The 142,318-nt window shown below is 44.5% G+C and overlaps 4 protein-coding genes, 1 long non-coding RNA gene and 2 pseudogenes across 10 annotated transcripts; 4 read left to right on the top strand and 3 right to left on the bottom strand.

Moving 5' to 3' along the window:
- Nucleotides 1-3,312: 3,312 nt before the first annotated feature.
- On the top strand, nt 3,313-21,330 carry JOSD1 (Josephin domain containing 1). Of its 2 annotated transcripts, XM_016186524.2 has the most exons (5): nt 3,313-3,450; nt 3,680-3,991; nt 17,169-17,297; nt 17,429-17,623; nt 19,413-21,330. In XM_016186524.2, exons 2-5 carry the CDS (start codon nt 3,807-3,809, stop codon nt 19,510-19,512), a joined length of 609 nt encoding a protein of 202 aa, XP_016042010.1. In that variant the 5' UTR covers nt 3,313-3,450; nt 3,680-3,806; the 3' UTR covers nt 19,513-21,330. The 2 variants fall into 2 exon arrangements, with proteins under 2 accessions (XP_016042010.1, XP_007519371.1); XM_007519309.3 differs by having other exon boundaries at nt 3,313-3,991.
- Nucleotides 21,331-23,310: 1,980 nt separating this feature from the next.
- Nucleotides 23,311-26,128, bottom strand: TOMM22 (translocase of outer mitochondrial membrane 22). Its single transcript, XM_007519311.3, has 4 exons — nt 25,976-26,128; nt 25,619-25,737; nt 24,827-24,944; nt 23,311-24,003 (listed from the first exon to the last, which is right to left on the bottom strand). Exons 1-4 carry the CDS (start codon nt 26,090-26,092, stop codon nt 23,929-23,931), a joined length of 429 nt encoding a protein of 142 aa, XP_007519373.1. The 5' UTR covers nt 26,093-26,128; the 3' UTR covers nt 23,311-23,928.
- A 3,608-nt stretch (nt 26,129-29,736) lies between these two features.
- Nucleotides 29,737-30,700, top strand: LOC103110218 (dihydrofolate reductase-like; annotated as a pseudogene).
- Nucleotides 30,701-34,911: 4,211 nt separating this feature from the next.
- CBY1 (chibby 1, beta catenin antagonist) lies at nt 34,912-43,761 on the bottom strand. Its single transcript, XM_007519312.3, has 4 exons — nt 43,615-43,761; nt 41,664-41,769; nt 41,451-41,569; nt 34,912-35,554 (listed from the first exon to the last, which is right to left on the bottom strand). The coding sequence occupies exons 1-4, from the start codon at nt 43,690-43,692 to the stop codon at nt 35,474-35,476; spliced, it is 384 nt and encodes a 127-aa protein (XP_007519374.1). The 5' UTR covers nt 43,693-43,761; the 3' UTR covers nt 34,912-35,473.
- Nucleotides 43,762-47,358: 3,597 nt separating this feature from the next.
- On the bottom strand, nt 47,359-57,753 carry LOC132538006 (uncharacterized). Its single transcript, XR_009549407.1, has 2 exons — nt 57,624-57,753; nt 47,359-47,916 (listed from the first exon to the last, which is right to left on the bottom strand). It is a non-coding gene; the product is annotated as an uncharacterized LOC132538006 (long non-coding RNA).
- Nucleotides 57,625-127,506, top strand: FAM227A (family with sequence similarity 227 member A). Of its 5 annotated transcripts, XM_060188977.1 has the most exons (17): nt 58,044-58,177; nt 62,200-62,421; nt 66,130-66,212; nt 67,982-68,051; nt 70,134-70,210; nt 74,862-75,008; nt 78,791-78,892; nt 79,469-79,573; nt 81,023-81,146; nt 85,687-85,791; nt 91,025-91,083; nt 102,199-102,286; nt 106,331-106,413; nt 108,170-108,327; nt 109,521-109,673; nt 122,828-122,966; nt 127,250-127,506. In XM_060188977.1, the coding sequence occupies exons 2-17, from the start codon at nt 62,298-62,300 to the stop codon at nt 127,301-127,303; spliced, it is 1,671 nt and encodes a 556-aa protein (XP_060044960.1). In that variant the 5' UTR covers nt 58,044-58,177; nt 62,200-62,297; the 3' UTR covers nt 127,304-127,506. The 5 variants fall into 5 exon arrangements, with proteins under 5 accessions (XP_060044957.1, XP_060044959.1, XP_060044958.1 ...); XM_060188978.1 differs by lacking the exons at nt 67,982-68,051; nt 70,134-70,210; XM_060188974.1 differs by lacking the exons at nt 62,200-62,421; nt 66,130-66,212; nt 67,982-68,051 and having other exon boundaries at nt 57,625-58,177.
- LOC132538373 (U2 spliceosomal RNA) lies at nt 93,474-93,625 on the top strand (annotated as a pseudogene).
- Nucleotides 127,507-142,318: the final 14,812 nt, after the last annotated feature.

Raw genomic sequence — 142,318 nt, 5'->3', positions numbered from 1 at the left:
GGAAAGAGAAAGATAGACACCTACAGACCTACTTCACCGCTTGTGAATCGATTTACCTGCAGGTGGGGAGCTGGGGGCTTCAACTGGAATCCTTATTCCGGTCCTTGTGCTTTGCACCACATGTCCTTAACCCGCCTGAGTCCCGCCATTTTTCATTTTTTAATAAAAAATTTTGTTTATTAATGATAGGGATAGGAGGAGAAAGAACCAGACATCACTCTGGTACATGTGCTGCCAGAGACTGAACTCAGGACCTCATGAGAGTCCAAGGCTTTATCCACTGAACCACCTCCCAGACCACTCATTTTATTAATTTTTTTTAAGATTTTATTTATTTATCAATGAGAAAGATAGTATAGAGAGAAAGAACTAGACATTACTCTGGTACATGTGCTACTGGGGATTGAACTCAAGACCTCATGCTTGAGAGTCTAGTGCCTTAGCCACTGCACCACCTCCCGGACCACCATTAGATTAATTTTTTAAAAAAAAATTTATTATCTTTATTTACTGGAGACAGCCAAAAATTGAGAGAGAAGGGGAAGTAGACAGGGAGAGAGACAGACACCTGCAGCCCTGCTTCATCAATCGTGAAGCCTTCACCCCTGCAGGTGGGGACCAGGGGCTTGAACCTGGATCCTTGTGCACTGTAACGTAAGTGCTCAACCAGGTGCACCACCATCCAGCCCCCAGGTTTTTTTTTAATTGGATAGGATAGAGAGAAATTGATAGGGGAGGGGAAGACAGAGAGGGAGAAAGGTAGGCACCTGCAGACCTGCTTCACCACTTGTGAAGTGACCCCCCTGAAGGTGGGGAGCAGGGACTAAAGTGGGTCCTTGCACTTCAAATTATGTGCACTTAATCCAGTGCACCACCGCCCGACCCCCTAACATTTTTCATAAAGACACCAGGGCAATGAAGCTTTCTCTAGTGAAGTAGGTCCAGGCAGGCTCAGACATGAGTTGTGTTTGTGGCAAAGAAAATGTACTGTCCAAGTGAACTATTTTGATCATCCATTTCTTCTCTAAAGATGTGTTTATTTAGTGGACAGAAGGTGCCACGGTGGATAAAGCATTGTACATATGCCAGATACTCTTAACTGTTCTCTCTCTTCCTCCCCTCCAAAGAAATCCTTAAATTTACTTATTTAATAACACCAATCAGAAAAACATGAGGGAAGGAGAAAGAGCCAGAGCATCAGGCTGGCAGAACAGCTCACCTGAATAGTGTATCTGTTCTGCCATGCATTCAACCCATGCATGAAGACACTCCCCTGTATGTGGGGAGCTGGGGGCTTGAACTGGGATCCTTACACCCTCGTGCTTCACATTATGTGCGCTTAGCTTGCTGCGCTAAGACCCGCCCACTTTTAAAGTTTTTTTTTTAAAAAAAACATTTTTATTTATTTATGAGAGGGGTAGGAAGAGAGAGAAAAAAACAGACATCACTCTGGTACACGTGCTGCCGGGAACTGAACTCAGGACCTCATGTTTGAGAGTCTAATGCTTTATCTACTGCATTTACTTTCCGGACCACTAAAATATTTTTATTTTTACTTATTTTTTAATAATGTTTTTCATTACTATATTTATTTGGCTATTGGATAGAGACTGTCAGAAATCAAGAGGGAAGGGAAGGATAGAGAGGTTGAGAGACAGAGAGACACCTGCAGCACTGCTTCACCACTTGTGAAGCTTTCCCCCTGCAGGTGGGGACTGTAGGCTCGAACCTGGGTCCTTGAGCACTGTAACATGTGCGCTCAACCAGGTGCGCCACCACCCGGCCCCTAAACTGTTTTTATTAATTTTTTATATTTATTTTCCCTTTTGTTGCCCGTTTATTGTTGTAGTTATTGTTGTTATTGATGTCATCTTTGTTGGCTAGGACAGAGAGAAATGGAGAGAGGAGGGGAAGACAGAGAGGGGGAGAGAAAGACAGACACCTGCAGACCTGCCTCACCGCCTGTGAAGCGACTCCCCTGCAGGTGGGAAGCCGGGGGCTCAAACCCGGATCTTTACTATTTTTATTCTTCATTGGATCGAAACAGAGAAACTACGAGGGAAGGGGGAAATCGAGAGGGAGAGAGACGTCTGCAGGGGCCGGGCGGTAGAGCACACCCGTGAGCCTGCCCAAGGAGGGTTCGAGTCCCCGCTCTTCACCTGCAGGGGGAAGCTTCAGAGTGGTGACGCAGCCGCAGGCGTCTCTCCCCACTGTCACCACCCCCCACTCCTATATAAAAACTGAACAGTTAAGTCTGTGTGTGGGTTGGGAAACAGGACGGCAAGGAGCTGAAATCAGACTCCTCACCCCACTAGGACCGAGTCGGGCCGAGGCGCTTCCCGCTCCGCCAGGCACCGAACGCGCGCCCGACCCGACGCGGAGCTCAGGAACAGCCCGACCGCGGGCGCGCTGGGCTGACACCGGGCGGCCGCTCCAGCGCGGCCAGCGAGCGCCCGCGGCCGAGGAGCCGGGCGCCGAGGGAGGGGAGGGCGCGGAGAGCCGCAAAGTGCAGCCGCAGGCCGGGTGGCCGCCCATAGCGGCGCCCGGGGGGAGGGGAGGGCGGGGCGCTGAGGCGGGACTCCCGCTGGCCGCCCCGCCCTGCCCGGCCTGGGAAGAAGCGGCCCCAGGACGGCACCCGAGCTCCGGCTTCACCAGCCGTTGCCGGGAGGCGTCGCACCCAGGCACCGGGCGACACCTTACCCTCTAACCCCCACTACCGACGGCCCACGCCGGCCGGCCCGCGGCCGCCGCGACCCCATAGCCGGCGCCGCTGACGTCAGACGTGACGCCGCGGCGGGGAGGCGCAGGAGGGCGTGTCCGGAGCACGCGCCAGGCGGGGGCCGCTGACGTCGGGCTCAGGTGCGCGCGCGCCCGGCCGAGCGCGGCCCAGGTGGCGGCCCGCAGCTCCAGGTGGCGGCCCGCAGCGGTGAGGGGGAAGCCGGCGGCGCGTCCCGGGATTGTCCCGCCGGCGGAGCCCGGGCTGGGACGGGGACTGGGGGAGCGCTGAGAGGGAGCCTCGCCTTGCACTCACGTGACGGGCGGGGAAGCTGGGGTGTGGGGGCGGAGAGTCCCGTGGGCCGGGGTTCGGGAGGACGAGGCGAGTGGGCCGGCCCCAGCGGGCGGGCCTGCCCCGGGCAGTCTGGTCCTCCGCCGCGTCGCCCGGGCTGACCGGACTGCCTTCCAGGCAGGGCAGAGGCCGGAGGGCGAGTGCGAGCTGTGGAGGAAGCCGCGCCCCGCGGGGCCGCCGCGCACCAGGGGATGGAGAGCCGCCCCCGAGGCCCCGGCTCGGCCCGCGATCCCGCCGAGCCCGGCCCGCGTTAGCCGCTCGGACCTGACGGCCGGCCAACACCTAGGCCTCGTCTCCGGACTCCGTGGCGTTGCGGTTCGAGAGAAATGGAGGAGAAGGAGCGATGTGGCCGAGTCCGTTCCCTACTCCTGCGTTGAGGCCTGGTGGGCATTTGCAGAGGGCGACGGAGCGAGAGAATCGTCATTTTTTTGTCTGTGTGTGTGTGTTTGTTTGATGGGGGGTGGGAGACGGGAAACAGTTTGAATTTTTGTAGAATTCTGCACTTCGATGCGACAAATTAATCCCAAAAGTTACTTTTCTACTGAGAAGAGCCAAGGTTTTTTTTTTTTTTTTTAATTATTATTATTCTAATCTTTTCTCTCCGTGAAAAAGCATAAATCATGGACATCAGAGAATAAAGTGGACCTCAGGACTCCCGAAGCGACTTAAGGCTGCCATTCTCCCCCAGGAGGGAAGAGTGGGGTATTTTTAGCCCTCTCTCGAACCTAAAACGAAAAACATGAGTTGCGTGCCATGGAAAGGAGACAAGGCCAAATCTGAATCATTGGAGCTGCCGCAGGCAGCGCCCCCACAAATCTACCATGAGAAACAGCGCAGGGAGCTTTGTGCCCTGCATGCCCTCAACAACGTCTTCCAGGACGGCAATGCCTTCACACGGGACACACTGCAAGAGATTTTCCAGAGGTAGGGAACCCCCACTTCTCCTTAGCTTCTTGATGTTTTTGCCTGTTTCTTAATTTCTTTTTTTTTTATTTTATATTTCTTTATTTTCCCTTTTTGTTACCCTTGTTGTTTCTCATTGTTGTTGTAGTTATTATTGTTGTTGATGTCGTCGTTGTTAGATAGGACAGAGAGAAATGGAGAGAGGAGGGGAAGACAGAGAGAGGGGAGCGAAAGACAGACACCTGCAGACCTGCTTCACCGCCTGTGAAGTGACTCCCCTGCAGGTGGGGAGCCGGGGGCTCGAACCGGGATCCTTAAGCTGGTCCTTGTGCTTTGCGCCACGTGCGCATAACCCGCTGAGCTACGCCGGACTCCCGCCTGTTTCTTAATTTCTACGGATGGGACAATGTCTCAACTACATAAGCTTTCAAACCAACAGGTATTATTAGTTAGATGCTACTGGCAGGTATGAAAGAGACAAAAATGGGCCAGAATCAACTACCTCGTTGAGCTCTTAAATATGGACTAGGCGTCGTGTTAGCAGCCTCTGTTGCTTCATTTCTAGTGATCCCCCCAACAATCCGTGGGATACCTGTGGTTATTACCATTTCACAGGTAGAAGACAGTACTCAGAAAAAGTCAGGAATTTACCCAAGATAGTAAGAGCTGGAACCGGGCTTGCATTCAGATTTGTAACTGGCCTGTTGACCACTGCTATTAAATATATTGTCTCTGAAGTTCTGCCTCCAAGGAGTTTACATCTGTTGTAGTCAAGGGCAGGAATGTGGTGGGTTCCAGAAGAAAGGTGTGTACACAGCATTCAGCTTTTTTCTGAGGCATTGTGCTGTTGTCTGGTGCTTTTTAGACACTGTTTTGTGAAGCTGTCCTTAACAGTGTTTCACATGGGAAAAGAGAAGGGGCAGCCCAGGCGCAGTGGCTACAGCATTCAGCTCTTTTATTTATTTACTTTCCCTTTTGTTGCCCTTGTTTTTTTTTTTTTTATTGCTGTAGTTATTATTGTTGTTATTGATGTCGTCGTTGTTGGATAGGACAGAGAGAAATGGAGAGAGGAGGGGAAGACAGAGAGGGGGAGAGAAAGACAGACACCTGCAGACCTGCTTCACCACCTGTGAAGTGACTCCCCTGCAGGTGGGGAGCCCCCGGCTCAAACCGGGATCCTTATGCGGGTCCTTGGACTTTGCACCACCTGCGCTACCACCATTGAACTCCCAGCATTGAACTCTCAGTCGAGAGACCTCCCCACCCCCCACCCGTTGCTTATGCCTGAGTGGTGCTATGGTTCTTTCTCTCATAAATGAATATATCTTAAAGAACAAGAATTAAAAAAAGAAAGAAAAACAAAAAGGTAAATTGCCCAAGTGGCGACATGAAGCTGTCTTGAGATTCCTCTCTTCTTTCTACTTTATTATAGATGGCTATTTTTATTGCTGTTGCCAAAAGCTACTGAGCAGCTTGATAAAAGGTTTTTAGGTTTTTTCCTCTCTCTCTGCTTTGATGTTTTAAATAAGCATTACTTTATTATTATTATTTTATTTATTAATGGGGAAGAGAGAAAGAACCAGATATCACTCTGGCACATGTGCTGCCAGGGATCGAACTCAGGACCTCATGCTTGAGAGTCCAAAGCTTCATCACTGCGTCACCTCCCGGACCACTATTATTGTTTTTTACCAGAGCATTGCTCAGCTCTGGTTTATGGTGGTGCAGGGGATTGAACCTGAGACCTGGGACTTTGGAGTCTCAGGTGTGAAAGTCTCTTTGCATAACCATTATGCTATCTACCCTCCCCCCCCAAACTTTTTTTTTTTTTTAATTTTAGCCAGAGCACTGCTCAGCTCTAGTTTATGTTGGTGCTGGGGATTGAACCTGGGATATAGAGTCTTGGGCATAGAAATCTTTTTGTGTTACTATTATGCTATCTCCCCAGATTTAAGAATTAGTTCTGCAGTGTCTGGATGGACTCAGCAACATGTGTGTAGTCTAGAGCTTTGGCAGTGAATCTGTTTCATTACCTAGAAGAGACTAGGCCTGCTTAGTTCCCAGTGCAGAGAAGGATAGAGCATTCTTAAATCACTGAGTGCTGGAAGTGCTAGAAGACCTTTTCTGACCCTCTCAGTTGAAAATGATATTACCATCCCTGTGCATATGAATTGCAGCTGGAGCAAACCTACTGAGAGTGAAACATCAGTAGACCTCATAAAAGAATGCTAATCCTAGTGTGCTGACAATTTTTTACTGAGTATTTTCAATGTTAATCACAACTATAGCAGGGCATCGGTGTCATTTGCATCATGACTATTATCTGGCAAAAGGTGTAACTCTTCAGAAATGAGGTCCTAGGAAGTAGGATAATTAGTTTTAGATCAGCATATCATCTAACTAAGAGAGAGATCAGAGGCCAGTCTGTTAAACTGCTTAACTTTGGCAGACCCTTAATATTTCTATTTCTTTTATTTATTTATTTTTTAAAATTTATTTATTCCCTTTTGTTGCCCTTGTTGTTTTATTGTTGTAGTTATTATTGTTGTTGTCGTTGTTGGATAGGACAGAGAGAAATGGAGAGAGGAGGGGAAGACAGAGAGGAGGAGAGAAAGAGAGACACCTGCAGACCTACTTCACCGCCTGTGAAGCGACTCCCCTGCAGGTGGGGAGCCGGGGTTCGAACCGGGATCCTTATGCTGGTCCTTGTGCTTTGCGCCACCTGCGCTTAACCCGCTGCGCTACAGCCTGACTCCCTACTCAACTTTTACCTCCCAATTGAAACATTTTGCCCACTTCCACTCACTAGTAAATGCCAAGTCTCAAAATTCTCTGTATTCAAAAGTTTTCCATAAATTTGGTTCCTAATTTATGATGACAGTTACTAGCATAGGTAGATGAAGACTGTGTAATGCACTGTTTTCAAAGATTTTCTTGTGTTGACGTATATTGTATACTGATAGATTCTGCTATTTTATTTTATTTCATTTACCAGAGCACTGCTCAGCTCTGGCTTATGGTGGTTCTGGGGATTGAGTCTGGGACCTGACATCCATAGAAACAAGAATCTTTTGCATAGCCATTATGCTAACTCCTGGACCCAATTTCCCATTTTTCTTTTTTTGCTTTTGGTTTTTAATATTTTACTTATTTGATAGAGATAGAAATCGAGGGGGGGAGCCGGGCCGTGGCTCAGCAGGTTAAGTGCACCTGGCGGAAACACACTGACCGGCATCAGGATCCTGGGTCGAGCCTCTGGCTCCCCACCTGCAGGGAGTTCATTTCACAGGCAGTGAAGCAAGTCTGCAGGTGTCTTTCTCTCCCCCTCTGTCTTCCTATCCTCTCTCGAGTTCTCTCTGGCCTATCCAACAACTACAATGGCAATAACAACAACAATAATAACATCAACAACAATGATAAATAAGGGCAACAAAAGGGGGGGAAATCAAGAAAGAAGGGAAACAGGGAGAGACAGACTCCTGCAGTGTCTGCACTGCTTCACTGCTCTCAAAGCTTCGCCCTTGCAGGTGGGGACTGGAGGAAGGTGGGGTGAACCTGGGCTCTTGTGCCTTGTGACATCGCTCAACACAATGTCACTCAACCAGGTGCACCACTGCCTGGTTACCAAATTTTTCTGCATGAGGAAATCATGGCATAGTGATTTAATGGAGCAGTTAGGAGCAGGATTTGGACCCAAGCTTTGTGCCCCCAGGTCCTGCCTTTCTAACTGCTCAGCTGCTTCCTGGGTAGTAGAAAGTATTATTGAGCAGTGAGGTCATTTACCCTGCCTACTACACTGCGTCTGGTCTGAAGATGTGATGGTCACAGGTGTTTGTGGGTGGTAGATTCAGCTGTGTCTTCTCTAAATGGAAGAAGGCTAAATGTTTGTTAAAGATACATGCAACCAAAATTCGATTTTAGCATAGGAGAGTTCTGAAGAGAGAACCAGAGCACCACTCTGACACATGTGATGCCAGGGATTGAACTCAGGGTCTCAGGCTAGAGAGGCCAATGCTTTATCTATTTTGCCACCTGCTGGGTCACTCTATTTTGCCTTTAAAAGTTTTAGCAGTTTGTAATATATTCCCTGATTCCTTGTTATCACAACGTAAAGATCCACCTCAAAATAATAGCAGACATTATATAGAGAATATACTTTGTTGGGCTGGGTGATGGCACATCTGGTTAAGTGCACATGTTAACAATGCACAAGGACCTGTGTTTGAGCCCTTGGTCCCCACCTGCAGGGGGAAAGCTTTATGAGTGATGAAGTAGTGTTGCAGGTGTCTCTCTGTATTTCTTCCTCTCTATCACTCCCTTCCTTCTTGACTTCTGGCTGTCTCTATCCAATAAATAAATAAAAATAAAATAAATAAAAATGAGGGAGTCGGGCGGTAGCACAGCAGGTTAAGCACAGGTGGTGCAAAGCGCAAGGATCAGCGTTAGGATCCCAGTTTGAACCCCAGCTCCCCACCTGCAGGGGAGTCACTTCACAAGCGGTGAAGCAGGTCTGCAGGTGTCTTTCTCTCCCCCTCTCTGTCTTCCCCTCCTCTCTCCATTTCTCTCTGTCCTATCCAACAACAACGACATCAGTAACAGCAGTAATAACTACAACAATAAAACAAGGGCAGCAAAAGGGAATAAATAAATTAGTAAATATTAAAAAATGTGTTTGTTTTTTTTTTTTTTTCCTCCTCCAGGGTTATTGCTGGGCTCGGTGCCTGCACCATGAATCCACCGCTCCTGGAGGCCATTTTTTTTCCCCCTTTTGTTGCCCTTGTTGTAGCTTCGTTGTGGTTATTATTATTGCCCTTGTTGACGCAATTCGTTGTTGGATAGGACAGAGAGAAATGGAGAGAGGAGGGGAAGACAGAGAAGGGAAGAGAAAGACAGACACCTGCAGACCTGCTTCACCGCCTGTGAAGCGACTCCCCTGCAGGTGGGGAGCCGGGGGCTCGAACCGGGATCCTTATGCCGGTTCCTGCGCTTTGCACCACATGCGCTTAACCCACTGCGCCACCGCCCGACCCCCTGTTTGTTTTTTTTTTAATTAGTGGTCCGGGAGGTGGCGCAGTGGATAAAGCATTGGAGTCTTAGCATGAGGTCCTGAATTCAATCCCTGGCAGCACATGTACCAGGGTGATGCCTGGTTCTTTCTCCTCCTATTGTTTCTCATTAATAAATAAATAAAACTTTTTAAAAAATTTAAAAAAGAGAGAAAATATACCTTGTCTCTACTCCAGAGGTGAAATTCCAAATAAGAGAGAGATTTTGTATGGAAAGATTCTGTGTGAGAAAAAGGAAAGGTGAACAGATTGAAATAAAATTTAAAAAGCAGAGTGAAGAGGTGAGGGAGAGAAGGTGGAAGGTTTTAAACAAACATTTGCAAGCAGCCTGCAGTGTGCCAGGCACTGCCAGGCTCTGAAGAGAGCACAAGCAGAGCAGGACTTACAACCTTGGGATTTAAAGCGAGTTAAGGGGGGGGAAGCAGTCCATTCAGATCTTTATTTTTAAAGATTTTATTTATTCATAGGATAGATAGGAGGAGAGAGAGAAAGAACCAGACATCACTCTGGTACATGTGTTGCCAGGGATTGAACTCAGGACCTCATGCTTGAGCGTCAGTGTTTTATCTACTGTGCCACCTCCTGGACCACTCCATTCGGATCTTAAGAAAAATTAATAGTGGCAGGCTTATGGGCCAGATGGTGGTGCACCCAGTTAAGTGCACGTTATAATGCTCAAGGACCCAGGATCAAGCCCCTTGTCCCCACCTGCAGGGGAAGAGCTTTGCAAGGGGTGAAGCAGTATTGCAGGTGTGTGTCTTTCTCCATCTCTTCCACCCCTCTTCCTCTCAAATTCTCTGTCTCTATCCAATAAACAAAATATTTAAAAAATATATTGGCAGATTTAACCACATAATTTAAAATCCCCAGATCCGGGAGTCAGACAGTAGCGCAGCAGGTTAAGCACATGTGGTGCAAAACGCAAGGACTGGTGTAAGGATCACGGTTTGAGTCCCGGGCTCCCCACCTGCAGGGGAGTTGCTTCACAGGTGGTGAAGCAGGTCTGCAGGTGTCTGTCTTTCTCTCCCCCTGTCTCCCCCTCCTTTTTCCATTTCTGTCTGTCCTATCTAACAATGATGACATCAATAACAACAATAATAACTACAACAATAAAAAAAACAAGGGCAAAAAGAAAAAACAGCCCCCAGATCTAAGCTCCTGTGCTTTTTTAGAAGCACTTGTTAATGTCTAATGAATAGTATAAATGAGAGAAAAAAAATGTTGAATGCCATTTGCTGAGAGGAAGTTCATCCTAGCAGTTGAATTTTAGCCAGATAAAATAGGAGAAATACAAAAGCAGGGTGGAGTTTCAATAATGTGGATATGAGATGACTCATGTTTAGAATTGGAAATGAATAGAAATTTAGAACTTAGCTAATGACTTGGCAGTAATTAAGGTCAAGGAAGAGAGAGGAGTCTCAGATATTGTCTCCCTTCAGGATTTGCAGATAGGGCTGAGGTCTGCATGGTAGCAAAAATAGGTCCTTAGTTTAAAGTGAAATTGGAGAAAAGAAAAGATCAGAAACTGGACCGGAGCCCTCAGTGGGTTTAGGTTACGATTTGGATACTTGAGCTCATACATGTTACCGTATGTGCCTGTGCTCGGAGGAGGAAGGAGCTGAGAAGTCAAAAGACAGGACAGCACTTTGGCAAGGTTTTTATGAAGATTCTCAGACCTAAAATATTTCATTTCTTTTTTATTTTACTTTATTTATTTTGATAGGACAGAGAAACTGAGAGGGGAAAAGGAAAAGGGATGCAGGAGGAGAGAGACTGACACCTGAAGGACTGACTGCTTCATTGCTTGTGAAGCTTTTCCCTTGTGGGTGGAGACCAGGGCTTGAACCCAGGTCTTTGTCCGTGGTAACACATGCCCAGCCCTTAGATCTCAGACATTTTCACTGACTGATGTCAGTGTTTCAGTAGTCAAGTGTTCTTTTAGCTAGGCCTGTGTTTCTTACCCAAATTAAGTAACTTAAAGTCTAAATAGATGAAAACTAGGTTGGGAGCCTAGTACAGGGGTAAAAACCTAATGTAAGCTGGGAAGGGGTAAAGAGGATTGTAGATATGACCAAGGAGGTGGTACAGCAGTGAAACTCTGGGCTTACAGACAGGCATGAATTTGATCTCTGGTGCCATATGTGTTAGAATACTGTTCTTACTGCCCCACCCCCAGTCCGCCTCTTAGGAAGTGAATCTTCTTCTAGCGTTTGCCCTAGAAGAAGAAGATTCACTTCCTAAGAGGCGGACTGGGGAGGGGGGGAGGAGGAAGTGAATAAAATATGTGGATAGGGGAGATAGCATAATGGTTATTCAAAAAGAAAGTCCCAGGTTCAATCCCCTGCACCATGGGATAAATCATGAGCAGTGCTCTGGTTAAAAGTAAAGAAATAAAAGGTGAGAGGGAGAGGGAGGGAGAGACCAGGCTGTGGCATGCCTCGTAGACAGCACATGTTACCATGTGCAAGGACCCGGGTTCAAGCCCCGATCCCTGTCTGCGGGAGAAAGTGCACAAGCAGTGAAGTAGTGCTGAAATTTCTTTCTCTCCTGCCCTCTTAATTTCTCTCTGTCTTGGTGCCAGGCGGTGGTGCACCTGGTTGAGCACAAGCATTACAGTTCACAGGGACCCAGGCTCAAGCCCATGGTCCCCACCTGCAGGGGGGAAGCTTTACGAATGCTGCAGGTATCTTCCTGTCTCTCTGTCTTTATCTCCCCTCCTCTCTCAGTTTCTCTCTTTATTTATCCAATAATAAATAAATAAAAATAATTTTTAAAAATTTCTCTATCTAGTAAGTAAATAAAATGTAAAGAAAAGGACCTAGTGGGGATTGTATTGTTATGTGGAAAACTTGGAAATGGAAATGTTATGCATGTGTAAACTTGTATTTATTGTCAATTGTAAAGCATAAAGCATTAATCCCCCAATAAATAAATAAATAAAAAGAGGGCAGAGGTGATAGCATAATGGTTATGCAAAGTATGCAAAAAGACTTTATGTCTGAGACTCTGAAGCCCCAGTTCCAATCTTCCTGGACCACCATAAGCTATAGCTGAGTGGGGCTCTGGTAAAAAAAAAAAAAAAGTCATGTGGTCTGGGAGGTGACACAGTAGATAAAATGTTGGCCTTTCAAGCATGAATTCCCAACCCAAGTTCAATACTCAGCATAGCATGTACCACAGTGGTGCTCTGGTTCTCATAAGTAAATAAATATTTAAAAATAGCAGTCAGGAGAAAGATAGTTACCAGATGGTTTCACTCATATGTGGCCTGTAGACACAACTAAAATACATAAACATGAAAGAAAAAAAATTGTCTTTAAGAATTTTTTAGAATTATGGTGGTTATAGGAGCTCCAGTGGTGTAGTTGGTTAGCGTGCGGTAACCAGTTACTTATGTAACTTATGTAGAACTATAGTGGTTATCTGTGGGATGTGGAAGGGTATAGATACAGAATCTTGGTGATGGGTGCGGTGTGGAACCATATCCTGTAGTCATAAAGCTAAAAAGCAATCAGGGCCAGAGAAACAGTAATAGCTTATTTGCATAGTGTCCTGCTTTACCATGTGCACAACCCAAGTTTGAACCTGGTCCCCACTGCACTGCAGGAAGTTTTTGTGCTGTGACCTCTTTTTTTGTCTCTATTTAAAAATTAAAATAAAAAAATAGTAAAAAAAATTATTTTGGCCAGGCATTGTTGTATCTAGTGATAATGGCACACATGTTATAATTTGCAAGGACGTGGGTTCAATCCCCCTGGTCCCTACCCGCATGGGGAAAGCTTCAGGAGTGGTGAAGTACTGCTGCAGGTGTCTGTATCTGTCTCCCCCTTCCCTCTCAATTTTTCTTTGTCTCTATCTGATAAATCAAATAAAAAATTAAAAACTTGCTTTAAAAATTATTAGTCTAAAGAAAAAAAAAAGATTATAGCTATTAGTGAACAACCAACATTCGCTACCACAGTGGGAAAGTCATCTCACTTTTAGAAGATCTCGGGGTTAACGACGCCGACATCAATGATAACTACAACAACAGTAAAAAGCAACAAGGGCAACAAAAGGGAAAAAAAAAAAAAAAGATCTCGGGAGTCAGGCGGTAGTGCAGCAGGTTAAGCGCATGTGGCGCAAAGCGCAGGGACCGGCAGAAGGATCCTGGTTCGAGCCCCCGGCTCCCCACCTGCAGTGGAGTCGCTTTACAGGCGGTGAAGCAGGTCTGCAGATGTCTGTCTTTCTCTCCCCCTCTCTGTCTTCCCCTCTTCTCTCCATTTCTCTCTGTCCTATCCAACAATGACATCAATAACAACAACAATAAAACAACAAGGGCAACAAAAGGGAGTAAATAAATAAATAGTTAAAAAGAAAAAGATCTCTGGGGCACACATTACAATGCACAAAGACCCGGGTTCAAGCCCCCAGTCCCCACCTGCAGGAGGAAAGCTTTAGGAGTGCTGAAACAGGGCTGCAGGTGTCTCCCTTTCTGTCTTCCCCTTCCCTCTAATTTTTTTTTTAATAATTTATTTATTCATGAGAAAGATAGGACGAGAGAAAGAACCAGCCATCACTCTGGTACATGTGCTGCCGGGGATCGAACTCAGCACCTCATGCTTGAGATTCTGGTGCCTTAGCCACTGCACCACCTCCCGGACCACTTCCCTCTAATTTTTAACTGTCTATCCAATGATAAATAAAATAATGATTAAAAAATGGATTAAAGAGACAGTTTTTTTAAAAAAAAAAATCCCTGATGCTGGGGAGGTAGCACTGTGGTTATGCAAAAAAAACTTTAGTACTTGAGGCTTTGGGATTGTAGGCGCTATCCCCAGCCAGTACCACCATAAGCTAGAGCTGAGCGGTGAATGCTCTGGCTAGAAAAAGAAAAGCCTTGAACTAGGGAAATGGTTCAACTAATAGAGCACCAGACTTTCATTCCACCCCATCACTGCTTGTCTCTAGTCCCAAAGTGGTGCTTGTCTGTCTCTCCTCTCTGCTTCTTAAGAAATTCTCTCTCATATATATAAAATCTTAAAATGTTCCTGAGTGGGTTAGGAAGATAGCACAATGGTTATGCAGATGACCCATGCCTGAGGCTTCCGTCCTCCAGCTCAGTTTCCAGCACCATCATAAACCAGAGCTGAGCACTGCTCTATTAAATAAATAAACAAAATTCTGAATAAGTGGAAGAAGCCACACAAGGATAAGGTTGTAAACTGAGAAAAGGTTTTTTTTGTTTGTTTGTTTGTTTTTTACTATTTATATTTATTTTTAAAATTTTATAGAGATAGAGAAATGGAGATGGGTGATAGGGAGAGAAACAGACACCTACAGTACTTCTTCACTACTTCTGAAGCTTTCTCCCTGCAGGTGGATACAAGGGGCCTTGAACTTGGGTCCTTATACATGGTAACGTGTGCTCTTCCAGGTGTGCCACCACTTGGCCCCCCAAAAGGTTTTTAATTTTTTTTTTTTTAACCAGAGCACTGTTCAGCTCTGGCTTATGGTGGTGTGGGGGGTTGAACCTGGAACTTCGGAACCTCAGACATGAGAGTCTGTTTGCATAACCACTATGCTATCTATCCTCCGCCCCCAAAAGGTTTTTACTGAGTTAACTCTGAGAACTTAAATGATCTCCAAGGGCAAGGCAGACACATCATCATAATAGCCATCTCCAGCAGAGCACTTTTAGGATTTGTGAGCTGTACTTTGTGCTTCATTTAAATCAAGGAAATTCTGAGTCTTTTTTGTTTGTAGCTAGAGATAGGCAGAGAGAGAAAGTGAGGGACCACAGCACTGAAGCTTCCTTAGGTGCATTGGGGGCCAGACTTGAACCTGGGGGTCACATGCCCATGGCAAAGCACACTATCCAAAGAAGCTGCTTCACCAGCCTGTCTCTCTCTCTCTCTTCTTTCCTACCAGAGCACTAGTTAGCTCTGGTTTATGGTGCTGCTAGAGATTGAACCTGGGACCATTTATAAAGCTTCCTTGTATAACTATTATGCTATCTTCTCAGCCCTATGTCATACAGTTAGAAATGAACTCAGGTAGTCCCGGAGGTGGTGCGTTGATTAAAGCATTGGACTCAAGCATGAGGTCTTGAATTCAATCCCTGGCAGCACATGTACCAGACTCACAGCTGTTTTCTCTGTCTCTCTCTCTCTCTTCCTATCTTTCTCATTAATAAATAAAATCTTTAAAAAAAAAAAAGAAATGAATTCAGGTCTGACCTCATTTTATCTTTCTTTAAATGGGATGGCTAAAGAGGTTTTATTTATTCATTAACATTAGAGGGAGAGCCAGTACCTACACATGCCATATCAGGGATCAAATTCAGTATCTCATGCTTTTAAGCCCCAAATTGCAACCTGAGTACTACCTTCCTGACCTTTGGCTAAAGAGGTTTGATTAAGATAATAATAATAAAAAGCTTAAAGTTGGGAGTTGGGCGGTAGCACAGTGGGTTAAGCGCACATGGTGCAAAGCACAAGGACCAGCATAAAGATCCCGGTTTGAGCCCCCGGCTCCCCACCTGCAGGGGAGTCACTTCACAGGCGGTGAAGCAGGTCTGCAGGTGTCTGTCTTTCTCTCCCCCTCTCTGTCTTCCCCTCCTCTCTCCAATTCTCTCTGTCCTATCCAACAACAACAACATCAGTAACAACAACAATAATAACTACAACAACAATAAACAAGGGCAACAAAAGGGAAAATAAATAAAGTTTAAAAAAAAAAAAAGCTTTCAGGGAAGCAATTACAGAAGCCAGACCTTCCACCTTCTGCAACCCACAAAGACCCTGGGTCCATACTCCCAGAGGGATAGAGAATGGGAAAGCTATCAGGGGAGGGGATGGGATATGGAGATTGGGTGGTGGGAACTGTGTGGAGTTGTACCCCTCCTAACCTATGGTTTTGTTAATTTATCCTTTCTTAAATTAAAAAAAAAAAATATATATATATATATATATATATATCTTAAAGTTGACAGGGGCGTACCAGTATTGCAGTTGTATTTTGTTTTGTACAGTGAAAAAAACATATATGAGAAACTAGAGCCTCTCTGGGGAGAACCTCTGCCTGGCTGCCAATTCCCTCCTCCCCCCATGTATTCCACATACACATATATTCGCAATGCCTTGAGAAGGTCTTACATTCTAGTTTAACCTAAGCCTTGCTACCTTTTATAGTCTGGTCTTAATCCATACATTTATGTTGCTAGCCCTCTCCTGTAGGCCTTTGATCACCAACTAAGTGCAGGCCTTAAATAGAAAACACTTATATTACTTAAAAAAAAAAAAAAGTCAGGAAGAAAAGGGAGTACCCATCCAAAATGAATCTAGTAAATGTCTTTTTCCAGTGTGAAAAGGGCTGTGTCAAAGCGGGAAGATCAGTAAGGAAGAGAACTGCAGAAATGAGTGGGATGGGGCCACCATAAAGGACTTAAAAAAAAATTTTTTTTTTGAGAGAGATGCAGAGAGAGAAACACCAGAGCACTGCTCAGCTCTGGTTTATGGTGGTGTGGGGGATTGAACCTGGGATTTAGGAGCCTCAGGCATGCATGAGAGTCTGTTTGCATAACCATTATGCTGTCTCCCCTGCAAATGAGACTCATGGAACATTCTGTGTCCACTAGCCACCGTGTAGATACAGTGTCTGGAAAAGTGGCCGATAGGCCTTGCCACTGCTGAATTGCTTTTTATCACTAATATGAGAGAACCAGAGCATCATTCTGGCATACACAGTGTCTGTTATCAGATGCAGAACCTCAAGCTTGCAGGACTTGTGCTTTTTTGCTGTGCTGCCTCCCAGACAACCTGGCTTAGGTTTTTTGTAGGAAAGGGAGTGTCAGGTATCAGCAGCCTAGACTCCAAAATGCTTTAGTGAAAACTGGTTAAATTTTATTTGACTGGGGGGAGCCAGCTCCTGTCCGGGAGTAGTAATGCAAAGTAGTACAGATCTAGGAGAGGCCAGACAGACCAAATGAGACTTCACCCCATCTCCCCTTCTCTCTCTCTCTCTCTCTCTCTCTCTCTCTCTCTCTCTCTGGTGTGGGGTTTGAACTTGGGACTTTGGAGCCTCAGGCATGAGAGTTTCTTTGCATAACCATTATGCTATCTACCTCAGCCCATCTACTTTCACATTTGCAGGTTGTCCCCAAACACCATGGTGACCCCCCACAAGAAGAGCATGCTGGGAAATGGGAACTATGATGTGAATGTCATTATGGCAGCACTTCAGACCAAAGGCTATGAAGCTGTTTGGTGGGACAAGCGCAGGTAATCTAAACCCAGCTTGACGTGATGAGAATCGACGCTGCTTGAGTTCTCATGGAGTTGGTAACCAATCAGCTGTGTGACTGGGAACCTTGGGGTGATAACTCTGCAACCTGACCCTGTTCTCTTCTCAGGGACGTCAGTGTCATTGCTCTCACTAACGTTATGGGCTTCATCATGAATCTGCCCTCCAGCCTATGCTGGGGCCCATTGAAGTTGCCCCTCAAAAGGCAGCACTGGATCTGTGTTCGACAGGTGGGAGGTGCCTACTACAACCTTGACTCTAAACTGAAGATGCCCGAGTGGATTGGAGGAGAGAGTGAGCTCAGGTACCTGTGTGGCCAATAAGTGGACTCCTTCCTTTGGTGGGTTGGGGAAAGTTGAGCTTATTTTTGATGAATTGACAAAGGAAATGAAATTCCTGTCTTCCTGAATCCATTTCCTACTCCACTTAGAATTGTAAAACTTTATTCAGACTTGAAAGATCTAAATTTTTGATGGCCCATGAGGACCATTAATATCTTGTTTTTCTGGGGCATTACTGCTCTGGGCTGACTTCAGATAGAAAGAAACAGGTGGGGTCGGGGGAAGGCACCACAGCACAGAGCTTTCTCCAGTGCAATGGGGGCCAGGCTTCAACTTGGCTTGCACACATGGCAAAGCAGGTGAGCATTTTGCCAACCCTGTTTTTGTTTGCCTTTACAATACCATAGCCCCTCACACACTTGATTCCACTGCTCCCATGCTGACTTTCTTTTTTAGATAGAGGAGGGAAAGATAGCACACCACCTCACCATCCATGAAGCTTCCCCTTTGTGTGATGGTGCTCCCATGTGGTCCTGAGTTAAATGTAGGCTCTAACTTAGCCCTAAATACCTTTGGTAAGGAATATTCAGCATCAGAGATGCTAGCCTTCTGGTCCGTAACAATTCATACACTTATGACAGTATGACTTAGCTGCCAGATTAGAGAAAAGAAAATAAACATTGAGGCCTAAGTTGACTTTATTCCCGTGGGGTCAAAAAAGAAACTTTTTTTTAAGTGTCTTTTTAAAAAACATTTTTACTAGGGGGAGTCGGGCGGTAGCGCAGTGGGTTAAGCGCATGTGGCGCAAAGCGCAAGGACTGGTGTAAGGATCCCGGTTCAAGCCCCCGGCTCCCCACCTGCAGGGGAATCGCTTCACTGGCAGTGAAGCAGGTCTGCAGGTGTCTATCTTTCTCTCTCCCTTTCTATCTCTTTCTATCTTCCCTTCCTCTCTCCATTTCTCTCTGTCCTATCTAACAACAACGACATCAGTAACAACAATAACTACTACAACAAGGGCAACAAAAGGGAAAACAAATAAAAAAAATTTTTACTTGCTATTGAATAGAGACAGAAATTGAGAGAGGAGAGGAAGGTTGAGAAGGAGAGAGACAGAGAGATACCTGCAGCTCTGCCTCACCATTTGTGAAGCTTTCCCCCTGCAGGTGGGGACCAGGGCTTGAACCCAGGTCCTTGTGCACTGTAGTGTGTGCGCTTAACCAGGTGCGCCACCATCTGGCCCCAAGAAACTTTTTTTTAAACAGTTATCTGTTAAATGTATTAGGATACTTTGGCCAATTTTTGACAAAACTAGCTACAGTTAGCAGTAATGCTTTAGAATTAACACAAATTCAGATTGGAAATACAACTGGATAGGTTGATGGAAACACAATGTGGTACCTTCTAAAAACAGATTACTACGAGTCTTTTTTTCTAAGTTATTATGGGGCAGATAGCATAATGGTTATGCAATAGACCTGGGGTTCAAAAATCCCAGGTTCGATACCTCATACCACCATATGCCTGAGCTGAGTAGTGCTCTGGCAAAATAAGAAACAACAAACAACATGTATGTTAAAAAGTTATTAGGAGAAAACCAGAACATCCCTCTGGCACATGTGGTACTGTGCATCAGACTCAGGAGCTCCTGCCTGTAAATTTAGAACTTTAGCCACTGCACACCTTACAGACCACGACTACTAGTATTTTAGGACTGTCAGGGCAACTGGTGAAAATGGAACCCCAACGCTGGGATTTGCAGCTTTCACTAGCATTCATTTCCTCACTTATTTATTTATTTTTTCTCACCCATAGGAAATTTCTAAAGCATCATTTGCGAGGAAAGAACTGTGAACTGCTGCTGGTGGTACCAGAAGAGGTGGAGGCCCATCAGAGTTGGAGGGCTGATGTATAATACAGTTCTACCCAGCCTTCCCTCACCGCAGCTCCCTAAATCTTCGGTGACATCTTATGGCCCATACAGTGGGTCTGTCCTTGCCACTCCCCAAACATCTCATCGGGTTTTTCCTCAGATTTGACAGTGCAATAGGACAGGTGTATGGACTGTTCCAAGAACCAATCAGCACTACTTGTTCCTGGGGAGGAAGACAGGAGCTATGTATGCTTAGGAAAAGCAATGGAAGGAAGAACTTTCTTATTTATGAGGAGAGAGAGGTGTGTCCTAGCTTATTTCCCCTTTTTATGAGACAAGAAGTTCTGCTGGAGTTCACTGCTGCTCTGATTCACCTGGAGATGCTGCCTCCATTCCCCCTTTCTGGCAGCCAGTGGATCTGAAGACTATACTTGCAACGCTAGTGTGACTGACTTGAATAGGACCTAGAACATAAGGGGGTCTCAGGAAACCATCTCCAAAATCCCAGCAGTGCTACTGCATGCTGGCCCCGACCCTTTTAAAGAGTGATTTGTGGCCATCCTTGGAGTTTTATGATGAAAATTCTCTAATATTCCATGTCAAGTGGTTGAATCCTCCAATATTCCAGTGTGACAGGGTAAGATAGATTCCTAAGATGTGCTCAAAGCCAAACTAGGCAGGCATAGCAACTCATCCTCCTCAAGTCTACTTGTCCCTGCCACTTCACTACATTGAGAGGTTTTTTTATTTTATTTTTTTATCAGGGATTGAGAGCGGTTAAGAGTAGGTAGAACCTAGGCTTGGCGCTATAGGGATAAAAACCAGAACCCCAGAGTTGCATGACCATATACATTATGTCATAGCATCTGGGTTTGTCATCTTTCTGTAGTTTTCTTTACAAATCAACTGAGAATTGACCCATCCCCCCCACCTCTTCAACTAGTTGTAGGCCACTTTCCCCCTGTAATCTTGGAAAGCTAAAGAGATGGGGAAGTGTTCCGCCACACTGTCACCAGAGTGGTTGTCATTGCCTCGAGGCAGCAGGGCAGGCAGGGCTCGCCTGTCTAGCCCTTCCAGATCATTCAATAGTCTTGACAGGTCTGGGAGCTGACCTGCTGGTGAGACTTCTTTCCAGCAGCAAAGTCAGCCTGAGGCTTGCATGTCAAGCCTGAGCAAGCTTAATGGGATGAAGCTGAGGCTTGCTCCCCACTGTGACTGGAGTGCATGTTTACACCAGCACTTTTTCTGCACATGTATCTTCAATCCAGCAAGGCCATTTTTCTATGCTGAGTAACAGAGGCCATCAAACAGCTACTTCATTACATCTTCTCAGCAATTGGCTGCAGTCTCTTCTGCACCATTTTCTACACCAGTCCTGCTTGGCACCACAGGGAGCTCCTCTGCACAATGACATTCCAGCCACCACCAACCAGAAGTTACAGCCAACTTGCTGATTGTCACAAGCAGGACCTTGGGTCCACTGGCACTGTCAGTGATAGTAAGCCATTTCTGGGAAGAGGAGGCAGCTCCTCTCCACCAATCTGCTTCGGCCTGTGCACATGGCACTTCGAGTCTCCACGCACTTGGAGTCCATGAGCCAATGGGTTATGCAAAGATGCTTAGACATTTCAGGGCTGGTTTCTCTGTTCATATCCAGTTCTGGTGCTTAGGAACAGGGACCCAGGCAAAATGCCCCACTACCTTTTAAGAAAGGGGGCAGGACTGACCCTGATGCCCAGGAAGGGGCAACCCTAGGCTTTTTGTTTTTCTTGCTTTTATTCCTTTTTTGTTGGCCTTGTGCTGGGTTTGTTTACAAAAGATGTATTTTGTTTAATCAAACATTAAAAATGGAAAGCTGTACATATATCTCACTTGCCTGAATTATGTGTATAAAAAGTAAGCTAGTACTTCGTGTCTGTAAAAAAAATGCACTACTATTGAAGTCCTCCATTAGATACTGTGCATTGGTCAGATCTCTCACCTCAGAAATGCAGACAAAACATTCAACTTAATCTACACAGCCTAGATTCATTAAGAACCCTAAGAAGTGCTTTTTTACCAGCACTGCTTTTAAAGTTCCCGTTGTGTGGTGCTCCCAATGTAGTGACTTGAACCCAGGTCCTTGCACGTGAAAAGTGCACTGTAACAGGGTGAGTCATCCCATGGGCCCTAGATCATGTTAAGTCAGTGGCCTTAGCACTGAATCAAACTATAAATTTCAATTGAGACCTGGTATTTCCTTCTCACATGGTCTTGTATACTTACCCTTTTTTTAATATTAGATACAGAGATTGAGAGGGAAGGGGAAAGACGGAGATACCTGCATCTCTAATTCACCACTTGTGAAGCTTTCCTTCTGCAGGTGGGGGTCTTGTATACTTAGCCTTTCAATGTTTTTTTTTAATATTTATTCCCTTTTTTGTTGTAGTTATTGTTATTGATGTTGTTAGGACAGAAATGGAGATGAGGGGAGACATAAAGGGGGGAAAGACAAGACACCTGCAGACCTGCTTCATCGCCTGTGAAGTGACCCCCCTGCAGGTGGGGAGCCAGGGGCTCAAACCGGGATCCTTACGCTGGTCCTTGTGCTTTGTGCCACCTGTGCTTGACCTGCTGCACTACTGCCCGACTCCCTCAATGGTTATTTTCTTTGAAAAATGGGAATATAAATCTCTAACAAAATTCCATTCCAAAAAGCACATCAAGTTGAAAATACAGGTACTTCACTACCTGGGTGGAGCTAACATGGTGGTTAATGCAGACTTCATGCTCAAGGCTCCAAAGTCTCAAATTTAATCCCTCATACCACTGTAAACCACACCATAAAACCTCAGAACACTTACATTAACATGAAGTTGGGTAAAATTACACAATGCAAAGCTGTCTGTAGAGTATAAGGTGTTTACCTAACTCTTGGATTCTGCATTAGATCACAAGAGTATTATACAGCCTATCAGTGACCTGAGAAAAGACCAAAATCCAAAGTAGTTTTTATAGAATGTGTATCACAACACTGTAAAGCAAGAAAAAAACAAGTTAATCTAGTCTGGGATCATCTGTATTGCCTCCTAAATTGTGTTTTGATAATGGTGCTGCACCATGTGGTGGTGTACTTTACAGTGCACCCCCCCCTTCACAAGTATCTTTTCCCCTTTTCAATTTCTCTGTATCCAAAAGAAATACTTTAAAAAGTATTTGCTATAAGGAAAAGTTCAAAGACTGAGCCACAGTAGCAATCAGTCGTTCACCTCAGCAGAGTTCTGCTACAGCCTTCCCCTCAGACTAGAAATGACTGCTGCTACTCCCTGTAAATTCTTTATAATTATATAAACACCAGGACCCAGTTCTTTGTTGGGATTGAGACAGTGGCTAGATTCAAAGCAAAGACTGCCAACTAAGAGGTTCCTTCTTGGTTTAAAGTGAATATTCAAATTTTCCTTGTCACTTCTAGAAAATTTAACCAGACTATTGGGTTGATTAGTATTAAGATGGCAGTGTTGCCTTAGGTAAAAGATGTCACAGGCAGGGTGCAGGAGATAGCTCGATCCAGCAAAGTACACACATGACCATATGGAAGGTCCTGGATTCAAGCCCTGGTACCACATGGGAATACCATGGATGGTACTAGAGGGAGGCTCCATAGACAACAGTGCTGTGGTCTCACAGAAAAAAAAAAAAAAAGTCAAGGTTAGTCAGTGGTGTCAGACACTTATCAAGTCCAAGTTTATTCCCCAGTGTTAAAATTTTTAAAAGTGTGTGAAGCATGAATCTTTGCCTTTTTAAAACAGTCTTAAGTGTGTAATACATGCACATAAACCACACATTCAATTTGAGCCACACTTTGTTTGAATTGTTTTTAATATTTAAATACAAAAAGCACTAACTTTTTTTTCTTTAGACACATAACACATGTCTAATAGCCTAACTGTGCAGAGGAAATGAGCTCCTGCTCTTCCCCCACAGTTCCCATCTTGTGGTTGAAGCTGCTGCTGGTTCGTTCTGTTCCAACTTACAGAGAAATTCAGTCACTGCTTGACAGTGCAGCTGTAATGCATTTTATATTTCATACTGTGTAGATGCATGCCACCTTCCCCCAACAGCTCCATTCTTAAAAACAAAACAGTCAGTGGTCAGAGGTTCATCCTTCCAAATGGTATCAGTTCACACCCCACTATGAGATAGTGAAATCTTCCAGTCAGGAGTCATTTAGCAAAATGTGGAGGGCTGGGCTGAAGTAATCGTCTGCATTCCTGCACTCTGCTATCAGTGAGGACAGAAGAAACAATTGAGGAGCACAGCATGGAGGACACATTACAAGTTGGGAGTCTCTCCATGGCACAATGTGGGAGAATTCTCCCACCATACTTACATAAATCAATGTGCCAAAGTTAAAAAATAATCAGCAGTTCAAATACTTTTCCAACTTCTCCCATCAAGACAGGTCAAATACAGTAGTAACTAGATCTTTCCAGGAAGTGAAGGCAGAGCCCCTGGCATTCCTCCTGACAGCCCTGTGTTAGGTCCTAAGAGTATCTGGAAAAGAAAAGGATATAAGCATTAAGTCTAGTGATCTCATTCTCACTGTACCTCTGGGATCAGACAGGTCTAAAAAAACAATGCTAAGAGCAACTGGATTTTTTTTTTAAAGACTATTTTTTTTAGCCTTTTAAAAAATTTTTTTTGATTTTTATTTTATTTATTCCCTTTTGTTGCCCTTGTTGTTTTATTGTTGTAGTTATTATTGTTGTTGTCGTTGTTGGATAGGACAGAGAGAAATGGAGAGAGGGAGGGGAAGACAGAGAGGAGGAGAGAAAGATAGACACCTGCAGACCTGCTTCACCGCCTGTGAAGCGGCTCCCCACCTGCAGGTGGGGAGCCGGGGTTCGAGCCGGGGTTCGAACCGGGATCCTTATGCCGGTCTTTGTGCTTTGCGCCACCTGCGCTTAGCCCGCTGCACTACAGCCCGACTCCCTAAAGACTTTATTTATGAGAAAGATAGGAGAGAGAAAGAACCAGACATCACTCTGGCACATGTGCTACCAGGGATCAAACTCGGGACCCCATGCCTGAGAGTCCAAAGCTTTACCACTGCTCCACTGGATTTTTTTTTTTTTTAACCTGTGTACAGTTCATCTCTGGTTTATGTATGAGGGCTGAACCTGAAAAGGGGAACTTTGGGCTTGAAAAGTCTTTTTATGTAACAATTATGCTATCTCCCCAGGCCCAAGCAATCAGGCAGCATAAGAGAATGTGCTGGGTTCTAATCTCTACCCAAACCGTAACTGGCAATCGACCTAGGTGCTGGAGAATTAACTTTTTTCTCTAGCACTGGCAAGATGCCCACAGTTGGGCTCACCTGGCGCTGCTGCAGCTGTTGCTGCTGCTCCATTTGCAATTTCTCAGTCTCAAAGACAACAGGAAGAACCAGGATCATGAAAGAAGTCGTCCCAATCCACAAGGCTGCCCTGGAAAATCTGCAGAGGGAGTATGAGCATGATGGCAAAACAAAAGCAGTCTCATCAAGAATTAACGCATATAACTAAATCTCTCTATACTCCCCCCCTTTTTTTTTAACGGGGGCAATGCCAACTTTGTTTATGGTGGTGTGGTGGTGCTGGGGACCGAACTTGGGAGTTTCAAGTTTGAAAGTCATTTTGCATAATCATTATGCTATCTCCCTAGTTCCATTTTCCCTTTTTTTTTTTTTTCTGTCTTTTTTTTCTTTTAAACCAGAGCACTGCTCAGCTCTGGTTTATGGTGGTGCAGGGGATTGAACCTGAGACTTTGGAACCTCAGGCACGGGTGTCTCCTCTTTGCATAACCATTATGCTATCTACCCCCGCCCAGTTTTCTTGATAAGCGTATTTCACCCACCACGTGCACTACACCAACAAGAGGACAGCTCGGAAAGTTGCATTCTAGTCACAGCAGCTTTTATTTTCCTGAGTACTCACAAAGCTACGTAGACATTAACTATCTCAGCTAACTTGAAATGACCCTCACGTTTTACAAACAAAAGAGGAACCCGAGACCAAGAGTTAAAAGTAGCACCGGTCCAAGGTCACCGTTGGAGGCAGACAAAGGCTCCTATGTTCATTCACAGCGTCGAAGTCACCCCAGATACACCCGCAGTGTCCTCGTGCCTCACCTGTACATTTTTTGAGCCACAAAGAGGGAGAGATCGAAAGTGGCTCCAGCCGCGGATCGGACCCTCTCCGGGAACATCTCCGTCAGACCCCAGAGTCTTTCCGACAGTGTCTCATCCAGCTGTGGTGGAGGAGGCGCGGGTCTTGGCCGAAGCAGCGACAACCACCCCGCTGGAGCTAGAGCGCCCCGGCCCAACAGGGGCCCTGATCTCGCCTCCCGGAGAAGCCGCCTCCGCTTCGACCTCTCCGGGCTCCGAGATGCGCCTTCGCCCAGATCCCCGCAGCACGCGGAGCCCACACCCCCGGGCGGGCCGCTCCCCGCCCGTAGCCTCGCTCCTCGCCCCGCGGGGCCCTGTTACCTCGTCATCGTCTTCTTCTTCCAGCTCCTCTTCAGTCTTCTCGGCATCACCTTTCGGAACCAATTCGTCCGGAGACGGAGGTGCCCCGGTTCCGGCAGCGGCGGCGGCGGCAGCCATGATCCTAGGGTGACACCGGAAGCGGAAGGGAGCAGGTGAGAGGCGCGCAGGTTGCCGGCAGAGCTGCCCTTCCGGAGCTGAAGCGCCGTGCGGGGAGACAGCGGCGCCTCCTGGCGGGCGGCTTCCACCCGCCTTCGGCCTGTTGCCAAGCGGCCCGACTGCGTGAGCAAAGCACTCAATCCTTAGCGGGGGCTTCCTCGGAGGTGCACGGTGCACGGTGCACGGTGCACGGTGCTCAGAAACCTGCGTTTTAGTCTTCCCAGGGTCGCTCGTACAGAAGAGTAATCCAGCTTTATTTCCCCAAGAGGCGGAGGGCTGTTACTTGGTGTGTTAGAGAGCCGGAGGTTTATGAATCTTTTGTGAACCGTCAGACAAACAGTGTGCTAGAACTAAGGCTGGGGCGGGGAAAGGAGCATAGTGGTGATGCAGAGAGACTCTCATGCCTGAGACTCCAAGGTCCCATGTTCAATTCCCAGCACCGCCGTAAGCCAGAGCTGAGCAGTGCTCTGGTCTCTGTACCTTTCTTTATCTCTCATTAAAATGAATAAACGGGGGGCCGCCGGGTTAAGCGCACATAGTGCGAAGCGCAAGGACCTGCGCAAGTCATGCTTCGAACCCCGGCTGCCCACCTGCAGGGGAGTCGCTTCACAAGGTGAAACAGGTCTGTAGGTATCTTGACTCTCTCCCCCTCTCAATTTCTCTCTGTTGTAGTCAACAATAACAACAATGGGAAAAAAGATAGCCACCAGGAGCAATGGATTTATAGTGCCGGCACCAAGCTCCAGCGATAACCCTGGATGCTAAATAAATAAATTCTTCTAGCGTTTGCCCTTCTTCCGTAGCCAGGCAACAGCGTCAGGTGGAGCCTGATGTAAAGTTTCGAGACCTCCTTTGAATCTGGAGAGGTGGCAGTCGTTGACTATGTGCGTCATAGTCTGTCTGGAGCCGCAGGGGCAGTTCGGGTCGTCTCTGGCTCCCCAGCGATGGAACATAGCGGCGCACCGGCCATGGCCTGTTCGATAGTGATTGAGGAGGGCCCAGTCATAACGTGTTAGGTCAAAGCCTAAATAAATAATAAAATAAATAATAATAAAAATAGTTTCATGCAAGAGAGAGGCAGACTGGGAGTATGGACCGACCAGTCAACGCCCATGTTCAGCGGGGAAGCAATTACAGAAGCCAGACCTTCCACCTTCTGCACCCTCAATGACCCTGGGTCCATGCTCCCAGAGGGATAGAGAATGGGAAAGCTATCGGGGGAGGGGGTGGGATATGGAGATTGGGCGGTGGGAATTGTGTGGAGTTGTACCCCTCCTACCCTATGGTTTTGTTAATTAATCCTTTCTTAAATTAAAAAAAAAATAGTTTCATGCCTGAGATACTCAAAATCTCAAGTTCAATCCCCAGCACTACCAGAAGCCAGAGCTGAGCAGGCACTGCGAGGTGTGTGTGTGTGTGTGGGGGGGGGGGGGATACTAACAAGTAAAGAGAAAACAAAACACTCACAAAATAAATCATGCAAACAAAAACATGTGCCCCACATGTCACTATAAGGACAATTTGATATACACATCTAGTCAACTGATCATGGATTCCAAGAGTCTCAAAATGTGACCATCCAAGTCCTTATCTGGTGCATACGATGTAGTGTCAAATTTCACTTACATGCTAACTCACTGAGGAGGATGGGGATCTTCCATTTCCTCCTGATAGGGTTTTCAGTTCTTCCCATTTGGGGGATAGGGCAGAACAGGTGCCTGCAGTATGGTTCCATTCTATAAAGTTCAACATCTACTATGAGGACAGTGATTCTTTTTGAGGAGGAAGGGGTAATATTTGGAAAAGGGCATGAGAATGAATTCTGGGGTAGGGAATGGTAAAGTTCAATTTGAAAAATTCATCAGGCCGCACACTTATGGATTATTCTTTTTGAATGTATTGAAGTTTTATATTTTATTTTTTTAATATTGTATATTAGAGAGAGAGGAGGAGAGACAGAACCAGACATCACTGGTACATAGACTGCCAAGGATTGAACTTTGGGACCTCGCTCTTGAGAATCCAGTACTTTATCCACAGTACCGCCACTCTGCCCCCACCCAACCCCCATACTGGAAGTTTTGTGTTCTAAAATAAACGAGTTCTACATAAATTCAGGGTAGCTTAAGGACATAATGCCAATGAATTTTGGTTATTCATTTACTTTTGGTTCTTTTTTTATATCTTTAACATTTAAAAAAATAGTTGTTTACTTATTCCCTTTTGTTGTTTTATTGTTGTAGTTATTATTGATGTCGTTGTTGGATAGGACAGAGAGAAATGGAGAGAGGAGGGGAATACAGAGAGGGAGAGAAAGACAGACACCTGCAGACCTGCTTCACCGCCTGTGAAGCGACTCCCCTGCAGGTTGGGAGCCGGGGGCTCGAACTTTTTGTTCTTTCATAGCCTCCTTTAAAAATATTTTCAGAGGGTTGTAGTTCTGTCAGCTTTGTGTGTATGAGGTCCTGGATTCAGTCCCTGGTACCACAAACTCCCCTCTCCCCCAACCTCCTCCCTTACTCAGCACTCTTGAAGGTAGAAAAGTAAGAGAAACAGTCTTTTTTCTTTCCTTCTTTTTTTTTTTTTTGGCACCAGAGTGTTGCTCTGGCTTCTTCCCCCCTCCCCTTTTTGTTGCCCTTATTTATTGTCGTTGTTATTATTATTATTACTACTTTTGCCTCCAGGATAATTGCCACAAATCCACTGCTCCAGGAGGCCACTTTTTCTTTTATCACCCTGGTTGTTTTGCCATTGTTGTGGTTATTATTATCGTTGTTATTGATGTTGTTGTTGTTGGATAGGACAGAGAAATGGAGAGAGGAGGGGAAGACAGGGGAAAGAAAGACAGACACCTGCAGACCTGCTTCACCACTTGTGAAGCGACTCCCCTGCAGGCGAGGAGCTGAGGGCTCGAATCTGTTGTTTTTATTGCTGTCGTTGTTGGATAGGACAGAGAGAAATCAAAAGAGGACGGAAAGACAGAGAGAGGGAGAGAAAGATAGACACCTGCAGACTTGCTTCACTGCCTGTGAAGTGACCCCCTGCAGGTGGGAAGCTGGGGGATTGAACCAGGGTCCTCACGCCAGTCCTTGCGCTTAACCTGCTGTGCTACTGCCTGGCTTCCGAGAGGCAATCTTACATGGAAAGTAAAAAGAAAAAATCAGTGACTACAAGTGGAAAGTAATTCACAATGCTAATGTGAAAAAAATTCAGATATTTTTATTTTCTGAAATTTATTTGTTTACTATTGGATAGAAACAGAGGAATGAGAGGGGCGGGGGGAGATAGAAAGGGAGACAGGAAAACACCTGCAACCCTGCTTCACTATTTGTGAAGTTCTACCCCTACAGGTGGGGACCAGGGGCTTGGACCGGGGTCCTTGAACACTGCAATGTGAGCACTTAGCCAGGTGTCCCTCTGCCTGGCCTAATGTACATATATATTTTTAAATTGCCATCAATTATTGCTGGAGCTCAGTGCTGGCACTAGGGATCCACTGTTCATGGTGTCTCCCCTTTCTATTCTATTTGATAGGACAGAGAGAAATTGAGAGTGGAAAGGGAGATAGGGGAAAGGGGAATTCTGGTGTCTCAAAGCTGTTCAACATGGTTTGTCCACTAAATTACATCGTTGCTATTTGCCAGAAATTGAGCATCAGCAAGAAGGGGGAGCTACCTGGCCTCTGCTCAGAAATGAAGTCAGATATTTCTGAACAATGACCTTCACCCCTCAGGAGAAGGCAGACAGAGTTTGGTGATGATGGGTGGTCAGACTTGGTTCTCCATACTGTAGGAAAACTGACTTGTAAAGGACAGAATTAATTTAGTTCTCAGTAGAGAACTCTTGCCAAAGGGTTGGATGATGCTTTAAAACTTATTGAACAACCAAAATTAACAAATATAGTAGACATGGTTAGTAGGAGGCAGTTCTGTTTATAAGGAAGTCGTGAACAGACAGGGCCATCTTAGCCTATTTGTAGCAAAAATCATATAAGAATCTAAATGATACATTTTTCTTCTTCCAGAAACTGAGTTGGAGAAATACACAGTTCTCTCAGAATATCCAGCTTCTTTCTGATATGCAAGAGGAGAAAGGCATTAAGTACAAATGTGAAGTATATGAAAGGAGTGAGTTTTGAAATTTTCAAAATTGTCTTATTTATTACAAGATAAAATTTTGTGTCCAAAAGGTTGTTTTTTTTTTAAAGAATTTATTTATTTATTTATTTATTTATTTATGAGAAAGATAGGCAGAGATAAAGAACCAGACATCACTCTGGTACATGTGCTGCCGGGGATTGAACTTGGGCCTCATGGTTGAGAATCCAGTGCTTTATCTACTGCACCACCGCCTGGACCACCAAAAGGTTATTATTATTATTATTTTTGCCTCCAGGGTTATTGCTGGGGCTCAGTGCCTGCACCATGAATCCACTGCTCCTGGAGACCATTTTATCCCCCTTTTGTTGCCCTTATTGCTGTGGTTATTATTGTTGTTGTTGATGTCGTTCATTGTTGGATAGGACAGAGAGAAATGGAGAGAGGAGGGGAAGACAGAGAGGGGGAGAGAAAGATATGCACCTTGAGACCTGCTTCACCACCTGTGAGGTGACTCCCCTGCAGGTGGGGAGCCCGGGGCTTGAACCGGGATCCTTACACTGGTCCTTGCGCTTTAAACCTCCTGCGCTTAACCCACTGAGCTACCACCCGACTCCCTCAAAAGGTTATTTTTTATTTTTAAAAAATATTTATTTCCTTTTTGTTGCCCTTGTTTCCATTGTTGTTGTAGTTATTATTGTTGATGTTGTCGTTGTTGGATAGGAAAGAGAGAAATGGAGAGAGGAGAGGAAGACAGAGAGGAGGAGAGAAACACAGACACCTGCAGACCTGCTTCACCGCCTGTGAAGCGACTCCCCTGCAGGTGGGGAGCCGGGGCTCCAACCCGGATCCTTGTGCCGGTCCTTGGGCTTTGCGCCAGGTGCGCTTAACCCGCTGCGCTACTGCCCGACTCCCAAAAGGTTATTTTTTGCACCACGTGCGCTTAACCCGCTGTGCTACCGCCCGACTCTAGGTTATTTTTTTACATTAAAAAAAAAATCGGGTGGGAGCCGGGCAGTAGCGCACCGGATTAAGTGCACATAGCGCGAAGTGCAAGGACCCGCTCAAAGATTTGTGTTTCAGCCCCGGCTCCTGACCTGCAGGGGAGTTTCTTCGCAAGCGGTTAAACAAGTCTGCAGGTGTCTTTCTCTTTTCCTCTCTCAATTTCTCTCTGTCATGTCCAAAAATAACAACAATGGAAAAAATGGCTGCCAGGAGCATTGGGCTTATAGTGCTCGCACTGAGCCTCAGCAGTAATCCTGCAGGGAAAAAAGGTGAAAGCCATCTGCAGACCTACTTTCAGCACTCATGAAACATCCCTCGTAGGTGGGGAGCGGGGGCCCAAATCCTGGTCCTTGCGTATAATACTGTGTGTGCACTCAAACAATTGAGCCACCTCCCACTCCCATGAATAAAAAAAAAATTACATATATATATATATATATATATATATGTAATTACATATATATATATATATATATATATATATATATATATATATATATATCAGGTGGTGGCACACCTGGTTGAGCGCACGTGATACAATGTGCAAGGACACGGTTCCAGCCTCCGGTCCCCACCTGCAGGGGGGAAGCTTTGCAAATGGTGAAGTAGTTCTGCAGGTGTCTCTCTTTCTCCCCCTCTAGCTCCCCCTTCCCTCTCAATTTCTAGCTGTCTATCCAATAAATAAAGATAATTAAAAAAAATATATATAATTATATATAATAATTATATACAATATATGTAAATATATATAGTCGGGTGGTAGCATAGCATAGCGGCTTAAGCACATGTGGCACAAAGCACAAAGACCGGTGTAAGGTTCCCAGTTCAAGCCCCTGGCTCCCCACCTGCAGGGGAGTCGCTTCACAGGCGGTGAAGCAAGTCTGCAGGTGTCTATCTTTCTTCTCCCTCTCTGTCTTCCCCTCCTCTCTCCATTTCTCTCTGTCCTATCTAACAATGACGACATCAATAACAACAATTACAATAATAAAAAAACAAGGGCAACAAAAGGGAAAATAAATATAAAAATTTTTTTTAATTATGTATATATCCTCCAGAATTATTGCTGGGGCTAGGTTCCTGCACTATGAATTCACTGCTTCTGGATGCTGTTTTTTCCCTTTTGTTGCCCTTGTTGTTTATCGTTATTATTGCTGGTCATTGTTGGATAGGACAGAGAGAAATTAAGAGAGGAAGGGAAGACAGAGGGGGAAAGACAGAACCTGCAAACTTGCTTCATGACTTGTGAAGTGACTCCCCTACAGGTGGGAGACAGGCGCTCAAACCGGGATCCTGAACTGGGATCCTCATATGGGCCCTTGCATTTTGCGCCATGTGCACTTAAACTGCTGTGCTACCGCCGGTCCCCCCAAATAATATATTTAAAACTTTTTTGAATATTTATTCATTCCCTTTTGTTGCCCTTGTTTTATTGTTGTAGTTATTATTGTTGTTGTTGGATAGGACAACAGAGAGAAATGGAGAGAGGAGGGGAAGACAGAGAGGGGGACAAAGACACCTGCAGACCTGCTTCACTGCCTGTGAAGCGACTCCCCTGCAGGTGGGGAGCCGGGGGCTCGAACCGGGATCCTTACGCTGGTCCTTAAACTTTGTGCCACCTGCGCTTAACCCGCTGCGCTACCACCCGGCTCCCCTAAATATTTTTTATTAAACTCACAAACAATAATTTTAAGTCATGTTTAAGGCTAAGAGGTTTTTTTTTTTCTTCTTTTGTTGCTGTTTGCATGCCACTAGGGTTTTGCTGGGACTTGACACCTACATGAGTCCATCAGTCCAGGTGAATTCTCCACCCAGCCCCCAGTCCCCACTTCCTCAGACAGAGAGGACAAGAGGAGACACATCATAGCACTGCTCCACTGTTTCTGAAGCGCTCCCTTTGCCTGGTGCTTCCCTGTGGTGATGGGGCTTGAATCCCGGTCAAAAAGTATGACGGGACACACACCCTATGTGGTGAATTCTCTCTGGTTTCCTTGTTATTGTTTCTGACTTTGCACCTTACATCCACAGAACTTTCTTTTTGTCTCCAGGGTTATTGCTAGGGCTTGGTTCTGGCATGAATCCACTGTTCCTAGAGGCCATCTTTTTATTTTTTATTTTATTGGATGGGACAGAGAGAAATTGAGAGGGGAGCAGAAGATAGATGGGGAGAGGAGAGGCACACCTGCAGACCTGCTTCACCACTTGTGAAGTGACCCCTATGCAGGTGGGGAGCCGGGGCTTGAATGGGATTCTCGTGCACTTTGCACTATGGTTAACCCAATATGCCATCACCCGCCCCCTTACCCACAGAACTTCCTTCTCCTCTTATTTCACAAGACAGAGCTTCACGAGAGAGGAGCTAGAGCACCCATTTCAGTGCATATGATGTTGGGAGCCTTAGGTATTTGAGTCCTGCCCTCTACTAGCTTAGCTATTTCCCAGCTCATCCACTTTCAATTCAGGTCTTGAGCCTGACCCCCCTTCCCCTTTTTCCTTCACTGCCACTGCCCTGTGCTCCTTCTTCAGTCTGTCCTCACCTTACATCACAGGAGGCAGAGCTCCTCTGCTCAGGGCTTGCCTCTCACAGATCAAAGTCAGTGTCATTACGCAACTACCCTGTGCACTGGCTCCAGCCCCTCAAGATGTCAGTGGTGGCAGGAAAGGGGACCCACATCGTGGTGACAACCAGTGTTCCCCAACTTTGTTGTCACTCTTCTTCGTATTCCACTTAGCTGGTCCTGTTTCTCCATCTGCAAGCGGACCAACTTGAGTTTTCATGATGAGTAGAAATGGTGACCTGGCATCAGGGGAGCTCAGCAAATGGCAGCTAGTGATACAGGACTTGGAATAAGCAAACCCCCCACTCCACACCCTTTTTACTTCTGCACCTGAAGATCTACACCCTGTGTGTGTTTGTCACCTTCACCGATTGCTGCTACGTTCCTCTCACTGGTACCAGACAGTAGGGTTATGGGCTGAAGACCCAGGAGCTGCTCTCTCCGACTGCATAAAGATGGCTGTCAGGAAGGACTCCACAGAGCTGCCGTCACTGCACCCATTCCCCAGCTTCCCTTTTCCCGCAGGATTGCAGCCAGCAAGCTCCTAGGCTTCTGCTGCAGGATGCCAGGCTGGTCTCTGACCCTCTTGGAGGTTGCTGCCTTATCTGTGACTCTGCTTACTGCCCAAGGATGAGCCAAGAAGCATGTCCAAGGTCTGAACCTGGTCTCAGACACCACTGACCAAGAGTACAGTGTCCAGTCTAAAGTCCTGGAATCTGCATCCCACCCTCAGTGCCCCTCCCTTTGACTCTGGGGGCTGGATACCGCCTTACTGGTTCTGGCTGCTTGCTTCCTTCAGTTCAGACTGGCGCTGCACCAACTCCCACTCTAGGAATCTACCCCCTCATCACCTACCACCCCACCCCTCCACTCAGGTCCTGTCAGGGCCAGGCTGGTCCTAGTTCTCTGGAAGAGGGCAGGGGAGTTTGGGCAGAGAGACCACTGCAGATGCCCCTCTGCTGGGCTAGGCAGGGAGCTGGCAAGCTCCTCCTGCTGTGATGACTTTCCCTACAAACCAACAAGTCTGTCTTTGGATGGAGTGGCTTAAGTCTAGACCCCAGGTTCCATCGCCTACTTCTCCAGCCCCAGGGGCTTGCTTCCGTAGTCACTTTAGTCAGAGAACTTATATAACATTGTTTAATCAAGAAGAAAAAAAGTAAACAGGAAAGTAGCACAAAAACATAGCACTGCTATGGAAAGCTGCTGCGTGGTGCTGAGGAGCTGAAGCAGAGGCCATGGGGGGGGGGTAAGTTGTCCCTATAGGAGAAGAGTGGCCTTTGGGACAGAAAGCCAGGAGAGCACTCACCTGTGACCCCCATGCAGGGTTCTGGATCACAGGTGCCACACCCCAAACACCCACTCAAGGGGCTGCTGGTAAAGTCTGCACATTGAGGGTGACCATGGGATGTGTGCATCTGCACCGGAAGTGACCGGAAACACTCATGTGCCCTCGCCCCAGATTTCTCTGTGTGCTTCAGAATGGTCTCCCTGTGCCTGGCCCCCAACCACAGTTTGTGTTCCCTCCCTTAATGTGTCACCTTTCCAATGCCAACCTCAGGGTGCCAGCGCCCTCTGGCCACATTAGTGATACTTTCTTTCAAGACCTAAAAAGTCCCTCAGCCACACCCTACTACTCCAGGAAGTGGGAGTGTCTCCCTGCTCTCCTGACAAAGACTTTGGGGTCTTCATTTCCTCCTCCGGCTCACAACCTTCAGTTCATCCAGTTCCTTTTCCAGCACATGGGATTCAGCAGTGGACTCTGAGAGCTGGAAGAAAAGCAGTACAGCATCATGAAGAAGGTGCTACTGGTTGTGTGAGACTTGTCAGAACAATCCTGTGACTGGGGAAAGACTGCAGGCATAGCTCTAATACCAAAGGACTCCTCCAGATAGCTTGGATTTAAGTGTTAGGTTACAGGAGTCAGACAGTCCACTAGATACGGCACCTGCCAAGTCAGGCTCACAGGCCTGCTTGGAGCCCTAGGCACACCACCTGGAGCCCTGTGGCACCGCGGGGGAAGCTTCAGTGCTGTGCTGTCACTCTCTTTCTCTTTCATTCTGAAAGTCAGCCCAGAGTGGCTAAGCCCCAGCAATGACAGAATGGAGCTCACTAGTGTGTTACTAGATGTGGAGGCTGAGCTGAGTCAAGAACATTTGTGTTTCAGAGAAAAGCATCACCCATATGGCACCGCTGGGGCATTTTTTTGGTCCCTCCTGCCTCCATGAGATGATATGCTTTGAAGATCTTACTTGACATTAATTATGTAGTTTTGATGCCAGGGATTGAACTCAGGGTAGTGCAGTCTAAGTGATATCCTGGTCTCTTTCTCAATAAAATACATTTAAATAAATAAATAAAAAATAAATAAATCCTCTTTGAAAAGGTAGCACAGAGGGGTCAGGCGCTGGTGCATCTGGTAGAGGACACATGTTGCAATGTGCTAGGACCTAGGTTTAAGCTTCTGGTCTGCACTTGCATGGCGGAAGCTTCATGAGCTGTGAAGCAGTGCTGCAGTTGTCTCTCTAGCTCCCTATTTCCCCCCTTCCCTCTCAATTTCTGTCTAAGAGAGATTAAAAATTAACATAAGTGTGGTCTGGGAGGTGGCACAGTGGTAAAGCTTTGGATTCTCAAGCAATGAGGCCTTGAGTTCTATCCCTGGCAGCACATGTGCCAGAGTGATGTTTGGTTCTTTCTCCCTCCTCCTATCTTTCTCATAAGTGAATAAATTTTTTTTTTAAAGTTAACATAAGTAAAAAGGTGGCACAATGGATAAAGCATTACACTTATAAGCATGAGACCAGCATTAATCCCCAGCAATTTGTGTGCTCTGATCCTCTCAAATAGATCTTTAAAAAAAAAGGGGGGGTAGTGGGTGTACCCAGGAGAGCTTATGAGTTACCATGCACAAGGATCAGGGTTCAAGCTCCTGGGAAACCCATCTGTAGCAGGGAAGCTTCATGAGTGGCGAAGCAGTACTGCCTCTCCCTCCGTACCCCCCCCTTCCCTCTCAATTTCTGTCTATCCAAAACAGATAAATAAAATATTTTTAAATGCTGTTTTTATGCATTGCTCTAAGGCATACAGAGCACAGAAGCAGATTACTTGCTCATTAGCCCTAAGAACTGTAAAGAAGCAAGCAATCGCCTCTCTTGTCTTTCCTCATATCTGCCCACACCCACAGGCCCCAGCTTCACCCATTGTGTGTTACCTTCCACCCCTCCACCCCTGCCCACAGACCAGAATCTGCATGAAGAGACAAGACGGTTGACATAAGATCACCTACCTGCAGCCCTCTGCAGTGCCCACCCACCTCCGCCGGCCTGTGTAAATGACTCAGTGGAGAACTATGTCAGCTCCCATAAAAGATAAATTGGCCAGTCATGGATGCTGTGAGGGGGGACTAAGAATTTTTGTAAACCTAGAATCCCCTTACCTCAAGGCAGACTTACTTCCTGCCTAGCCTTCCTTTATTGAGGGCATACTATCCCTTTTTAAATTGATTATCTTTATTTATTTATTGGATAGAGACAGCCAGAAATTGAGAGGGAAGCGGGTGACAGTGAGGGAGAGAGACAGAGAGACACCTGCAGCACAGCTTCACCACTTGCAAAGCTTTCCCTCTGCAGGTGGGGAGTGGGGGCTTGAACTTGGGTCCTTGTGCATTGCAACATTTGCACTCAACCAGGTGGGCCACCATTCAGCCCTGGGCATACTATCTCTTCAACTAATTTCTTTTCTTTTTTATATGTTTTTAAAAACTTTATTTAATTTGATATGACACAGAAACTGAGAGGGAAAGGGGATAGAGGAAAGAAAAACAGACAAACACCTGCAGTACTGCTTCACCACTTGTGAAGGTTCCCCCTTACAGGGCTTGAACCTGGGTCCTTGTGCATGGTAACATGTGCACTTAACTAGGTGCCACTGCCCGACCTCCTAAGTTTTCTATTTTAAGCTTTTATTTTATTTATTTTATTTCCTCTTTTATTGTTGTAGTTATTGTTGTTGTTACTGATGTCCTCATTGTTGGACAGGACAAAGAGCAAATGGAGAGAGGAGAAGACAGAGAGGGGGAGAGAAAGACAGACACCTGCAGACCTGCTTCACCGCCTGTGAAGTGACTCCCCTGCAGGTGGGGAGCTGGGGGCTCGAACCTTATGTCGGTCCTTGAGCTTTGCGCCACATGCGCTTAACCTGCTGCGCTACCGCCCGACTCCCTTATTTAAAGCTTTTATTCTGTATCTTTTTCCTGTCCTTAACTAAATCTTTGTGGAGCTTGGAGTCAGGTTTTTTCTCACTTCCTGAGAACAAGCCCACATTTTGCCTTTAGTGGGTGATAAATGTGTATTCTCTAACTAGTCAGTTACAAAGCCAATCACATTTCATTTAGGTCGGGGTAGGATTTTTTATTTTTGTTAATATTTATTTTACTTGCTAGGACAGAGAGAAGTTTAGGGGTGAGGGAAAATAAAGAGGGTGAGAGAGAGAGAGAGACACCTGCCTCACTCTTGAAACTCTCCCTGCTACAGGTGGGGACTAGGTGGGGACTAGGTGGGGACTAGGGTCCTAAACCTTAGTGGTAGGTTGTGCACTCAACCAGGTGCCTGGCTGCCCAGGATTCTTTTTTTTTTGCCTCCAGGGTTATTGCTGAGACTCGGTACCTGCACCCTGAATCCACTGGTTCTGGAGACTATTTTTTTCCTTTTGTTGCCCTTGTTGTTTATTGTTATTGTTGTTATTATTGCTGTCATTGTTGGATAGGACAGAGAGAAATGGAGAGAGGAGGGGAAGACAAAGAGGGGGAGAGAAAGATAGACACCTGTAGACCTGCTTCACCATTTATGAAGCGACCTGCAGGTGGGGAGCCAGGGGCTTGAACCAGGATCTTTACACTGGTCCTTGTGCTTTGCGCCATGTGCGCTTAACCCACAGCGCTACTGTCCAGCCCCCAGATATTTTCTTTTTAATTATCTTTATTTATTGGATAGAGACAGCCAGAAATCAAGAGGGAAGAGGAATAGACAGGGAGAGAGACAGAGAGACACCTGCAGCTCTGCTTCACCACTCACAAAGCTTTCCCCCTGTAGGTGGGGTCCGGGGGCTCAAACCAGGGTCCTTGCACATTGTAATATGTGCGCTCAACCATATGCACAACCACCCAACCCCTCCTGGATTTTTTTAAAGATGATATATGTACTGAGAGAGACCAGAACATCATTTGGTAGCACATAAGCAGTGCTGGGTGTCAATTCCAAGGTCTTCGGATGAAAGAAGCAGACACTGATGATTCTAAGGCCAAAGGCTCAGAACCTAAGTTGTTCCTGAGCTGTAGCTCAAGCAACTGAGGAAGAGAACATAATTGGGGAGACGCCTGGGGGAAAATGGCACTCCTCATCATGGTCTTTATTAAAAAAATCTTTTTGTGGACAGGTGAACATGGATGTGATTCAACCTGGGGGCCAAAAGGGGAGAGAAGTGAACTTGGATGTCAGTAATCCTGGTGGTAGTGAATGGTGAATGAGTCTGCAGTAAAATGGGGCAGGGGTGGGGGGAAGGGTGAAAGCAAACGGGATTAAAAATAAGGGATGGGGGGGTGGAGAGGGACTGAGAGAGACACCAAGGAGTGGACTAGAAGGTGGAAGACTGAGCCAGAAAGATGGAAACTTTACAGTTGAGGTCAGCGTGCTGTGGAGTAAGAGCTCTCCATCCTGAGCGGTACTCAGCGGTTTTATGAACTCCACTCCAAAGAAGATCCTACTCTCATCCCCACTGTGTCACTGGCTTTCTTCCTGCAGAGCAGTTATGGAACTTGCCTGCAGTCACATAGTTAGGGGTGGGGCTGGGAGGGGAACCCAAGCCATTTAGCTCCAGAACTCATGCTGGCCATGTTCTCCTGTGCCTTGCACGTCATCTGGGCTCAACAGGCTGCTGGGTTTTAAATAGTCACAAGGGCAATGCAACTGCCAAGTGGGCTCCTAGTGGCTCCACGCAGGATCTGGCAAGTGTCCACTTGCCAAGGGACAACTGTGAGCTTTACTCTCTCCTCCGCACCCCAATAATGCCTTATCCCAGCTCCCACTGCCATGGATTAAAGAGTTAAAACAGGGAATCGGGTGGTAGCGCAGCAGGTTAAGCGCAGGTGGTGCAAAGTACAAGGACCGGCTCAAGGATCCCAGTTAGAGCCCCCTCCTCCCCACCTGCAGGGGAGTCGCTTCACAGATGGTGAAGCAGGTCTGCAGGTGTCTGTCTTTCTCTCCCCTCTGTCTTTGCCTCCTCTCCCCATTTCTCTCTGTCCTATCCAACAACAACAACATCAACAACAACAATAATAACTACAAACAATAAAACAAGAGTAACAAAAAGGGAATAAAAAAAAAAAGACAGTATTGTTGGGAGTTGGGCGGTAGCGCAGTGGGTTAAGTGCAGGTGGTGCAAAGCGCAAGGACGGCAGAAGGATCCTGGTTCGAGTCCCCAGCTCCCCACCTACAGTGGAGTCCCTTTACAGGCGGTGAAGCAAGTCTGCAGGTGTCTATCTTTCTCTCCCCCTCTCTGTCTTCCCCTCCTCTCTCCATTTCTCTCTGTCCTATCCAACAACAACGACATCAATAATAACTACAACAATAAAACAACAAGGGCAACAAAAGGGAATAAATAAATAAAATAAATATTAAAAAAAAAAACTAGCATCGTTGTGAAGGGCTGAGTGACTACAGGAACATTCCATTATCTGCTTACTTGCACAAAAGGGCTAGTTGCAAAAATATCCTGCTCCCTAGAAGGTAAGAAGTCAATCAGGAAACAAAGGGTCCCTTTGTATTGACCTGACTATTCCTTCTGTACTTGCCTGACCTTCAAAATAATCCTCAGCCCCTGACATCTGCTCTCAGCTCTGCCTACTGTCCCTCTCTCCGGACAGTGCCCTTACTAAAGTCCGCCTTTGCTTCTTCTGCCCACTGTCCCTCTCTCCGGACAGTGCCCTTACTAAAGTCCGCCTTTGCTTCTTCTGCCCACTGTCCCTCTCTCCGGACAGTGCCCTTACTAAAGTCCGCCTTTGCTTCTTCTGCCCACTGTCCCTCTCTCCGGACAGTGCCCTTACTAAAGTCCGCCTTTGCTTCTTCTGCCCACTGTCCCTCTCTCCGGACAGTGCCCTTACTAAAGTCCGCCTTTGCTTCTTCTGCCCACTGTCCCTCTCTCCGGACAGTGCCCTTACTAAAGTCCGCCTTTGCTTCTTCTGCCCACTGTCCCTCTCTCCGGACAGTGCCCTTACTAAAGTCCACCTTTGCTTCTCCTAACTTCGTCTTGGATTCTCTCACTTCTACCCGAGCCCTGAAGCCCCAAGACAGCCTCTACACCTACCATTGCCTTTATCCTTCGTGTTTATCCTACCCACCCTGCTGACCCCACAGAATGACCTTCCCTCCTGCGCTGATGCCAGGCCCTGGCCAGACTCTCCCACTTACCCTTATCACGAGGCTCTGGTACACGTACTGCCCGTGTTCTCAGTGGTCCCTGAGCCTCTGAGGGTAAGGACAATGCCTGGCACGTATCTTTACATTCAAAGCACTGACCCGGCAAACCGGGGCAGGTGACAGTTGGATGAAGCAGCCGGGGCTGAGCCTCCAGCCAAAGCAAGCCCGGTTTCCCTTCCCACTGCCTCCTCACCATGTCCAGCAGGATGTCGACTTTCAGCCGCAAGAGATTGTTCTCGTCCTCCAGCACTTGGTTGCGCCTCCGGAGCCGCTGCGCCTCCCTTCGGTCCACGCCGCCACTAACCCCCGTGTCTGCAGAGACACAGAGCCAGCCTTGGTGACGAGAGTATGAGGGGAACTCTCTCCCACAATCTCGTTTGGCACAATGGCAGGAAGTGCAGCTCACCTGCAACCCACTGGCCATTTTCAAACTTCAGGTTCTGCCCGGCCAGGTTCATCGTGGGGGTTCCATAGTCGAGGCCCAGCTCCACCTCGCGGGTTGAGCGGTCCAGCTGTGGTGACACAGGGCAGCTTCAGCTTGTGCATATTTTTAATTAAAATATATATTTTTAATTTATTATCTTTATTTACTGGATAGAGACAGTCAGAAATCAAGAGGGAGGGGGGTGATAGAGAGGGAGAGAGACAGAGAGACACCTAGAGCCCTGCTTTACCTCTCGTAAAGCTTTCTCCCTGCAGGTGGGGACCAGGGGCTCGAACTCAGGTCCTTGAGCACTGTAATACATGAGCTCAACCAATTGCGCCACCACCTGGCCCCTTTAATTATTTTTTATTAACTATTTATTTTTAGATAGAGCAGAAGCAGAGAGAAAAAAAAGACCATAGCACCAAAATTTCCTCCAATGTGCTGATATCATTTATTTTTTAAAGATTTATTTTTTATTGAGAAAGAGGAAAAGAGGAGAGAGAACTAGTGCATCACTCTGGTATATGTGATGCTGGGGCTTGAACTCAGAACCTCATGCTTCAGAGTCTAAGACTTTATCTACTGTGCCACCTCCCAGGTGGCTCCTAATTTTTTAAAAAAGATTTTATTTATTTATTCATGAGAAAGATAGGAGGAGAGAGAAAGAACCAGACATTACTCTGGTACATGTGCTTCCGGGGATTGAACTCAGGACCTTGTGCTTAAGAGTCTAGTACTTTATCCATTGCACCACTCCCTGAATCATGGCCCCTAGTTTATTTATTTAGACATTATACTCTTTCTTTCTTAAATATTAATTTATTCCCTTTTGTTGCCCTTGTTGTTTTATTGTTGCTGTTATTGACGTTGTCGTTGTTGGACAGGACAGAGAGAAATGGAGAGAGGAGGGGAAGACAGAGAGGGGGAGAGAAAGACAGACACCTGCAGACCTGCTTCACTGCTTGTGAAGCGACTCCCCTGCAGGTGGGGAGCCGGGGGCTCGAACTGGGATCCTTACGTGGTCCTTGCGCTTTGCGCCACCTGCACTTAACCTGCTGCGCTACTGCCTGACTCCCAGTCTTTCCTTCCTTCCTTCCTCTCTTTTTCCTTTCTTATTGGCTAGAGACAGAGAGCAGAGAGACGCCTGCAGCTCTGCTGCACCACTTGTGAAGCTTTTCCCCTGCAGGTAGGGACCTGGGGATGGATCCCTGGTCCTGTGCACTGTAATGTGTGTGTTTAACCAGGTGCACCACTGCCTGCCCCTCCAATGTTTTTTTTAAGACAAAACTAAATAAATAACATTACTTTTTAAAAAATAAAATGTAAACTACAGGAGAGATAAGAGATGTACTGATTTATCAATAGATGCTTTTTAAAATGCTCTATCTGGGACAATAAGCAGAAGTATTTTATAGCTACTGGAAACTTAACAGAATATGTAAGCATACTGTAATTCTTATTGAGTGAAAAATTCTTTTTAAGTGGCATAAGCCCTGTTTCTTTACTTTTCTTTTAATATATTTACTTATTTACTAAAGAAAAGGAGGGAGAGAACCATAGCAGCACTGCTTCACCGCTCACGGAACTTTCCCCCTGCAGGTGGGGACTGAGGCTTGAACCCGAGTCCTTGTGTGTTGTAATGTGTGCATTCTACCAGGTGCATCATTGCCTGGCCCCTAAAAACCTTTAAGAGATAATTCTAATATTCGATTAGTAGTAGTAGTTGCTCTTTAATGCATTTCCCAGGGGTTCTGAAATAGCCCCCTGGGCACCCAGCACCAGGACTAGCACTGGATATTGGGAGAGGAGTGGGACCAGAGCTGTTCTGGAGGAGCTTTTGCTGCAGGCGACCTAAGCAACTGACTGGGGAGTCCTTCAGCCTGAGGCTCAGTCACACTGCACCTGGGCTAAGCCCACGGCCATCACTCACATTATGCAGGTTGGAGAGAGAAGCAGACTTCCGTGGGGGCGTCTTCTTTGGACTGAATGTACTTCCAAAGAGAGGCATCTTTGTTGTGACGGAAGATGGTCAATGCGCACTTCTCCTGGAGTCATAGAATGTCAAGGGGTGAGCAGTTGGGCCAGGGGCCTCAGATCATGAAAACACAGCCTGTCAGGTGGCTGCTAACTCCTGTGACAGGGTTCTTGGTGTGTCCCAGGAGACAGACTTAGTTCTGTAAGTGCACGACCTCTAAATTCACAACCATCTTTATTTATTTATTGTTTTGCCTCCAGGGTTACTGCTGGGGCTCGGGCGAATCCACTGCTCCTGGAGGCTATCTTTCCCATTTTGTTGCCCTTGTTGTAGTTGTTATTGTTGTCATAGCTGTTGTTGTTGTTGGATAGGACAGAGAGAAATGGAGAAAGGAGGGGAAGACAGAGGGGGAGAGAAAGACAGACACCTGCAGACCTGCTTCACCATTTGCAAAGTGACCTCCTGCAGCTGGGGAGCTGGGGGTTTGAACCAGGACCCCCACGCCGGCCCTTGCGCTTTGTGCCATGTGCGTTTAACCCACTGCGCTACCACCCGACTCCCCACAACCATCTTTAAATGAACTCCTACCTCTTAAAACATTTTTTAAAATTATCTTTATTTATTGATTGGATAAAGACAGCTAGAATTTGAGAGGAAGGGAGAGACAGAGGGGAAGAGAGGCAGAGAAATACCTGCAGCCCTGCTCCACCACTTGTGAAGCTTTCCCCCTGCAGGTGGGGGCTGGGGGCTTGAACCTGGGTCCTTGCACATTGTAATACATGCACTTAGCCAGGTGCACCACCATCCAGCCCCCTCCTCCCTCTTTTTAAATATGTACTTTTTAACTTTACTGAATAGAGACAAAGTGAAATTGAGAGGGAAGAAGGCAAGAGAGAGGAAGAGTGGAAGAGAGAGACCTGCAACCCTGCTTCGCCACTTGTGAAGCTTCTCCTACTGCAGATGGGGGCCAGGGGTTTGAACCTGGGTCCTTGTGCATTGTAACATGTGTGCCCCACCAGGTGTGCCACCATTCGGCCCTGAACTCCTCTAACATCCCCACTGGACAGAAGAGACAGAGTAAGTCTAAGGTCTTCACTGAGAGCCAGTGTTTGGAAGCAGGCTGTGTGGCTCTGTGGTTCACAGCAGCCACAGTCAAGCGCCTAATGCACCTGCCTTGAATAGTGTCTTCAGCTGGCATCACTAGTTCTGTCTTCTAGAGAGAGGACTACAATCCTTACTTTTTCCTGTTTAGAACCTCACCTGGGGCAACGGTTTCTGCACCTACTCTATGACATTTTTTTGTGGCACCAGGACCTTATACCTATGCCATTCCACCACTCCTGGGCCAATTTTCTCACTGCTTCAGATATATAGACTGAGGGTGTGTGTGTGGGAGAGGTACCACACAGTACTGCTCTACCATGTGTGGAGCCAATCCTGGTGCCAGGGTATGCCCCCAACCCAACCCCATGATGCCAGTGTTCAAACCTTGGGCTTCCCACATGGGCTGCCATCCACTCTACTTGGAAGAAGTGAAGCTGTAGTTCTGTTTCACTTTCAGACTGATAACAGTGTTCCTCACTCAGGCCCTGTTAGGTCACTTCTATGTGGCAGGTGAGGTTTCTGAGGTAGTGGGAGACAACACAGCACAGCTGACAGTGGCAGCCACATATCTGCTTTTAACACGCTGCAACCTACTATAATCCACATGGCCTCAGTTTAGTGGACTTACAGACACCTATTTGTGGTGAAGGAAGAGGGAAAACTTTCTATCTAAGTGTACCAAATACAAAAATACACAGAAGTCATATGTGTGCAGCTCTGGGTTTTTACTATACATGTCTGTGTGACACTCCCCACTAATTCCAGAGGAACTGTAACCCTAAATACTAAATGCAAAAGCTAAAGAAATCAAATCTTCCTGAAGTTAATACTGGGTTTTTGGAAAAGTCATGACACACTTTTGCATAGAAAAATACATCACGGGGAGTTGGGCGGTAGTGTAGCGGGTTAAGCGCACATGGCACAAAGCACAAGGACCGATATAAGGGTCCCGGTTCGAATCCCCAGCTCCCCACCTGCAGGGGAGTCGCTTCACAGGCGGTGAAGCAGGTCTGCGGGTGTCTTATCTTTCTCTCCCCCTCTGTCTTCCCCTCCTCGCTCCATTTCTCTCTGTCCTACCCAACAATGAAGACATCAGTAACAACAACAATAATAACTACAACAACAATGAAAAACAACAAGGGCAACAAAAGGGAAAAAAAAAAAAAAATATATATATATGAATTTCTGTAAGTAAAAAGAGAAGTCTCAGATTAGGAAAATATATTTTCAGCATTCTCTGTAATACGAAGAGCTGAATCCAGCACATATAAAGGGCTTTTGCAAATCAGGCAAAAGATTTGACCAAGCATGTCACCAAAGAGTGTCCACATATCTAGTAAACATAAGAAAAGGTGCTACATTTGATCAATTCTTGGGCAAAAACAAATTAAATATACAACAATACCTCTACATGTCTACCAGGATGAATACAACAAAATAGAAAAGGCTAGTGTTTATAAGGATTACAATTCATCAGGAATTTTTGTGAGAGAGATAAAGAGAGACGGGTTAGGGTTACCAAATTTTAGCTAATAAGCAGCATAAGAAGATTTCTTCTGGGGCCAGGCGGTGGTGCACCCAGTAGCGTTCACACATTACTATGCACAAGGGCCCAGGTTCAAGCCCTCAGGCCCTACCTGCAAAGGGAAAGCTTACAAGTGGCTAAACACTGCTACAGGTGTTTCTTTCTCTTCTATCACTCCTTCCCTCTCAATTTCTGTCTCAATTTAAGGATAAAGAGGAGGAGAAAGAAAAGAAAAAAAGAAAAAAAGGCAACTAGAATCAGTTCAGCATCATGCAGGCACCAACCCTGGTGGTAATATAAAGGCGTGGGGACTCCTTTTTATAATTTTTTTTATTATCTTTATTTATTTATTGGATAGAGACAGCCAGAAATCAAAAAGGAAGGATGATATATACATAGAGAGAGAGACAGAGAGACACTTGCAGCACTGCTTCACCACTTGCAAAGCTTTCCCCCAGTAGGTGGGGTCCGGGGTCTCAAACCCGGGTCCTTGCTTACAGTAAGATGTGTGCTCAACCAAGTGCGCCACCACCGGCCCCAGATTCCTCCTAAGATACTGCAGACTGAAGATAACAGTGATGAAAGTACAAATGAGCAAAAGGAAAGTAGAACTCTTAGCTTCCCACTTCTAGGCATAAAATCTTCCTCCACCACATTAAGAGGTAGATCGGACAGAAAGTTAGACAAAAAGAAAGGGAACGTTTGAAGACGATTTGAAGATTGTATTATCAAGTGTCGTTAAGTTTAGCCGTCTTAATTATCAAGACATATATTCAGTGGGAGCATAAAAACCTGTGCGACGTTTTCAGTGATACAGGGGATGCATGGATGAGGCCTCAGGTTCAGTCCCGGTGCTGCAAGTGTTAGAGCATGCTCTGATCTCCCTCTCCTCATTAAATAAATACACTTTAAAAAATTAGTGAAAAATGTTTAAGCATTTTTTTTTGGTAATTTCTCTGGAAATTTCACAAAATGTACAGAATGTGTGAGGTGAACATGATAACCACTATACTACAGAAACAAGCACAGAATAATGTGTATATATAATTTATAGATAATTAATAATGATATTTAGGGGTATACCCATGAGATTTTTATTGATAAGTGTGTGTTTTTATTATTTATTAATTTATTTATTTTCATCAGGATTATTGCTGGGGCTTAGTGCCTGCATGATGAATCTACTACTCCTGTTGGCCATTTTTCCTCTTTTTTTTTGTTTCACCCCTTTTTTTTAATTATTATTAAACAGGACAGATAAAAATTGAGAGGGGAATGGGAGAGAAAGAGGAGAGAAACAGACACCTGTAGCACTGCTTCACCACTTGTGAAGCTTCTTCCCTGAAGGTGAGGAGCAGGGGCGTGAACCTGGGTCCTCGTCCATGGTGACGTGTGCTCAGCCGGGGCACCACTGCCCGCCCCCTAGGTGTGTGTTTGCAGTCATACACAACGGCAGCCCAATGACCTAGGGGAATACTTTGGCTCTGGGCACAATACTTTAGCCTTGGACCAACCACAATGCTTGCAGCTCAGTAGTGGATGGCACAGCCACAGAGACTGGGATGCTGAGGGAGTTTGAAGTTGGCTACCACGTCATCCAAAACACAGTGAAGGCCTTGGCATTCTTCCTGCTAGAGAGAAGAAAGAGGGTAGAGAACATAAGACTATATTTATTTATTATTTGCCACAGAGTTAGCACTGGAGCTCAGTAATTGCACAATGAACCCACCACACTCTGTGGTCATTTTTTTCCTCTCTTTTTCTTTTTTAATAAGAAAAAGAGCAAGGGGGGAAGAGAGAGAAGGAATGAGAAAGAGAAACACACCTGCAGCACTGTTTTATCGTTTATGGAAGCTTACCCCACTGCAGGTTGGGACCAGAGACTTGAACCCGAGCCTTCCAGTACAGTAATGTGTGTGCTCTACACTTCCCAGTCCCAAGACAATTCATCTAATCTTGTCAAGGGCAGAAAAAGATTGAAATGTGAATATATAGGAAGACACTTTTTAAATTAAAAAGGGGTGGAGCACATTAGCAAAAACTAACTCTATGGGGCCAGGCAGTGGCACAGCTGGTTAAGCACACACATCACAGTGTGCAAGGACCCAAGTTCAAGCCCCAGGTCCCTAGCTGCAGGGGGCAAGCTTCACGAGTGGTGAAGCAAGACTGCAGATGTCTGTCTTTCTCCCTCTCTGTCTCCTCCTCCTTTTTCAATTTCTCTCTGTCTTTATCCAATAATAAATAAATAAAAATGTTAAAAAAACAAAAACCAACTAACTTTACATCCTACATATCTACTATGGGATGGGCAGGGCACACATCACACATTTCTTTTATTCTTTAGAGCAACTCCACAAGATGGGTGTTTTCTATGTTTTCAACAGGCTAAGATTATTTATATGTCAAATTATTCCTGTATTAATAACCAGTGGGCTACATCACAAAAAGAGGCATTTTTATCTAATAAAAATTTTAAAAATGGATAAAATCCAGACTCCATGAAGGTACAGAGAAAAAGAACTTTTCTCTTGGTGGAGATAATGATAATATGATGCTACAATTCTTTCAGGAGCAATAAGGCAAAGCATAGGAAAATTTTCTTTTTTTTTCCTTCCTTCCTTCCTTCCTTCCTTCCTTCCTTCCTTCCTTCCTTCCTTCCTTCCTTTCCAGTATAGAGAAGGCCAGATAATCATGGGCACATTCAATGCCAGGGATAGACTGAAGTGGGGCCTCATGCATGCAAATCTAGCATTCCACCTGCTACGTCACTTTCTTCTTTTCTTTTACATAGAGACAGAGAGGCACTGAGTCAGAGAGAGTGAAGAAGACCACAGCACTGACTGAAGCTTCCTTCAGTGTGGTGGAGGCCAGGCTTGAACCTGGGTTCATGCACATGGCAAAGCGGTGCACCATCCAAGTGAGCAATGTCATGGGCCTAGTGCTGTGCCAGTTTTAAGGTCAAAAATTTGTTTTCCCTAACAATTTTTTTTTCTTCACTGCTCAGCTCTGGCTAATGGTGGTGCAAGGGATTGAACCTAAGTCTTTAGAGCCTCACGCATGAAAGCCTTTAGAATAACCATTATGCTATCCACACCCACCCTTTCCTAGAAAATTTAAAAAAAAAAAATTATTTTATCTATTCCCTTTTGTTGTCCTTGTTGTTTTATTGTTGTAGTTATTATTGTTGTTATTGATGTCATTATTGTTGGATAGGACAGAGAGAAATGGAGAGAGGAGGAGGAGACAGAGAGGGGGGAGAGAAAGACAGACACCTGCAGACCTGCTTCACTGCTTTGAAGTGACTCCCCTGCAGGTGGGGAGCCGGGGGCTTGAAGTGGGATCCTTACTCCAGGATCCCTGGGTTCTTCACCACCTGCGCTTAGCTGGCTGCGCTACCACCTGACACTTTCCTAGAAATTTTTTTTTTTTTTTTTTTATCAGAGCAGTGATCAACTGTGGTTTATGGTGGTGCAGGGGACTGAACCTGGGACTTCGAAGCCTCAAGCATGACAGTCTGTTTGCATAACCATTATGCTATCTTCCCCTGGCCCCTAGAAAAATTTTAAAATGTGCCTACTACTTGGCCAGAAAGTCTACTTCTCAATATGTGTCCTTCTAGCCCCTACTTGTGTGTATACTAAAAAAACAGACAAATAACACACAAAAACAACACACACAAATCCAAAAAAACAGAAAGGGCAGGGGATATAGCATAATGGTTATGATTATTTAAAATATTTTCACTTCTGGGCCTCTGAGGTCCCAGTTTCAATCCCCAGCACCACCAAGAGCCAGAACTGAGCAGTGCTCTGGTAAGGAAATAAATATAATAATAATAATAATAATACTTGGATGGACACACCAAACTGCTCCTGCCCTTTTTTTTGTGGGCCATTGGCTTGAATGATAGTTTTCCATCCTTTCACTTTAAGTCTGTGTTTGTCTTGTTGCGTTAGGTGAGTTTCCTGTAGACAACATATTGTTGGGTTGTGTTTTCTGATCCATCTTCCTACTCTGTGTCTTTTAATAGGTGAATTCAGGCCATTCACATTTATTGATATCAAAGATTGAAGATATTTTAATGCCATTCTTGTAGAGTTTTAGAGTGTTTTGATATATGTTCTATTTGTGGTGGTCTGGTTGTTTATAGGAAACCTTTCAGAACTTCTTTCAAGGCAGGCTTGGTGATGGTTGCTTCCTTCAACTGTTGCTTGTCTGAGAAGGTTTTGATGCTTCCATCTAGTCTGAATGACAGTCTAGCAGGATATAGTATTCTTGGCTGAAAGCCTTTGTCATTGAGCACTCGATAGATATCTTGCCATTCTCTTCTGGCCTGTAGTGTTTGTATGGAGAAGTCTGCTGCTAATCTTATGGGTTTTCCTTTGTAGGTGACTCTTTGTTTTTCTCTTGCAGCCTTGAGGATCCTTTCTTTATCCTTATTCCTTTCCAATCTAAGTATGACATGTCTTGGTGTCTTTAGGTCTGGGTTAATTCTGTTTGGGACCCTCTGGGCTTCTTGAATCTTTATGTCTTTGGTGTTGTCTAGACTAGAGAAATTTTCAGCTATTATGGCCTGGAGAACGCTTTCTTCCTCCCCTTCTCTTTCTTCCTCTGGTAAGCCAATAATGCGTATATTGTTTCTTTTGAAGTCATCCCATAGGACTCTGTTGTTGTTTTCAGCATCTCTTAATCTCTTTTTGAGATCTCTTACTTCTTCTTTAGTTGTCTCTAATTCATCCTCAATCTTGCTAATTCTGTCTTCAGCCTCATTGATTCTATTCTCTCTGCCCTCTACTGCTTTCTGGAGTTCATCTATTTTGTTGCCCTGCTCTGATACTGTTTTAGCTTGTTCAGCTAGTTGCCTTCTTAGCTCAGCAATTTCAGCTTTCAGCTCTCTAATAACCATGAGATAATTAGAATTTTCTTCCATATTCTCATTTGTTGTTCCTGCAGTTCTGATTACAATTTTTTCAAATTCTTTACTCACTCCTGTTATTATTTCCTTAGCTAATGTTTGGATGTTGAACTCGTTGTTTTGTGCTTTGCCCTCTGGAGGACTTTTAGCTGGACTCTTGTCCTGGTTCGAGTCTCCATTATTTTTTCTTGTTGTTTTAACCATTTTATATAAGTTAAGAGGTTTTTCAATCCCTGAGTTGGAGTTCAGTGGTGTAAAAGCCTTTTTTTTTTTTCCCCTGTAGGCTATGGTAGCCTGAGGGCTTTTAAACTATCAGTAGGCTTCTTGGCTTAATCAATGACTCCTGACCAAGAGATAAAGCAGGGTGTGGCAGAGATAATCCAGTGGTTATGCAAAGAGACTTTCACAGCCCTTCAGCTATGCCACCGAGGTATAGGTCTTCTCCTGAGTTTCCCGGTTAGATCTCTGTGCCCTGGTGTCCCTCCCTGTTGCTGCTCCAGATTCTGAGGGTAGTAGCAATGGAGACTCAGAGCTGTAGTTGGTGAGTCTCTGGGGAGTCCTTTCCTCCCTTCAGCTGTCCCCTTGTTGGTGGAGCAGACTGGAGGTGTTGTCTCCACTGACAAACTGTCAAACTGTTAGCAGTCACTTAATCTCTCCTTAGGCCCCTCTCTCCTCTCTGTCACCAGCCACGCGTGTTTGTACTCACGGGTGATTTACTGGGTTTCTGTGGTCATTCTAGTCCTGTCTTGTTTCGGTCCGGGTGGTCTCCTTTGGTATTCCTAGTTGATCCGGGAGAGGAGAGGAGAGGAGAGAAAGCGATCTGCTGCTCGTAGCTCCGCCTCCGGAAGTCTAACTCCCAAACTGCTCATAGTGGTTAAATCTGAGAATTAGGCTGGACAATTTGAATAAAATTGCCATTTTATCAGTTTTAAAAAAATCAGGGTCAGAGAAATAGCTTTGCCATGTACTTGATCCAGGTTCAAATCTGGCCCCTACTGCACTGAAGGAAACTTTAATGCTGTAGTCTCTCTCTCTGCCTGTCTATAAATAAATAACTAAATAATAAATAAATAAATATAATAAAAATCAAATAGGAAATTTCACATTAGAATACAAAAATACAGGAGGCGGAGCTACGAGCAGCAGATCGCTTTCTCTCCTCTCCTCTCCTCTCCCGGATCAACTAGGAATACCAAAGGAGACCACCCGGACCGAAACAAGACAGGACTAGAATGACCACAGAAACCCAGTAAATCACCCGTGAGTACAAACACGCATGGCTGGTGACAGAGAGGAGAGAGGGGCCTAAGGAGAGATTAAGTGACTGCTAACAGTTCGACAGTCTGTCAGTGGAGACACCACCTCCAGTCTGCTCCACCAACAAGGGGACAGCTGAAGGGAGGAAAGGACTCCCCAGAGACTCACCAAGTACAACTCTGAGTCTCCATTGCTACTACCCTCAGAATCTGGAGCAGCAACAGGGAGGGACACCAGGGCACAGAGATCTAACCGGGAAACTCAGGAGAAGACCTATACCTCGGTGGCATAGCTGAGGGGCTGTGAAAGTCTCTTTGCATAACCACTGGATTATCTCTGCCACACCCTGCTTTATCTCTTGGTCAGGAGTCATTGATTAAGCCAAGAAGCCTATTGATAGTTTAAAAGCCCTCAGGCTACCATAGCCTACAGGGGAAAAAAAAAAAAAAGGCTTTTACACCACTGAACTCCAACTCAGGGATTGAAAAAACTGTTAACTTATATAAAATGGTTAAAACAACAAGAAAAAATAATGGAGACTCGAACCAGGACAAGAGTCCAGCTAAAAGTCCTCCAGAGGGCGAAGCACAAAACAACGAGTTCAACATCCAAACATTAGCTAAGGAAATAATAACAGGAGTGAGTAAAGAATTTGAAAAAATTGTAATCAGAACTGCAGGAACAACAAATGAGAATATGGAAGAAAATTCTAATAATCTCATGGTTATTAGAGAGCTGAAAGCTGAAATTGCTGAGCTAAGAAGGCAACTAGCTGAACAAGCTAAAACAGTATCAGAGCAGGGCAACAAAATAGATGAACTCCAGAAAGCAGTAGAGGGCAGAGAGAATAGAATCAATGAGGCTGAAGACAGAATTAGCAAGATTGAGGATGAATTAGAGACAACTAAAGAAGAAGTAAGAGATCTCAAAAAGAGATTAAGAGATGCTGAAAACAACAACAGAGTCCTATGGGATGACTTCAAAAGAAACAATATACGCATTATTGGCTTACCAGAGGAAGAAAGAGAAGGGGAGGAAGAAAGCATTCTCCAGGCCATAATAGCTGAAAATTTCTCTAGTCTAGACAACACCAAAGACATAAAGATTCAAGAAGCCCAGAGGGTCCCAAACAGAATTAACCCAGACCTAAAGACACCAAGACATGTCATACTTAGATTGGAAAGGAATAAGGATAAAGAAAGGATCCTCAAGGCTGCAAGAGAAAAACAAAGAGTCACCTACAAAGGAAAACCCATAAGATTAGCAGCAGACTTCTCCATACAAACACTACAGGCCAGAAGAGAATGGCAAGATATCTATCGAGTGCTCAATGAGAAAGGCTTTCAGCCAAGAATACTATATCCTGCTAGATTGTCATTCAGACTAGATGGAAGCATCAAAACCTTCTCAGACAAGCAACAGTTGAAGGAAGCAACCATCACCAAGCCTGCCTTGAAAGAAGTTCTGAAAGGTTTCCTATAAACAACCAGACCACCACAAATAGAACACATATCAAAACACTCTAAAACTCTACAAGAATGGCGTTAAAATATCTTCAATCTTTGATATCAATAAATGTGAATGGCCTGAATTCACCTATTAAAAGACACAGAGTAGGAAGATGGATCAGAAAACACAACCCAACAATATGTTGTCTACAGGAAACTCACCTAACGTAACAAGACAAACACAGACTTAAAGTGAAAGGATGGAAAACTATCATTCAAGCCAATGGCCCACAAAAAAGGGCAGGAACAGCTATTCTCATATCTGACATGATAGACTACCCTATGATCCTGCAATTCCTCTCCTGGGGATATATCCTAAGGAACACAACATATCTATCCAAAAAAAATCTGTGTACACATATGTTCTTGGCAGCACAATTTGTAATAGTCAAAACCTGGAAGCAACCCAGGTGTCCAACAACAGATGAGTGGCTGAGCAAGTTGTGGTATATATACACAATGGAATACTACTCAGCTGTAAAAAATGGTGACTTCACCGTTTTCAGCCAATCTTGGATGGACCTTGAAAAAATCATGTTGAGTGAAATAAGTCAGAAACAGAAGTATGAATATGGGATGATCTCACTCTCAGGCCGAAGTTGAAAAACAAGATTAGAAAAGAAAACACAAGTCGAACCTGAAATGGAATTGGAGTATTACACCAAAGTAAAAGACTCTGGGGTGGGTGGGTGGGTGGGTGGGGAGAATACAGGTCCATGAAAAATGATGAATGAAATAGCGGGGGTTTTATTGTTGAATGGGAATCTGGGGAATGTTATGCATGTAAAAAAAAAAAAAAGTAGAAACGCAAAGCAGAAATTGACTGAGTTTGGAGTATGGCACCAAAGTAAGAAAGCAGAAGTACACTAGAGTTTGCAGTGAGTACCTCCCTAATACTTCCTCTCCACTTTTCCAAGCTTTGGGACCAGGATTGCTCAACAATTTGTTTGGCTTTGTATGTTAACTCTCTTTTCAGTCACCAGGTTCCAGGTGTCATCAGGATGCCGGCCAGACTTCCCTGGATTGAAGACACCACCAATGTGTCCTGGAGCTCAGCTTCCCCAGAGACCCATCCTACTAGGGAAAGAGAGAGGCAGACTGGGAGTATGGACTGACCAGTCAACACCCATGTTCAGCGAGGAAGCAATTACAGAAGCCAGACCTTCTACCTTCTGCAACCCTCAATGACCCTGGGTCCATGCTCCCAGAGGGATAGAGAATGGGAAAGCTATCAGGGGAGGGGGTGGGATATGGAGATTGGGCGGTGGGAATTGTGTGGAGTTGTACCCCTCCTACCCTATGGTTTTGTTAATTAATCCTTTCTTTAATAAAAAATTAAAAAAAAAAAAAAAAATACAAAAATACAGATAAAATACAGCCTCTATCCCTTCAGACAACTAGTGACATTTAAAAAAGGAGAAACAGCTGGGCTGGGTGGTGGCTCTAACACTGAAGCACAGGGGCCCAGTGGTGGCACATCTGGTCAAGCATTGCAATGCTCAAGGATCAGAGTTCGAGCCCCCAGACTCCCCCTGCAGGGAAAGCTTTGCGAGTGGTGAAACAGTGCTGCAGGCATCTCTCTGTCTCTCTCCCTATTTATCACCCCCTTCTCTGTTGATTTCTGATAGTCTCTATCCAATAAATAAAGATTAAAAAAAAAAACCTAAAGCGCTATGACTACCAGACCATCCCTAATTAAAATAAAGAAACCTGAGGGTGCTGAGGACCCACTGGAGGTGACCAGTGATCCTTAGGACTTGGGGGTCTCTCTCTTCAGTGTGCAGCTCAGCTCTTTCTTCCCAGCAAGTTTCCCTATAATGAAACCACCATGGGCCAGGGTAGCAGCTAGGACCTCTGGAGTCAGAGGCCTGAGGCTTAGCCAGAGTAGATTATTGGATTTGGATTAAAAAGCAGCTGACCCAAAACATTCCTTGTCCTTTATAATTAATTATGAGGCTTTACAATTCACAATGGGATGCAAAGTGTCAATACATGCTTTCATTTTAACCCAGCAGGCAAGCAAAGGAATCTGTGGCTTCTATCAGATTCTCAAATGGCAATCTCAACTTAAGAGTTATGAGATTCAGTCATGAATGACGTGCCCCACCCCCTCCTTAAAAACCTGAGGAATAGGCGAAGTTTAGTTGACAAGTGAGGGGCAAGAGCCACACCTGGAAGGACGGTGGAGAATCCTGCATGGGGAGGGGGTGTTTCTGGCACTACTGGGGGCTTTCCAAGAACAATGCCATTTGTTCCTCCTTATTTAAAAAAAGTATTTATTGGATAGAGACAGCCAAAAACCGAGAGGGCAGAGACATCTGTAGCATTGCTTTACCACTCACAAAGCTTTCCCCCTGCAGGTGGGGGAGGGTGAGGGGGCTTGAACTCCTGTCCTTGAGCATGGCAATGCTTAACCTGATGTGCCACCACTAGGACCTTGTGCTTTAGTGTTTGTAAAAAGTTGTGGTGTTAGAGCTGAGCAGTGCTCTGGTTAAAAAGAGAGAGAGAGAGAGAGAGAGAGAAAGAAAGAAAGAAAAAGAAAAGGTGCTGCCCAGGAGGTGGTTCAGTGAATAAAGAATCAGAACAGCAGGCATGAGGTGTCAAGTTTGAACCCTGGAATCACATATGCCAGAGTGATGTTCTAGTTCTCCCTCTCATTAATGATAAGCATTATAACAAAAGTCGTGGCATTTATTTCTTTGTTTTTTTAAATCTTTTATATTTATTTATTTTCCCTTTTGTTGCCCTTTTTTATTGTTGTAGTTATTATTGTTGTTGTTACTGATCTCGTTGTTGGATAGGACAGAGAGAAATGGAGAGAGGAGGGGAAGACAGAGGGGGGGAGAGAAAGATGGACACCTGCAGACCTGCTTCACCGCCTGTGAAGTGACTCCCCTGCAGGTGGGGAGCGCAGGCTCGAACTGGGATCCTTACGACAGTCCTTGCCTTTGTTTATTTTTAACCAGAGCACTGCTCAGCTCTGGTTTATGGTGGTGGTGGTGGGGGAATTGAATCTGGGACTTTGGAGCCTCAGGCATAGAAGCCTGCCTATAGGATAACCATTATGCTATCTACTCCCGCCGAAGATGTGGCATTTAATGGTCTCAACGTTTCCTGGGAAGAGATCAAGTAGGTGTCCTGCACCCACGGATTAGAAGATACAGTGGAGTTTAGAGAAAGTAAGCAGCTTGCCCCCAGCACAAGGCGGGACTGAGTTCCAAGTGAGGGCTACCCTGCACTGATGAAAGCAGACACCTGACCCCTGGCTGCGCGGTGCCTTTCAGCTGCCAATGCGTCGTCTACTGTCCTCCTGCAGGTGCGCAGAGTCTCGGACTTGCTGGGTTTTCTCAAAGGGAGGCGCCAAGTGCCTGTCCCCCGGGCTGCTGGACTCACCTGACCGTTGCTAACAAATGCTCACTTGCATGTCCTCAGAGAGTCACCTTCACAGCCGAGTTATAACTGTGCGTGTGTGTGGGTTTGTGGGGGGTGGGGGGGTGAGCGCTCCAATTTGCAAGCGAGGTCACCCACCGCGAGGCGGCCAGTAACGAATCTGGGGTGGACCCAGCCTCCCCCGGCCCCACTCCCGGGAGGCCCAGTGATGGGGAGACCCTGGGACCCCCAGTCTCTGCCTTGTCCTCCGAACGAGCAGACGTACCTTGCGAGTCCCGGACGCCCCAGATCCAACGCCCCGAATCCAAGCGCAGCCCGAGGCCACCTGCAAGCGGGGGACCGGCGACAGGGACACCCGCCGAGACCGCCGAGCCGGGGTGGCAGCCGCCGCGCGCATGCGCAGCCCCGCCCAGGGCTGGACCATTGGGGCTGTGTGGGGGGGAGGCCCGGGGCGGCCGAGAAGCGCCACCGGGCAGGAGCTCGGCCGTCGCTCGCCGGAGACTTTCCATAAAGGGGCCGCGAAAGGTTGCCTGCCACCTGCTCTGCCTGAGCACGGGGACCTGCACTCGGCCTCCCCGCAGACACTTTGGTCTTTGTTCCCGGAGCCGCGGGGACCGTCGCTCTGGCGACCGCGTCGGGCTGACGCCCCATTGTCAGCGGGAGGTGTCAGCGGGGGTCGCGCACACCGGGACTCGGTGACCACATGGGCTCTCCCCGCCCCCGCGCCCCTGCCCCATCACAAAGCGCAGGGTGTTCCCGTTAGATCTTTCCAGGGCCTCCCAAGGAGCAAGAGCCCGAGTCCCTCGCCCAGGTGTTCAGGTAAGACTGCGGGCCTGCCCTGCCTGCCTCTCCCCCACGTCCAGACCCTCCTCGGTTTTACAGCCTGGGGAAACTGAGGCCCGGGCTGCTGACCGAGGGCATCCCGTGTCGCCTGAAGTTGTGGCGCTGCTGTGTGACTGGCTGCACTTGCTGAATGCAGACACTCAGGGTTGTCCGGTGGGAACTTACTGGGTGCCTGATGGGTGCGCGAGGTCTCTGGTTCCCCACCTGGAAGAGCAGTGTTCTTTTTCTTTATTATTATTATTTTTTAACCAGAGCACTGATCAGCTCTGGCTTATGCTGGTGCAGGGGACTGAACCTGGGACTTCGGAGCCTCAGGCATGAGAGTCTCTTTGCATAACCATTATGCTATCTACCTCCACCCTTAAGTTGTTTTTTTTTAGGGTATTTATTTATTATTGGATAGAGACACAGAAATTGAGAGAGGAGGGGGAGAGAGAGAGAGAGAGAAAGAGAGAGAAAAAGACACCTGCACCCGGCTGGCTTCACCATTCCTGAAATTTTCCCTCTGCAGGTGAGGGCCAGGGGCTTAAACCTGAGTTCTTGCACACTATAATATGAGCACTAAGCCACTCATTTTTTAAATTGCTCTTTATTTAGGAGTAAATTGGTTTTCTTCTTTTTTCTCTTTTCTTTCTTTCTTTTTTTTTTAAAGAATTTAATTATTTATGAGAAAGATAGACAGAGAGAACCAGACATCACTCCGGCACATGTGCTGCTGGGGATTGAACTCAGGACCTCATGCTTGAGAATCCAGTGCTTTATCCACTGCACCACCTCCCGGACCACTTTTCTTTCCTTTTCTTTCTTCCTTTCTTTCTCTCTTCCTTTCTTTTTTTTTTTTTAACACCAGAACACTGCTCAGCTTTGCTTATGCTGGTGCAGGGGATTGAACCTGGGACTTGAGAGCCTCAGGCATGAGAGTCTCTTTGCATAGCCATTATGCTATCTACCCCTACCCAGGAGTAAATTGTTTAATGGAGAAAGATAGGGAATTAAGTAATACTAAGTCAGCGTTTTTTTTTTTTTTTTTTTTCCTCCTCCAGGGTTATTGCTGGGCTCGGTGCCTGCACCATGAATCCACCGCTCCTGGAGGCCATTTTTCCCCCCTTTTGTTGCCCTTGTTGTAGCTTCGTTGTGGTTATTATTATTGCCCTTGTTGACGCAATTCGTTGTTGGATAGGACAGAGAGAAATGGAGAGAGGAGGGGAAGACAGAGAGGAGGAGAGAAAGACAGACACCTGCAGACCTGCTTCACCGCCTGTGAAGCGACTCCCCTGCAGGTGGGGAGCCGGGGGCTCGAACCGGGATCCTTACGCCGGTCCCTGCGCTTTGTGCCACATACGCTTAACCCACTGCGCCACCGCCCGACCCCCAAGTCAGCGTTTTGTTTGTTTTTGTCAACACTGGAGCTTCACCACTCTGGGCCATTTTTTTTTTTCCACATAGAAAGAGACAGAAGGAGAGAGGAAAAGACAAAAAGACTCCACAATACCCCTGCCCTGAAGTTTCCCCCCAGTGCAGTGGGGGCTGGTCTTGAGTCTGGGTTGCACATATGACAAAGCAGGAGCACTATTCAGCGGAGCTATTTGCCAGCCCTCCACTTCTGTCTTGTAAGTTCTCCAGTAATGCAGAAGTTGAGAGCTGAGGTGGTGGCACAGTGCTGTGGTGCACAGGATTTCCATGTGAGAAATCCCAGATTAGATTCCCCAGCACCGCCAGCTAGAGAGGAGCAGTGCTCTGGTAGCTAATGAAGAAATGCAGAATCCTGGGCATCATAGAGGAGGGTTGGTACTAATGGCCTGGAGGATTTCAAGAAGGTTTTCCAAAAACTGTTGAATAGAAGACATAGCGTATGCAGAAGCATGGAATGCAAAGCAAAGGATGGTCAGGATCAGGAATGAGTGCCTTGGGCCAGGCAGATAGGGCGCACAGCTGGGGAGAAGAGAATTGTGCGTGGTGTGCTCCCGCTGTCCAGAAGGTGGTGCCGTGGATAAACCCCGGGACTCTCAAGCATGAGGTACCTGAGCTTGATTCCCTCGTACCAGAGTGATGTTGTGGCTCTCTTTCATTCATAAATAAATCATTTTTAAAAAGTCAAGGACTGGAAGACAAGATAGGAAATTGGTGAAAGATACACTGGCTAAATTCTCCCACTAGCTGGAGAACTCTCAGAAGACTAGAAATGGACATACCCTATGATCCTGCATTTCCTCTCCTGGGAAACACATCTGTCCTGGGAAAACATCTCTGTGTATCTATGTTCATAGCAGCACAGTTTGTAATAGCTGAAACCTGGAAGCAACCTAGGTGTACAACAGCAGATAAGTGACTAAGAAAGTTATGGTATAGGGGCCAGGCAGTGGTGCACCTGGTTAAGCACACACATTACAGTACACAGGGACCTGGGTTCAAGCCTCTAGTCCCCACCTGCAAGGGGAAAGCTTCATGAGTGGTGAAGCAGAGCTGCAGGGGTCTTTATCTGTCTCTTTCCCTCTCTGCCGTCTCCTCCCCTCTGTCTCTAATAAATGAATAAAAATAAATATTAAAAAAGAAAGTTGTTGTATATATAGACAATGAAATATGACTCAGCCTTAAGAATGATGAATTCAGGAGTTGGGCAGTAGTGCAGTGGGTTGAGCGCATGTGGCTTAAAGTGCAAGGACCTGCGTAAGGATCCTGGTTCGAGCCCGGGGCTCCCCACCTGCAGGGGAGTCCCTTCACAGGCGGTGAAGCAGGTCTGCAGGTGTCTGTCTTTCTCTCCCCCTCTCTGTCTTCCCCTCCTCTCTCCATTTCTCTCTGTCCTATCCAACTACAATGACATCAATAACAATAATAACTACAATAATAAAACAAGGGCAACAAAAGGGAAAATAAATATTAAAAAAAAAAAGAATGATGAATCCACCTTTTTCATTTCATCTCGGATGGAGCTTGAAGGAATTACGTTAAGTGAGATAAGCCAAAAAGAGAGGGATGGAAATGGGATGATTTTACTCATAGACAGAAGTTGAGAAAGAAGAACAGAAGGGGAAACAATGTAGAACTTGGACTGGGTTTAGTGTCTTGCACCAAAAAGGACTCTGGGGAGGAGGAACTTTCAGGTTCTGGTGCATGATGGTGAAGGGAGGCCTAGGCTGGGGGTGAGAGTGTTTTGCAGGAAACTGAGGGGGAAAAGTGTATATATATATATATATACATGTATATATATGTATATATACATATATATGTATATATATGTATGTATATACATATGTATATGTATATACATATGTATATATATGTATATATATACATATATATATATATATATATATATATATATATATATATGACAGAGAAATTGAGAGGGGTGGGGAAGAGAGGGAGAGATGTAATTCTGCTTCACTGGTGAAGCTTCTTGGGTCCTTCCAGGGTCTTGAACCCAGATCTTTCCACATGGTAATGTGTTCACTCAGTCACGTGCATTACCACCTGTCCCCGTGCAGGTAAGTTCTACTCTGTACTGCTGATTCACCTCTCTGGTCCTGATGCTTGTTTTTAAAAACAGGAGTGCCGAGCAAATGAATAAGTGTTAAATCTTGAACAGTTCTCATCATGGGTGTGTATGGAGGGGTCTGAGAGGACTTATCAGCGTGCAGAAAGAAAAATATTTAGGCCTTGAAATCCTGAGCTATGAATTGGATTCTCAGGCAGGGGAGATAGTGGATAGGCAAAGAGACTCATGCCTGAGGCTCCAAAGTCCCAGGTTTAATCCCCAGCACCACGATAAGCCAGTGCTCTGGTTTTAAAAAAGGAAGGAATGGGGTTCTCGGGGCTAAGGGTGAATGTAGCTTAGTGGTAGAGCACAGACTTTGAATCCCAGGGGAGGGGTCTCTGGCACATACACACACCCCAGACCCATCAAAGAAAGGTAGAGACTCAAGCCACAGCCATTGCTCCCCATGTTGCACGGAGCATCACAGACATCCCTGGTGAGCGCAGCTGTCTCCCGATTCCAGGAAGGAGACTGGTGGAACACAGACCAAGATCGAAGTGATAAACGAGAGGCTATCAAACGTGGAAACTTGCTGTTTGTCAGTTTACAAGAAACAGGACAATGGAGGTGGTGAACGTCAACGCCATGCCACTGGCGTCCCTAAAGAAGCCCATGGGTGTCAAATCTTCTGTAGTGGAGGCTGCGAAGGAAGCTATGAGGAAGGAGCTGGAGGACTATGCACCCAGTATCCTTGAGCGCTGCCAGCTATGGGCCAGACACCTGGCAGGGGCGGGCGGAGCCTGTGCTTAGGCCTACGATGTGCATTCCTCTCTCTCTCTCTCTCTCTCTCTCTCTCTCCTTTCTTTCTGCCTGCATCCCTCCCTTTCTTTTCTTCCTTCCTCCCTCCCTCCTTCCTTCCTTTCTTCCTTTCTCTTTTTCCTTCCTTCCCTCCTTCCAGCCTTCCTTCCATCTTTCTGTATAGAGATGTTATTTACTTATTTTGAATCAGGGCCTCATGCACACATGATTTTACCACTCTAGGCCACTTTGTAATTCCGATAGAGAGACAGAGAGTGGGAGAGACACCACGGCACTGAAGCTGTCTCTGGTGCCACAGCACCTTTCAGGAGGTGCCAGGGATTGACCCTGGGTCTTGAGCATGACCAGACCCATGCATGCTCTACCTGGCGATCTGTTTCTGTCCTGACACACATTCCTTCTTAGCTCATTTCTTACACTTGCATTAATGTTTTTCAGAGACTAAACTCTTCCTGTTCTCTAAATTTTGGGGATTTTAAAGACATGATTGACTCAAATTTGTCTACTGATTACTAAGATAATGTGGAAGAGTCCAGAAGGATGAGGCACTAGAAATAATTGTTGAAAAAACTGAGAAGGAAACGAAAGCTTTTTCTCTCTACTCCCTTATCTCCCTTTCCCCTTTCCCTTCCAAAGAATTGGGGTTATACATGGCAGCTAGGAAGTTGTGGTACAGGGACCAGGCAATAGCTCTTCTAAGAGCTCACGTATTACCATGTACAAGGACCCGGGTATAAGCCCCTGGTCCCTGCAAGGGGGAAGCTTCACAAGTGGTAAATCAGTGCTGCAGGTGTCTCCCCTCTTTCCCTCTTCCCACTCTCAATTTCTATCTATCCTATCAAGGAAAATGAAAAAATAAAACAAACAAAAACCACTGGTAATGGTGAATTCATTGTGCAGACACTGAGCCACAGCAGTAACTCGGGTGGCAATAGTAAAAAAATAGTTAACGATGAAGAAGGTCATACTTCGGCCTCTGCTCTTAGGTGAACTTAAAACCAAGGATTTATTCATTTATTACTTTTTACACCAGAGTGTTACTGCTCTGGCTTATGATGGTGGTGGGGATTGATTCTTATTGTAGGGTCTTCACCACTCTGGACTGGCATTTTTAAATTGACAGAGACTGAGGGACAGAGAGAAGGAGAGAAACCACACACCAAAGCTCCCTCCAATGCCAAACTTGAACCTGGCTCGCACACATGGCATTGTAGCACACTATCCAGATTAGCTGTTTTGCCAGCCCATTTTTTTAAAAAAGATTTTATTTATTTATGAGAAAGATAGGAGAGAGAGAGAAAGAAACAGACATCACTCTGGTACATGTGCTCCTGGGAACCAACTCAGGACCTCATGCTTGAGAGTCCAATGCTTTATCCGCTGTGCCACCTCCCAGACCACAGCCCATTTTTTAAAAATTTATTTCCCCCTTTGTTGTCCTTGTTTTTTATTGTTGTTGTAGTTATTATTGTTGTAGTTATTGATGTCATCATTGTTGGATAGGACAGAGAGAAATGGAGAGAGGAGGGGAAGACAAAGGGGGAGAGAAAGTCACCTGCAGACCTGCTTCACCGCCTATGAAGCGACTCCCTTACATGTGGGGAGCCAGGACTCGAACAGGGATCCTTACGCCAATGCTTGCACTTCGGGCCATTTGTGTTTAACCCACTGTGCTACCACCTGACTCCCTACCAGCCCATTTTTAAAGATTACTTATGTATTGGATAGAGACAGCCAGAAATTAAGAGGGGAGGGGAAGATAGGGAGAGAGAGAGACCTGCTTTCTTCCTTACAGGTGGGGCTTGGACCTGGCTCTTTGTGCATTGCAATATGTACAGTCAACCAGGTACGCCACCTCCCAGCCCTGTACATTTTTTTTTTTTTTTTGCCTCCATAGTTACTGCTGGGGCTCAGTGCCTACACCACGAATCCACTGCTCCTGGAGGCTATCCCCCTCCCCCTTTGCTGCCCTTGTTTATCATTGTTACTATTGTTATCATTGATGTCATTGTTGTTGGATAGCACAGAGAGAAAGAGAGAGGAGGGGAAGACAGGGAAAAAGAAAGACACCTGCAGACCTGCTTCACTGCCTGTAAAGTGACTCCCCTGTAGGTGGGGAGCTGGGGGCTCGAACCGGGATCCTTACACTGGTTTTTGCGCTTTGCACCACGTGTGCTTAACCTGCTGTGCTTCTGCCCAACTGCCCCTTCCTGTCTTTCTATCTGGACCTAGTACTTGAACCTCCTGGGCTCTATCAGTGCCTCTCTCCCCTGGCCCTGCTTTCATCAACCACATCTTACTTCTAGCCCTGAACTGTACCTCTTGGACCCACAGAATCCCATCTCTGGAGGACCCTAGAGATTTCCCAGCTACTAACCCTAATTCACCCCAGAGCTCTCCTTCTCATTAGAGCTCCTTTCCCTCCCAGATGTGCAGCAGCCAGCACTCTGTGCGTTTCCCCTGCCTCTCAGGGACCTTCTCAAGAGGCTCTCCCTATGCTCTGCTCCAGGTGTTGCTGTCTTGGGCCTTTTCATGACCCCCTTTCCCTTCTTAATCCCACCCTTATCTCAACCTCACTGACCCTTCCACTCCTTCTGATTTGTCTCATCCCTCCTCAGCATCTTCTTTCGTTAAGTATTTTCTGAGTTATAAGAACACTTGAGGGTAATGGAAGGAAGAGTGAACCTAACTGTGTGTGAAGGCAGTGGGGACTGAGAGGATTAGGGGGTTCTTATAGAGGAGATATCCTAGATGAGTTGAATTAAGCCAGGAAGACAGGCAAGCATAGAGGATAACAAGAGGGCCAAACTGAACAGGGATTTCAGTAATCATGAACAAGGTCAAGATACCAGCCATTCCTCACTGAAAATCTGGCAAAGGACTAATACAAAATAGACAAGCAGCATCTTTTATATAAAGGCGTTATTCATGTTACAGTGATTGTAAGCCTTTTAAATATTCAGCACTCAGTTCAATGTATTAAGGTACAGATTCTTTTTTTTTTTTTTTTTACAGATTCTATTTTTTATTTCATTTCTTATTTTTTGGATAGACAGAGAAATTGAGAGGAAAAGATAGGTAGGTAGGTAGGTAGGTAGGTAGATAGACAGCTGCAACACTGCATCACCACTTATGAAGCTTCTCCCCTGCAACTGGGGCCTGAGGGCTTGAACCTAAGTCCTTGTGCATCCTAACGTGTATTCTATCAGACGCTTCACTGTCCAACCCAAGGTATAGCTTCTAAATGAATTTGAATGACTAAAGATACTTTGCAGATTTGGCCACATGAAGATGCTAACCATAATAAGGAATGAAACAGAAGTGAGAGTAGTGTAGTAGGCATATACTGAGATTGTAATGGCGCAGAGACTAGATGGAAAGCTGTCCAAGTCCTAAGAGAAGTTGTCAGGTAGTAGCATAGTAGGTGATTTATTTTTTCCTTTTTAACTTCCCCAGTTGTCTAGGATATGGTTAGTTTTCATTCATAGTTTAAAATTCAACTCATCTGAAACAAAACAAAAGGAGTGACCATTTGCAAAGGAAATCAATAAGTGGAGAGACAGCAGAGAATGGGAGTGAGCCTCCTTCTTGACAGACTGGGTCTGTCCTGTTTCCTTAGCAGCCTCTTTCCCAGCATGCATTGTTGGCTCCATACCTCAGGTGAACCAGAAGATTGCTGAAGCCAACCTGAGTCCAAATCAGTTCACCAACATCCTGGTGAGTTGTGAGTGCTGGGGCTAAAGTCTGTCCCTTATGTGAAAACTCACTTGCACTATAACTGTCTCAAAGACTTCTTAATAAACAAACAAAAAAAATATTTATGTATGAAAAAGAACCAGAGAATCACTCTTGGCATCTGTGGTTCCAGAGAGCAAACTGAGGACCTCAAGTCTAATGCACTGTGCCATGGGAAAGCCATTAAACTTTATTAATTAAGGTATGTAAGAAAGAGAACGAGAGCATTAGTTTGGCACATGTGATCCTGGGGACTGACCCCAGTATCTCTATATTCAGAGTCCAATGCCTTATTCACTGAATCACCTCCCAGATTGCTAAACTTGTTTTTTAAAAGGGGAGCCAATTTTGATAATCTCTTTTATTTTTATTTATTTTTTTATGAATGGCTTTATTTTATTATAGATGACTTCCCCTAAATACACCAGGCCTTGACCACATGGCTGCTTCTTCAAGGTCAGGCCTATAACCAGATTGGTTTTTCTAGACTCCCTCCCTTCTGCCCTACTGCAGAGATCCACCACAGGCCTGGGCTATAACAAGTGTTTAGTAGATTAAGTGCTAGTGAATGAAGAAGCAAGATCTGTGTCTTTCTGTGTCCTTCTGTGTCCCAGGCCGCTCTCCCCACATCCCATAGGATCATGCTCCAACTTAGAAGAACTTAGAAGGTGGGAACCTCATCATTTCTCGTGTGTCCCACCTTTCTGGATGGTCCTCTGACTGCTCCAGCCCGTACTGATTTTGGGACTCGAATCCTGAACATAGCAGCACAGCACTTCCCTATTCCACACGTGTTGAGTTGGCTGCCTGGTAGACTGCAAATTTCTTGAGAGTAACAACAGGCTCATACTTCTTCATTAAAATGTTATTCAAGCAGAGTTCTGGGCTCATGTTGGATGACAAAACAACTGTTGGCTCATGAGCATTCATTTTTTCTTTTTTTCCTTTTTAAAGTGATGGTGGGGAGGGGGTCAGAGATCAAGAGAAGTCTCTGGGGAGGTCTTAAGGATTAATAAGGGCTATTAATAATAATAGCCCTTTCCTGAGCAACTCCTCTCTGCTAGCATCTGTGCTGGGGCTTTTAAGCATATTAATCTTTTTTTTTTTTTTTTTGGCTTCTAGGGTTATCACTGGGGCTCGGCAGGCATTATGAATCCACTGCTCCTGGCAGCCATTTTTTTCCATTTTATTGGATAGGACTGAGAGAAATTGAGAGAGGAGGGGGATATACAGAGGGAGAGAGAGAGAGAGAGAGACAGCTGCAGACCTGCTTCACTGCTTGTAAAGTGTCCCTTCTGCAGGTGGAGAGTCAGGGACTTGAACCGGGATCCTTGCACAGGTCAGTGCACTTTATACTATGTGCACTTAACCTGGTGTGCTACTGTGTGCACATTACTCTCTATGTGATCCTGATAAAATCCCTGGGAGGTAGGTATGCTGGTCCTCTTTTGTGGAAAGAGTGGGTATTACTTTGCGACCTGTGGACATTGGAACCCTATGTTACTCAGAAGTGTCACCAGAAGGGCAAATAGCAAGAGAGTGGGTCGGACGTGTGTCGGTGGTGGCACTAAGGGGAGTGCCAGTGACACCTCCAGTCACAAAGGCCTAGAAGGAAAGACAGCAAAGCACTGTCATAAATTTTGCTGCAGGTCTTTGACCCCAACAGGAGAAATGGCCCAGTTCCTGAGCCCCCACCCTCGTCTCAGATTTACATGAATCCCTAACACCCCATTTCTTTTTGCTTTTTGAAGGCAATTGAGGAATATGAATTGGAGAAGAATGCTTTAAGAGAAAAAAGTCACGGAGGCTCAGAAGACAGAGGCAAAAATCTTTTCTCATAACCCTGATGGGGTTTGTTTTTTTTTCCTTTATTGGGGGGATTAGTGGTTTACAGTCAACAGTAATATATAGTAGTTGCATGTGTAACATTTCTCAGTTTTTCACATACACTCAGGTCCTCCTCTGCCATCGTGTTTAGGGACATGAACCAAATCCAGTTGAAGGTCTGCTTTGTGTTTCCCTTTCTGTTGTTATTTTTCAACTTCTATGAGTGAGATCATCCTATATTCATCCTTCTCTTTCTGGCTTATCTCACTTAACATGATTCCTTCAAGCTTCATCCAAGATGAGGTGAAGAAGGTGAATTCATCATTCTTAACAGCTGAGTAGTATTCCATTGTGTATATATACTGCAACTTGCTCAGCCACTCATCTGTTGTTGGACACCTGGTTTGCTTCCAGGTTTTGACTATTACAAATTGTCCTGCTATGAACATGGGTATACACAGATCTTTTTGGATGGGTATGTTTGGTTCCTTAGGGTGTATCCCAAGGAGAGGAATTGCAGGATCATAGGGTAGGTCCACTTCTAGCCTTCTGAGAGTTCTCCAAACTGCTCTCCATAGGGGTTGGACCAATTGACATTCCCACCAGCAATGCAGGAGGATTCCTTTGACCCCACAACCTCTCCAACATTTGTTGCTGCTATCTTTTCTGATGTATGACATTCTCACAGGGGTGAAGTATCTTTGACAATGACTTTCTCATATGTTGTTGGCCTTTTGGATATCTTCTTTGGTGGGGGTTTGGGTTTTTTTTTTTTCTTTTAATGATCTTTATTTATTTATTGGATAGAGACAGCCAGAAACTGAGAGGAGGAGATAAAAAGGGAGAGAGAGAGAGAGAGAGAGAGAGAGACCTTCAGCTGTACTTCAACACTTGCAAAGTTTTCCCCTTGCAGGTGGGGACCAGGTCCTTTTGTACTGTGATGTATGCACTTAACCTGGTGTACCACCACCCAGCCCCTTTGATATATATATATATATATAAAATGCAGTTGAGAGGTCAGAGAGCTCACCATGTAGGGCATGTTTCGTGCCATGTGTGTAGCCCAGGTGCTAGCCCTGGAACCACATAACTATGGCATCAGTGTGAGCTTCTGTGCTGTGGGATCTCACCCTTTCTTTGTTTCTGACTCTGTCTGGAAAAGTGGCCTTGAATGAGGTGCATGAGGCCCAGGTTTCACAAAAATAAAGCAACTCCATTTCTCAAATGGAGACAATTAGCATGTCCCTTAGGGATGACATGTGGCTTGTGGAGGCTTCCATGTTTTCACTAGAACAGTGCTGGTGGGTGTGTGAGGCAAACAAACACAGAAATGGGAAGCCATGCTCCTAAAATTTATTTAGTGTTGCCAGTCAGTTGAGTAGGGATCTAGTTTTTTTTTTTTTTAATATTTTTAATATTTATTCCCTTTTGTTGCCCTTGCTATAGTTATTGTTATTGTTGTAGTTGTGATTGATGTCGTTCTTGGATAGGACAGAGAGAAATGGAGAGAAGAGGAGAAGACAGAGAGGAGGAGAGAAAGATAGACACCTGCAGACCTGCTTCACGCTTGTGAAGCAACGCCCCTGCAGGTGGGGAGCCAGGGGCTCGAACCGGGATCCTTATGCCAGGGATCTAGTTTTATCATCTCATGTGAAGGAGCCTTCACTCTGACTTCTAGACGTGGGGCAAGGATAGCGGAAAGGACAGTGCCATTTAGAGAGTTCCCACTGCGTGACTGTCACACACATTGTCTTTTTAAAGCCTCCCAAGCCCCTTGTGGTAAGACTGGTCCTGTGAGCATACTGTCTGTGTGAGGACCAGGCTTGGGGGAGAGGGAGTCACACAGTTTGTTTGCTGCTAGTCCTGGATTTGTCCCAGCCTGAGAGCTCCTCTTGGCTGCTGCTCTGGCAAGCAGTCTAGTCAGATTCCAGACCTTCCCAACACAGGTGAGGAGACAATGTTAGTGTTGTCTGGCAACTAGAGGGGAGCAGCAGACCAGTGAAGGTGACTGAGCTCCGCAGTGGACAGGCCCGGTGCTTGCTCACATGCTGCTTCCCTTCTCCCATTCCTCTGCAGACAAGGGTCAGAGAAAAACACGGCCTACCTACAGATCCTCAGAACTCAAGAATGTCAGACTTCTCTTTGCTAAAAGGGTGAGAATGTGGGTTCTGTCGCTGGTGGGTGTGAAATCTATTCTGGGGATAAGGTTCCTGGTGTCTTGGTGATGACTGTATATGAAAACTACACAGTTCCCCTTTTAGAGGACTTTTAAACAAACTAGAGTTTGTTTATTTTTTTTAATTCTTTTTAAAATTTTATTTTAGGGGCCGGGTGGTGGCACACCTCATTGAATGTACATATTACAGTGCACAAGGACCCAGGTTCGAGCCTCCAGTCCCCACCCGCAGGGGGAAAGCTTCACAGGTGGTTAAACTGGCTGCAGGTCTCTCTCTCTCTCTCTCCCTCTCCCCTTTCTATCACTCCATCCCTTTTGATTTCTGCCTGACAAGAAATAAAGATAAACATTTTTTTAGAAATTTTTATAGATAGAAATTGAGAGGGTAAGAGGAGAGAGAGAGGAAGAGAGACACCTGCAGCACTGCGTCACAGCTCAGAAAGCAAACCCCCTCCAGATGGGGACAAAGGTCTTGAACCTGGGTCCTTGCATATTGTAACAGGTGCACTCAACCAGATGTACCACTGACCAGCTCCCCCTCCCTTAAATTTTTAAAATTTTATTTTTTTCTCTAAAACACTGCTCAGCTCTGGCTTATGGTGGTACTGGGAATTAAAGCTGGGGCCTCAGGCCTGAAAGTCTTTATAAACCACTGTGCTATTTCCCCAGGCTGCTCCCACATTAAAGATGATCTTACTTGGGGGGGTAGACAGTGGTGCACCTGGTTATGGACACATATTACTATGCTCAAGGACCAGATTTTGAGCTCTTATTCCCCACCTTCATGAAAGGTGGAATATGCTATAGGTGTCTGTCTGTCTGCCTATCTATCTTTTAAAATTTATTTATTTATTTATTTATTTATTATTGGATAGAGACAGAGAAATTGAGAGGGGGAGGGGAGAGGTAGAGAGACATCTGCAGCACTGCTTCACCCTCTTGAAGCTTTCCCACTGCAAGTAGGGACCAAGGACTTGAACCTGGGTTCTTGTGCACTGTGATATGTGTGCTTAACCTGGTGCACCACCACCTAGCCTATTTATCTATCTCAATCTGTATATCTATCTGTCTCTCATTTCCCTCTCAATTTCTCTCTGTCCTATCAAATAAAGAAAAAAGTGTTTTTTGTTTTGTTTTTCACCAGAGCACAGCTCGGCTCTGGCTTTTGGTAGTGCTGGGGATTGAACCTGGGATCTTGGAGCCTCAGGTCCAAGATTCTGTTTGCATAACCATTATGCTATCTCCACCACTTGAAATAAAATGATCTCAGGGGCCAGGTGGTGGCACACCTGGTTAAGTGCTCACATTACAGTGCGCAAGGACCCAGGCTCAAGCCCCTGGTTCCCACCTGCAGGGGGAAAGCTTGATGAGTGGTGAAGCAGGGCTGCAGGTGTTGCTCTGTCTCTCTCCCTCTCTATCTCTTCCACCCCTCTCGATTTCTGTCTGTCTCTGTCCAATAAATAAAGATAATACCAAAATTTCATTTTATTTTACAATAGAGAGAGAGGGTGCCAGGGTATTGCTCTGGTACATGCACTGCCGGGGACTGAATTTGGGACCCTGTGCTTGAGAGTCTAACCTCCATTCGTTGCAGCATCACTTCTCAGGTAACTGATTTTTTTCTTTTTAAGTGTTTATTTACTTTTATTTATTTATTTATTATTGGATAGAGACAGAGAGAAATTGAGAAGGGGAGGAGTTTGAGAGGGAAAGAGACAGAGAGACCCCTGCAGCTCTGCTTCACCACTCGTGCAGGTGCAGGTGGGGAACACAGGCTTGAACCTGGGTCCTTGCACACTGTAAAGTGAGTGCTTAACCAAGTGCACCACTGCGTGGTCCCCTCTTTAAATATTTATTTACTTATTTATTTATCATGTGAGAAAGAGACCAGTGCATGTTCAGCTCTGACATAATATAGTACTGGCGACTGAACCTGCTGCCTCTGGGCTTAGATATGCAGTTACTACTTTTAACAATCTGAGTTATCTCCCTGTCTACTCTTAGAAGATCTATTTTTAAATGGACCCTTTAAAAATATCTCAAGGTGGTCCAGAAGGTGGTGCAGTGGATAAAGGGTTGGCTTCTCAAGCATGAGGTCACTGGGTGGTAGTGCAGCGGGTTAAGTGCACATGGACTGAAGTGCAAGGACCGGTGTAAGGATCACAAGCAGTGAAGCAGGTCTGCAGGTGTCTATCTTTCTCTCCTCCTCTCTGTCTTCCCATCCTTTCTTAATTTCCCTCTGTCCTATCTAACAACAATGACAGCAATAATAATGATAAACAACAAGGGCAGCAAAAGGGAAAAAATAACCTCCAGGAGTAGTGGATTTGTAGCACAGGCACCAAGCCCCAGAAATAACCCTGGAGGCAAAAAAAAAAAAAAGAATTAATGACACCTCAAGCATGAGGTCCTGAGTTGGATCCCCAGCAGGACATGTACCAGAGTGACATGTGGTTCCCTCCCTCCCTCCCTCTCTCTCTCCTCCAATTCCTCTAATTAATAAATAAAAATATTTAAAAAGCATCTTAAGAATGGGGGAGATAGCATAATGATTATGCCAAAGACTTTCATGCCTGAGACTCCAAAGTCCCAGGTTCAATTCTCAATACTACCTAAGCCGGAGCTGAACAGTGCTCTGGTAAAAATAAAAGTAAAAACACCCTAGGAGGGGAGGGGGTGGGATATGGAGATTGGGCGGTGGGAATTGTGTGGAGTTGTACCCCTCCTACCCTATGGTTTTGTTAATTAATCCTTTCTTAAATAAAAAAAATAAAATTAAATTAAAAAAAAAAAAAAAACACCCTAGGAAATGTTTCCGCTTCGAAAGGTGTTCAGAGCATCCCCAGAGGGAGGTGATGCAGTGGGTGAAGCATTGGAACATTAGGCCTATGAATGATTTCGATCCCTGGGAACACATATGTCAGAGTGATGCTCTGGTTTGTTCTTCCTTTCTCAGATAGATAGATAGATAGATAGATAGATAGATAGATAGATAGATAGATAGATAGATAGATAGATAGAGAAGGTGTTCAGATCAGCTCACACAGAGCCATGTGCTAAGGGCCCCCTCACACAGCAGCACTCATTATACCCATAAGGGAAGACACCTTAGGAAGTTGAGAGCGGGAGTCAGTGAGTGTCCGTTGTGGCGCTGCTGGTTGCTGGCAGTGCTTTCTCCCTGTTGAGACCTTTTCTTTAATTTTCTCTTCAAACTGCACAGCTCATGTATTCAAATCTTTAAATGCTGGAGCATAGGAAACAGTGTGTTATTATAATGTCTTCACCTTTTAGCCAAGGAAAACCCAACACATCTTTGTAGAACCTGATGGTTGAGAGTCTGCACTGAAGCTTTCATCTACTTCACTGGTGTAGACGTAAAACGTCTTGTCCAAGGTGGCACAGCTTAGTGCATGGCGGAGGCAACATCTGGTCCCAGGCTGTCTGACCCAGTTTGTGTAGTTCCTCACTGAACCCCTCCATTGTCAATGTCAAAGCCCAGTTAGCAGTTCAGTCCTTTTCTCTCACTTTTCTGTACTTAAACAAGAAAAAAAAAAAGGCTTTGTGTAAATACTTATTTATGAGAGAAAGAAGGAGCTATAGAGCATCGCTGTGATACATGCAATGCTGGGGATTGAATTCAGGACCTAATGCTTGAGAATCCAACACTTTATCCACTGCACCACCTCTTAGGCTGGGCTGCACTGCACTTTATACTTTTATAGTCATCATATTTTATTTTTATTATGAGGCTCAATTTAATGATATACATTAAGAACAATAGCATCTTTTGATCTAATACTACTATCTTTGAGACATTCATACTAAATAAATAGCCCAAAAAGGGAAGAACTATATGCTCAGGGCCAGGTGGTGGCACACCTGGTTTAAGTGCACACATTACAGTGCACAAGGATGCAAGTTCAAGCCCCTGGTCCCACCCACCCCCACCTGCAGGGGATAAGCTTCACAAGTGGTGAAGTAGGGCTGCAGGTGTCTCTCTGTCTCTTTCCCTATCTCCCCCTCCCTTCTCAATTTCTCTCTGTCTCTATCTAAATAAATAAATATTTTTTAAAAGTATGCTCTAATTTGTCAATGACAGTATATATATTGCATAAATATATATTTTGGGCCGGGTGGTGGCACTCCTGGTTGAGCGCACATGTTACAATGCACAAGGACCCAGGTTCAAGTCCCTGGTCCCCACCTGCAGGGGATAGCTTCATGAGTGGTGAAGCAGTGTTGCAGGTGTGTCTCCTTCTCTGTCTCCCCTTTCTCTCTCAATTTCTGGCTGTGTCTATCCAATAAATAAGATAAAAATAAATAAAGATAATAAAAATAAATTAAAATATTTAAATAAATATATATGTTATAAAATTACAGTGATATATAGATATTTGTATATGCATGCTTAAAGTCTAAAAGAAAAAATATGAACCATATAGGTAGGTATATAGGTAGGGGTTCTGTGGTCACGATCACCTTCTTTTATCTTACTGTTCTGTAATGATATCACATACACCCATGACTTAATAGTGATTTACAAGATTGTCTTGAAAAGAAGATACCCCAGTATTTTGAACTGTCAACATAATGAGCTACATTTTTCATATTCTGCCTTTCTGCTTCAGAAAATTGCAGATAAAAATCTGTTGGCAGAGTTATATGAGGAACCACCATTTAATAGCTTGAAGCCAAATGATCTTCCAAATGGGATGGACATCTGTGACTTGGTGGACAATGTGATCCAGGCTGAGAAAAATCCTGTTACTAACAAGGTAAGGAAGGAGAGAGCTTAAGCAGTTCACCTCTGCTCAACTTTACAACAACCTATGCATCTATTCCTATTTGATATCCCAGGAAACTGGGAGAGCCACTCTTGAAGCCAAATGTGAATCTGTTTCCCAGTACCCAGGAAGTCAAACATTGCCAAACCAGCTTTGGCAAGAAGGGAGCTACTCTTTATTGTAGGTTAGAACACTGAAGGGGAGTCAGGTGGTAGCACAGCGAGTTAAGCGCACTTGGGGCAAAGCACAAGGACTGGGGTAGGGATACTGGTTTGAGCTCCCGGATCCCCGCCTGCAGGGGAGTGGCTTCACAAGTGGTGAAACAGGTCTGCAGGTGTCTGTCTTTCTCTTCCCCTCTCTGTCTTTCCCTCCTCTCTCCATTTCTCTCTGTCCTATCTAACGACATCAATAATAATACAATAATAATAACTACAACAATAACAAAAAAGAATACTGTGAAGGCAGAACAATGCTCAGATCTACCTTTCTGTCTCTTTGTTTCAGGGAATACTGATACAAGTAGGAGGGATTGTAAATTTAATTTAATTTAATTTAATTTTTACCAGAGTACTGCTCAGCTCTGGTTTATGGAGGTGCTGGATTGAACCTGGGACTTTTGGTGTCTCAGGCATGGAAATATTTTTGCATAACCATTACAGTAGCTCCCCAGTGGGATGGAAACTTTTATTTAGGGGGCGCTGTCGGTGGTCACTAGGTTAAGCACACATATCACCATGCGTAAGGGTCTGGGTTTGAGCCCACACTCCCAACCTGCAGGGAGGACTCTTCACAAGCAATGAAGCAGGTCTGTAGGCATCTCTCTCCCTCTCTGTCTCCCCCTTTTCTTTCAATTTCTCTCAGTCCTATCAAATAAAATTAAAGTAGAAAGAAAAGAATGGCCACCAGGAACAGTGGATTTGTAGTGCTAGCACTAAACCTCAGTGATAACTCTGGAGGCAATAAACAAATAAACATACAAACAAAAAACCTTGTATCTTGTGTTTTGAAAAAAAAATAGGAAGTCCTTTTTGGGATAAATAGGATATGTGTGATTTGGACTTCTGTATCATGATGGGCTTTGCACACATCTCCTCCTTGTAATAGATCCAAAGCTCTGTTATTTGCTCTAATGACAAAGGGCAAACAGCAAGGGAATGGGGATGTGAGTTTTTACTCCTTGTCCTTGGTTTTGCAGTTTGAGTTTAACATATCAACCATTTATTGACAGTTTCTACAAGTATAGCTAAGAGCTGTTATTATTATTACTGTTTATTGTTATTATTACCTAACTCAGCTTGTCACTGTCAGATCACTTCATTCCTCTAGGGCCATGACAAATAGCGCTGTCCCTTTAGAGCTATGATTTCATCCCCACTCCACCACTGGAAGTGATGAGTTAGTCTGAAAGTGAACATGGGCTCATCAAGAAAGCCAACATACTATCATACAGGCTTTTGCATGAAGGAGAAAAGTGCTCATTCATTGCCACTCAAATAGTACCAGTGAGGTGAAAGCTATTCTCAGATCAATCTCACTCTTCCTCAGGGAACTTTTGTACAGGTGTGTATGCTAGGGGTTGGGGGAGGCATGGAGCTGAGTTTCAGGGCCTGGAGATTGGGAATCAGAGGCCATCAGGTCTTCCTGTCTCAGTTTCCTAAATCATGGTGGGCCTTCTGTATTTCCCTCTAAACCAAGTTTCTTTTTTTTTTTTTTCCAAGTTCGATCCCTGGCTTTCCATGTGTCAGAGATACCTGGTTCTCTCTCTCTCTTTTTTTTTTTATTTAAGAAAGGATTAATTAACAAAACCATAGGATAGGAGGGGTACAACTCCACACAATTCCCACCGCCCAATCTCCATATCCCACCCCCTCCCCCGATAGCTTTCCCATTCTCTATCCCTCTGGGAGCATGGACTCAGGGTCATTGTGGGTTGCAGAAGGTAGAAGGTCTGGCTTCTGTAATTGCTTCCCCGCTGAACATGGGCGTTGACTGGTCGGTCCATACTCCCAGTCTGCCTCTCTCTTTCCCTAGTAGGGTGGGTCTCTGGGGAAGCTGAGCTCCAGGACATATTGGTGGGGTCTTCAATCCAGGGAAGCCTGGCCGGCATCCTGATGACACCTCTAAACCAAGTTTCTAACAAGTCTTAATCTTTCTTTTGATTTATTTATTAACATGAGAGAGAGAAGGAAAGAGAGAAAGAACCAGAGCATTACTCTGGCACATGCAATTCTGGGGATCAAACTCAAAGCCTTGTGTTTGTGAGTCCTACAGTTTATGCAGTGTGCCACCTCCCATACCACTAAAAACCTTGTGTTTTCAGGGGAAAGCACAGATTAGATGCTCCTCAGGGTTTCTCTGGGCATCGTCTCTCGGCACTTACACACTATCACACTATGCCTGGTCACCTGTGAACACTTCTCTATCACCACTCCCAGCACTACCTACTAGGTAGGTAAAGATTGAAGTAAATTCCTTTCTGAAAGGAAGTAGCAATGTGAATAAATAAATAATAAAGAACTACGACAGGCTTAGTATTTCCTATTTGCCTGGCACTGTTCCAAATGCTCTGCAGGTATCATCCATTTCACCCTCACAGTAGTCTTCCAGGTAGGGCCTGCTATCCTCAGCAAACCATTTTCCTGATGAGCAAACTGAGGACAGGCAGGTCCAAAAACATTGCTCAGGTTGACACAGCTAATAAGTATGAACGCTGGGTCTGAACCCACACAGTCTAGTGCCAAAACCAAAGCCTGTGTTCTTAATGGCGCCACCCTACTGCCTCACCAAGGAAGCCAAGAAATGGAGAGCAAGATGAAGCCAAGAACAGAAACCTCCTTGGAGAATGGAGATCCATCAGCGCACAGCGCCTGCAGCTTTCATGTGCATGGAGACTGTGGCAAGGAGTCCAGCATGATGGAAGGGCGAGCTCTCTTAGTTTTTCCTAGTGGTTGAGGAGGCAGTCTTAGTAGTGTCTCTGGGGCCAAGCTGTCTGATTTTGAATATCTGGACTGTGTATTTTGGCAAGAATACTAACTGACCCTCACATTCCTCTTCTAAAACCAGGGAGAGCTACAGTACCCACAACAGATTGTGAAACTGGGAAGTGAGATAAGGAATGAATGCACATAACTCAGTGCCAGATACAAGACATCATCCAGCCCAGTGTAACACATTACTGTGGAGTCAGGGCCAGGCTCAAGACCCAGTTATATGACAAAGAAGACTGAGTCTTCTGCCCCTATGAGTTCACTGATAATTGTTTTAATTTTAAAATTCCAGACACTCATTACTAACTCAGGAGAACCTTGAAATCAGAGTTTGTTGCTAAAGATTGTTGTTGATTGAACATACGTGGGAGCAGGGAGCAGCTGATTGGAGTCGGGTTCTGATCCTGCTCTGACATTTGCTGACTGTGTAACTCTGGGCAAATGACCAGTTCTTTTGTCCTCAGTTTCCTCATCTGTGAATGAAAGATAAGTGTGTTTTGGTTATCACAGGAGTTAGGTAAGAACATTTAAAAGCACCTGGCAAGACAAATACTTGGTAGCCACTAAAAGGTCAGATTTTTTTCCCTCCCTGAGTTTGGCTCCAAAATACATTGACTCCAAAGATGGTGAGATAAATATCGATACAGAGCCAGAGGACACAGAAGGAGGAAGAAGGTCTGGATCTGGGTAGAGATGGTTGTGAATCTGGATCTGATTCCAGTGGAGTTCTCCCTAAAATGAGCAATAACAACAGCAATAGTCATGTGACTTTTGTTTCTCTTCAAGGCTTTCTGTTCAGATAGAGAACTAGAGAAGTTTCTCTCTTCTGATCCTGTAAGAGACATATGGCTGGATAGCTTCTGGTGGCTCTTTCACGAAAGGTACCAGGTAAAAGCAATATGAATGTTCTCTCCCTTGCTTACATTAGTGTCTTTTGTTTGTTTGTTTGTTTGTTTACCAGGGCATTGCTTAGCTCTGGCTTATGGCGATGGGATGGATTGAACCTAGGACTTTAGAGCCTTAGACATGAGAATCTCTTTGCATAACCATTATGCTCTCTACTCCTGCCCACTTAACATTAGTTTTCTGTGGAATAAATCTTAAACTATTTAACATGGACTTTGACACCCCCACAAACTGTGAATAGATGAACCTTGCAACCTCATTCATCACCCCTCCTTCCCCCACCTGTGCCTTGCCCATATCTCTTGTAATTGACCATTCACTACACAGTGTCTTGCAGTTCTAGCTCTCTTCAGAGAGATCTCTTCAATACTGTCTCTATGTACATTGTTATAAATTCTACAAGACAAATTAGCCTACCGTATCATTAATAACAAGAGGTTAAATATCTTGTAATTGACTTTCTAGAACATGAAACACTTATTGAGAATCTCAGCCTTTGACTGTTTTAATAACAAAGGATTCTTAGGGTTTCATTCCTAATGTTTATTTTATTGACAGCCAAACAAAGAGGTCCAGAATAAGCTGTTTGACCGGATATCCCAAAACTATGCCTTTCTGTTATTTTATGGACCCAGGTCTCACTATGAAGAAGCTATCTTAAAAGTGAGCATCAACAATAGTTTAGAAAAAAAAAGTCGTTAGACATTGATTTACTTCTAATGCCAATAGAATTCACTTAATGTTTTTATGTTCTTTCCATAAGGGAATAGTTAGTAAATTGTGATGTATCTATACTTTGCTTGTAATTGACAGTTAAAAAAAGAAGATATGTCTATACAGAGTAGGAAAGACAATTAAATGTTTTAAATGATAAAACGAAGCAATCTATCGAACTCTGTGCTAAAAAATATGTTTATGTATATATCTATGTGTAGAAAAAAATCTGGAAAAATATTTACCAAGCCTACCAATGGGGGCCATCTAAATATATCTTCATATGTGCTCACTTAGTATGGTGTTATGAAGGTCACTACTGGACTGTTGTTAAAATTTCGGATGCTCTTGCCGGCCGGGTTGGCTTGCTTCACGGTGGTGAACAGAGACGCGGAGACAACGGCTGGGCAGGGAAGCTGTATTTCTTTATTCAGGTGGAAATATTTATAAACTAAGACAAACTAATCACCAAACAGAACTCTGCTGTCTCATGCTCTACCGACTGAGCTAGCCGACACTGGACAATAAAAATTTCAAAGGACTTTATACCACCTTGGGGAAGTGCTTACATTGTGATGTTAAGTGAATAAAGTCAGATATTAATGTTTGAATTGAGCTCAATCTTAGTTGAGGAAACAACGGTACTAGTTGAGCATATGTGGGGGGAGACAGTAAGTAGTAGATACTGTTATCTATGGGAGATAGCAAGATGTATCTTGTCATTTTCTGAGCTTCTCTTGGGCCAGTTTGCAGGGGGTAGGGGGAGGGCACAATGCACAGAACTCAGGAAGAGGAGCTGGGGGTAGGGGGCCACTGGCCTAGTATAACTTGATGTTGGAAGGACTATTTCCAGGTAGAGTGAAGTGTCCACAGGGATTCAGAGCATGAAGTCCATAGAGAATTTTTTTTAGAGCCAGAGAAGACAAAGAGGCAGAAGGAGAGAATGATATGAAAACACCATAGCATTTAGGGGCTCAGAAAGTGGCACACCTGGTTAAGTGCACACATTATAGTACACAGGGACCCAAGTTCAAGCCCCTGGCCCCCACCTGCAGGGGGGAAAGCTTCAGGAGCGGTGAAGCAGAGGTGTAGGTGTCTCTCTGTCTCCCCCATCCTCTCAATTTCTCTGTCTCCATCCATCCATCCATCCATCCATCCATCCATCCATTAATTAATTAATAACACAACATTGAAGCTTTTTCCAATGCAGTGAGGGTCCAGCTTAAACCTGGGTCCTGCATGTGGCAAAGCAGTGCACTACCCAAGTGAGCTATTTTCAGCCCCTTGTAGAGAATTTTGTCACAGGTCTTTTTGAAGTCAGGGATGCTTTTCTGGTTATGGAAACATCCAGAATGTTGTCTGTGCTCTAATCACCACCCCTCTACTCCTGGCCCCTAGAATTTGCCATCACTTCTGAGTAAAGCCCTATACACCAGCTTCTCTTGCTGCTTTCCACAGTCCTGGTTCAACACCCACGAATTTAAGTCTAACATCTGTAACACCATGAGCCTGTGGCTCTCAGGTAAGCCGTGACTATTTTCTCTTGGGAAAAACATTTCTGAGCAGCCCTCACCCTTACCCCCCATCCCAGACTTGTTATTTGCTATGCTGAGGCAGTTTCCCTCTCTCCCCTTGACATATAAGGTGAAGCATGCAATTTACAGTAGAGCCCCACGGATACTAACAGTCCTGCTTCTATGAAAATGGTACTGTGACATTCCTAGTCCTTATTTTACTTTACTATTTTTTTACAAGAGTAATCTCCCTTTATTGTTACTACTTCAAAATTAGAAAAACAGCTGTTTACTACCATCTGATTTTTATTTTATTTTTTGGTTAAAAAAAGAAACTCTAGGGAGTCGGGCGGTAGCACAGTGGGTTAAACACACCTGGCACAAAGTACAAGGACCAGCTTAAGGATCCTGGTTCAAGCCCCCGGCTCCCCACCTGCAGAGGAGTCGCTTCACAAGCGGTGAAGCAGGTCTGCAGGTGTCTGTCTTTCTCTCCCCCTCTCTGTCTTCCCCTCCTCTCTCCATTTCTCTCTGTCCTATCCAACAATAGTGACATCAGTAACAACAACGATAACTACAACAATAAAACAAGGGCAACAAAAGGGAATAAATAAATATTTAAAAAAGAAATTCTGGGGGATGGGGTGGTAGCACAGCGGGTTAAGCGCACATGGTGGAAAGCGCAAGGACCTGGCATGAGGATCCAGGTTCGAGCCCCCGGCTCCCCACCTGCAGGGGGTTGTTTCACAAGTGGTGAAACAGGTCTGCAGGTGTCTATCTTTCTCTCCCCCTCTCTGTCTTCCCCTCCTCTCTCCATTTTTTCTGTCCTACCCAACAACGACATCAATAACAACAACAATAATAACCACGACAATGATTAAAAAAAAGGGGGGGAACAAAAGGGAAAAAAAAGCCTCCAGGAGCAGTGGGTTCCTAGCGCAGGCACCACGCCCCAGCAATAACCCTGGAGGCAAAAAACAAAAAGCTGTGCTATTTTTTTTTTTTTTAAATCATGTTATTGGAGACATATTAATTTACAAGACTGTTGTCATAGCCAGATGGAAATTTGGGCATTGGGTCAATATATGATCTTGCATTATTAGAGCGACCAAACAAGCCTGCCTGGCATAAAACTTTTGTTCCTGTTCTATAGTTTTTTCACGCTGACATCTGATTCCAGAATAGTTCCTCTCTCTCAGTTAGGACTCATTTTGGGGAGGCATATATCAGTGCAATTAGAGACCAAAATGATACATCTCATTTATTATTTTTTTATTGATTTAATAGTGATCGACAAGACTGTGGGATAAGAGGGTATAATCCCATACAGTTCCCACCACCAGAGTTCTGTATCCCATCCCCTCCATTGGAAGCTTTCCTGTTCTTTATCCCTCTGGGAGCTTGAACCTCAGGACCATTATGGGGTGTAGAAGGTGGAACATCTGGCTTCTGTAATTGCTTCCCTGCTGGACATGGACATTAACAGAGGCAAAAAAAGTGGAGCAGGGCTCTGGAGAGGTGGGGTTCCAGAACACATTAGTGGGGTCGTCTGCTCACGGAGGTCCGGTTGGCATCATGGTAGTACCTGCAACTTGGTGGCTGAAAAGCATTAAGATATAAAGCAGAACAAATAGTTTAATAATCAAGAACCTAAAGGTAGGAATATAGTAGATAATTGGGGGGTCTCCATTTTGGAAGAAGCTAGGAAGTCTATTTTAGGTATATTCCAAGGGGCCCATGATTTACTAATTTTTGACTGAGCCCGACAGCTAGCATTCAGGCTAAAGGCATCTTGTTTATTTTCAATTATCTCAGATTCTCAAAAAACTTGAGTTTTACCTTCTATTCATGTACCATAGGCATGACAAAACCTGAAGAATTGCCATACCATTTCATTCCTTCACAGTGACAAATGATACATGATGGGAATAGCTTTTTGGACAATTACTATTCATTTACTATTCAGTAGTCAAAACATATAGACCCTATGGGTCTGTGACTCCCCTGAGGCTGGGCCTTGGGACCCACAACCCAGAGGAGGAACCAGCAAGCTCAGGCCCTGGGTGTGAAGCTCCCAACACCCTGGAAACCCCAAAACACTCTAGATCCTAGACCCTTTTTCATACCTAGAGGTATGTCCTTTGGCTTATACACAGAAGTGAGAAAATTGTAGCAGTTTTATTGGATAGGAAAGAGAGAAATTGAGAGGGGAGGGGTAAACAGAAAGGGAGAGAGAGATACAGACACCTGCTTCACCACTTGTGAAGTGTCCCCTATGCAGGTGGGGAGCTGGGGACTTGAACCAAGATCCTTGCATAAGTCTTTGCGCTTTGTACTATGTCTGATTAACCAGGCGCGCCACCGCCCAGGCCCCCATGAGTTGCAGAGTCTTTACACTTCTGCCAGTGTACAATATTTCTTTACACTTCTGCCAGTGTACAATATTTCTTTCTGGAGAAGTACACTGAAAAAAATATCACCCTTCAGTGTTTTGTTGGAAGTTGGCCACGTAGACACCTCTGTCTATTATGTACCAAACTCCCAGGAGAAGTGGTTGCTTAGGAGTCAGCTTACTTTACAAATGGTGCAGGCACTGTGAATCACTCTTAGCTGATAGGAGAAAGTCCCCATGCCGAGCTTTATTGAGATGTAATTATATAACTTCGTGCTAACTTAAGGTCTACAATTCCTATTGCAAAATGCTTTGCTGTGACTAGGCTAGTCAGCATATCCTTCGGCAATCTGTGGTGGTAGTTCTGATGAGGACATGTAAGTTCTACTTCCACATCGACTTCCAAGTATAGGTTAGCAATATTGTTGACTGAAGTCACCATGCTGTACATTTGACTCCTGGAAATTACACCTTCTGTCATTGGAGTTTTGTGCCCTTTGACCAGTATATCCTCATAACTCCCATTCCCAGTTCCCAGCAGCCATGATTCTACATTGCTTCTAAGGATCCAGCCTCCCCTCCCCCTAGATACCACACATTTGGGAGATGATACAGTATTTGCCTTTTCTGGTTTATTTCAGTATAATGCCCTCCAGGTTCATCCATTTTGTCACAAATGGTAGGATTTCCCTCTTTTCTATGGCTAAATCTTATTCCATTGATGCGTGTGCCATATCTACTTTATCCATTGTTTTTATGTCTTGGCTATTGTGAATGATGCTGCATTGAATGTGGGAGTGGAGCTGTTGCTTTAAAATAGTGGTTTTATGTCCTTTGACTTATACCCAGAAGTGGGGTACTTGGGTCGCTTAGTAGTTCTTTTTTTTTTTTTTTAAACCAAACCACTGCTCAGCTCTGACTTATGGTGGTGCTGAGGATTGAACCTAGGACTTTGGAGCCTCAGGCATAAGAGCTTCTCTGGATAACTATCCCCATCCAGTAGTTCCCTCTATATATTTTTTTCCTCCAGGGTTATTGCTGGGCTCGGTGCCTGCACCATGAATCCACTGCTCCTGGAGGCCATTTTTCCCCCTTTTGTTGCCCTTGTTGTTGTAGCCTCACTGTGGTTGTTATTATTGCCATTGTTGATGTTGTTCATTGTTGGATAGGACAGAGAGAAATGGAGAGAGGAGGGGACGACAGAGAAGCAGAGAAAGATAAACACCTGCAGACCTGCTTCACCACCTGTGAAGCAACTCCCCTGCAGGTGAGGAGCCGGGGGCTCGAACCGGGATCCTTACGCCAGTCCTTGCGCTTTGCGCCACATGCGCTCAACCCACTGCGCTACCACCCAAACCCATATTTCTATATTTTTAAGTTTTGGAAAAACCACCACACTGTGCTCCATGGCGGTTTTACCAATTTACGTTTCAGTAACAGTGCACAAGATTTCCCTTTCCTCCTCATCCTGTCAGTACAGGCTATCATCTCTCTCCTCTCTCTCTCTCTCTCTCTCTCTCCCCCCCTCTCCCTCTCCCTCTCTTTCTCTCTGATAATAACCAATCCAGCTGGTATGAGGTGGTAATGTGGTTTTCATTTGCATTTGCCTGGTAATAAGTGATGTCAAGCACCTTGTTGTATACTCATTAACTGTTTTTGGTGTCTTCTAAGGAAAAATGTCTTTTTCCATCCTTCATCCATATTTTATTAAATTAATCCTCATGTGGTCAGGACTTGTTGACTGAGCATTGTCATCTTTGCAAATGAAGGGACAGAATTCTCCTAGGAAGAAAGAGACTCAACCCTAAGTCATGAGACCATTGTGGGCAGGACTGATGTTACAAGGCCAGCCTCCCCAGGACCAGCAAGGGCATCTTAGGAGCTTCTGACTCCTCTTCCCTTCTGCATAAGTTTATTGTCATTTAACATTTAAAAAAAAATTCATTTAGTTGTTGGATAGAAAGAGACTGAGAAGGAAGGGGGATATAGAGAGGAAGAGAGAAAAAGAGACACCTGCAGCACTGCTTCACCACTCACAAAGCTTCCTCCTACAGGTGAGGACTAGGGGCTTGAACCTGGGTCTGTGTTCATGGTAACATATGCTTACCTGGGTGCACCACCGCCTGGCCCCTCTGTTGTCACTTTTGACTTTCTCTTAGGCACATATTCTAGCCCACAGAGCTATAATAGTTGGAACTATTCAAAGCTGGACCCAGAGCGATTCCGGAGAGAAGAATTCATGCAGCAGAGTAGACAGGAAAAGGGTAAGGTACCAGTTATAACGTTTTCCCCTTTTACCCCCTACTCTACCCAGCCTATTTAATTGGGACAAGGGAGGACCTTGGTACTGAAGTCCATAGACCAGGTTCTTTTTTCACATATCCCAACCTACCCATCAAAATGACTGAGGTGGTAAATGCTTAGGAACATATGCATAACTGTTGGGATGTTGAAATTATGGATATTATAATAGCAGATGTCCATTACTGGGTTTCTAATATGTATACAAGGCACCAGGTTGGGCTCTTTCTTCTCTTTTAAAATCTTCTTTAAAAGATATATTTATTGGGGCCCCGGGCGGTGGCGCACCTGGTTGAGTGCACATGTTATAGTGTACAAGGACCCGGGTTCAAGCCTGGGTGGTTCAAGCCACAAGTGGTGGAGCAGTGCTGAAGGTGTCTCTCTGTCTCTCTCCCTTCCTATCTCCTCCTTCCTTCTTGGTTTCTGGATGTTTCTGTCCAATAAATAAACAAAAAAACAAACAAATAAATATTAAAAGATTTATTTATTGTAACTTGGGAGGTGTCACAATGGATAAAGCTTTGGACTCCCAAGCATGGGATTTGGAGTTTGACCCCTAGCATTTCATGTGCAAGAGTGATGCTCTAGGCCTCTTTCTCTCTTCCTTTCTTACAAATTAATAGTAAAGAAAACACTTTGAAAAGATTTATTGGGAAGTCGGGAGGTAGCGCAGCGGGTTAAGCACACGTGGCGCAAAGCGCAAGGACCTGTGTAAGGATCCTGGTTCAAGTCCCCGGCTCCCTACCTGCAGGGGAGTCGCTTCACAGGCGGTGAAGCAGGTCTGCAGGTGTCTGTCTTTCTCTCCCCCTCTCTGTCTTCCCCTCCTCTCTCCATTTCTCTCTGTCCTATCCAACAACTACAACATCAATAACAACAACAATAAATACAACAATAAAAAACAACAATGGCAACAAAAGGGAATAAATAAATAAAATAAATATTAAAAAAAGAAAATATTTATTAATGAAAGAGAGAGAACCAGAACATCACTCTGCTTGCCAAACTCAACAACAAGACAACAAATAACCCCATCCAAAAATGGGGGGAGGACATGGACAGAATATTCACCACAGAAGAGATCCAAAAGGTTGAGAAACACATGAAAAAAATGTTCCAAGTCTCTGATTGTCAGAGAAATGCAAATCAAGACAACAGTGAGATATCACTTCACTCCTGTGAGAATGTCATACATCAGAAAAGGTAACAGTAGCAAATGCTGGAGAGGGTGTGGGGTCAAAGGAACCCTCCTACACTGCTGGTGGGAATGTCAATTGGTCCAACCTCTGTGGAGAACAGTCTGGAGAACTCTCAGAAGGCTAGAAATGGACCTACCCTATGACCCTGCAATTCCTCTCCTGGGGATATATCCCAAGGAACCCAACACATCCATCCAAAAAGATTTGTGTACACATATGTTCTTGGCAGCACAATTTGTAATAGCCAAAACCTGGAAGCAACCCAGGTGTCCAACAACAGGTGAGTGGCTGAGCAAGTTGTGGTATAGATACACAATGGAATACTACTCAGCTGTAAAAAATGGTGACTTCACCGTTCTCAGCCGATCTTGGATGGACCTTGAAAAAATCATGTTGAGTGAAATAAGTCAGAGACAGAAAGATGAGTATGGGATGATCTCACTCTCAGGCAGAAGTTGAAAAACAAGATCAGAAAAGAAAACACAAGTAGAACCTGAAATGGAATTGGCATATTGCACCAAAGTAAAAGACTCTGGGGTGGGTGAGTGGGTGGGTGGGGAGAATACAGGTCCATGAAGGATGATAAATGACATAGTGGGGGTTGTATTGTTATATGGGAAACTGGGGAATGTTATGCATGTACAAACTATTGTATTTACTGTTGAATGTAAAAAATTAATTCCCCAATAAAGAAATAATAAAAAAAAGAACATCACTGGCATATTTGATGCTAGGGACTGAACTTGGGATGTCATGCTTGCAAGTATGGGTCTTTGTTCAGCTCTTTTGGAGGGGCCCTAGCTAAACTGTTGGCACACTGCTTACAGCATCCCATCCTGGGTGAGGTATCTTCAAAGACTGGGAGCTGCAGTTGTGCTAGTATAAGTAGAGGGACTTGGGGATTGTCCCCAAGACCACACTTGGATTCACTCCTTATGAGTGCTGGGACTCATAACTCAGAATAATTATAACAAAAGGACATAAAATATTCTGCTCAAAGGGAAAAGAACCTATGGAACAAGAGTCAGGAAAACCAGGCACAAACTTCCAAGAGTCCTTTCCAGGTGAAGCCACACAGGACATGCATAGTCTCCTCAATAAAGAGTGTGACAGTTCATGGGAAATGCCACCTAGCCAGGAATTCCAGACTCCCAGAAGGGCAGCAGGTGTTCAGCAGAAGCCAGACCGTTTGTATAAGTGGTGTAGACAGAGTGCAACACTTAGCAATAGTGGCAGGCACCCTCCCCTCCCAAATCCAAGTTCTCAGATGCCGAGGACCAACCTTGCAAGGATGACAGGATTGCTATGCTAATGCATTTCTGTGGACACTGTAGGAGATCGAATCTTGTGGAAAATCAAGATCAGCAAGAGGAGAGATGAGAAGGAGGCTGAAGGGTTCTAGAGTTAAGGCGCCTCTAGCGTTCTCAAATATCCCATTTGGAGCTGAGACGTCGAAAGGAAATCAGGACACAAATGTTTAGACATGATGAGTTTAAGACGTTGATGAAATATTCAAGTGGAGGTGCCCGGGAAGGTGTTGTGATGTGGGTACGGAAGGTGTTGTGATGTGGGTACTGGGACTCTGAATGAGGACTCATTCAGATAGATGTGCAGACTGATGTTCTCTCAAGACGGAATACTGAAGAAAACAGGACAGAGGGGCTGAGCTCAGAGTTGTGGAGACCTGCAGCGTGGCTGAGGTAGGAGAGAGAGGAATCAAAGAAAGAGGAAGAAACCAGGGAGACTAGGACCATGCCAACGGAGAGGGAGGGCTTTGCTGAGGAGGGGCCCAGTGGTGCCAGCCACTGCAGGGAGCAGCACAGAGCAAGGGCTGAGAAGTTGTCAGGAGTCGGGCGGTGGCGCAGCAGGTTAAGCACACGTGGTGCAAAGCGCAAGGACTAGTGTAAAGATCTGGGCTTGAGCCCCCAGCTCCCCACCTGCAGGGGAGTCACTTCACAGGCAGTGAAGCAGGTCTGCAGGTGTCTATCTTTCTCTCCCCCTCTGTCTTCCCTTCCTCTCTCCATTGCTCTCTATCCTATACAACAACGAACGACATCAACAATAACAATAATAACCACAAGACTACAACAACAAAGGGGGGGAAAATGGCCTCCAAGAGCAGTGGGTTCATGGTGCAGACACTGAGCCCCAGCAATAACTCTGGAGGCAAGAGAGAGAGAGAGAGAGAGAGAGAGAAGTTGTCATGGCGTCATGTAGTTGTGCCATCGGTAATCTTCATCCAGATACCCGCTTCAGTGAGACATAATTCACATGACATAAATGCTACCATTTTAAAGTTCACCATTTGGTGGTGTTTGGTACAGCCGTTGCCACCAATTATATTATTTCAAAACATTCTCCTCATCCCTAAAAGAAAACTTAGTGAACTTCAAGAGAACTGTACCCATCAAGTGGCAGAAGGCAGGGTCCAGCCTGTAGAGGAAGTGACAGAGAAGCAGGAACAGTGGGTCTCATCCTAAAAGCCTGAGCCTGACATAGGGAAAGGGGTGCTGGAGGGGCTTGCAGGGCTGAGGGTAGGGGAGCCCCCGTGTTTCAATAAACACCAGCAGAAAGAACAGGAAAGATAATGGCTGGGGGAAGAGGGCAAGGTGGCTCACATCTCCCTCTGGTTGACTTCCGAGGTGAGGGAGGAGGCAGGCTTCCGGGTCTCCACCTCTCTGTTCCACCACTCTTGGAGTTTCCCCTTTGCAGATGCTCCTATGTGGTGGCCAGAGCCTTGAACTCAGGTCCTCACTCGTGGTAAAGCACGCACTCTATGGGGTGAGCTATCTCCTGACACTGATCGATTGTAATTCTTATTTATTTTTTAAAAATTCTTTAAATTTTTTAAAAAGACTTTTTATTTATTTAATAATGCGAAAGACAGTAGGAGAGAGAAAGAACCAGACATCACTCTGGTACATGTGCTGCCGGGAACTGAACTCTAGACCTCCAGAGCTTGAGAGTCCAGTGCTTTATCCACTGTGCCGCCTCCTAGACCACTATGATTTTTTTATTATTATTTTTAAATCTTTATTTATTATTGGATAGAGACAGAGAAATTGAGAGGGGAAAGAGTCAGAGACACCTGCAGACCTGCTTCACCATTCATGAAGCTTCCCTTGCAGATGGGGAGCCCAGGGGATTGTGCTCTGTAATGTGTGCACTTAACCAGGTGTGCCACCACCTGGCCCTCATAACTCTTATATCTTTTTTTTAATTAAAATTTAAAATATTTATTTATTTATTTTCCCTTTTGTTGCCTTTTTTATTGTTGTAGTTATTGTTATTGATGTTGCTGTTGGATAGGACAGAGAGAATGGAGAGAGGAGGGGAAGACAGAGAGGGGAAGAGAAAGCCAGCCACCTGCAGACCTGCTTCACCTCCTGTGAAGTGACTCCCCTGCAGATGGGGAGCAGGGGGCTCGAACTGGGATTCTTGTGCCTGTCCTTGCGTTTTGCGCCACGTGCACTTAACCCGCTGCACTACCGCCCGACTCCCCTTTTAAAAAAATTTTTAATCTTTATTAGATAAAGACAGCCAGAAGTGGAGAGGGAAGGGAGGGAGAGAGAGATACCTGCAGCCATGCTTCACCACTCCTGAAGCTTTCCCCCTGCAGGTGGGGAGCCGGAGGCTCAAACCCTGATCCTTAAGCCAGCCCTTGGGCTTCGCACCACGTGTACTACCACCCGACTCCCGTATTTATCTATTTTATGTAGGCTGAGTACTTGCCCTGTGTACTGGCTCTGTGTACACTATTTCATTTAATTGACTTCTCAGTCCAGGCACGTAGTTAGTTTTTACCCCCTTTCAGAGAAGTTAGATGAATTATCCAAAATCACTCAGCAAATGGAAAGGCACAGAGGCTCTGATTGGCAGAGACTCCTCTTGCTGGTGTTGCTGCCTCCAGAGAGGCAAAGCTCTGGGCCTATCATGTGCACCCCCCCACCCTTCCCCCCAGGCTAAAAGAAACCCAAAAACAACTTTTTCTTTTCCCTAGAAAAAGGGTGTTTTTTTAACACTTCTATGAAGTACTACCAGAAGGATGGCAATTTTGAGGTGAGTATGTGTGTGTGTGTGTGGGGGGGATTTAGACCAGGACCCCCTGGGTCGCCAGTAGCTTTAGAGACTTCCAGCTGGATCCATAGTCTGACACCTCCTGCCCCATCACCTCTGGGAGGGCCCTGACCTCTATATATGAGCTCATCACACAAGGGTAATCTTAGACATGATATCTGTTTAAGAATCCAGTCTCTTGTGTCCAGATACTTGTATGTATGTGTGTATGTATGTATATACATGTGATCTATGTGTGTATGTATGTATGTATTATTTATTATTATTCTTTAATTAGAGCACTGCTCAGCTCTGGATTATGGTGGCGCTGTGGACTGAACCTGGGAGCTTTGATGTCTCAGGCCTGAAAGTCTTTTTTTTTTTTTTTTTTTAAGATTTTATTTATTTATTAATAAGAAAGACAGAAGAGAGAGAAATAAGCAGACATCACTCTGGTACATATGCTGCCAGGGATTCAGCTTGGGACCTCATGCTTTAGAGTCCAATGTTTTATCTACTGCGCCAACCTGAAAGTCTTTTTGCATAACTGTCATGCCGTCTCCCCAAACTGATGCTTGTATTCATCGATTAAAAGATTTGCTTATCTTGTGTAAGAATGTAAAGCACTGCACCACCATCCATGGAGCTCCTTGCTGCTGGGGACTGAACCCAGGGCCTCATGAATTCAAGAAGGTGGTCTACCTTTGAGACTCCTCCTTGGCCCTGGGTTCTTGCTGTGCAGCCAAGACTTCATTTCTAAAGGTGGGAGATAGGAACAGCAACACCAACCCTTTTAAGTGGTCCTCTGAGGATTGTCACACCTGTGTGTGTGTGCATGGGCTCCCTGTGAATCTACAGCCATGGGGGAAGGGTGTGGGGGGCTTAATGCCTCCTCCCCTACTGCCATATTTCCCCAGCATGGCCAGGCTCCTCAATATCCTTATTTTCTGTATAAGTACCGCACACTAAACGATTGCACCACTGGAGCTCCGATATCCTTATTTTCTTATCCCTGCTTTGAAAAATTTCCCACTGAAGTTGGCCACTCCCACTGGATTTCCACCTGGCAACTTCTTGGGAATGTCTAAGGACCATTAGATAGAAAAGCCGTCAGTGGGAGGGTCCTCACTCATCCTCCTACCACGAGACAGCCTCCACTTCTGTTCCCTCCCAGTCTTCTGTTTCCTGTGGCAGAAAGGCCCTGCCCCTCTCTAAGGCCAGCCCCCTCCGTGAGCGGGGACCTCACCCTTGCTTCCCACACACTCCACTCCATCCTAGCGCTCAGGGGCCCTTTTCTTGCCTCTTCATTTCTCCTAGGACCTTGAGTTACTCTCATCCTACAACTGTTCTGCTCCTTTACCACTTCCCTCTACAAAGAATAACACCCCCCTTTTTCTTTCTCTTTTGACTCTGCATACTTTGCTTTCTGTGCCTTTCCCACTAGAACATCTTGATTTGCTCATATGTACCCCCGCTTCCTCACACACTGCCACTGATGGAAGGGGACCCTAACCTGCATACTGTTTTTTTGTTTGTTTTGTTCTGTTTTGTTTACCAGAGCACTCACTGCTCAGCTCCATTTCAATGTAGTGCTGGGGACTGAACCTGGAACCTTTGGTGTCTCAGGCAGGAAAGTTTTTTTTTTTATTAATTAAATTGTTGTTGTTGTTGTTATTATTATTTTATTATTATTTTGCCTCCAGGATTATGGCAGGGACTTGGTACCTGCACTACAAATCCATTGCTCCTGAAGGCTATTTTCCCCATTTTGTTGCCTTGTTGTTATTGTTGCCATTGCTGCTGTTGTTGGGTAGGACAGAGAGAAATGGAGAGAGGAGGGGAAGACAGAGAGGGGGAGAGAAAGATAGACACCTGCAGACCTGCTTCACCGCCTGTGAAGTGACCCCCTGCAGGTGTTGAGCTGGGGGCCCGAACCAGGATCCTTACGGCGGTCCTTGCATTTCATACTATGTGTGCTTAATCCGGTGTGCTACCACCCAGCTCCCAGCTTTTTTTTTTTAATCTGCAGTTTATTTTACTTTTTTAAAAAATTTTTATTTTATTTATTTATTCCCTTTTGTTGCCCTTATTGTTTTATTGTTGTTGTCGTTGTTGGATAGGACAGAGAGAAATGGAGAGAGGAGGGGAAGACAGAGAGGAGGAGAGAAAGATAGACACCTGCAGACCTGCTTCACTGCCTGTGAAGCGACTCCCCTGCAGGTGGGGAGCCGGGGTTTGAACCGGGATCCTTATGCCGGTCCTTGTGCTTTGTGCCACTTGCGCTTAACCCGCTGCGCTACAGCCCGACTCCCTTATTTTACTTTTTAAAATATTTTATTTATCATTGGATAGAGACAAGGAGAAATTAAGAGGGGGGAGATAGAGATAGAGAGATCGCTTCTCGGCCTTTTGGCTAAGATCAAGTGTAGTATCAAGTGTAGAGACAGAGATAGATACTTAAAGCACTGCTTTACTACTTGCAAAGCTTCCCCCTGCAGATGGAGACCAAGGACTTGAACCTGGATCCTTGAGCTTTGTAACATGTGTGCTCAACTGGGTGCTCCAGCGCCCAGCCCTTGCATGAGCATCATGCTGTGGCTCCAGTCCCTGCACCTGGCTCCTGGGCTGCCCTCACCTTCCATAATGCTCACTCTCTTAGTTTGTGTGCACTGTTTTTCTCAGCTGCCTGCCTTTGTGTCTCTCTCCCTTGATGGCATCTTGATCTTCTCTGCTGGTTGTCTACCCTTTTTTAAAAAATATTTATTTATTTATTCATTCCCTTTTGTTGCTCTTGTTTTTTTATTGTTGTTGTAGTTATTGTTATTCATGTCATTGTTGTTGGATAGGACAGAAAGAAATGGAGAGCAGAGAGGAAGACAGAGGGAGAGAAAGAGTGATACTTACAGACCTGCTTCACCGCCGTTGAAGCGACTCCCTTGCAGGTGGGGAGCTGGGGACTCGAATGGAGATCCTAATGGCAGTCCTTGTGCTTTGTGTCATGTGCGCTTAACCTGCTGTGTTACCGCCCGACTCCCAGCTGTCTACCCTTATAGTCTTCTCTATCCTGGCCCTTTCCCCTCTGTGGGTTCATCTGGTCTGGCAACTTTTCAAAGATACATTTATTTTTATTTATTTCACAAGACAGATACTCTGGCCTGTGCAATGTTAGGGATTAAACTTGAGACTTTATGTTTGCAAGTTGAGAATTCTACCACTAAACCACCCAGTTATGGGAATTTTTTTTTTTTTTTCTGATTGCATATGAGAGAATTTCACACGAATCAGAGATGAAACAAATCCAGGCACCACTCTGGTATACATGGCATTTGAGATCAAGCCAGGCTCCTCAGGCTGCCAGTCAGGTGCCCTACCAGTTGAGCTATCTCCCTGGTGGCTTTACACACCATCCACATTCCAGTGATGGTGGTACTCCAACTCTGGCCTGGCCAATGGCCCTCTTGGCCTCACTGGAAGTTTTTCAGACTTAGCAAAGGATGGGATGTAGGGTTGGGGGGTGGTTCTTCTCTGCTTAAAGTCTTAGCTTGACCTGAACTAACTGCAGAACCCAGCTGCAGCTCTCTCTAGCCCCTGGTACCCATCCCTTCCCAGGACCCTAGACCTCACCCATTGGGCTTCCTTAGGCCTCTCAGATGCTTCAGGTCTATCCCCAGGTAGGCCTTTGCATCAGCTGCCTTTATTGCCTAGAATCTACTTTCTCAAGCCCCTGAGGGGATGGCTGGTTCCTTCTTGCCCTTCAGACTCTAGTTTCCTTGCCACTCACTACTCCTAGCCCCTCATTATCTTCTGGCCTGCTTTAATTCCCTGTATAATGTTCTGTTATTCTTCTCTTGAGGTTTATATACTCATTAGAATCAGTATATCTCTCTCTGTCCCCGTCTCTGTCTCTCTCTGGATTTAAATTCCAGAAGACTAGGATCACTGCTCTCTCTCCAGCTCCAAGAAACGACCACATGTAAAGAAGATACTCAACAAATATTTTGTGACTTCATGAGTGAGGCCATCTGTGTAAACTCTTAATCTTATGCTCTTCAAATGTCAGTCTCCCCCAAATAAAACAGGCACTGAAGAGGGACAATTAACACTCAGAGTTCAAGACAATTATCACTCAGAGGTCAAGATCAAAGTATTATTTGATGTTTTTGCATGGCCTGTCACAATTGTGCTAAGTGTAGTTTTTTGGTATTGAAAGGCATAGTCTTCTGACAGTTATTCATAAATACAACTAAGAAATTCCATTTAAAATCTTTTAAAATTATCCTTACTTATTTATTGGATAGAGACAGCCAGAAATCAAGAAAGAAGGGGTGATAGAGAAGGGAGAGAGACAGAGACACCTGCCATACTGCTTTACTACTCACAAAGTTTTCCCCTTGCAGGTGGGGGCTGGGGGCTTGAACTCAGGTCCTTGCATATTGCAACATGTGAGCTCAATCAGGTGTGTCACCACCTGGCCCCTAGAAATTCCATTTTTTAGTCCCTGAAAGAGAAAGACTGAAAACTCTCTAACCCTGAGAGCATTTGAAGTTTTACTGGGAGAACCAGGATTAAGGGAGTAATTGAATTTTGGTGGGGACAGAGTCTGTCTCTTGTTCTGAACATCTTTTTCCATCTGCTCAAGGACAGTCATGTTCAAAATATCCTTTGCAGTGCCAACAATCTGTTCAAGAGTCCATAGTTCAGAGGAATGAGTTGCAGTTGTATTAAGTCTCTGCTCTTCTCCTGTTTGGTGGGGGGGATTTGCATATGGGGAAGCAGGAGGCATCTCATTATATAGCTGGTTTCTGCTGTGAGGTTCAGCTATAAGGAAGGGCTCCTACTTACTGGAGACTGAGTCATTCATTTAACAAATATTAGAGGGATAGTTAAAGATGGCATCTATAGTGGCTGAGGAGATGGCGCAACAAGTACATCATTGGACTCACCTTCCTCAGGTTCCCTATTCAGCCCTCAACACCATATATACTGCAGTGATGCCCTGACTTCTCTGTCTCTCTCTCTCTCTCTCTCTCTCTCTCTCGTAAAAATTAAAATAAATCTTTTTTTTTTTTTAAAAAAAGATGTGGTCTGGGAGGTGGCGCCATGGATAAAGCATTGGATTCTCAAGCATGAGGTCCCAAGTTCAATCCTCAGCAACACATGGACCAGAGTGATATCTGGTTCTTTCTCTCTCTCCTATCATTCTCATTAATAAATAAATAAAATCTTTAAAAAAAAAAAAGATGTCAGGAGTCGGGAGGTAGCTCAGTGGGTTAAAGCGCTCATGGCGCAAAGCTCAAGGACCAGCGTGAGGATCCCGGTTTGAGCCCCCGGCTCCCCACCTGCATGGGAATCGCTTCACAGGCGGTGAAGCAGGTCTGCAGGTGTCTCTCTTTCTCTCCTCCTCTCTGTCTTCCCCTCCTCTCTCCATTTCTCTCTGTCCTATCAATGATGACAACAATAACTACAATGATAAAAAACAAGGGCAACAAAAGGGAAAATAAATATACATAAAAAATTTTTAAAAAGATGTCATTTATAAGGAAGAATCATCATCAGAGTTCTTAGTTGCAAACAACAGAATCTTATCCCACTTTTCTTTCTCTCTCTTTCTCCCTTTCTCCCTCTCTCTCTCTCTCTTTTTTTTTTTTTTACCAGAACACTGTTCAGCTCTGGCTTATGGAGGTGCAGGGAATTGAACCCGGGACTTTAGAGACTCAGGCATGAGAGTCTCTTTACATAACCTTTATGCTATCTACCCCTGCCCCTTTTCTTTTTCTTGTCCACCTTTTTTTTTAAGTTCAATTTAAAAATGTATTGCTGGGGGTCGGGCGGTAGCACAGTGGGTTATGTGCACACGGCACCAAGCACAAGGACCGGCATGAGGATCCCGGTTTGAGTCCCGGCTCCCGACCTGCAGGGGAGTCATTTCACAGGCGGTGAAGCAGGTCTGCAGGTGTCTTATCTTTCTCTCCCCCTCTCTGTCTTTACCTCCTCTCTCCATTTCTCTCTGTCCTATTCAACAACAACAATAAAACAAGGGCAACAAAAGGAAAGAAAAAAGATATTTTAAAAAAATGTATTGCTGGGAGTTGGGCGGTAGCGCAGCAGATTAAGCGCACGCGGGGCAAAGCACAAGGTTCAGCGTGAGGATCCCGTTTCGAGCCCCTGGCTCCCCATCTGTGGGGGAGTCACTTCACAAGTGGTGAAGCAGGTCTGCAGGGGATCTCAGCTCTGGTTTATGGTGGTGCAGGGATTGAACCTGGGACTTTGGAGCCTCATGGGAGTCTGTTTGCATAACCATTATGCTATCTACCCCTGCCCTATGCTTTATTTCTTAACTCTTTTTCAGCCACCAGGTTCCAGATGCTACCATGATGCCAACCAAACTTCCCTGGGCAGACAACCCCACCAATGTGTCCTAGAGCCCCGCCTCCCCAGATCCCTGCCTCACTAGGAAAAGAGAGAGACAGGCTGGGTGTATGGATTGACCTGCCAATGCCCATGCTCACTGGGGAAGCAATTACAGAAGTCAGACCTTCCACCTTCTGCACCCCATAATGACCCTGGGTCCATGCTCCCAGAGGGATAAAAAATAGGAAAGCTATCGGGAGGGGATGGGATACGGAGTTCTGGTGGTGGGAATTGTGTGGAATTGTACCTCTCTTATCCTATGATCTTGTCAATATTAACATTTTATAAGTAAAAAATTTTTTAAATGTATTGCTATTACTTATTTAGTAATGGCTTACAAGATCATAAGATTATAGGGAATAGTGCTAGTGCCACACTGCACACACCACTATAGTTTTGTGCCTCCCTCTTATTCCTTGCTTTCCCCCGACCAAGTATAATCACCAGTTTTCATAAAATCTTAGTGACAGTTTGACTACTTTTTCAAAAAATATTCATTTATTTATTTTATTCCCTTTTGTTGCCCTTGTTATTTTATTGTTGTAGTTATTGATGTCGTCACTGTTGGATAGGACAGACATGGAGAGAGGAGGGGAAGACAGAGGGGGAGAGAAAGACACCTGCAGACCTGCTTCCCCGCTTGTAAAGCGATTCCCCTGCAAGTGGGGAGCCGGGGGCTCGAACCGGGATCTTTACGCTGGTCCTTGCTTTGCTACCTGCGCTTAACCTGGTGTGCTACCGCCCAACTCCCAATAAATAAAATATTTAAAAAAAAAGAAGAAAAACAAAAAAATGTAGGAAAAGCTAAAAAAAAAAAAAAAAAAAAAAAAAAACTAGAGAGGCCAGGTGATGGCGCACCTGGTTGAGCACACGTTACAATGCTCCAGGACCCAGGTTCAAGCCCCTGGTCCCCACCTGCTGGGGGAAGCTTCACAAGTGGTGAAGCAGGGCTACAGGTGTCTTTCTCCCTATCACCACTTTCCCTCTTGATTACTGGCTGTCTGTATCTAATAAAGATAAAAAATTGTTTTAAAAAAATAAAATATTCTTAAAAAATACTAGAGGGAAAATGACATTTAAAAAGACAGAACTTTTAAATGTTACATATAAAAGTATTTATACAATTTATGCATACATATATTTTGTTTCACCATTTTTTGAACATCCTTTATTTCTTCCTCCTCCTTCACACTTTCAAGTTGTGTTTCTGACCGTGTAGCACCTTGTTGAGTTTGATGTTTCTTGTTTCTTTCTCTATGACAATCCCTCCCAGGCAGGTCTGATAATTGCAAACTCCTTTAGTCTTTGTATGTCTGGTACTATTTTGATTGCTCCTTCATAGCTGAATGATAGTCCTGCAGGGTAAAAGTGTCTGTGGCTAGCATTTGCTGTCTTTTATTTTTTATTTTTTAAATGGTATCATTTATTTATTTATTGGCTAGAAACAGTCAGAAATCAAGATGGAAGGTGGTGATAGAGAGGAAAAGAGACAGAGAGACACCTGCAGCCCTACCTCACCACTCGCAAAGCTTTCCCCCTCAGGTAGGGACCAGGGGCTTAAACCCAGGTCCTTTCACTTTGTACTATGTGCACTTAACCTGGTGTACTACTGCCTGTCCCCCTCTTGTTGTCTTTTAAAATCTTGAGTATACCACTCCACTGTCTCCTAACCTCCATGGTTCCTGCAGAAAAATCTGGAAGGGAAAGAGATCCCAGAGTTACTTCTGTTCCCAGAATGAAAGTAGGAACTCTGCTGTGAGCTCAAAGTCCCTTTTCTTGCCTGCAGGACAGTTGTATGTCATTCACCAGGCTCTGTGGCAGCCGGGACACCTTCGTGTTTGGTTGACTTCCCTATTGCTACAAGGATAAATTGTTCAGTTCTTGGTTCCCAGATCACCTCCTGGGTTTCACTCAAAAGCCCGTGACTACTAATGCTCTCTACACAGCAGTCTTGAGCTTCCTTTATTAAGCCACTTGGTTCCTAAGCGGTTCTCTTGGGCCTTTTAAATCTGCATCATGGATTTAAAACAGCTGCAAATATGGTGCCTGCTGGGAACACAGTGCTTCATTTCTGCTCGAGTCTTTCTCTCCCTGTCCTCCTGCTCCCAATGTCTATGTGCAGTCACCAACCTTCAGATAGGGATGTTCCTTTCTTTACCAGAAACCCCAGCTATTCTCCGATGGAATTTGTTGAGATGTTTTGTTTTAATATTTATTTTCTGGGGGAGAGCCAACTTCTTGAGACTAGATCACCGTAGCTCATGTCCATGTTTTTAATACTTTTAATATTTGATTAAGTACCTTATGGTTTCTTGTTTTGGGTCTTTCTATTTGCTTGCTGCACTTATTGAGTCAATGTAGATGATTGCATAGTTTTCTTTAAGGTAGATATTTTTCCCCCAACTTATGGATACATGTGCACATGCACCCTATCTCATGGGCCCTGGTCTGTGTCTAAGTTCTGTAACTTTGTTAGAAAATGTACCACCCAAAATGGAACTAAGGAGTCCTATGAGCTAGAAAAGCTCTTACTAAAGTATTGGAGCTGGACAGTTGACATCACAAGCCTGGCGTCTCTGGACACAGTCCAAAGTGAAACATGTCAAGATGGCACTGGTTGCATTGATCAGAGTGACCCTCTGATTCTCTCTGTCTCTCACTAATAATTATTTAGCCAATTAATTTTTAAAAAATCCAAGAAAACAAAATTAAATTCTAATACAGTGCCAGAGAGGTAGCTCAGTGGTAGGGTACACACCTGGCATGTATGTGTCCCTGCATTGATCCCTGGCACCAAAACGTTAAAAAAGTAATAGTTGTGGGACAGCCACATACACAGTGCACAGGAAACCTGCTCAGCATTCTCCTTCCCATTTCAACATCTTACTTACATGAAATCAAAGCAGTTGTTGTTGCGGCTGGTGTACTACTTGTCTGCCACTTGGAGGGCCATCTGTTTAATGTTGCCAAACTCCTACTCATCCTTAAAGACAGAACCAAAGTGTATTCTCTTCTTGGAAGCCCTCCAGCTCTTCTCCAGACAGAATTGAGCATTTCCCATCCTGGTTTTCTATGATACTCTGCTCACACTGCTGTTGGTGGCTACTAATTGTTCCTCCAACATCTGTTGTTGTCTTTCTGTTTGAAAAGAGAACCTCTAGGTTCATTTTCAGCTGGCCACATACTTGGTCAGAGTGAAGGTTACATTTTCTAGCCTCCCCAATATCTGCATGTTGCTGTGTGACTAAGATCCAGCTAATGAGATAAGGCCGATGTGCTATGTGCCACTTTCTGAGAAGCCTTCCTTAAAGAGCTAATGTAGGTGGTGGAGATAACATAATGGTTATGCAAAGAGGCTCTCATGCCTGAGGCTCCCAAGTCCCAGGTTCAGTCCTCTGAAACACAGTAAGCCAGAGCTGATCAATGACTTGGTAGAAAATTAAGAGTGTCTCTGTTCTGCTGTCTGGAGTATGGATATGATGACTGAATCCTTTTTTTTTTTTCTAGATTTTATTCATTTATTAATGAGAAAGGAGAGAGACAAAGAACCAGACATCATTCTGATATATGTGCTGCTGGGCATTGAACTCAGGACCTCATGCTTGAGAGTCTAATGCCCTATCCACTGTGCCACCTCCCAGACCACATGACTGGATCTTTAGTTGCCATTTTGGACTCTAACAACCAGGGTTTTTAACCAAAGGAAAGGTGGACCTATGGACTGGAAGTCGAAGTCTCTAAGAACTTGTCATAGCAGAAATATATATAATCCATGAGCTGTGCCTTTAGACCATTACGTGGGAGAGGAAATTCCACTGAGTTTGAGCCACTAAGGGTGTTGTCTTCCCTTCTCACTTACACATCTAGTCTCAGTTGATGTAACCTCTCAAATCACCCCATGCTTTCCACACCTTGGCATAATTTGCTGCCATCTTCCTTGTAGATAGGGAGTCCTGCAGGGCAGTGATAGCAGATACTCAAGGCAGTGTTTAATAAGGAGGGTATTGGTGCATGATCGCATAAACAAGCAATGTTCATGGAACACTTAGCACATGTTAGCCATCTTAATCATCAAAGAGCCCAAGAAAACCAAGGTAATAAAGAGATTCAGTGACCTACCCACCTGATGGTTGAGTAACAGGGCAGTGTCTTGAACCTTAGTCAGCCTTAGTCATGTCTTCTGTATCAGCTACTTCTTTCTACCATACTGCTGGGGGGAGAGCTAAGTCATCAATCACACTGGCTGGAAGATTTTCCTTCATATGTTGCTTTGCCAGGAACAGTGAGAACTGCCGGGCTAGCTTCGCGGGCGGGGGAGAGATGACCAGGGACTCATGGCTGAGTGGGAGTCAGTTCAGTCTTTATTGATGAGTGGGGATGCAGTTCAACAATCTAATCTCTAATCACAATTCTGTCCTATATATATCTCCTGAGGCAGAAGTGTCAGGTCAGAAGAGGGTGTCGGTAGGATAGGGGGTGGGGAGAAGGAAAAAGCACAGAACCAGTGGGGATTAAATCAATGCGGGTCTCAAAACAATGATTATGTAAATAGACCACAGCCTCAAGCAATGCAACAGAAGGGGTCTTAGAAGCAGAATTTAGAAGCAGACCAACAGAGAACTATATAGGAAATTGCATCTATACTTTCTGTATTTCTTTCATGGCCACTTTTACTAAATTTATTCTTTTTCCCTCCCTTCTCTGGAGATTTCTCTTGAAAATTTAGATGGTGAGAAAGTCTGTTTCTCCACACACCATATAGAAGATAGCCTACCAGTCAAGAATGCTCCAAAAGGTATAGTAACTACCCAAAATTAGAAATAGGGTTTTGACTTAGTCATTATGTCAAAAACCCTCGTTTCTTTACACTTAATCACTCTGGCTTACACTTGTGGGGCCTAGGCCTTGTTACCAAGTGATACTCTTACCAGAGGATGTAATTTTCTTTAATTCTATGAGTACTGATTAAGTTCTACTTTTGAGATAATTAGATTCCAACACAGAGCTAATTTCTGTGGGGAAGAGGGATTGTTGGTGCTGTGTGAACATACTTCAAGATGTGCTTACCCGCCCCCCACCACATTTACTGATGGGAAGGAAGTGATATATGCTGTCATGAAAGAATTCACAGTAATAGCTGTATAGGAAAGAAGGGGTTTAGTGGCTTGAAAAACAACTGGAGGGGGCCAAGGGGTGGTGTACCTGGTTGAGTGCACATGTTACATTGTGCAAGGACCCAGTTTTAAGCCCCGAGTCCCCACCTGTAGAGGGAAAGCTTTGCAAGTGGTGAAGCAGAGCTGCAGGTGTGTCTCTGTCTCTTTCCTTCTCTATCACCCCCTTCCCTCTCGATTTCTGGCTGCCTCTATCCAATAAATAGATAATAAATTTTTTTTTTAAGTTTACTTGCTGTTTAAAAAAAGAAAAGAAAAACAACTGGAGCTGGGATGCTTGTTTTGAAAGGGTAGGCTGCAAATCAAGCTTCAGAGAAGTGGGTATCTGGCTATATACTGGCAGGGAGTACCATAGTCTTTATATATTTAGGAGCTTTCCAGGGAGAAACATGCATGTTTATGAAAGGGGGAAATAGCATGCTCAGCAGAGGGATATACAGTGACCACACTGTGCATGTATCCAAAATGGCAGAAAAAACATCATCAGACACCTGTGCTACCTATATTGTGAGGATGACATTGCACAGCCTCCATGGAGGGTGCTTGTCAGCAAAGTCCTGTCTTGCTTTAATCAAAGACAAAAAGACTATAACTCTGTACCAAAGGCTAGAAACAAACAAACAACAACAACAAAAAAACCTCCTTGTTGCTTTCAGGGAGAAGCTGTCACACCCTTCAAACCATAAGTCTTTTCTTGACACCAAAGAGTCCATCTCAGTTTTATTTATGAAAAGATACAAAGTCACAAAAAGTTTTGACAGTGCTGAATACTAATTTATACAGTTGACTCCACAGAGAGGTCAGTGCCACTGAAAGACAAGTTTAATGTTACCATTTGACAAATGTGAGGCATGGCTCCACACAGGGTCACAGGAGGAGGCACCGGTCAGTACCCCCAAAATCATTGGGGTGCATTTAATTATTCATACCACGTATCTTCTGACCACACTCGAGTTTATACTAATAGGGTGACTCAGATTGGAGCCCCAGTTAGCTTCAGGATGGGACTGGTTTCTAGAGCTGAGATTAAAGGCTAGGTACTTTCAGTCCCACTCCCCAATCTCCAGTTTTGAGGACGGGGTGGGTGATTGAGTTATTTGAAACTCTTTGGGCTGGCAAGATAGCTCACCTGGGAGGGTGCCTGCATTGCCCTGCACCCCACCCAGGTTTAAGCCTGGTCCCCCACTGCACTAAGGGAAGTTTTGGTGGTGTGGTCTCTCTCTCTATGTTTTTTTAATCTTTTTAAAATTATTTTTGTTTATTGAATAGAGACAGAAATCAAGAGGGATGGAGAAGATAGTGAGGAAGAGAGACAGACACCTGCAGCCCTGCTTCACCACTTGCAAAGCTTTCCCCTAGCAGATGGGGGCCAGGGGCTTGAATTGGGGTCCTTGAGCATTGTTAACACATGCGTTCAACTAGGTGCACCACCACCCAGCCCCTCTGTCTCTATCTGAAAGAGTCTCTTTTAGCAATGAAGCTCTGACAATAACAAAACAAAAACTCTTCAACTAAAACAAGATTAGAAAAGAAAACACAAGTCGAACCTGAAATGGAATTGGAGTATTACACCAAAGTAAAAGACTCTGGGGTGGGTGGGTGGGTGGGGAGAATACAGGTCCATGAAAAATGATGAATGAAATAGTGGGGGTTGTATTACTAAATGGGAATCTGGGGAATGTTATGCATGTAAAAAAAAAAAAAAGAAGTAGAAACGCAAAGCAGAAATTGACTGAGTTTGGAGTATGGCACCAAAGAAAAACAAAACAAAACAAAACAAAACTCTTCAACTGCCAACTGGGAGGTGGCTGAGCAGGTAGAACACAGACTTGCATGTGTGAGGTCCCAAGTTGGATCCTTGGTACTTCGTATTACCAGAGTGACGCTCTGGTTTTTCTTTCTTCATTAAATAACTAAAAATTTTTAAATAAGCAAAAGTTATTTGACACCATGACTCAGTGACTGTGCAGGTTGACGGACACTTCAGTGTGTTAGGGGGCTCCTGTGCCTCCACCCCCAGTGTCGGGTGCTTTACTCTATTTTAACCACAAGATGGTTTCTTGCATGCTTCTTGTTTACACTTCGCATATTTTTTCCCGCCTCCAGAGTTACTGCTGGGGCTTAGTGCCCACACTACGAATCCACTGCTCCTGGAGGCTTTTTTGTCCCTTTTGTTGTCCTTGTTGTTTATTGTTGTTGTTGTTGTTATTATTGTTATTGCTGTCGTTGTTGGATAGGACAGAGAGAAATGGAGAGAGGAGGGGAGCACAGAGTGGGGGAGAGAAAGACAGACACCTGCAGACCTGCTTCACTGTTTGTAAAGCGACCTCTGGTAGGTGGGGAACATGAAGGGGGTGGGCGGTGGGGGGATGGGCTCCAACAGGAATCCTTATGTGGGTCCTTGCACTTCCTAAGTGCTTAACCAGCTGCGCTACTGCCTGGCCCCCTCCACTTAGCATTTTTAAAGACTAGACTTTGTTCAGTCCCCTGGTGCCCACCTGAAGGGGGAAGCTTCATGAGTGGTGAAGCAGGGCTGCAGGTGTCTGTTTTCTCTCTCCCTCTCTACCTCCCCCCTCCTCTCAATTTCTCTCTGTCTCTATTTAATCAATCAATAAGACTTTAGGCTTCTTCCTTATTCTGTGATCATACTATATAATATATAAATTTAAAATGCTATCATGACACCTGAGTTAATGCTACTATTGTTATTTCTATGTCTGTTTTCCTTTTATTTATTTATTCCCTTTTGTCACCCTTGTTTTATTATTGTTGTAGTAGTAGTTGTTGTTATTGATGTTGTTGTTGGATAAGACAGACAGAAATGGAGAGAGGAGGGGAAGACAGAGAGGGGGACAAAGACACCTGCAGACATGCTTCACTGCTTGTGAAGTGACTCCCCTGCAGGTGGGGAGCCAGGGGCTCTAACCAGGATCCTTATGCTGGTCCTTGCACTTTGCACCACCTGCGCTTAACCCACTGCACTACTGCCTGACTCCCATTTCTATGTCTTTCTTCCCCCACTGCTGTGCAGACGTCTCCCCAAGGCTCTGCCACTCTACACAGAGTATTGTGGTACTTTCAGGGCTTTCCCCAACCAATCCTGTCCTGAAACGTCACTCTGGGGTGTTGACCTGATAAGTCTGCTTACTCTCCCTTCCCTCGTTTGCTCTCTCTTGCCTGGTGGTGAGGTAGCAGGGGATGGCCATTTTTGGCTGGCTCCACGTGGCCTGAATCACCCGTCTGACCCAACAATAAAGATTTGTGTTCCCTCTGCACTTGGATTCTCTCTTCTTCGCATCCCTCTGCCGTGTCAAGCAACACCCCACTAATCTGTGAATTCCTTGATAAGGGTCTTACTTCCTGTGCTTAGCAAGGATCTAGTACTGTAATGCCTGTTGGAATGAAGGTAGATAAGCAAATGAACGAATATATGGTTATAAGTGTGTATCTGGCAAAAACTCAAGTGAAATTGTATGCATTTACCCAAGCTGTTTTTTTTTAAGCATCTACATAAACCCAGTTATTTACACACGCACATGCACACACACACACACACACACACACACACACACACACACACACCAGTGGGAAGTTAAGGTCTACCATATGTTCTTTATCACCACAGCTGACAATGACCCTTTATTTCTTTCTAATTTTTGCACTGACAGAGACTCTGGTCTTGAGGAAAGCTACACCACAAGTCAAGAAGATAACAGAAGCAAGAATCTATGAGCACACGTATCACAAGCAGGTGAGCACATGCTTGGAAAGTGCATTTTAGAAGAGGTTTCAGGTTATATGGGGATGTAACTAGAAATATAGCCCTTGAAAGATGTCAAGGAAGGAACTGTTATTTTTTTTCCCCTCCAGGCCTGCACCACGAATCCACTGCTCTTGGTGGCCATCTTTTTTGTCTTTTATTGTTGTTGGATAGGACAGAGAGAAATTGAGAGAGGAGGGGAAGACAAAGAGGGAGAGAGAAAGACACCCGCAGACCTGCTTCAACGCTTGTGAAGCAACTTTCCTGCAGGTGGGGAGCCAGGGGTTCGAATCGGGTTCCTTACGCTGGTCCTTGTGCACTTAACCCGGTGCACCACCACCAGGCCCCCAGAGCTGATTATTTTTGACTGGGATAGCTCAGGTATTACAAACAAGAACTCTTGGAGGGCCAGGTGGTGGTGCGCCTGGTCAAGTGCATACATTACAGTGCACAAGGACCTGGGTTCAAGCCGTTGGTCCCTACCTTCAGGGGGAAAGCTTCACAAGGGATGAAGCACGGCTGCAGTTGTCTTCTGTTTCTTTCCCTCTCTATTTCCCCTCTCTTCTCAATTTTTCTCTGTGTCTGTTCAATAATAAATAAGAAATTTAGGGTGGGTGTAATGATTATGCAAAGAGATTCACATGCCTGAGGCTTCAGTGTCCCAGATTCAACTCCCCACACCACTATAAGCCAGAGCTGATCAGTGCTCTTGAAAAAAACAAACAAGCAATAACTCTCTTACAAAAATTTCTGACTGGGGGAAAGAGCATATTTTTCTAGATCACTCTGGGAATTTAAATTACTAGTTTGAGACTTGGGAGCCTGAGTGTAATAGCAAGAATGCTGAGGCTTAATTATTTCACTTTAATATGGGGACAACACTTCCTGGTTAATGGTGTTTTTACAGACCTTACTTGTAGTGATGATAGTTAGCATGTAATGAACATCTGCTACATCAGGCACTCAATTAAACCTGTACACTTAGCGTATTTTACCCTATAGGCCTTGAAGATACTAACTCTCGTTATTCTTCGGTTTTTGCCTCAGGAAAAGTGATACTTAGAGTAGGTAAATAATGTGTCCAAGTTTACAGGATAACTAAGTGATGAACCCAAGGCTTGCATGCAGATGCTTTCTTGAACCTTCTACATTTCCCCATATTTATTACCAGTTTCCATCAGCATTTAACAGTGAGACTTTTGAGAAGTGCCTGATCACAGAGAAAAACAAAACAAGATGAAACAACCAGGGTCGGGGTGGTGGCACACATGGTTGAGTGCACGTGTTACTACACAAGGACCCAAGTTCGAAAGCCCAGTCCCCACCTGTAATGGGGAAGCTTTGTGAGTGAGAGAGAAAGATAGATACCTGCAGACCTGCTTCTCAGCTTGTGAAGTAAATCCCACCCCCCAAACCCCCGCAGGTGGGGAGCTGGGGACTCAACCAGGATCTTTATGCCGGGTCCTTGGCTTCGTACCATGTGCACTTAACCAGCTGCACTACTGCCCAGACCCGACTTGACCTTTTTTGAACTTTTAGAGTGTTCCGTTCTTTTGCCTTGGTAAATAGCTCTGTAGCTGATAACCCAGGGCTTAAATCTTTTCTCCTGTCTTTTGAGTTACTTCCTTAGGATAACATCTTCCAACTGGAGCAATTAGCTCAGAGGATGTGAGTACCTCTACACTTCTTACTTCAGGCACTAAAATGACATTATCTATTTCTTCCTCTTCCTTTCTTTCCTACTCAGTCTCATGCTGCCAGCAAGGTCCCTAAGATGACTTTAAACCTCTTCAACATTTATGGGAAGAGCCCTTTGATTATGTACTTCCTCCAGAACTACACCAGTCTACAGCAGTATGGGGAAGATGTGCTGATTGTCAGGCGGGAAGAAAACAAAGCAGCTCCATATCCTTCCTACAGCTGGGCAGGGGGGCGAGAGGGGGATGTCGGGGATGGTGGGCAGTAGCAGCTTCCTCTTCCCTGGGCAAGACTGCAGGAGAGGCATCAGTCCTTAGCATAGCACCTGGCGCTGTTTACATTCCTGGACCAATTTACATTCCTACCAGTAAGGTAGCCATTGCTCTGAGCCTATCAGGGTCACTGTCTCCACATGTAAAGGCAACTTTTTTTTTTTTTTTGCCTCCAGGGTTATTGCTGGCGCTCGGTGCCTGCGCTAAGAATCCACTGCTCCTGGAGGCCTTTTTTTCTTTTTCCCTTTTTGTTGCCCTTGTTGTGTATCATTGTTGTTATTATTGTTGTTATTACTGTCATTATTGTTGGATAGGACAGAGAGAAATGGAGAGAGGAGGGGAAGACAGAGAGGGAGAGAAAGATAGACACCTGCACACCTGCTTCACCAGTTGTGAAGTGACCCCCTTGCAGGTGGGGAGTGGGGGCTTGAACCAGCATCCTTATACTGGTCCTTGTGCTTTGCGCCACCTGCGCTTAACCCGCTGCGCTACCGCCCGGCCCCCGGCAACCAATTTTTATGTTAATGCTTAGCCTACCCCTTTACTGTATTTGCTTATTATTCCAAATAGTGCTTTTATTTTCTGATGTCTTGGAAGTTTCTGTGTATGTTCTCTGCAAACACTGACTGCTTTTCTTCCCTTCCAATTCGGATACCTTTTATCGCTTTTTCTTGTCAAGTAAGAATTAGGATAATAATGTCAGTCTATAAAAGCATCCCCTTGAGGGGCTGGGCAGTTGTGCACCTGGCTGAGCACACATGTTACAGTGGGCAAGGACCTGGGCTCAAGCCCCCAGTCCCCACCTGCAGGGGGAAAGCTTCGCAAGTGGTGAAGCAGGGCTGCAGGGGTCTCTCTGTCTCTCTCCCTCTTTATCTCCCCCCTTATTTCTTGATTTCTGGCTGTCTCTATCCAATAAATAAAGATAATTTTAAAAAATTAAAAAATAAAAGTATCCCCTAGCCCCTCCATCAGCGGAAAGAGATCAGGCTTTATTAAAAGCTGGCCAGTGATTTGTCCAGAAATGTGAGTCGTTTCCCCCACTCTACCACCCCCAACTCCCCCAGGTATCTCCCACTATAACGCTAAGAATCAAGAGAACTCAAGATTTTCCTTGACAACAGAAGTCACTGAGCTTAGCCTGACATATGCAGAGCTTATCAAGCTGATCCGGCAGAGGATGAAGAGTCAGAAGGACAAGTTAGAACAGCTGCGCACAATTCACTTGCACGAATGGAGCTATTTTGATTCATACTTAAAGGAATTGCAAGACCACTACAACAGGTATTTAGGAGACTTTGAGAGAAAGTGGCATTGTTTCAGCACTTTTCCATTGTAGAGCACCATGAGGCTTTTTTTAGTTGGGAGTACCTAGCTAGTACATAGCTATCTGTGGAGTATTCAGCTTTTCTTTATTACAAATATCATTTTTGTGGTCCGGGAAGTGACACAGTATATAAAGCATTGGACTCTCAAGCATGAGGTTTTGAATTCAATCCCCAGAAGCATACGTACCAGAGTGATATCTGGTTCTTTCTCTCTCCTCCTGTATTTCTCATGAATAAGTAAGTAAAATCTTTAAAAACAATTTTTTTTCAGGCAGGGGTAGACAGCATAATGGCTATGCAAAGGGACTCTCATGCCTGAGACTCCAAAGTCTCAGGTTCAATACCCCATACCACCATAAGCCAGAGCTGAGCAGTGCTCTGGTAAAGTAGGAAAAAAGAAAAAGAGACAGAGAGACAGAGACTGGAGTGTTTTTTTTTTTTTTTAATAAAAAGGAAGCATTGACAGAACCATAGGATAAGAGGGGTACAACTCCACACAGTTCCCACCATCAGATCTTCATATCCCATCCCCTTCCCTGATAGCTTTCCTATTCTTTAACCTTTGGGAGTATGGACCCAAGGTCATTGTGGGATGCAGAAGGTGGAAGGTCTGGCTTCTGTAATTGCTTCCCTGCTGAACATTGGTGTTAACAGGTTGATCCATACTCCCAGCCTGCCTCTCTCTTTCCCTAGTAGGATGGGGCTCTAGAGAAGTGGAGCTCCAGGACACATTGGTGGGGTTGTTTGTCTAGGGAGGTCTGGTTGGCATCCTGCTAGCATCTGGAACCTGGTGGCTGAAAAGAGAGTTAACATACAAAGCCAAACAAATTGTTGAACAATCATGAACCTAAAGGCTGGACTAGTGCAGCTGAAGAGTTGAGGAGGGGTCCTCCATTTTGTAGATACTTAGTAGGCATATTTTAGTTATATTCCAAAGGGCCTGTGGCTGTGCTAGGTTTGTTTTTTTTTTGTTTGTTTGTTTGTTTTCTTGTTTGTTTTGTTTTTCCCTGAGCCTGAAATTTGATATGCAGGTGGATCCAAGTTATTGTCTGGGGAGATGATGTCATGGCTGGAAAAGGAACAGAAAGCTGGATCAGGGAAAAGAGTAGCTCCCTAATATGGGGAAGGGGTATAAATATTGTTGACTGTAAACCCCATTGATTTGATTAGGTCTGGGGCCCATATTCAGTTTAGGAGCCTATGTGACCTCTGCATCCCTGTAGATCTGAGCTCACATTCTGTGGTCATGAGTATGAACATTCCAAGCTGCCCAGTATCCACCCATCTTCCTCAGGTGTAGCACAGAGTATGTTGTCTATCCTCCCTTCTGAGGATGGAACATTTTCTACTGTTGTTGATCCAAGTTGAGGGCAGTGTCCTATGTGGGGCCCACAAAGGGGTCTATTTTGTTGTTCCTGATAGAGATGACCGGTAACAATGAAGAGAGGGATTTATTTGAGGTCTAGGCCCATCATGTCTGTTTGGGAATCTCAGGACTCCCTGAATAGGGCCCCAGCTGATGAATGGCCTGTTAGTGACTAAAGAGTCATCATTAAAGTATGCCAGAGAGACCAGAGTTTTTTTTTAAGACTTATTTATTGGGCAGGGGTAGATAGCATAATGGTTATGCAAAGAGACTCGAATGCCTGAAGCTCCAAGATCCCAGATTCAGTCTTCCACACCACTATAAACCAGAGCTGAGTTAAAAAAAAAAAAAAATTTATGAAAGAGAACCAGAGCATCACTCCAACACATGTAATACCTAGGCTTGAACTCAAAATCTCATGCCTGAGAGTCCAATGCTTTAGCCACTACTCCAGATATCTTTAGGCATCTCTTAAAAATGTATATTTTATTTAAATAAGGGAGATACAGAGAGGATGATAAAGAGAAAGACCAGAGCTCTATACAGCTCTGGATTATGGTCGTGCTGGGGATTGAACCTGGGACCTCAGAATCTCAGGCATGAAAATCTTTTGCATAACCATTGTGCTATCTCCCTAGCTGTAAGTTGCTCTTTTTTTTTTTCCCTAACTACAAAGCACTTATGTTTAATAAAAACAAACCAAAGCCCTGAAGGACACCTAGAGTTATACACTGCCAATACGTTTCTTTTAAAAAAAAATTTTTTTTTTAAATTTTATGTATTTATTATTGGATAGAGACAGAAGTTGAGAGGGGATGGAGAGGTAGAGAGGGAGAAAGACAGAGAGACCTTTGCAGCCTGGCTTCACCATTCATGAAGCTTTACCCAAGTGTGGGTGGGGACCAGGAGCTTGAACCCGAGTCATTACATATGCACTGTAGTGTGTGTACTTAGGCAGGTGTGCCACTGCCTCCCCTCCCCACACTTTTCTATCAATCCTTCCAGTCTTTTCCCTAAGAATGAGTATATATTTGTATCTCTAAACAAAAGTAGCAGAGTTATACTCTTAATCTGTTTATACATCCCTGCCCCACCCCAACCCCCTTTGCAACATATTACAAATATTTTCCTGTGCCATCTGTTTTTTCCAGTATTTTCATTTTATATAGAAAATATTCACTCTTCAGAAATGTTGAAAGAATAATGCGGTATTCACATGCCCTCTCTACATTACTGATTATTCACACTTTTACCACATATTCTTTCTTGTCTCTGATAACAAGCTCAAAATCAGGCTTCTCTGGTTGTGTCCAAAGTCTCTTTTTTGACTTAGATTTTTGCTGCAGGGCCCAATCAAGAATCAGGAGCTATATCCTTGTGTGTGTGTGTGTGTGTGTTCCCACCAGGGCAGCATGGAGACTCCTCCTATTTATTAGTTCCATGTCTGTCTTTTTTTTTTTTTATTGGGGAATTAGTTTTACATTCAACAGTAAATACAATAGTTTGTACATGCATAACATTCCCCAGTTTCCCATATAACAATACAACCCCCACTAGGTCCTCTGAATCCTTGTTGGACCTGTATTCACCCCACCCACCCACCCACCCCAGAGTCTTTTACTTTGATGCGATACGCCAATTCCAATTCAGGTTCTACTTGTGTTTTCTTTTCTGATCTTGTTTTTCAACTTCGGCCTGAGACAGAGTTCATCCCATATTCATCCTTTTGTTTCTGACTTATTTCACTCAACATGATTTTTTCAAGGTCCATCCAAGATTGGCTGAAAACGGTGAAGTCACCATTTTTTACAGCTGAGTAGTATTCCATTGTGTATCTATACCGCAACTTACTCAGCCACTCATCTGTTGTTGGACACCTGGGTTGCTTCCAGGTTTTGGCTATTACAAATTGTGCTGCCAAGAACATATATGTACACAGATCTTTTTGGATGGATGTGTTGGGTTCCTTAGGATATATCCCCAGGAGAGGAATTGCAGGGTCATAGGGTAGGTCCATTTCTAGCCTTCTGAGAGTTCTCCAGACTGTTCTCCACAGAGGTTGGACCAATTGACATTCCCACCAGCAGTGCAGGAGGGTTCCTTTGACTCCACACCCTCTCCAGCATTTGCTGCTGTTATCTTTTCTGATGTATGACATTCTCACAGGAGTGAAGTGGTATCTCATTGTGTCTTTATTTGCATTTCTCTGACAATCAGAGACTTGGAGCATTTTTTCATGTGTTTCTCAGCCTTTTGGATCTCTTCTTTGGTGAAAATTCTGTATATGTCCTCCCCCCATTTTTGGATGGGGTTATTTGTTGTCTTGTTGAGTTTGGCAAACTCTTTATATATGTTGGTTGTTAACCTCTTGTCTGATGTATGGCATGTAAAGATCTTCTCCCATTTTGTGAAGGGTCTCTTGGTTTGGGTAGTGGTTTCTTTTGCTGTGAAGAAGCTTTTTAATTTGATGTAGTCCCATAGGTTTATACTTGCCTTAGTCTTCTTTGTAATTGGATTCGTTTCATTGAAGATATCTTTAAAATTTATGTGGAAAAGAGTTCTGCCAATATTTTCCTCTAAGTATCTGATAGTTTGTTGTTGGTATGCTTCTAATTCTGCTTTTAAAAACCCCTTCTGTTTCATTTGGTTTAATCCCCCCTGCATTCTATTTACATAACACTGTATTCTATTTACATAACCTGTGTTAACAAGCACCACCCTCCCTCCAGGGCATTGGTGGTTCAGTGGTAGAATTCTTGCCTGCTCCAACCCCTCTCCTTGTCATACCCTGATTTTCACCAGTCACTTTTCTCTCCACCCTCTCTGCGTCTCGCATCCTGTTCCCACCCTACTGGGCTAGTATATTTATAAGGACAAGATTGTAGTTTTCAGTTTAGCTTAGCTTGGTATAGATTGTGCTGCTTCCTGAATGAATAAAGAGATACTGTGTACAACCCAGCCATGAGTCCTGGGTACCCGCCTGTGAAGCCAGCCCGGCGAAAACAACAGTTTATGGTCTAACATCCAAGTCGTTGATCCACTTGGAATTTACTTTTGTATTTGGTGAAATAACAGTGGTTCAGTTTCATTCTTCTGTATGTTTCAACCCATTGTTTCCAACACCATTTGTTGAAGAGACTCTGGTTTCCCCATTTAATAGTCTGAGCCCCTTTGTCAAAGATTAGATGTCCATATAGGTGTGGGGGCTCACTTCTGGACTCCCAATTCTATTCCACTGGTCAGTGTGTCTGTTCATGTTCCAGTACCAAGCAGTTTTGATGACAATGGCCCTATAATACAGTTTGAGATCTGGGAGTGTGATGCCTCCGGTTCTGTTCTTTTTTCTCAAGATTGTTTTGGCAATTCTAGGTCATCTTTTCTGGTTCCAGATAAACATTTGTAGCATTTGTTCTATTCTCCTAAAAAATGTGCTTGGGATCTTGATGGGGATAGCATTAAATTTGTAGATGGCTCTGGGTAGTATATTCATTTTGATGATGTTAATTCTTCCAACCCAGGAACATGGAATATCTTTCCACTTCTTTTTCTTTTTCAATTTCTTTGAGTAGTGACTCATAATTTTCAGTATACAAGTCTTTCACTTCTTTGGTTAGGTTTACTCCTAGATATTTTATTGCTTTTGTTACTACAGTAAAAGGAATTGACTTCTGGATTTCAATTTCTTCTAGCTTAGTGTTTGCATAGAGGAATGCCACTGACTTTTGAATGTTAATTTTATAGCCTGACACCTTACTGTATTTCCTGATGATTTCCAAAAGCTTCTTGCTGGATTCCTTAGGTTTTTCTGTGTATACCATCATATCATCTGCAAATAGGGAGAGTTTGACTTTTTCTCTTCCAATCTGTATCCCTTTAATTCCTTGCTCCTGCCTGATTGCTATGGCAAGAACTTCCAACACTATGTTGAATAGTAATGGTGATAGTGGGCAGCCCTGTCTAGTACCTGATCTGAGGGGAAATGCTTCCAGTTTTTCACCATTGAGTATGATGTTGGCTATAGGTTTGCTATATATAGACTCCACTATCTTCAGGAATTTTCCATCTATTCCTATTTTTTTTTAGTGTTTTGATCATAAAGGGATGTTGTATTTTGTCAAAGGCTTTCTCTGCATCTATTGATATGACCATGTGGTTTTTGGTCTTGCTTTTGTTGATGTGGTGGATCACATTGATTGATTTATGCATATTAAACCAACCTTGCATGCCTGGGATAAACCCCACTTGGTCATGATGAACAATCTTTTTGATATACTGCTGTATCCGGTTGGCTAGAATTTTGTTCAATATTTTCGCATCTATGTTCATCAGAGATATTGGTCTGTAGTTTTCTTTTTTGATTGTGTCCCTGTCTGCTTTCGGTATCAGAGTGATGTTAGCTTCATAGAAGCTGGCAGGGAGCATTCCAGTGTCTTCAATCTTCTGGAAGACTTAAAAGTAGAGGTATTAGTTCTTCTTTGAAGGTTTTGTAGAATTCATTTGTAAAACCATCTGGTCCAGGACTTTTATTTTTGGGAAGGTTTTTGATAAGTGTTTCAATTTCATTAGCTGTGATGGGCCTGTTCATGTTATCTAGTGCCTCTTTACTTAGTTTTGGAAGTTGGTAGGTATCTAGGAAATCATCCATTTCTTCCAGGTTCTCCAGCTTCGTGGCATATAGTTGTTCATAGAAGCCTCGCATGATATGTTGAATTTCTGCAGTGTCTGTTGTGATATCTCCTCTTTCATTTACTATCCGATTTATTTGGGTCTTCTCCCTTTTTTGTTTTGTGAGTCTGGCTAAAGGTTTGTCGATTTTGTTCACTCTTTCGAAGAACCAACATTTACTTTTGTTGATCTTTTGTATGGTTTTCTTATTCTCAATGTTATTGATTTCTGCCCTAACTTTAGTGATTTCTGTCCTTCTGGTTGCTTTAGGATTCCTTTGTTCTTCTTCTTCTAGGTCTTTAAGATGTGCAATCAGGCTGTTTATTTGTGCTATTTCTTGTTTCCTAATGTGTGCTTGTATAGCTGTAAACTTCCCTCTTAGGAGTGCTTTAGCTGTGTCCCAAATATTTTGATAGCTTGTGTCTTCATTTTCATTGAAGTCTCAAAACATTTTGATTTCTTCCTTGATTTCCTCTTTGACCCAGAGGTTGTTAAGAAGTGTACTGTTGAGCTTCCACATTTTGGGATTATTACTAATCTTTTGTTAATTGTTAAGTGTTAGTTTAATTCCACTGTGGTCTGAGAAGATGCTTGGAGGATTTCAATGCTCTTGAATTTGCTGATGCTGTCTTTGTGGCCTAACATTTGGTCTATCCTTGAGAATGACCCATGTGGATTTGAGTAAAATGTATATTCCAGTTTCTTGGGATGAATGACTCTGAAAATGTCCAATAGTTCTAGTTTTTCTATCTCTTCATTTAGCTCCCTTATGTCTTTAATGATTTTCTGCCTGGATGATCTGTCAAGCTGAGAGAGTGGGGTGTTGAAGTCCCCTACTATGACTATGTTGCTGTTAATATATTGCTGTAGCTCTTTCAGTAGACGTTTGGTGTATTTTGATGGCTTCTCATTGGGTGCATAGATGTTAATAATTGTTAAGTTCTCTTGATTGACTGATCCACTGAGCATTAAGTAGTGTCCATTCCTATCTTTTTTAATCTTATCTATTTTAAAGTTTATCATGTCAGATATGAGAATAGCTGTTCCTGCCCTTTTTTGTGGGCTATTGGCTTGTATGATCGTTTTCCATCCTTTCACTTTAAGTCTGTGTTTGTCTTGTTGAGTTAGGTGGGTTTCCTGTAGACAGCATATTGTTGGGTTGTATTTTCTGATCCATCTTCCTCTTGTGTGTCTCTGATATCTGATTACTGTAAAAAATGGCGACTAATCCCTAGCACTGCAAAAATGGTATCATCTGTTTTCCATCTACACCATGCCTCAGCCTCGCGTGAGCTTAATGTGCAGCTTGGCGATACGAGAATCCGGCATGAAGCCCAGCCAGTCTATCTTGGCGTTACTCTCGATCGCACTCTGTCATTTCACGAACATCTCATAAAAACTGCAGCAAAGGTGGGCGCGAGGAATAACATCATTGCAAGACTGGCCAGCTCCTCATGGGGCGCGAGCGCTTCCACACTATGATCATCATCTCTGGCATTATGCTATTCCACTGCAGAATACTGTGCCCCAGTATGGTTCCGTAGCCCCCATGTCCACTTGGTCGATTCCAAATTATATTCCTCCATGAGGATAATTTCTGGAACCATCCGTTCCACCCCGGTTCCATGGCTGCCAGTTCTTAGCAACATAGCCCGCCAGATATTCGTCGGGATGCGGCATCATCTAAGTTCATTTCCCACGTCTACGCTCGACCGGACCTGCCAATATACGTGGATATCTTCTCCCACCCTGTCCAACGCTTGATGTCTCGTCACCCAATCTGGTCCCCTATGCCTACACTGAACTTCTCTGTTCCAGTCTCTTGGAAACAGAGTTGGCAGTCAGCTGAGGTAAAGAACAAACACCTCATCACAGACCCCTGCAAGCGTCAACCCGGCTTTGACTTAGCACGTTATGATTGGGCCCTCCTCAATAGCTATCGAACAGGCCATGGCCGGTGCACCGCTATGTTCCATCGCTGGGGAGCCAGAGACGACCCGAACTGCCCCTACGGCTACAGACAGACTATGACCCACATAGTCAACGACTGCCACCTCTCCAGATTCAAGGGAAGTCTCGAAACTTTACATCAGGCTCAACCTGACACTGTTGACTGGCTACGGAAGAAGGGCAAACGCTAGAAGAAGAAGAATTGTGTGTCTTTTAATAGGTGAATTCAGGCCATTGAAATTTATTGATATCAAAGATTGAAGATATTTTAACGCCATTCTTGTAGAGTTTTAGAGTGTTCTGATATATGTCCTATTTATGATGGTCTGACTATTTATAGAAGACCTTTCAGAACTTCTTTCAGGGCAGGCTTGGTGATAGTTGATTCCTTCAACTGTTGCTTGTCTGAGAAGGTTTTGATGCCTCCATCTAGTCTGAATGACAGTCTAGCAGGATATATTATTCTTGGTTGAAAGCCTTCTCGTTAAGCACTTGGTAGATATCTTGCCATTCTCTTCTGGCCTGTAGTGTTTGTGTGGAGAAGTTTGCTGCTAATCTTAAGGGTTTTCCTCTGTAGGTGACTCTTTGTTTTTCTCTTGCAGCCTTGAGGATCCTTTCTTTATCCTTATTCCTTTCAATTCTAAATATGATGTGTCTTGGTGTCTTTAAGTCTGGGTTAATTCTGTTTGGGACCCTCTGGGCTTCTTGAATCTTTATTTCTTTGATGTTGTCTAGACTAGAGAAGTTTTCAGCTATTACGGCCTGAAGAATGCTTTCTTCCTCTCCCTCTCATTCTTCCTCTGGTAAGCCAATAATGCATATATTGTTTCTTTTGAAGTCATCCCATAGGACTCTGTTGTTGTTTTCCCTGCTTGATAGATGATAAGCTTTGAAACAATGGAATCCCTCGAGACAAGTGTTAATTCCCCCCTGGGCAGGCCATTTTCCCTCAGGTAAACCATTTATCTGTAATCAAGTGAGTCAACACACAGTTGTGGTAACAAACATGGTTTTGGCCATTTGTTGCAAGGAACATTCCGCTTTGAAGTTTGCCCCCCCTCCTCCCCCTCCAGCATTCCCTCTCCTTTCCCAAAGCCTTATAATGCCTGTGAACACAATACAATTTTGCAGCTTGGTCAGAAACTTGTCTTGCTGTCGTTCTTTCGTGTCTCATGTCCCTGTCATTCCAGGTCTTTTAGGTTCCTAGCCCCTGTTCAACGCCCTGCTGGTCGGGGCAGTTTTCAGCATCTCTTAATCTCTTTTTGAAATCTCTTAATTCTTTTTTAGTTGTCTCTAATTCGTCCTCGATCTTGCTAATTCTGTCTTCAGCCTCATTGATTCTATTCTCTCTGCCCTCTACTGTTTTCTGGAGTTCATCTATTTTGTTTCCCTGTTCTGATACTGTTTTAGCTTGTTCAACTAGTTGTGTTCTTAGCTCAGCTGTTTCAGCTTTCAACTCTCTAATAACCTTGAGATAGTTAGTGTTTTCTTCCAGAGTCTCATTTGTTGTTCCTGTATTTCTGATTACAATTCTTTCAAACTCTTTACTCACTCCTGTGATTATTTCCTTAGCTAATGTTTGGATGTTGAACTCGTTATTTTGTGCTTCACCTTTTGGGGGGCTTTTAGCTGGATTATTGTCCTGGTTAGTTTCTCCAATATTTCTTCTTGTTGGTTACCCATTTTATATATTATGTTATGAGTTCCCTCTTTTAGTACTTTTCAAAGTACTGATCACTCTTGCCTGGATTGACTGTGTCTAAGTAAGGTAATTAAAGGCTTCACAGTGGTGGAAGTTAACAGTTGTTTCAATAGTATTTTAATCCCTGAGTTGGAGCTCAGTGATTTAAAAGCCTCTTTTTTTCTTCTTCTTCTTCTTCTTCTCTGTAGGCTATGGGAGCCTGAGGGCTTCTAATTATAAGTTGGCTTCTTAACTTAATCACTGACTCCTAACCAAGAGATAAGGCAGGGTGTGGCAGAGATAGTCCAGTGGTTATGCAAAGAGACTTTCACAGCCCCACAGCATGCCACCGAGGTATAGGTCTTCTGAATTTCCTGGTTAGATCTGTATCCCCTGGTGTCCCTCCCTTCTGCTGCTTCAGATTTTGAGGGCAGTAGCAATGGAGACTCAGAGTTGCACTTGGTGAGTCTCCGGGGAGTCCTCTCCTCCCTTCAGCTGTCCCCTTGTTGGTGGAACAGACTGGAGGTGGTGTCTCAACTGATAGACCATCAGACTGTTACCAGCTACTTAGTCTCTCCCTAGGCTCCTCTCTGTCACCAGCCACGTGTGTTTGCACTCACCGGTGCTTTGGTGGGTTCCTGTAGTCATTCTAGTCCTGTCTTGTTTCAGTCCCAGGTGGTCTCCTTTGGTATTCCTAGTTGATCCGGGAGAGGAGAGGAGAGGAGAGGAGAGGAGAGGAGAGGGAACAGATCTGCTCAGGAGCTATATTCTGCTATTATCTTTTTGGTGTCCCCATCTGAAATAGTGCTCTACCCCCATCCTTTGCTTTTCATTATTACTTAAATGACATGAACTTTATGAGCAACTCAATCCACATTCTGGATGTTTCTAATTACTTCTCTGGAGTATTATCTAACATGTACATGGAGTCATATGAATTTTTTTAAATAATTTATTTCTTTATTGGGGAATTAATGCTTTACATTCAACAGTAAATACAATAGTTTGTACATGCATAACATTCCCCAGATTCCCATTTAACAATACAACCCCACTATTTCATTCATCATTTTTCATGGACCTGTATTCTCCCCACCCACCCACCCCAGAGTCTTTTACTTTGGTGCAATACACCAATTCCATTTCAGGTTCTACTTGTGTTTTCTTTTCTGATCTTGTTTTTCAACTTCTTCCTGAGAGTGAGATCATCCCATATTCATCCTTCTGTTTCTGACTTATTTCACTCAACATGATTTTTTCAAGGTCCATCCAAGATCGGCTGAAAACGGTGAAGTCACCATTTTTTACAGCTGAGTAGTATTCCATTGTGTATCTATACCACAACTTGCTCAGCCACTCATCTGTTGTTGGACACCTGGGTTGGTTCCAGGTTTTGGCTATTACAAATTGTGCTGCCAAGAACATATGTGTACACAAATCTTTTTGGATGGATGTGTTGGGTTCCTTAGGATATATCCCCAGGAGGGGAATTGCAGGATCATAGGGTAGGTCCATTTCTAGCCTTCTGAGAGTTCTCCAGACTGTTCTCCACAGAGGTTGGACCAATTGGCATTCCCACCAGCAGTGTAGGAGGGTACCTTTGACCCCACACCCTCTCCAGCATTTTCTGCTGTTACCTTTTCTGATGTATGACATTCTCACAGGAGTGAAGTGGTATCTCATTGTTGTCTTGATTTGCATTTCTCTGACAATCAGAGACTTGGAGCATTTTTTCATGTGTTTCTCAGCCTTTTGGATCTCTTCTGTGGTGAATATTCTGTCAAAGTCTTCCCCCCATTTTTTGGATGGGGTTATTTGTTGTCTTGCATATGAATTTTTAAGAGCTGTGTCTTAAAGCAGTGATTAATTAAATTACATCGTGTCTGGAATTTGCTTTAAAACAATTAGGGGAGTCGGGCTGTAGTGCAGCGGGCTAAGCGCAGGTGGCGCAAAGCACAAGGACCGGCATAAGGATCCCGGTTCGAACCCCGGCTCCCCACCTGCAGGGGAGTTGCTTCACAGGCGGTGAAGCAGGTCTGCAGGTGTCTATCTTTCTCTCCTCCTCTCTGTCTTCCCCTCCCTCTCTCCATTTCTCTCTGTCCTATCCAACAACAACAACAATAATAACTACAACAATAAAACAACAAGGGCAACAAAAGGGAATAAATAAAATAAATATAAAAAAAATTAAAAAACAAAACAAAACAACTTAGTTAGATGGGCCAGTAGATAGGTCATTTGTTAGAGATCATGCACTCCTGTGAGTCTCAGGGGAGAGATAAAGAGAGAGGTAGAGACACCAAAACTCTTCATTATCCATAGAGTCCCCTAGGTGAGCTCCCATGTGCTACCAGAGATAGAACCAGGGCCTTATACATGAAAAGGCATGCACTTTACCCTCTGAGCCATCTCCCGGGCCCCTATATTAATATGCTAGAATTTAAAAAAAATTATGTATTTATTCCCTTTTGTTGCCCTTGTTGTTTTATTGTTGTAGTTATTATTGTTGTTGTTGTTGGATAGGACAGAGAGAAATGGAGACAGGAAGTGAGACAGAGAGGAGGAGAGAAAGATAGACACCTGAAGACTTGCTTCACCACCTGTGAAGCGACTCCCCTGCAGGTGGGGAACCAGGGGCTCGAACTGGGATCCTTATGCCGGTCCTTGAGCTTTGCGCTTAACCTGCTACACTACCGCCCGACTCCCCAAATATGCTAGAATTTTAAATAATAATACTTCTTATCCTTTTTTTTAAAAAGTATTTTATTTATTTTATTTTTGAGAGAGATGCAGAGAGAGACACAGAAACACCAAAGCACTGCACAGCTCTGGCTTATGGTGGTGTGGGGGATTGAACCTGGGACTTGGGAGCCTCAGGCATGAGAGTCTCTTTGCATAACCATTATGCTATCTACCCCCACACTTTTGTTTTCTTTTTAAGTGGTTACCATAACAAGAACAAAAGTGACAATACCCATGTGGAATTTTACTTGTAGGTGGGCGAGGACTCTCTAAATTGATGGTGTCTAAACTGTGGAAAGTGTTGCTGACTGGAGCTTCTGCTGTGTTCCCCTGCTGAGTTGACTACACTGGTGTGGGAATGTCAAGCAGTCTGCCCAAGGTCACACAGCACATGCTGGAGCCCAGCTTGGAAGTCCAGCCACACTGTAGCTCTGTCTTCCATGGAAGAGAATAAGTGTCCCTGGAATATAGAGAGCACATCTCATCCTCCCCAATGTCCCCACGGATATAGATATGACTCTAGCACACACCAGGCTCGGTGAGGTGTTGCTGCTGTGTGTGCCGCTGTCGACTTTCCTCAGTTGTACTTGGAGTCATAATGAATCTGTTGTAGATGTGTGTCTCTCATCACATGAGAAGCAAGGAGTGGAAAGAGCTTGCCAACTCCAAACTTTTTCCACATGTGTTTTTTATGTCTTCTCCACAGGGAGTTGAAGATTATTGATGAAAAAGAAAGAGAAAAAAAGAAGGCAAACCAGATGTTCATCCCATCTTCAAACGTCTCTGAGGAAATCTTCAACAAGAAATGTAAAGGACGCTGTCCGAAAGATGAGGTCTTTTTTAAGGTGGGTCTGAGCAAATGAAACAGAGCGTTGTGGGCCTGCCAGCCCAGCACTGTCACATTAGCTCTGCAGGGAGGAAAAGGCTCGTTTGTTGTTATTTTATCAGTTTCTTTCTTCTGCCTCCTGGCTTACTGTTGGGATTCCACTCCTGCATGGGTGCACTGCTCCTAGTAGACGCCCCCCTTAACTCCTTTTTCTTTTTTTCCTTTTAATTTGATAACTCAGAAATTGAGAGGGAAGAGGAAGGGCAGGGAGAGAAAGAGAGATCCTTGCAATCCTGCTTTACTGATCATGCAGATCCGTGCACAAGGTAACGTGTGCACTCAACCAGCTGCTCCAGCTCCTGCCCCCCGCTTTCTCTTTCTTCAGTTAGAGAGTGAGAGATGAGGAGAAGAGAAACAGAGGAGAGAGAGAGAGAGAGACACTACAGTACCACTTCAACACTTGGAAAGCCATACACTCCCACCCCCTCCTCTGTGTGGTGGCTAGGGGCTTGAACCCAGAAACTCAAGCCCATGAGCTCTCCTCTGCCCTGCCCAAGCTATTTATTGCAATTCTGAAAGCAAAGGAGAATGGTGGCAGCAGCGGTGCTCTGAGCTATCTTCCAGTCCCTTTATTTGTACAGATAGGAGGGGCTGGAAATGTAGAAAGTGGGATTTCAGGACAAAAAGGAAGGGAGCCTTGAGCCCTTCAGGTCATCCAGCCCCCTAGGTTTTCCTACAAACAAGGCAAGTTTTGATTCTTCTGTTACCGAAGGAGCAAGGCAAGCAGGAACAGGGTGTGGTTGTAAGCTTTTCATCTTTGCCCTTTTCTTTTCCAAATTCAGCTGTAACATTTCACTGTTCCTTGAGAAATAGTTCTGCTAGACAGAGTAACTGGGAGTTACTTTTGTCCATCATCAAATCTCTCTAAGGCCATTTCTGGTCACACTATCCTTTTGGGACCACAGTTTCACAAAGATTTTAAGAAAAGTAGAAATGTAAACACTAAGAATGTCCTTTTTTTTTTTTTTGGGAGGGGGGTAGGCAGTGCTGCACTTGGTTAAGCACACACATTACAGTGTACAAAGACCCAGGTTCAAGCCCTTGGTCCCCATTTGCAGGGGGGGAAGCTTCATGAGTGGTAAAGCAGGGCTGCAGGCATCTCTCTCTCTCTCTGTATCTTCCCCACTCTACTTTCCTTCTAAATTTATCTGTATCTAATAAATAAATAATTTTTAAAAAAATATTTTATTTATTCATTAATGAGAGGGATCGGAGGAGAGAAAGAAAGAACCAGACATCACTCCAGTACATGTGCGGCCAGGGATTGAACTAAGGACCTCATGCGCGAGAATCCAACACTTTATCCACTGCGCCACCTCCTGGACCACATGAATAAATATTTTTAAAAGAAATCTTTAGGGGTCTGGGTACTGGTACACTGGGTTAAGTGCACATAGTACCAAGCATAAGGACATGTGCAAGGATCCCAATTCAAGCCCCTGGCTCCCCATCTGCAGGGAGGTCACTTCACAAGCGGTGAAGCAGGTCTGCAGGTCTCTATCTCTCTCTCTCTCCCTCTCTATCTCCCCCCTCCTTTCTCAATTTCTCTGTCCTATCAGGGGGAAAAAAAAGATGGCCACAGGAAAAGCAGTGGATTTGTAGCGTAGGCACTGAGCCCCAGCGATAACCCAGGAGGAAAAAAAAAAAGGAAAGGAGGAAGGAAGGAAAGAAAGAAGCCTTTAAAATATAAATAAAAGAATGCTTTTTGCTTGTTTGTTTTTGTTGTGTTTTGGAACTGAGCCTCATGTGTGTGCGATGTCATTGTTCCAGGCTACTTTTTCATTTAGATAGACAGCAGGGCGCCAGAGCTTCCTCTAGTGCCACAGCACCTCCCGTGTGGTTCTGGGGCTAATACCTGGGGCAAGTGCATCATGTGACACTTACTTTGCTGGGTGAGTGATCTCTTTATACAAGCAGTAAGAATTTAATTTTATTTTTGTCATCATTGCCAGGACTTCAGTATTCCAGGTCAACTTTTTCAGATACACACACACACACACACACAGAGTGAAAGAGAGAGAGAGAGAGAGAAGAGAGAGAAACAGAGACAGAGAGAGAGAGAGACACACACACATATATATATAGAGAAAGAGAGAAGAGAGAGAGAAACAGAGACAGAGAGAGATAGAGGTAGGGAAAGATACCCCAGCACCAAAGTTCCCTCTGGTGTGGTGGCAGCTGGACTTGAATCTGGGTTGTTCACATGACAGACAAAGCAGGAACACTATCCAAGTGAGCTATCTTTCCAACCCAACACTAAGAATTCTTTACTACTACTATTATTATTACTATTATTATTATTATTTGTTTACTACCACCAGAGTTATCACGGGGTTTGGTGCCAGCACTCTAAATCCATCACTGCCCTTGGCCAATTTTTTTTCTTTTTTTTTCCCCTTCTATTTTATTGGATAGGACAGAGAGAAATTGAAAGAGGAGGGGGAGATAGAGAGGGAGAGAGAAAGACACCTGCAGACCTGTTTTACCGCTTATGAAGCTTCTCCCTTACAGGTGGGGACCAGATTCTCCCTTACAGGTGGGGACCAGATGCTTCAAACTGAGTTCTTGCACATGGTAACGTGTGCTCAACTGTGTGCTCCACTGCCCGGCCCCCTAAGAATTCTTAATGCATGATGACTGGGGGATAGCTTACATGACAATATGTACATTTCACTGTGTTTCAGGATTTGGGTTTGAGAGAGACTGAGAGACACCTGCTACACTGCTTCACCACTTGCAAAGCTTTTCCCCTGCAGATGGGGACCAGGGGCTTGAACCCAGGTCTTTGTATACTGTAACATGTGTGCTCAAACAGGTGTGCCACCACCCAGTTTCAGTTTTCTATATTCCATATGTGAGCAAAACCATCCAGTAGTTGTCATTTACCTCCTTACTGCACTAATCATAGTCACTTCCAGTTCTACTCATGTTGTTCCAAAGGACACTGTATCATCTTTTAAAATTGCAAAGCAGCATTCCATTGAATGTACTAGCCAGTCTGTTGATGGGTTCTACTAATCATTATGTACTTCTTCTGTGCCAGCCATGTCTGTTTTATGAGCTATATGAACCATATAAATCAGAGCTCTTTGTTTGCAAATGCCAGGAAATCAGCTCAAACTAGCTTGAGCAGGAGAATTTGGTGGCTTTAATAATCAGGATGAGCACAGACAGGCTGGCTGTAGGATGTCATACCTCTGGTCTCCAGGAGATTATATGATTCTCTTTTTTCTTTCCTTCTGTGTACTGACTTGATGTTTGTAGAGCTGGAAAGGAAATTTCCTCCCTATACCCACACCTGGGTTCTTTCTGGTTGGTTGAACAATCAAATCAACACCAGAGAGAGTGGTAGGAGAAAAGAGCATATTTAGTCATGTACATATAGAGACTCAGAGTTCAGATGTATATTGTATGAGAGAGAGAGAGAGAGAGAGAGAGACAGGGAGCCAGCCCAGAGCACTGATCAGCTCTGGTTTATGATGAAGCAAGAGATTGAACCCGGGACCTCAGAGTCTCAGACATGAAAGTCTTTTACAGAACCTTTATGCCATCTCCCCAGCCCTCATGAAGCTTCTTGTATATGGTGCTCCCATGTGGTAGCCAGGGCCTCCAACCCAGGTCTGGCACATTGTAAAGTGTGCACTCTGCCAGGTGAGCTATCCAGCAGCCCCAGACTATCCACTTGTTAAACTGATTTTTCTGGTACTATGTCCAAATGGCATGCTGCTCTGATTCCCTGATTTTTCAGTGTTAGACATTATCTAGTGAGCTCTCACTAGAAAAGACAAAGACTGGGCTCCTTCACACAAACACATCTCCCATTCCCACCCTCCCATTGTGCTTATATTGTGATTTTGGTTGAATCATTTAGCAGCATTACTCCACCCTCAGCACCATAGCTGAGGGATATGCTATGGTCATTTTTATTTCTTTGCAAAAGATTTTCCTTTTCCTGGAAATAAGTAGCTCCCATAAGAAAAAAGTCTGTTTTCTTACTTCCTCCCCCTTATAATTTTACAATAATTTATCTCTAGATTCTCCTGGGTTGTATAAAATCTCTTCCCAGTACATTAAGACACTTGACCTAGTCCATTGCTTTCACCTCCATTTCTCATCCTTCTGATCTACTTCACTCTGGATGGTTGATTTCTAGGTTGTTTATATAATCTCAGGATTCACTTCTTTATTCTCTTCATCACAGTTTTTAAAAGTTGCTCCTATGTCTTTATGATTCATCTACAGAGAGTCCACCAAGAAGTTAAAACCAAGATAGAAAAAAGAAGTAGTCTTCCTTGACCTGCCACCAGGATGAATCCTTGTCCAAGAATTGGAAGAACATTTGGGATGAAGCCTACATGCGTTGTTAGCTTTAATCTAAAACAAACAAAAAACCAACATAACAAACAAAATGATAGTAATACAACATATTTAGTCATTCTCAGCCCATAAGACAAAGGATATTAAAGTTTCCTCCTACCCTGGGCCAAAGTTGAAATGAATTGAAGTTAAGTCATTGCATTCATTTCTGAATTTTCTTACTAACTTTTGCATTTGCTTAGTAGTGACACAATAGAATATAGATTATTATTTTGTAACATGGTGGTAGTAAGCATAGAAGACATTGTTTATTGGACACTTACTATCCTGAGTGCTCTGTTAAATCTTTTTTCGACATTTTTTTTTCAGTTATTTCTCCTGGTAGTCCACTGAGCTAGATGTTAGCTCTTCTATTCCTCCTGGGAGGAACTGGGACTTGTGGATACCTCTAGCTGTCTGTTCCTTGTCATACCTACCTGCAGGTCCAAAGACTAATAGAGATAGAGCTCCTAACCAGCAGAGAGGACAGAATCTATGAACCAAGCAAGCCATCAATTCTCCCTAGAGATCCATGCGTAATCCAAGAAAAACCAAGTTGAGGGCTCAGAAGAACAAAGAAGGGGCCTGTGTGTGAAAGAAGCTGTGGCTGGCTGAGGGGCCTGGCCTTTATTCTTGGGCCTCAAGGGACAAAGGAGTAACCTAGTATAAATGAGAAAAGTCTGCATGGCACTGTCAAGAGGGAGGCAATCCTGCAGGTGGCTGTTTGCTCAAACCAAGAAGCAAGTGCGTGTTGGAACCTATGGTGTCTCCCACAGAAAGGCATCTTCACTTGAATCCTGGTTGTAATTCTACGTGTAAAGAATATTGCCCAGGAGAAGGGACAGAGGAAGGGGTTGTAGAGAGGAAATTTATTTATTTATTTATTTAATTATTTACTTATTTTTAGGGTTATTGCTGGGGCTCAGTGCTGGCACTATAAATCCACTACTCCTGGTGGCCATTTTTTCCATTTTATTGGATAGGACAGAGAGGAATTGAGAGGAGAGAGGAAGACAGAGAGGGAGAAATCAAGAGACCTGCAAACTTGCTGCACGGCTTGTGAAGCAGGTGGGGAGTCAGGGGATCAAATTGAGATCCTAAAGCTGGTCCTCATACTTCATAGTATGTGTGCTTAATCCACTGAGCCACCACCTGACCTCCAGCCCCAGAAAACTTAAGTAAGGCTTTGAATTCCTGCTTGGCTTCGTGATAGACAACAGTAGGCCCAGAGGCTGTGTGACTGGACCTTTCTGAACTGGTTTTCTCAAATGAGGAAAGGGAAGGCCTGCCTAAGGGATTAGTCGTTGTGATAATACATACAAAGATCTTGGCACAGACTGTTGTACTGATCCAGTAGTAGCCACCCAAATTGTGGTCTTGAAATACTACTTGCGCTAAAAGGAGCTGGAGATCCTTGCAGAAATGCCTGATTCCAGGCCTTAAGCAGGAAAATCATGAGATGAACATGGGATATCTTGTTACATGAGAATAAGAAAACTGCCCAAGTTCAGAGTTCTGTCTTAGAGCCAACTTACAGAAGATCCCATTAACTAAGGATGAGACATTTTAAGCATCATCATCAAACAACAATTGGGTTGAAGCATACCAAACTTATTTCCATCCATGCATTCATTACTAGTGTTGTTGTTGTTGTTGTTATTGTTGTTATTATCCCACCAGGATTATCACTGGGGCTCAATGCCAGCACTACAAATCCACCACTCCTGGTGGCCATCTTTTCCTCCCCCCCCCTTTTCTTTCTGTTTTACTTGATAAAACAGAAAAACTTGACTGAGAAATTGAGATGGGAGAGGGTGGACAGTGAGGAAGAGAGGAAGACTCTTGAAGACCTTCTTTACTTTTGTGAAGCATCCTCCCTGCAGGTGGGGAGCAGAGGCCTGAACCCAGGTCCTTTTGTACTGTAATGTGTGTGCTCAACCGGGTGTGCTGTTGCCTGGTCCCCCATCTATACTTTTACATCATAACTTTAAAATGTTAACTGGTCATGGCTCAGGAGGTGATGCAGCAGACAGAATATCTGACGTATCAGCGGGTTAAGCACACATGGTACAAAGCGCAAGGACCGGCCTAAGGATCCCAGTTTGAGCCCCCGGATCCCCACCTGAAGGGAGGTCACTTGATAAGCGGTGAAGCAAGTCTGCAGGTGTTTATCTTTCTCTCCCCCTCTCTGTCTTCCCTTCCTCTCTGGATTTCTCTCTGTCCTATCCAACAATAGTGACAGCAATGACAACAACAGTAATAATAAAAACAATGACAATGATGATGTTAAAGAACAATGGCAACAAAGGGGGGGAAATAGCCTCCAGGAGCAGAGGATTCGTAGCGCAGGCACTGAGCCCCAGCAATAACTCTGGAGGCAAAAAAAAAAAAAAAATATATATATATATATATATATATAACCTTTGAAGATGAATTTGATCCCTGGCATCAAATGTGCCAGTGATGCTATGATTCTCTCATTAATATGCAAATATTTATTTAAGATATTGACTGATCCCCATAGAAGGAGTCTAGGAAACCAGTTCATTATTTTGACAATTGCTAGCTAGTGGGAACTAATCAATATTTAACAGGCCCTTTCCTTATGAAAGGTAACACGTTAGCAGGTGACCAGTTTCTCTTCTAGAAATATCTCACATAATAAATGAGGACAGGGGCCAGGCAGTGACGCACTTGCTTAAGGGCACACATTACAGTGCACAAGGACGCAAGTTCAAGCCCCTGATCTCCACCTGCAGGGGTAAAGTTTCACGAGTGGTGAAGCAGGGCTGCAGGTGTCTCCCTCTCTACCTCTCCCTCCCCTCTCAATTTCTCTATCTCTATCCAATAATAAATAAAATAAGAATAAAAGAATATTGGGAGTTGGGCAGTAGTGCAGCAGGTTAAGTGCACGTGGTGCAAAGTGCAAGGACCGGCCTAAAGATCCCAGTTCGAGCCCCCAGCTCCCCACCAGCGGGGGAATCACTTCACAGGCGGTGAAGCAGGTCTGCAGGTGTCTTTCTCTCCCCTTCTCTGTCTTCCTCTCCTCTCCCCATTTCTCTCTGTCCTATCCAACAACAGTGATATCAATAATAACAATAGTAATAACTACAGTAAAACAACAAGGGCAACAAAAGGGAATAGATATTAAAAAATAAAAGAATATTTTAAAAAATGAGGACAGGGACAAGACTTCCGGAGGCGGAGCTACGAGCAGCAGATCGCTTTCTCTCCTCTCCTCTCCTCTCCCGGATCAACTAGGAATACCAAAGGAAACCACCCGGACCGAAACAAGACAGGACTAGAATGACCACAGAAACCCAGTAAATCACCCGTGAGTACAAACACGCGTGGCTGGTGACAGAGAGGAGAGAGGGTCCTAAGGAGAGATTAAGTGACTGCTAACAGTTCGACAGTTTGTCAGTGGAGACACCACCTCCAGTCTGCTCCACCAACAAGGGGACAGCTGAAGGGAGGAAAGGACTCCCCAGAGACTCAACAAGTACAACTCTGAGTCTCCATTGCTACTACCCTCAGAATCTGGAGCAGCAACAGGGAGGGACACCAGGGGACAGAGATCTAACCGGGAAACTCAGGAGAAGACCTATACCTCGGTGGCATAGCTGAAGGGCTGTGAAAGTCTCTTTGCATAACCACTGGATTATCTCTGCCACACCCTGCTTAATCTCTTGGTCAGGAGTCATTGATTAAGCCAAGAAGCCTATTGATAGTTTAAAAGCCCTCAGGCTACCATAGCCTACAGGGGAAAAAATAAAAGGCTTTTACACCACTGAACTCCAACTCAGGGATTGAAAAACCTCTTAACTTATATAAAATGGTTAAAACAACAAGAAAAAATAATGGAGACTCGAACCAGGACAAGAGTCCAGCTAAAAGTCCTCCAGAGGGCAAAGCACAAAACAACGAGTTCAACATCCAAACATTAGCTAAGGAAATAATAACAGGAGTGAGTAAAGAATTTGAAAAAATTGTAATCAGAACTGCAGGAACAACAAATGAGAATATGGAAGAAAATTCTAATTATCTCATGGTTATTAGAGAGCTGAAAGCTGAAATTGCTGAGCTAAGAAGGCAACTAGCTGAACAAGCTAAAACAGTATCAGAGCAGGGCAACAAAATAGATGAACTCCAGAAAGCAGTAGAGGGCAGAGAGAATAGAATCAATGAGGCTGAAGACAGAATTAGCAAGATTGAGGATGAATTAGAGACAACTAAAGAAGAAGTAAGAGATCTCAAAAAGAGATTAAGAGATGCTGAAAACAACAACAGAGTCCTATGGGATGACTTCAAAAGAAACAATATACGCATTATTGGCTTACCAGAGGAAGAAAGAGAAGGGGAGGAAGAAAGCGTTCTCCAGGCCATAATAGCTGAAAATTTCTCTAGTCTAGACAACACCAAAGACATAAAGATTCAAGAAGCCCAGAGGGTCCCAAACAGAATTAACCCAGACCTAAAGACACCAAGACATGTCATACTTAGATTGGAAAGGAATAAGGATAAAGAAAGGATCCTCAAGGCTGCAAGAGAAAAACAAAGAGTCACCTACAAAGGAAAACCCATAAGATTAGCAGCAGACTTCTCCATACAAACACTACAGGCCAGAAGAGAATGGCAAGATATCTATCGAGTGCTCAATGAGAAAGGCTTTCAGCCAAGAATACTATATCCTGCTAGACTGTCATTCAGACTAGATGGAAGCATCAAAACCTTCTCAGACAAGCAACAGCTGAAGGAAGCAACCATCACCAAGCCTGCCTTGAAAGAAGTTCTGAAAGGTTTCCTATAAACAACCAGACCACCACAAATAGAACATATATCAAAACACTCTAAAACTCTACAAGAATGGCGTTAAAATATCTTCAATCTTTGATATCAATAAATGTGAATGGCCTGAATTCACCTATTAAAAGACACAGAGTAGGAAGATGGATCAGAAAACACAACCCAACAATATGTTGTCTACAGGAAACTCACCTAACGCAACAAGACAAACACAGACTTAAAGTGAAAGGATGGAAAACTATCATTCAAGCCAATGGCCCACAAAAAAGGGCAGGAACAGCTATTCTCATATCTGACATGATAGACTTTAAAATACATAAGATTAAAAAAGATAGGAATGGACACTACTTAATGCTCAGAGGATCAGTCAATCAAGAGGACTTAACAATTATTAATATCTATGCACCCAATGAGAAGCCATCTAAATACATCAAACTTCTACTGAAAGAGCTACAGCAATATATTAACAGTAACACAATCATAGTAGGGGACTTCAACACCCCACTATCTCAACTTGACAGATCATCCAGGAAGAAAATCAGTAAAGACATAAGGGAGCTAAATGAAGAGATAGATAACCTAGAACTATTGGACATTTTCAGAGTCATTCAGAGCAAGTTGTGGTATATATACACAATGGAATACTACTCAGCTGTAAAAAATGGTGACTTCACCGTTTTCAGCCCATCTTGGATGGACCTTGAAAAAATCATGTTGAGTGAAATAAGTCAGAAACAGAAGGATGAATATGGGATGATCTCACTCTCAGGCCGAAGTTGAAAAACAAGATTAGAAAAGAAAACACAAGTCGAACCTGAAATGGAATTGGAGTATTACACCAAAGTAAAAGACTCTGGGGTGGGTGGGTGGGTGGGGAGAATACAGGTCCATGAAAAATGATGAATGAAATAGTGGGGGTTTTATTGCTAAATGGGAATCTGGGGAATGTTATGCATGTAAAAAAAAAAGAAGTAGAAACGCAAAGCAGAAATTGACTGAGTTTGGAGTATGGCACCAAAGTAAGAAAGCAGAAGTATACTAGAGTTTGCAGTGAGTACCTCCCTACTACTTCCTCTCCACTTTTCCAAGCTTTGGGTCCATGATTGCTCAACAATTTGTTTGGCTTTGTATGTTAACTCTCTTTTCAGTCACCAGATTCCAGGTATCATCAGGATGCCGGCCAGACTTCCCTGGATTGAAGACACCACCAATGTGTCCTGGAGCTCAGCTTCCCCAGAGACCCATCCTACTAGGGAAAGAGAGAGGCAGACTGGGAGTATGGACCAACCAGTCAACGCCCATGTTCAGCGAGGAAGCAATTACAGAAGCCAGACCTTCTACCTTCTGCAACCCTCAATGACACTGGGTCCATGCTCCCAGAGGGATAGAGAATGGGAAAGCTATTGGGGGAGGGGGTGGGATATGGAGATTGGGTGGTGGGAATTGTGTGGAGTTGTACCCCTCCTACCCTATGGTTTTGTTAATTAATCCTTTCTTAAATAAAATAAAAAAAAAAAAAATGAGGACAGAATGATCTACTTAAAATATCACCATTTTGTAACCTCTGACGAAGAAGTAACAGGTCAAATGATCAGCAGCAACTGCTAGCATCCCCCAAAAGAGACAAAGCCACTCTGCCTCCTGATGGTAGATTATAACACCACCTCTGGAGTTCCATGTCAAATTGTCAAGCTTGAATCTGACCAAGACTCCAGTTCCAACCACCATGAGAAATGCAGAAATCAAAGGAGCAAGCTAAATGACATTGGGCGGGAGGGAGCTTACAGCAACACAACTCAGGCTGGACTCCAGAACAGATGACTCCACGTGAGTGGGAGGAATAAGGCAAAGGAGGCAAAGGCCTAGCTGAAAATTTTTAAGCTGGATATTGGGGAATATTTTACTATTGCTTAATGTTGGATTTTAATATGGCATAATAATGTTAAAATATTACATATATTTGATTTTTAATTAAAGGTATTTGCTGTGGACTAGTCTATTTTTACACACTGTCTTTTCTGTGAATGAATGCCGCAGTCCAGCTGCAGTGGTTAAGGGTCCCTGAAAGTGGGTCAGGGCAGCGGCAGAGAGGAATGAGACAAGACACTGATTGTGATTAAAGCACAACCAGACTCAAGATCTGCTTGTCCATCTTATTTATTCAAGCAAGCAAGCCTTTTTTATACTTTGCAGTACAGCTGTTTGCAGGAAGAGTACAGTAAAACAAAAGGTGATAAACAGATTACATTGTAACAGAGCACAATAACCTTTATTATATCTCTGGTTAATATCTTCTTACTGCATATCCATTCTTGGCAACATTTTTTAGAATACTGGTTTAACTGCTTAATTATAGTTTGTTTTTGTTCCTTAGTGCATATGCACCAAGGTGGACCTTGTCTAGCCAATCTTTCCATGAACCCCAGCTGAGAATACAGTGTTCTTACTCCGTCAATGTTTACCCAACATATGCCTTTCTCATCATATGCTCCTGTATAGGGCAATGGAGAGTCAGGAACTCTCTGTAACCCTCTAGACTTAGGTGGATACCAGAGTTTCCCATTAAACTTGTAAGCTATCCATGGGGGTCCCTGTGCTGTGGGAACTATCTTTCTGTTATTAGTTTTCTTATTCTTGTCTAGGTGCTTGAGTAGGCCAAGGAGCTAACAGCTCAGCCCTTTGTAATGCTATCATAAAATCGCCATTGGGTTTGTTTGGGGGATATTGTCTGGCAATTTCTGACAAGAGGGATTGTGTACAATTTTCACAGGGTGGTTTCTGGAGTTGTATTTCACAGTTCATCTCTCAGTCATTTCTATCAAAAATATTATTCCCCTTTTTATGCCACATCCTATTCCAGGAAGATTCCTTCTCTGAAGTGGGCTTCTCCCAGATGTGACTCTGTCAAGCAGCTGCGGTGGAAGGGGATGTGGCAAATGAGGTACAGTTTTTTTCATATTTAGACAGATCTTTCTTGATTGAAACTACCAATTTTCGGGCCAAATGGTGGCTCACCTGGTTAAGCGCACACACTACAGTGTGCAAGGACCCGGCCTCAAGCACCCGGTCCCCACCTGCAGGGGGAAAGCTTCAAAAGTGGTGAAGCAGGGCTACAGGTGTCTCTCTGTCTCTCTCCATCTCTATCTCCCCATCCCCTCAATTTCTCTGTCTCTATCCAATAATAAATAAATATTTTTTTAAAAAATTACCAATTTTCCTGGGTTTGGACTTTCAAATTTTCCTTCCGCACTCTCTTACTGCAGGGCAAGCTGTGGAAGGCCTGCCTTGTCCACCCCATGCCCACCACTCTGTTGGCCACCAGAGAGGTGTCGTAGAGGAGGACAGGCCGTGGTGGGGGTGAGCGTGCGCAGTGGTGACTCTGGACGCTATGGCAGAGAATAGTGCATTTATTGGAGAAAAAGGCAGGGTTTATATGGGCTAAAAAGAAGCCAGGTGCTGGGATAGGGTGCTGGGGCAACAAGCTGAATAGGGGCAAATGTTTGACAGCAAGAACCAATCAGATATTTTTAGACTCTGGCTTCCTTCTAATGACTCCGGCTCTTGACTTCCCCTTACCCGGGGCATGGGATTTAAGAATGAGGAAGGGGCTCTTTGGGTTTATCCACATTCCATTGAGCAAATCAGGTTTATCCAGACCAGGTGGAGGGGGAATGGTTGCAGCCTCTGGGTCTAACAAGATGGAGGTCAGGGAGGGGTGGGGAGCCTGATAGGTGAACGCCTTCTGTCCTCACAGAGAGGTATCTGGGGTCCCGACTAGGTTCAACCCACCGTGTCCCCACATCTTACCCCTTCAGTCTATTTTCCATACAGCAGCCCAGACACTTCAAGTGTAACACTTGAAGTCCACTCAATTCTCATAACAGCTTAGTGCTAATACTATTCCTGGCTTCCAGGTGAGAAAAAAGAGGCATACTGGAATAAAATAATCTTTTCCCTACCCCCAAGACCACCCAGCTACTAAATGGCTGAATTGTACTATAAGCCCAGCTAAGTTGATATTCCAAATGTGTACTTATAGCATACTTCTCTAAAATTGCATATGAGTGTACAGGGTCTGCTATATACCTGTTAAGTACATCTGTTAAAAGCATGAACACTGAAGCCAGACTGTGAAGCTTGGGAAAGTTATTTAACATACATTCATCTGGGGAAAGCCATGAACTGTGTGCTGTTATCCCTTTGGCTAGTCTCCTTTGATCATGAGAGTTCCTTTTACTCCAACAGAAACTCTTACAGATCCATAAATAAGACACTGTGTTCCCTCTGCCTTTTCCACCCTGTTCACCCAGCAAATCCTCCCTTTTCCTTCCTGCCCCAAACAATGGATCACTTCCTTACCCTGGAGAAGTCTGCTTTACCAAGCTCTGTATGTGATCCATTATTCTCAGTGTGTGTTCAAGGTTCTGTGAGAGCAGAACTTTTTTCTACATACCCATCACAGAACTGGGACCATGTAGTGTTAAACTGTCCAGGCTACAGCTCTCTAGGCAGTTATGTGTCAAATTTGGAAGTCTATAAATTTTTTTTTATATATATATATTTTTAATTTATTTATTTTCCCACCGCCCAATCTCCATATCCCACCCCCTCCCCCGACAGCTTTCCCATTCTCTATCCCTCTGGGAGCATGGACCCAGGGTCATTGAGGGTTGCAGAAGGTAGAAGGTCTGGCTTCTGTAATTGCTTCCTCGCTGAACATGGGCGTTGACTGGTTGGTCCATACTCCCAGTCTGCCTCTCTCTTTCCCTAGTAGGATGGGTCTCTGGGGAAGCTGAGCTCCAGGACACATTGGTGGTGTCTTCAATCCAGGGAAGTCTGGCCGGCATCCTGATGACACCTGGAACCTGGTGACTGAAAAGAGAGTTAACATACAAAGCCAAACAAATTGTTGAGCAATCATGGACCCAAAGCTTGGAAAAGTGGAAAGGTAGTATTAGGGAGGTACTCACTGCAAACTCTAGTATACTTCTGCTTTCTTACTTTGGTGCCATACTCCAAACTCAGTCAATTTCTGCTTTGCGTTTCTACTTCTTTTTTTTTTTTTTTTACATGCATAACATTTCCCAGATTCCCATTTAGCAATACAACCCCCACTATTTCATTCATCATTTTTCATGGACCTGTATTCTCCCCACCCACCCACCCCAGAGTCTTTTACTTTGGTGTAATACTCCAATTCCATTTCAGGTTCGACTTGTGTTTTCTTTTCTAATCTTGTTTTTCAACTTCGGCCTGAGAGTGAGATCATCCCATATTCATCCTTCTGTTTCTGACTTATTTCACTCAACATGATTTTTTCAAGGTCCATCCAAGATCGGCTGAAAACGGTGAAGTCACCATTTTTTACAGCTGAGTAGTATTCCATTGTGTATATATACCACAACTTGCTCAGCCACTCATCTGTTGTTGGACACCTGGGTTGCTTCCAGGTTTTGGCTATTACAAATTGTGCTGCCAAGAACATATGTGTACACAGATCTTTTTGGATGGATGTGTTGGGTTCCTTAGGATATATCCCCAGGAGGGGAATTGCAGGGTCATAGGGTAGGTCCATTTCTAGCCTTCTGAGAGTTCTCCAGACTGTTCTCCACAGAGGTTGGAGCAATTGGCATTCCCACCAGCAGTGTAGGAGGGTACCTTTGACCACACACCCTCTCCAGCATTTGCTGCTGTTACCTTTTCTGATGTATGTATGACATTCTCACAGGAGTGAAGTGGTATCTCATTGTTGTCTTGATTTGCATTTCTCTGACAATCAGAGACTTGGAGCATTTTTTCATGTGTTTCTCAGCCTTTTGGATCTCTTCTGTGGTGAATATTCTGTCGATGTCCTCCCCCCGTTTTTGGATGGGGTTATTTGTTGTCTTGTTGTTGAGTCTGGCAAGCTCTTTATATATGTTGGTTATTAAACTCTTGTCTGATGTATGGCATGTAAAGATCTTCTCCCATTCTGTGAGGGGTCTCTTGGTTTGGGTAGTGGTTTCTTTTGCTGTGAAGAAGCTTTTTAATTTGATGTAGTCCCATAGGTTTATACTTGCCTTAGTCTTCTTTGTAATTGGATTCGTTTCATTGAAAATGTCTTTAAAACTTATGCAGAAAAGAGTTCTGCCAATATTTTCCTCTAAGTATCTGATAGTTTGTGGTCTAACATCCAAGTCCTTGACCCACTTGGAATTTACTTTTGTATTTGGTGAAATACAGTGGTTCAGTTTCATTCTTCTGCATGTTTCAACCCATTTTTTCCAACACCATTTGTTTTGAAGAGACTCTGCATTCCTCATGTAATAGTCTGGGCCCCTTTGTCAAAGATTAGATGTCCATAGGTGTGGGGGCTCATTTCTGGACTCTCAATTGTATTCCACTGGTCAGTGTGTCTATTCATGTTCCAGTACCAAGCAGTTTTGATGACAATGGCCCTATAATACAGTTTGAGATCTGGGAGTGTGATGCCTCCAGTTCTGTTCTTTTTTCTCAAGATTGTTTTGGCAATTCTGGGTCTTTTCTGGTAAAGCATTTTTTTTTAATTGAGTTCTTAAAATTCCATGTATCCATAGACATCAGTATGAGGAAACTCAGTTGTCTGCAGTGGAGTCATATGCCTCTAAATGACTATAAGGTGACTGTCCACAGAGGGGCAGTAAAGCATAATGGTTTAAAAGTCAGGTCTGGGCTATAATCTCAATGCTTTTTTCATCCTTAGAATATTATAAAAATGGCACAAAGTGCAAAGACTAGCGTGAGGATCCTGGTTGAAGTCCCCAGCTCCCCACCTGCAGGGGAGTCGCTTCACAGGCGGTGAAGCAGGGCTACAGGTGTCTATCTTTCTCTCCCCCTCTCTGTCTTCCCCTCCTCTCTCCATTTCTCTCTGTCCTATCCAACAACAACAACATCAACAACAATAATAACAACAACAATAAAAATAAGGGCAACAAAAAGGAAATAAATAAATATATAAAAAGGAATATTATAAAAATGATACAATAACTATTTTTGTACAGAACTTATAGCCTGGATGAAAGACCGGACAAATTGGCAGAATTAATAATTGATTACTGAGGTGCCCAGGCAGTAGCACACTGGGTTAAGCACACATAGTGAGAATTGCAAACCAGCTCAAGGATCCCGGTTCGAGCCCCCAGCTCTCCAACTGTAGGGGTGTGGTCGGTCGCTTTACAAGCGGTAGCAGATTTGCAGGTGTCTGTCTTTCTCTCCCCCCTCAGTTTCCCTTCCTCTCTCAATTTCTCTTTGTCCTATCCAACAACAATAATAGCAACAGTAACAACAAATGGAAAAAATGGCCACCAAGAGCAGTAGGTTCATAGTGCAGACTCAGGAGACAAAGAAAAAAAAAGATTATTAACTGATGCAAGCCCTGATTTACCATGCTCTGCATTTAGAACAGAAAAACTAATGCTTAGCTGTCCAGGATTTAAAAAAAAAATTTATTATCTTTATTTACGTATTGGATAAAGATAGTCAAAATTGAGATGGAGGTGGCTCTGTGGCGCAATGGATAGCACATTGGACTTCCAGTGACAGAAATTGAGATGGAAGGGGGAGAGAGGGAAAGAGACAGAGAGACACTTGCAGCCCAGCTTCACCATGCATAAAGCTTTCCCCCTGCAGGTGAGGACCAGGGTCTTTATGCATTATAACATGGATGCTCAACCAGGTGCACCACCACCCAGTCTCCCAGCCCCCAGCCCCCCAGGATTCTTTTTTTTAAAAAACTGTAGTGGTTTTTATAAATTTAGTGTTTTGTGTCATGCTTTAAATAATTTTTCTTATCCTAGGATAATAAAACTATCTCTTGTTTTCTTCTAGCTCATTTATTAATTTATTGTTCAGATTTGATTTCTTGATCCATCTGGGATTTATTTTGGTGTAAGGTGTGAAGTGTAGTTCTAATTTTATCTTTCTTCCAGATGGCTACCTAGATGTTCCCACACCATTCACTGAGTTCAGCATTCAGCACTGACTTGAAATGCCACCCTCTTCATATTCAGAATTTTTGTATAATATCAAAGATAAGGTTTTTGCCTCTCTCTCTCTCTCTCTTTATTATCCTGACTTGAGTGGAAAGTTCTCCAAGCATATGTCTTAACAAACCCAGGGGTTTGGGTTAAAACAAACAAACAAAGAAAAGAACACATTTAAAAACATATAACCAGTATCACATCCAAACAAAAACTTTCTCCTTGCTTCATGAATTTGTCATTACCAAACTCATTTCAGTTTCTTTAAGTGTACTGCACACAACTTTCAAATATTATGAACATTTCTCTCACCCAGCTGTCACTACAGCAAGCTGCATATGCTATATTTCCCTAAATTGTCTTGCTGTGCTCTTCGCAGCTCTTCTGTATGGTTGATGTCTCCTTCTAACAAGTTGCTCAGAAGTTACTATAATTACCTGAGGTACCTCAAAATGAAGACCTAGTATGATCCTCCACCCCTGCCATGTGCATATATTGATATTCCCATTTTAAACGGACAGGCTGTGTTTCTGGGGGGAAAAGATTAAGAGCTGTGCCAGTCATTCACTGATTCTTTAAACAATCCACCTGGGAGTGCAGGTGGGAAATGCCCTGCAAAATGCCAACAAGTTGTTAGGATATTTTTTTCTTTTATTTATTCCAGCACAATGACTCAGACACTGAAGAAAAAGGGTCACCCTGTGCTAGGTCTGTAACCCAAAGAACTGTTTGCACAGATAGTCATCCAAGATCCATTACAGTCTCCACTTCAACAGATGCTCTTTCCAATGTTTCATGACTCTCCTCAACAGTCAGTTTCTATTTCAAGGGAGGAGGAGGACATGGCCAGAGACAGGCGCTGCTGGCACAAAGGCTAGCTTTAAGTTTCTATTTAAAAGCTGGACCCAGATATGTTTGGCTTCTGTCATGTATTTAAAATTTCACATCAAGATGAAGAAAGATTACTCTCCATCCTGAATGGGTCTTAAAAGCCTCCCACACTATGTAGAAGATGGCAAATGCTAAGACGAATCACAGAGAAATGAGGAAGCCTGAGGTTTTAGGTGCAGATTGTGAAGCCAGGTATGAACAACATGGAGTGAAAAAGAAAGCCTTGAGCAAGGGGGAAATGACTCCCGGATGTGACCGCCTAAAGTGAGGGTCCTCATTAAGGTAAGCATTCTGCATGCCACCGTCATTCACACTAGTCACTTCCCCTCAGTGCTCCTCTCCCACATTGAGGCCTCCCACCTTCGTGAACCTCTTCCTGTAGGCCCCTCCCCCCACAGTCAAGGTCTCCTTTTTCACAGCAGCCTGTCTTTACCTCAGTGCCTACCTCAGTCCACCCCACCCCCAAATATCTACTTGTCAGTGTTCCCATCTCATCTCCCATAGCTCAAGGGACACCCCAGCCTCTCATCCTATCAAAGACCCTCTCCTCATCACCATCTCTCCACCTCAGAGTCCTCCCTCACCCCAGAAAGCATCACCCTGGAAGCTCCTTTTACTTTATTTGTTTTTATTTATTGAGGCCAGGATTCACCCATGCACAACTGCAGGTCTCTGCTTCATTCCAACAGAGACACAGAGAGGGAGAGACACAAGGCGCAGCACCCTACCCACTGAGTTATCCTGATTCTGATTCTTTTTTTTTTTTATTTAAGAAAGGATTAATTAACAAAACCATAAGGTAGGAGGGGTACGACTCCACACAATTCCCACCACCCAATCTCCATAACCCACCCCCTCCCCTGATAGCTTTCCCATTCTCTATCCCTCTGGGAGCATGGACCCAGGGTCATTGAGGGCTGCAGAAGGTAGAAGGTCTGGCTTCTGTAATTGCTTCCCCGCTGAACATGGGCGTTGACTGGTCGGTCCATACTCCCAGTCTGCCTCTTCTGATTCTTATTCTTTCATAAGATTTCTCATGAGAGAAAGAGAAAGAGACCAGAGCACTACTCAGCTCTGGTTTATGCAGGCGCCAGGGATTGAACCTGTTACCTCTGAGCCTCAGGCATGAAAGCTGGGTGTGTTTCAGACTACATACCTCCCCACTGCACCTTCTCTCTTTTTTATTTACATTGGGGGGGGGAAGGAGAGGGGAGGGAGGACAGGGAGAGGGAGAAGGAGAAGGAAAGGAAGAGGGAGAGAG

This window comes from Erinaceus europaeus, chromosome 4, assembly GCF_950295315.1.
Source record: "Erinaceus europaeus chromosome 4, mEriEur2.1, whole genome shotgun sequence".
Lineage (NCBI taxonomy): Eukaryota > Metazoa > Chordata > Mammalia > Eulipotyphla > Erinaceidae > Erinaceus > Erinaceus europaeus.
The sequence above is the reverse complement of the archived record's forward strand: the minus strand, read 5'-3'. Positions and strand labels throughout refer to the sequence as shown.

Coding starts and splice junctions, on each gene's coding strand:
- TOMM22 (XM_007519311.3), bottom strand. CDS start 26,092: ATGGCTGCCGCCGCCGCCGCTGCCGGAACCGGGGCACCTCCGTCTCCG. Junction 24,945..25,618: donor GTGGCTCAAAAAATGTACAG/GTGAGGCACGAG, acceptor CTCCCTCTGCAG/ATTTTCCAGGGCAGCCTTGT. Junction 24,004..24,826: donor AACAGCTGCAGCAGCGCCAG/GTGAGCCCAACT, acceptor TTTCTTTTCCAG/ATACTCTTAGGACCTAACAC.
- CBY1 (XM_007519312.3), bottom strand. CDS start 43,692: ATGCCTCTCTTTGGAAGTACATTCAGTCCAAAGAAGACGCCCCCACGG. Junction 41,570..41,663: donor AAATGGCCAGTGGGTTGCAG/GTGAGCTGCACT, acceptor GTGTCTCTGCAG/ACACGGGGGTTAGTGGCGGC. Junction 35,555..41,450: donor TCGACATCCTGCTGGACATG/GTGAGGAGGCAG, acceptor CTTTTCTTCCAG/CTCTCAGAGTCCACTGCTGA.
- JOSD1 (XM_016186524.2), top strand. CDS start 3,807: ATGAGTTGCGTGCCATGGAAAGGAGACAAGGCCAAATCTGAATCATTG. Junction 3,992..17,168: donor CTGCAAGAGATTTTCCAGAG/GTAGGGAACCCC, acceptor TCACATTTGCAG/GTTGTCCCCAAACACCATGG. Junction 17,298..17,428: donor GTTTGGTGGGACAAGCGCAG/GTAATCTAAACC, acceptor TTCTCTTCTCAG/GGACGTCAGTGTCATTGCTC.
- FAM227A (XM_060188974.1), top strand. CDS start 57,754: ATGCGCAGCCCCGCCCAGGGCTGGACCATTGGGGCTGTGTGGGGGGGA. Junction 108,328..109,520: donor GAAGAAAACAAAGCAGCTCC/ATATCCTTCCTA, acceptor AACAGAAGTCAC/TGAGCTTAGCCTGACATATG. Junction 122,967..127,249: donor AAGATGAGGTCTTTTTTAAG/GTGGGTCTGAGC, acceptor ATTCATCTACAG/AGAGTCCACCAAGAAGTTAA.